Source organism: Schistocerca piceifrons, chromosome 2 (genome assembly GCF_021461385.2).
Source record: "Schistocerca piceifrons isolate TAMUIC-IGC-003096 chromosome 2, iqSchPice1.1, whole genome shotgun sequence".
Taxonomy (NCBI): domain Eukaryota; kingdom Metazoa; phylum Arthropoda; class Insecta; order Orthoptera; family Acrididae; genus Schistocerca; species Schistocerca piceifrons.
This window is the reverse complement of record NC_060139.1, coordinates 906,643,398-906,787,576: the sequence shown is the minus strand read 5'-3', so window position 1 is coordinate 906,787,576 and position 144,179 is coordinate 906,643,398. Positions and strand designations below refer to the sequence as shown.

Here is a 144,179-nt window from a genome sequence, read left to right as displayed (position 1 = left end):
TTACTTCACCCTATTCAGGATCTCGCCAGGTTCTCAACCATGCTGCAAACACTATGATCATCCTGCTAAATAGCATACTACAAATTGTCTCTCTACATTGAGTTAAAGCGGTATGGACACTCACTGAACACGTCTCGAATGATGAGGCCTCAGAGCTTCCTCCAACTGTCAACACAGCAAGTGAACTGGTTCCCAGTGAGTGTTCAGCAGGCACTTCCCTCCCACTCTCCTTTACATCTTGTGAAACTCATGTTAGTGATCGTGTCTTCCCCAGTGACAGTGATGCATGTGACGAACTTCCTGTACCCTTCTTCTCACTACCAACACCACGCTCAACTGTGACCACATTTGCTGTCGAAGTCTCGATATTTCCAATGGACGATATCTCAGTGCAACGTCATAATGTCCACTTGTTTGTTTTTTGTACACGTTCTCATGCAGGTGAATCTAAGTACGTTGACCTCATGCTTGTCCGAGCTATTCACTTACCTGAAGATTTTGCCAACAGCTTCCTTAGAGCTTTTATTGATGCGGATGGCGTATTGTCAATTGTCATTCTATGCGACTGTCCACAGTCCCTCCCTTCCCCTCCTATTCAGATCTCACTCTCCCGCATCAGTCGTCCTCTACGCCAATCGACGTGGGTGAAAGATTATGTTGTGTCTTCCCTGATCGCCTCCCCGATACAATTCCCTTCTCCTTTTGCTCCTACACCATGCTCCACACTTCCAGGGGGAGCTCTGTGGTGGTTGCCATAATATCATTACCTGCTACCCGCAACATATTTAACTAGTGAAATTTCATGAACAGTTGAATAAGTAACATGATCAATTTGATACACTGTGTCCAATCTCGATGTACAAGACACCACATCTGATGGAAGGTTAATGATTTCCACAATGAAACTCTGTCTCAAAATCTGGCAGATAATCCAGAGAGATCCTGGTTGGATCTAAAGTACAACAATGGCAGTGCACAATAAATCCCTTCAGTGTGCAATAAGAATGGTAATGTTACTGATGACCTTACTAAACACGATTTTTCGAAATTCCTTTTCCAAAGAAGATGCAGCAGATATCCCAGAGTTCAAATCAAGGACAACTACAAAAATAAGTATTTCAGAAGCATCAAACCCTCAGTGTAAGTCACTTAATTAAGGTAAGTCTTCTGATACAGACTGTAGCCCAGTAAGGTTCCTTTTGTAGTATGTTGATGAAATTGCTCAATTTTCAGCAATTATATACAACTATTTGCTCATGAAATATCCATTCAATAGACAAAATTGATGAATTATAGACCCAAATTACTGACATTCATTTGCAATGGGAACATATACCGTGTTTGAAAATTATGAAATACCTTGCAGAAAACAACATGTTGGCATAATAATCTGCAAAGATTCAAAAAATATTGTTCTTGTGAAACTTGCTGCTCACATGAAATAATGAATGGGAGTGATTGAGAATTTCAAATTGATTCCACATTTCTAGATTTCCAGAAGGCTTTTGACATTATATATCAGAAGCAGCTTCTAATCACGTGGCGTGGAAATGATGTATCATCTCAGTTGTACAACTGAATTCATGATTTTCTGTCAAAAAATTCACAGGTCATAGTAACTAATTGGAAGTCATCCAGTGAATCTTGAAGTGATGTATATTATTTCAATACGAAGTTTCATAGGCCCTCTGCTGTTATTCATTTATATAAACAATTTAAGAGACAATCTGAGAAGCCCTCTCAGATTGTTTGCTGATGTATTATTGTTTACCATGTAATAGGAACATAATAAGACCAAAACTAATTGCAAAATGATTCAGATAAGATTTCTGCATTGTACAGAAAGTAACTATCTGTATAAAGAACTCGGCTGTAAACAGTGATAAGGGACAAGTTCGTTGTTTTGAGAAATTTTTCAGTAAAGTTTCAATAAAATCCTACATATAAGATCTTTCAAATGAATCGTTGTGTTTTTTTTATTTAGATAAGTCACTGTTTTCAAATATTTCTAGAGTAACGACATATTTTTAAAATTGTAAATACTACCCAAAATATTGTTATTAAAAATACGTCAGTGGACACTTAACATTGTTTACGTGCAAACTCAATGCTCTTAACATGGCCTAGCATTGACTTACAGCTCTTTACTTGTTGGAAGAGTTAATAAAACATCACTGTAGAACCTCATAATAATACGAATTTAAAATGACTGACTTGCTTTGATTTCTGATACTAAGATTTGCACTACCAGTTTCTGCAATAATAAAGAATACAACCTCAAAAGTATAACTGTATAACTATGATTCAGGTATCGAAATGTTGTGTGGTGTGATTGGGGTACTTGTTTTGCTAGCCATACTGCCTCTTGACCGTTTCCATCTGTTTGGCCATACACAAACACCATCTCAGCTTGTTTCTGACATGAATACCGGACCATTCTACTGCTTCCAGTATGCTGCGTCAATCACACAGCCTGCAACACAAAGGAACATACGGCAAATGGTCAGAGGACTACCATTCGTCAGTGCCATCTACCATGGCTACGATGCATTTCTAGACCATGTTCGTAGGACCTTTTTTCCTCCATTTACCGTCAGAAACCCATCCTTGCAGTTCGTTCGGTGTTACTGATATTCACCCTGTATACAATGTTCATGGTTTCTTTTTTACTCCAGTAGTATGGCCCACATGGTTCATTAGCTGTGGTCTTAACTCTAAACCCTTATTTTCTCTGTTCAGTCTACTGAACTCGTATTTCTACAGAACTGTTTTTTCTATGTAATTACTTAGAAAATAAGACAACTGTTTTTCTCAACAACACAATTCATAAATATTTCACAATGGCCAATTTCACTCACTCATTACAGACCAGGTAGCAGCGGCACTCGGGTCGGATATCCGCAGTCTTTCCCTTCCAATAAAACCTCTTAAATTCAACAAAACTGGATTCGTGTCAGGTATGAGTTTGAAAAAGACAGTTAAAGGCCTTAGAGTCATTAATCATCAGACTGCAATATATATTGATATTCTTTTATTATTCATTATACATTAGTATATAGTATCATACACTATACATTACTAAATAGTATTATACTCTATACATTAATATGCATTCTTCAGAAAAATATTTGCTAAAGAGAGACAAAAACGCTTACAGTTTCTTTCTTGCTATAAAGGCCGCAAACTCTGATATGACATCTTCAAAATTAATATTTTGTGTTGTCTCATGTTCGATAGTTAACATGGCAAGATTATTTAGCCTCTTGTTGCCCATTGTTGGTCGTAAATAATTTTTAATTAATTATAATTTACTTAAGTTCCTCTCACGTGAAGCAACTGAAATGCAGATCGTCGTAAATAACTTTAGTGCGAGCATAAGGTTTGGAAAGGAGTTTTAAAATCCCATTCCACGATAAATTTAAAAAAGTCAAGACGTACCCAAACAGAAACGGTAATACCTGCCGCTTTTAATTGTCTTCTCAGCCTGAATCTCTTCGAGAAGCTCTCCTTCTGATACTTCATTATAAAATCAGTGAATTTTGAAACAACTGATTTCAACTCCTCATTGTTTGCCAAAAGCAAAATATTTGTCTGCACAACCTCGAATAATGAGGCAACATCTTGAATGGACTTTTATCTGCCTCGGAGTTCAATGCTGAATCAGTCAAGACATTGCAACATATCCTTTTGGTATTCTGTTCTCGGTGTGAGTCCTGTGTTGGGGGCAAGTTCACGAGCCATTCCTTTTTTACGACGAATTTTTCTTTCTATTGGGATGTCGTATTCCTCTGATTTTTTTCACAGCAAGACGTATTGGGTCTTCTATAATATGACCTCGCTTTTGTACAGTATAAAGACGAAGTGCCTCTATTGTTATAATTAACTGATCACAACTCAAGCCTTTACTTTGCAATGCAACCTGAGCACGATTTACTTCTCTCAATACATCATTCAAAAAATAAAGATAGCAAAGGAATGTGAAATTACGCACAGTAGGCTAAAATTTGGCGCAGTATCTCTGGTGTCCAAATTTTCTTGTGGCTCACATAATTCATCAATTGCAGCGACAACCTCATAGAAATTCTCTGCCGGTGCTTTTACTGCAGCACAACGAGGACTCTGACGCGTTGTTGAGTCTTTTAGCAGATGCTTGTGTTTAATAAGAACATCCTATCGGTTAGTGAAAGCAGAAAAAATGTAAAAATGCTCTGTACTCTTCCGAAAAATGTTTCACAAGGTATGTTTTGCCTAGAGGAATGTTGGCCACATAAATTAATTGAATGATCAATACAGCCAACAATAACAGCTTCATTGTTGTTTGCTTTAATAATGGCTGGTACTTCTCTAGATACGCCGCTCATAATAGGTTCATTGTCATAACCCTGGGGACGACACGTCATAACGTCTAGACCGTCATTTTCAAGCTTCGTAAGAATTTCATCACTTAGATCAGCGCCTTTTTCACATTTTGGAGGAAAAAAATCCGAGGAATACTTCTTTTACTTGAACATTTCTGTTATCAATCAGCACGAAACGAATCACTTCAGACATCTGATCAATATGTGAAATGTCAACTGTGCTATCAAACATAATACCAAAACGTTTAGACGATGTAATTTCGCTGACAAGCTTAGATTTTACGAGGTTCGCTGAAACATTTATAAATTCATTCCCTACTTCTGGCGACAAATCTGACACTTAATGAGATTTGCAATGTTCCAAGTTCAAGAGGTGTCCGTTCAAAACTACGTCATACTTTGACAATAGTTTTACCAGTTCTAAGAAATTGCCTTTATTTGTAGAGCCTTGTCCTTCATCATATGCACGAAACTCTACATTTTGTTCAGTCAGAAACAAAATTATATCCAACAACCTTGATGAAATATGCTTCCACTTCAATTTTTCAGGACCATTAGTTGCAAGGCTGCGTAACCTATAATTTTATTCAGTTTTTGTCTCATTTCCAAAGTTTTCCACCTTTAAAGATTTCGCAGGTGTTCCCTTGTAACTTCATGATCGGCCACTTTAGGATTCAGTTTCCACCACTTGTAAAATCCAGTTACAAAAGTAGATCTTGCATTAGTACTATTGGTGACAGCGAACAAGCGGTAGCTAAAGCAGTAGAGGTTATTAGTTGTTGGAGAGGAAACCACCCAATTCCGTAGAATTTTTTCACCAGTAAGCATCACCCTGTAAAACTATTCCTTTGAAAGATACCGCACATCACCCTTTGGTTTTGATCCGTGCCTGGATACAGTGCCAAATGGCCCTTCTCTGTTTTGAAAATGTTCACTTAGTTTTTTTTGATCGAGGTGCGACCATTATCAGATACAGGTACACTCCATTGAGAGACTTCTCTCGATCCTGTAGTGATCCACTTATATTATTACAGACTTTGATAGTAATAACGTTCTCAGTATGATCACAGTCATTTTCAGAACTTTTTTTCCTTTTCGTCTTCTTCATGGCTTATCATCATATATGTATTGTCCCTGTTGTCTTCCGAAGCTGGGCTGATATTATACAAATCTGCCCTTGCATCAACGTGTGAATCATTTTCTTTTGATGAACTTCGGCTATCATCAGTTTTTGTAACATATTTGAAAATGGCGCCGACATGCTCTGAACTGCATCAATTTTAATCTGTTTTGCTTTTCTCTGCTGAAATCCACTTTTTCTTTTAGATGTATGAACTCCTCGAGGCACGTTTATTTTATTAGGTCTTTGGTACATTTACCTAAAAGAAGTATTCTCAGCCAGTATAGCTGATCTCATATATATTTTACTGTGTGAAAAGAAAAAAACGTGGTGAAAGCACAGTGACAAACAGATACTATTCAGTATTTTTTAGTTTCAAGAAAAGTATTGGCGTGATGCGTCATTGGTGCTTCTTAACAGCTGCACAGTGCCTTCTCCTAAGAACTACTTGTTTACTACTGTATAGTATATGTATCTTCCGTTTGCATGCCTTTAAAGTTAGTACGGATGTACTAAGAAGTTTCACTTTAACTTTAATTTCAGTTGCACATTTATTTTATCACCCCCCCCTTTCTACTGGATATGGTTCGATTGTCCGCATAAACTAATTTTCTGAACACCCATTGCCCCTTACTAGTCCGGATAATCGACTCTCTACTGCATTTAGTCCAACAGAATAGTGGCTCCCCTAACAGCTTATTTCCATAGAATGAAATGAAATACTTTTTGCTATGCATGTTTGCAAGCGCAAGTCGCACATATAAACTTATCAGAAGTGGTACTGTCAGCAAGAACGAGCTGATCACACTATGGTTAACTGACAAGTGATTATTACCACTTCTGTTATTACTTATGTATGTGGGATGCTGTACACACGCAGCATTTCTGATGCAACTTTTGAAAATAGATAGCTTATGCTAATCGAAACCAGCCAAAAATAAATTCATTTCCAAACGGAATTGTTGGTTGTATTTTGCATCCTGAATTATATCACAGTTCCTGAAGCGACGGGGTCATGTATGCAATATTGATATATTATGTTACAAATTATTAAACTGTCCTATCCACTTACCTTGGTTTTAGTTTTTTACAAGATATCTTTCAGCTGTTTTAGAACACACTGTTGAAATAGCAATGAGTCACTTCACGTCAAACAGAGTTCACAACACGGAAGAAACGAGAAATGAAACAGCGGACAAGCAACGATGATTTTCGGGGAAACCCGATAGAGCCGCAGAGCCATTAAAATAAATACAACAGGTGGGTCTAAAAACAGTTCGTCAAATGCATAGTGAGCTCAAAGGCTGAAGCTGAACTCCGTAGAAATCGATGTACTTCGTGCGTTCTATTGCGAATACTAGCGATCTGTTGTTTGGTCCGAAGCACAGTTACTGGAATGCATTCCAACAGTAGCGGCCGGTGGTATTTGAAATTGGATGTCGCACTGAAATTTCAAGGGTGCATTTTCGAGACGCTTACAAGGGAGAAAATTTCTTATCTTGGCGCCTGGATTGCCGACGTTCTTTATTCACGACCAGCAAAAATATAAAATGCAGTAATGCTAATGAGAAGACATTTCCTCCGAATTTTTTCTCTCAAAACAAATATGTGAATGAAGCAAAAATGTTACGATTGCTACCGAAATATCGATATTGGTTATATTCTGGGTGGCGTATCCTGGAGGCTAGGATAACAAATTAACATTGAGGGAGGAGAGAATGCTAGGAGAAGTTCTTAATACTGGGAGAATATTCTTAATTACAATTATTTACGCATATCTGGCTACTACAACAATGAATTTTATTTACTTATTATAATATTATTGAGGTGCAAGTTCCTGACACTGTGATTTTAATTGTAAGTTCCAATCAGTTCTGTGAAAACAATGATGCGACTTCTTACAGTTAACATAGTAATAATTGCACAATGCACAAAACAAGTACAGTGCCAGATAAACAATGAGGCCGAATCATATTATCGTTCACGTAGCATTTCTAGCAATTTCATTTTTCGCAGCTGCCAAGGCACTTCACCTTCAGGGCTAACGAAGTAGTTTGCAAAGTCATCTCCGATACCGTTCGCAATATTTCCTCCACGGACTAAACAAGGTGACATGTCCTGCAATCTCTGAATAGGTAACATATACTCATACGACATAAAGAGCATAAAACAATCCTTTCTCCAGCCGGTCACGTAGCAGTGGATGTACGCGTAATAAACGTTTTGTCCTCATTCTCCTCCGCCTTCTACTCCTCCTTAGAAGTACCAACAAAAGTTCCTCCTCGCTCGAGTCCATTTCACTAACTAATCAGTTGGCAATAACTGTGGTGCCGGACATCGGTGATCCAGGAGTGCTCACCACAATTACCAGTGACCGTCACTGGCGACCGTAATCAGTGTCAATACTGTGAAACGGGCCATAGAGTGGTGCTACCTCGCGGAGCATTTAGAAATGTTTCTAGTCGACTACAACACCCAACGAAGCCGTCGCAGAGCTACCAGATACTACTGGCAGGCCTGTACTCGACTCTTTTGCAAGTTAAATGGGTCAGAGAGATGCCGTAAGACTTCAAGTCCCTTAAGTTTCCTTCGAGCCCAGCTGCGTTTTTGGCCTGTTACCAGGAAATAGAGCGTAGGACGATCAAAGGTAACATTTCATAGTACGTATTAGGCTTACTAAAACACACACACGGAAGTGTAAAATTATGAGGAGTTGTGCAACACCCCCACGCACTACTACTGCATTCCAATAACTGTAGTACGATGTACTACCCGTGTGCTGTGTGTGTATGCTACTGCTGCCATATTGCACCACATTTAAGCGTGAGAGTCCTTAAATTGCGCTTACATGATTGTTCTAGTTCCGTGAGATGTTTCTACAATACCAGATAATCACCACAAACATTGAGTTGTCAGTACTGTACGAAACGCTGTCTGTGCGCTAATCCTCGCTGTGAAGTATTCTTTCCCATCTCTCCGCAAACTTCATCCGGGTGAATAGTTTTCGACGGTGTCGATTCACTGTCATGCAATATTTTTTAAGAGTAAGCCGGCGGATAACTGTGTATTACATGCCTTAAAAGACATGTTCTAGCAACTCTTAGCGTTCTACTTGATAATGGAATAAAAGCTCAACTGTAGATAATGCAGAAGATAAACATAGTAAAACATAGTCAAATGGCGGTTCACAGTTGTGAGCTCATTATAGATATGCAGACTATATACTTGTGTCAGTATTATACCTAGGCTCGAGGTCATGAACAGAATTTTGATCAGTTTAGTTACTCGTATGCATATGGGTATAACCCTCATATGGGTGGCACCCTGGGCTACGACCCTTAGCTACGTCGTTGCCAGGCAGTCTGTTATTCTAATTCTCACTTTACTAATCTTTACTCCATTACCCTATTAAATCATCATGTAAAAAACCAGTACCTTAAAATTACAAAAACTCTACCTCACTGGTAATGCATTCCAGAAAAAATGATTCAATTTAGTAGATTCCTGTGTTCAACATCTTCCTTTGTTTATCAAGAGGCTTATTGTTTCAGTAAATCATCTGGAACTTTGTCTCTGAAACAGAGGTTTCCATTAAGTTTTCTCAGAACATGCATCCTTAGAAGTATGCTTACACAACAACTATTTACAGTACAATCACATTCAACACACTGGTCGGTAGTTACATTATTTCCATTACTCTACAGATTGTTACAAATTGTCTATGCCTTGCTATACTATGCTTTCTCCTGCCTTTCCTTACTACAAACTACTTTTGTTGTGCCCTTCAGCTCTTCAACGTGTGCATCGAATTTTAGAGATGCCATACATAGTTTAGGTAATTCTACTTTCATGATAATAGACCCTATTGGTGATGTAATACATGTAGTTGTCTCTTTTACATGAGAAAATATATCCCTGAGTTTGACTGTGCAATTAAGAACAATTACATAACATTTTCTTTACCATCATTACCTATAACTAGGGCCCAGATTAATATGTAAATACATATTTTCGTTTTAAGTAGTTTTCATTCTCTTTGTAGTTTTCTACATAAATATGACATTTGGAGTCTGAAAATGTAACTTCCATTTTCAATATTTTTTCGTATTTCATAGTTTGTCCATATTTTGTATAAAAATTCCATAAGTACATATTTGCAACGTTACATTATATAAAACTGATCTTTTTAAAGCTTAACAGCATGAAAAAAATGACCATTCAAAGCGCGGTATCTGACTTCGGAATGCACAAGCCGAAAACAAATCGCTCCATCTGGAGCAGCCTTGTCTTCTAGATATGTAGGCGCCCCGGTTGTTCCGGTCGCCTACGGTGGACTGGAAGCCGAGCGGTGACCTCTCCAGTTGTCAGGATGCTAGGAAATGACTGTGGACGCGTCAGAAACGCCAAAGAAACATTATTAATTCATGACAACTTTGTTCCTGCCGAGTACAATGTGGCCCGCGTAACACAGGTTGGCTGAGCTTGGTGATACCAACGACCTTCCCAGAGTCCTCGCTGACTCGTAGCGATGGCACCAGCTCCGGGCCACACGTCTTGCTAGCGCAGCGCCGCATGCTGTGACGTAGTGAAGGAATGTCCTTATTTCGTACTTCGGCCGCGCGTGGCTGGTGGCGCCCGGCTGGCCGGCAAGCCGCTGTCCGTAGGAGGCTCCGGGTTGGAGTCCCGACACTGTCGGCATGAGAGGTGTTCTCGTAGTGCGGAGTGTACTCTATCCCACCCCATCTTCTTCCCTGCTCCTCCTGGTGGCTCGTCCGTGGTGGGCGGGCGGAAAGGGCTGCAGTCCCCCAGCGTCGTCGGCTCACCCGGCTGTGACGGCGGATGCACAGGGCCTAGGCCCCACACGATCTCGACGACGGCTCACTGATGTGGTCAGCATTGGCGGCAAGGGAGTCTGCCGCGATGTCTGCTAATCCTGGGTTGATGATTGACAGCAGAGAGGACCAGAGCTGGTACTGTCCCCTCACATCTGCTGCTGGATGGGCCGCCCTTACTGCAACATCTCCTTAATAAAGATTAACATGTCGATCACTGAGCTGAGCGCTACACAGCGACCCAGTACACATCTAACTGCAAGTCTAACTGAGAGTGCCTTGTTGCTATCAAAGCTGGCGTATTTAAAGGAAGCACGAGCGACGTCCTGACGTCATGCTCGTTTTTAATGGACGCATTCGTTCCACTTATACTGCTGATTTATCTGTCGTACTCGCCCCTTAGGTGTTCTTGTGCACGTGTTGTTACGGCAGACTTACGCGAAGTTATGAAATGCAGTACAGCTGACGCTATACCTCTGTCTTAAGGTACGTTGTCCAAGACGCGACGCACACTAGCGACTGCGACGGGTCGCTACGTGACGTCAGAAGTTGCCTGCTGGCGCATGCGCAGTTCGAGTTTGGGATGCGACGCGCGACTGTTGCGGCAGCTGCCGCAGCACTGCACCAGTGAGCAGTGTTGCGACGGAAGTCGCACGACACGAAGACGTACGGCTGCTAGAAAGATATCGAGCCAGTCAAGGAAAACTGAAATGAGCCACTCACAGGATGTGATGCTCTGTGAGCTGGTCTCGCAACATCCTTGCCTTTACGATTTGAAGAACCCTAAATATAGAGACACTATGTTCAGAGACAGAATTTGGTAAGAAATTGGTGCACAGTTGAAACTGGCAGGTGAGTGAAATATATAATATTTTCCCATTAATGCAAATTTTTCAGGCCTGTTATGAAAATCAGTATAATCCATGCAGATGTAGAATTAGAATGATGAAAATGAACTTGAAGGTCAATTTTCGCATTACTCTTTTTTGTGACGATAAAAATTGAAAACGGCAAGTACATTATAAAATGAACAATCTAAAGTACAACGAGAAAGCTACATTTTACAATACCTTCACTTTGAAAGTAAACGGTAAATTGGTGTCTTGATGATACCTTCTAGTTGTGAAAAACCACCACCAGATTGTTGTACAGCTTTCTGTAATCAATAGATATTCGTTTTTCAGGAAGGCGTTTCTCAACAGATTGCGCAAACAGTATGCTGCAATAAGTAATTTGTCACATTCACTTCAATTCATTGGTAGAAGATGGTGCTCAAAAAACTTGTGCCAAAAGTGCACTACCGTTTTGCAAGGCCCTTCTGGTCTGACTCAGTTCACAATTGAAATTCGTCTTTTGTAAATCCTGGAGTCATCTTTTGAGTGCAGCTTGGCAAGATTAAATGTTCATGTCATCCTTAACGATGTATGCTGTCAGAATATAAGAATATGGAACTTCATTTGGATGGGAATAAAGATTAGTCAGCTATGAAAGTTGCCTTAGCTTGTTCCAAAAGTTTCTGTATGCGAGAAACTGACAAGTATAATTTGGGGAAATTTTGTGAACAAGCACGGACATTATTTCTTCCACATTTCTACCAATGTATACTGTAGACGTTCAGAATCAAAATTCTAGAAATGTTTAAGGTGTAACCCTACCTTGTTGTCAAGAACTTGAAACAATGCAATGACGCTAACGTGCGCTTATTGTTAATAAACTTGTCTTTCATTGGAATTTTAGGTGAAATGTGCAAAAACAGATGGAGGAATATTCGGGACTCGTATCAGAGAAATAAACGAGAAAGAAAGCTTGGAACAGGTTCAGATGCCTCAGCAAAACCAAGAAAATGGGTTCTGCTTGATCACTTGGCTTTAAGAAACCTACATTTCGTGGCATTTTAAATGAAATTGTCAAGAGCATATGGAGAAATATTAGTAACTCATACCGGAGAAATATGACATAAAATGGTTTCATTAGGTCCAAATGTGTCAGCGAAACAAAACAAATGCATTCTCTATCGTGTGAAGACCACACGATTCTCGTTGCGCGTCGACAGAACTGGCGGCTAGTCGCGACGCTCCCGGAGATATATAAGCCCAAATCTCGGAAACGGAGATCGATATCTTTCTGATCTCAACTTTAAAAATAATTTCGATATGTTAGCTTCTTTTCATCGCCAACGATGTATGACCTAACGTGAACCATACGTAAAGTAGCCAGCGACCACATTTTTCTCTGTACACAATTCAAATTTTATGCAGTAGGTTACTTGTAAATTAAGTACCGGAATAACTGTGACGAATATCCGAAAAATAGACACCTCATTATCAAGGTGTGATGTGAAACTGTAAGATACGCAAACATCAATTTTTTGTGCCTTTTACTTTCCTCACAATTAATAGAGAAGTAATATACAGCGAAAAAAACACGCAAAACCGGAAGAGATACTTTTCAATTTTTTAAAGTAAAGGGAGAATCTGTATCGAAAAACTAACTCTGGGAGCCGATGTAACTTTGTTGCATTAACATACAGTATTTTTTACAGCAAGAAAATCGGATTTCTTATTTTTCTTATGTATTTGAATCCGCCGCCGCCGACCGGAGCTTGGGAAACGGCGACGACTCCTGTCGTGTTGCGGCCGTGTCGCCGTCTGCCAGGGTGGGAAAAGAGGAGGGGGCAGCGTCGTAGTCGCAGCCAACTGTCGCGCCTTGCACAATGTAGCTTAAAGTTACGTTGTGCAAGACGCGACAGTTGGCTGCGACTACGACGCTGCCCCCTCCTCTTTTCCCACCCTGGCAGACGGCGACAAGGCCGCAACACGACAGGAGTCGTCGCTGTTTCCCAAGCTCTGGTCGGCTGCGGCGGATTCAAATACATAAGAAAAATAAGAATTCCGATTTTCTTGCTGTAAATAATACTGTATGTTAACGGAACAAAGCTACATCGGCTCCCAGAGTTAGTTTTTCGATACAGATTCCTCTTTTGTATCTCTTCCGGTTTTGCGTGTTTTTTTCGCGGTATATTACTTCTCTATCGATTGTGAGGAAAGTAAAAGGCACAAAAAATTGAAATTTGCGTATCTCACAGTTTCACATCACAGCTTGATAATGAGGAGTCTATTTTTCCGATATACGTCACAGTTATTCCGATACTTAATTACAAATAACCTACTGCATAAAATTTGAATTGTGTACAGTGAAAAATGTGGTCGCTGGCTACTTTGAGTATGGTTCACGTTAGGTCATACATCGTTGCCGATGAAAAGAAGCTAACATATCGAAATTATTTTTAAAGTTGAGATCAGAATGATATCGATCTCCGTTTCCGAGATTTGGGCTCATATATCTCCGGGAGCGTCGCGACTAGCCGCCAGTTCCGTCGACGCGCAACGTGAATCATGTGGTCATCACACGATAGAGAATGCATTTGTTTTGTTTCGCTGACACATTTGGACCTAATGAAACCATTTTATGTCATATATTTCTCCGGTATGAGTTACTAATATTTCTCCATATGCTCTTGACACTTTCATTTAAAATGCCACGAAATGTAGGTTTCTTAAAAGTAAAGACATGCTGCCTTCAATATATTTTCTTCTCATTCTTGGGAAGAGGATAAATTACTCACCTCTAGTATTTTCTTCTGAACCTGGACGAGAATACCCAAGTAGAAGTAGACGTCCTAACAAAACCAACAAATGTCAAAAATTTACATTTTTCAACAGAGCGAAAAAACGTTCATATTAGTTTAATATCGCCTTGCCATCAATTATATTTTTTATATGATGTGGTAGGTAAATCATAGCGACACTGGGTTTGAGTATTACTTCCCGTGAGTATCGCATTGTCGCTTCACAGTACATCATGCGATAAGTACGGATGGGAATGTCATCTGTCGCTGAGCTGTATTTGTCAGTAGCGGCTCATGTTTCCCAATTTTCATTCTGAACGTCTGCAGTATATACTGGCACAAATGTGGAATGAATAATGTCCGTGCCTGTTCACAAAATTTCCCCAAATTATACTTGTCAGTTTCTCCCATGCAGAAACTTTTGGAACAAGCTAAGGCAACTTTCATAGCCGACTGACTCTTTATTCCCATCCAAATGACCTTCCATATTCTTATATTCTGACAGCATACATCGTTATAGATGACATGAACATTTAATCTTGCCAAGCTGCACTCAAAAGATGACTCCAGGATTTACAAAACACGAATTTCAAATGTGAACTGTGTCAGACCAGAAGGGCCTTGTAAAACAGTTGTGCACTTTTGGCACAAGTTTTTTTAGCACCATCTTCTACCAATGAATTGAAGTGAATGTGACAAATTACTTATTGCAGCATACTGTTTGCGCAATCTGTTGAGAAACGCCTTCCTAAAAAACGAACACCTGTTGATTACAGAAAGCTGTGCAACAATCTGGTGGTGGTTTTTCACAACCGGAAGGTATCATCAAGACACCAATCTACCGTTTACTTTCAAAGTGAAGGTATTGTAAAATGTAACTTTCTCGTTGTACTTTAGATTGTTCACTTTATAATGAACTTGCCTTTTTCAGTTTTTATCGTCACAAAAAAAGGGTAATGCGAAAATTGACCTTCAAGTTCATTTTCATCATTCTGATTCTACATCTGCATGGATTATACTGATTTTCATAACAGGACTGAAAAATTTGCATTAATGGGAAAATAATTTCACTCACCTGTCAGTTTCAACTGTGCACCAATTTCTTCCCAAATTGTCTGTGAACAAAGTGTTCCTATATTTAGGGTTCTTCAAATCGTAAAGGCAAGGATGTTGTGAGACCAGCTCACAGAGCATCACATCCTGTGAGTGGCGTATTTCAGTTTTCCTTGACTGGCTCGACATCTTTCTGGCAGCCGTACGTCTTTGTGTCGTCCGACTTCCGTCGCAACACTGCTCAGTTCTCACTGGTGCAGTGCTGCGGCAGCTGCCGCAACAGTCGTGCGTCGCATCCCAAACTCGAACTGTGCATGCGCCAGCAGGCAACTTCTGACGTCACGTAGCGACCCGTCGCAGTCGCTAGTGTGCGTCGCGTCTTGGACGACCTACCTTTACACTCTACGAAAGTCTCCGTCTAACACAAACCCGCGTGCTAAGCAATTCTCTCTCGCCTGTTGTGTGTAACCAGGTCACTGCCCCAGTGTGACGACAAATCCGATACATGTGCAAATTCTCTTACCTCTTGGCTAACCTACTGCGTCTGGCTCTCGGCATAGGCAACGAAACTTTGACTATATTCCACGTTTACAACTCTTTACCATTCCGTGACACTGCAGATAGTCTGAAAGCTTGTGTTGCTTCCCAGGGATTATGGGAAGAGGCAAAGAAGCAGAATCTCTTCCGGGGTGTGAACCATTGAAATGATGATTTCGGAGTGGGGCGGAGCAGTTTCTGACTTCTTGTCCACTGTTGTCAACATACCCTTCCATACCAGTCATCTACTGTAGTGAGAATGCCTCACCAAAGTTACAATCTTGCGTGAAAGCACATTTATAAACACGCTGTTATCAAATGTGGTACTTGTTTGCAGTAATGAACATGATATTAATTGAGGCAGCTAGAACTCAATTTCTTTCGATAGCTAAGATTGTCGGTACCCTCGCCGTCCTTGAGATCTACCAGTCGAAACTAAGCTGCAAGGGCTCACTAAGAAGTTCACAGACAGTAGCTTATAGGCCGTCTTAGTCGCAGGTATGTTACTTGATTTCTGTTCCTGCACGATTACTGTTTTGTCATTCGATTATCTTTCGTGTGGAACGCAAAGCAATTAGGCCTTACAATCAAGTGGGCTAGTTCATGCCAGCTATGCGAACAATAAGGCTGCAGCATTAAACGTTTCCTCATTGTTATACTCGAGTGTTTCGTTCAACGTGCAACCTCTGATGCGCACCTCCACAAGTAGGACGCTAGAGCCGTATGTATAGCTTCGCATCCATGTCATTCACGGTTGATAAGGATGCAGTTTGCTGCTATGTGCCATTGTGTTATTTATACATCTACGTCCTTTCAAGTATAAAAGTGGCATATCTCAGTCTATGTGCGTGTGGTTTTTTATGTATATACATAAAAATGCCGAAAGATAAGCTACCATTGTGTTTCAAATTGCAAAAATATATTGAAGGTTTTCCAAATCAGTCTTTGACTACAGATGGTAAAGTACTGTTTTGTAATGCTAGTGAAAAATCCGTGTCAACTGAGGAACAGTTTCTAGTACCACAAAACATATCTACCACAAAAGATGAGGTAAATATTATAAGGGGGAATAAAATCAAACAACATTTTATTATTAGCCGGCTGAAGTGGCCGTGCGGTTAAAGGCGCTGCAGTCTGGAACCGCAAGACCGCTACGGTTGCAGGTTCGAATCCTGCCTCGGGCATGGATGTTTGTGATGTCCTTAGGTTGATTAGGTTTAACTAGTTCTAAGTTCTAGGGGACTAATGACCTCAGCAGTTGAGTCCCATAGTGCTCAGAGCCATTTTTTATTATTATCTAACAGCCAGTGTCTCCCAAAGTTCTACCTTCTCGAAAGTTTTTTGTTATCATGATTTGTGCAGATACAGCTTTATGATACAATGTTTAAAAGCCTCCTAGAGAAGTATTCAGGCAAATATTTTCCTTAGGAATCTAGAAAGAAACTATGTCTGCAGCACTGACAAGGATTCTTTGGCACCGATTCCAGACGTAATTCAGTCGACGAGACTGCGGGAACCCAAGGGCGGTGCATTGGTAATGTAATAATTGGCCGAACTACCACGAATGGAGCCTCCCAGCCAACAATGCCATACGATCATTTCCATTTGGAAGACAGTTTGAAGATAAATGGAGCAAATCCTTTCTGTTGGCGTGTGAAGAACTTCCTAAATGTAACCACCAACTATCAGCAAAGCTCTTTAATGATGCTATGAGTGTTTAATGGCATAACAGTGTAAAACACAACCAAGTTTTCATGTTAGTTACCGATGCTGCTTCTTATATGGTAAATAAAATGTCGTGTGACTAGGCCTCCCGTCAGGTAGGTGGTTAAAGCTGCAGATGTCCTCAATGTTTTGTATCCTAAAATGATGCGTGTATCGCGCTTGGCACACGGAATAGATGGATTAGCTGAATGAAGAAGGGTAAATTACAAAAATGTTGAGTCTAATATCAAATATGACAAAAATATTTTTGAAAGCTCCCAGCAGGATCTTAAAAATTTAAAGAGATGTATTCCGACATTATTTTGCCACCAGAACTAGTGCTGACATGTTGGGGTACATGGCTATAAGCAGTTGAATGCTACGTTGAGCATTTCGGTGACATAAAAACAATAATTTCTCAATTTGAAGGTGAGTCTGCTAGTATTTTGAATTCAAAAGAACTTTTTGAAAATGATACTCTACAGAATGAATTAGTGTACATCAAAAGCAATTAATGTTTTTCATCGCGTCAAATTAAGGAACTGGAAAGCCCTTCAACGCCATTGAAAAACGATGTAAAGATTATCGAAGGCATAAAAGTGAAAATTAGCAAAGCAGGGGGACCTGTTGCTGAGTTCTTCAAGCAAAAATTGAACTAGGTACAGGAGAAGCATAAAATTGTTTGTTTTTGGTATAATAAAGTGCAGTTTATTTGAATGTAGTACTTTTTTGTCTCTATTTTTTCCACTGTTTATATTTTGAAGCCCATATTATGTGTACATATTTTGTTATTGTTAATACGTACTTTTCTGAACCCTTTCTATAACATTGCAAGTATCATCGACTTTACTTGGATCCTCAGGCACACACCCTGAAAAGATCGCGTCTTGTCAGTTTGATCATTAATATTACAAACATTTTTACTCTTTTTTGTTTTCTTCTCACTTTCCTTAGGAGTAGGCAGCATCATCCCCAACTCGTGACGAATCTGCATCCTACAGAAATAAATGTATCTCTCCTACTCCATTATCCACAATATTTGCAACACAGTTAATATTATTGATAGCTTTCTGTGCACTCTCTGTAGTATCCATAATGAAATTACCATCTACACTGCACAAAAAACAGTGGCACATGTACTTCTGTGTACAACTGGCCAATGCTCCTTGGCCACAAACTAACAACCATTTTCACCAAATGGCATCATTATCATCCATAATGAGATTTTCACTCTGCAGCGGAGTGTGCGCTGATATGAAACTTCCTGGCAGATTAAAACTGTGTGCCCGACCGAGACTCGAACTCGGGACCTTTGCCTTTCGTGGACAAGTGCTCTACCAACTGAGCTACCGAAGCACGACTCACGCCTGGTACCCACAGCTTTACTTCTGCCAGTACCTCGACTCCTACCTTCGTGCTTCGGTAGCTCAGTTGGTAGAGCACTTGCCCGCGAAAGGCAGAGGTCCCGAGTTCGAGTCTCGGTCTGGCACACAGTTTTAATCTGTCAGGAAGTTTCATATCAGTGCACACTCCGCTGCAGAGTGAAAATCTCATTCTGGAAACATCCCCCAGGCTGTGGCTAAGCCATGTCTCCGCAATATCCTTTCTTTCAGGAGTGCTAGTACTGCAAGGTTCGCAGGAGAGCTTCTGTAAAGTTTGGAAGGTAGGAGACGAGGTACTGGCAGAAGTAAAGCTGTGGGTACCGGGCGTGAGTCGTGCTTCGGTAGCTCAGTTGGTAGAGCACTTGCCCGCGAAAGGCAAAGGTCCCGAGTTCGAGTCTCGGTCGGGCACACAATTTGAATCTGCCAGGAAGTTTCATTATCATCCATGTTGCTACCCACACACTCACTTACTTCAACGCAGCCCATACTTACTTTGGAACTACACCTACTGCAGAGTCCACATTTTTACAGGATGTTGGAACTGATAATTCTACATTACTCCCCTTGATGCTAACAATGTTAGTACTCTGTGTATTGAGTAACCTCACAGGCACTTGCACAATAACATTACTCTCTTCAGAAATTACCTTAATTTTCCCATTCATGAGATTATCCCACCAGTCATCAAATTTTGTCCTATTCTCACAGGCTTCACAGGTTTAACTGCACTAACAGTAGCTGGATGTATTGCAGGAACAGGTCTGTTCTTCTGTGTCTGTCCTTCGTGTCTTAATTTTTTGGACCGACCGGTTGTGTTGATATTTCGTGTGCGCCTATTTTTGAAGCTTTAGTAAGTGTTAAGTGCAGTGTCTAGATTTTATTATGTTTAATTGCGTTCAGTAGTGTAATAACTGTTTGGGGAAGTGAAGATTTTAAGTTCTGTGTCTTATTTTTAAAGAAAACAGCGTAAAACTGTTACCACTTAACAGCCGTTTTTAGGCCTAAATTTTTTGCGCGAAAGTTAAGTGATTCGAAGTGTAATTAAGAAAGTGTATTAATATTATATTTATATTAGAGCACTATAGAGCATATTTAAAGAGGAAATTATCCGTATTTAGCGAAAGCTTAAAAAGTAGGCCTATATTGTAAACAATCATGAGTGAAGTGATTTAGCCGCTGCAGGAAAGTTAGTTCTGGGGCGCTATGCAGCTATTGTGACAGATCTTTTCACTGGGGGACATGTAGGGTTATGGAAATTGGGGAAAAAATGAGGCTCTTCCTACGTACTGTAGAGTGTGTTCACGGGATATCAAAATAGCAGAACAGGAGAGGAAGATTATAGCCCTTCAGGCTGAATTACATAAAGCCAGGGAGGAACTAATTAGGTTAGGTGGGGAGAAGGGTGAAGAGAAGTGGGAAGTGGTAGCAGGGAACAGGGGCCACAGAATGAGGACAGTATCTGACAGTTTCATTGTTGGCACAAAAAATAGATTTGCCCTGCTGCCACAGTTACGTAATGAAGAGCCTCATGTAGATGTAGGTGTAGCTGATGCACAACAGAATTCAGTTTGGAAGCCTGTTGCTTCAGAAAAAATAGGAAGAAATTTCTGCTGTTAGGTAGCAGTCATGGAAGAGGTGTGGGCCAACTTCTGCAGGGAAAATTAGTTGATAGCTACCAGGTCACGAACTTTTTCAAGCCTAGTACATCTCTCAGCCAAGTGATAGAGGGCATAGGATCGTTGTGTAAAGGTTTCACCAAGGAGAATCATGTTGTAATAGTGGGTAGAGCAGGGAACAGTATCGATAGGGACCAGGGCTACAGTATTGAGAGTGATCTGGTAAAAATAGCATCAGCTACGAATCATACTACTGTTGAGTTTGTGCCTGTTTTCAAGTGGTATGATCTACCCCAGTTGAACAGCTCTGTGAAGAGGGTAAGTATGGAGTTGGATCAACTGCTTCGGGCTGGTGTTGTCTCAGGTATTGGTTTGGTTCCTGTTGAAACCACTGGTAGGTGGGGCTTTACTTCTCATGGCCTGCATCTCAGTAGAATAGGGAAGGATATACTGGCTAGGATGATAACAAATTCTTTAAGGGGGGACACAGCTACTCATGGAAGTAGTTCTTTTTTAGGTTAAGCTCTTTATGTACACATTCAGTATTGAAACAAGATATATCTGAAAATGTTAAGCATAATACTTGTGAAGACATAAAAGTAACAGCAAATTTACTAGACCAAAATATCAGAGGTTTAAAAAACAAAATGAGAGAATTTCAGATCTGTTTAGATGAGCTACAGTCTACAAATCTTGTTGATATTTTTTGTATTTCTGAACATCATTTAGGTACTGAAATTGAAATGCTCAATATGGAAGGGTATACCTTAGCTTCAAAGTATTGTAGAAAAGAGATGGAGAAAGGAGGAGCTGCCACTTACATTAGAAAGGATCACAATTATAAAAACATTGACGTTCTTAAATACCGTAGTGGTCAGCATATTGAAGTATGTGCTACACAAGTAGAAATACACACATACACACAAAATTATAGTCACAATATACAGGGCTCAAACTGGTAATTTCCAGCTATTTACTAAACATCTTGATACAGTATTAAATTTCTTAGTTTCTAAAAATAATGAACTCATACTAAGTGGAGGTTTTAATTTAAATTTTATGGAGGATTGTTACTCAAGATCGATACTAGAGTCTCTTACCACCTCTTATAATCTCATTCCCTTAGTACAGTTCCCAACCAGGGTGTATGGGTACCAGCAGCACCGCTATTGATAAAATTTTCATAGATACTACCACACTAGCAAATCATAGTATAAATGCAATATTTAATGGCACTGTTGATGCCCAGTTGCTTACATTTAATGTAGTAAGGTCTGATTCAAGTGATAACAGGAAGTGGGAAACTATACATATAATAAATGAAACAGGAACTGAAGGTATAAAAAAACTGTTTGAGGAATACAGACTGGAAAGACATATACAATTCACCTGGGATAAATGAAAAATATAACTGTTTCTCTAATATGGTCATAGGTCACATTGAAAACTGCTGCCCTAAGAAAGTAATCAAAGCAAATAGATTAAATGTATCAGAACCTTGGATTACAAATGGAATAAAAGTATCTTGCAAAACAAAAAGAAGACTGTACTTAATGTCAAGGGAAAACAATGACTACAGAACTGAATCACATTACAGATTATATTGTAAAATTCTAAACAAAGTAATCAGAATCTCAAAATGTACTTATTTTCAAGAAAAAATAAATGCCTCTAACAACAAGATAAAAACTATCAGGAACATAGTAAAAAGTGAAACAGGAGAAACTAATCAGGCAAATGAGGAAATTATGTTAAATGTAAATAATGAGTTGATTAGAGATACCTCCAAAATTGCAGACACTTTAAACAGCTTTTTCCTTTCAGTAGCAGACAACTTAGGTTTGTATAGTTCCTCAGAAGACAGCTTAAAATATTTAAAAAATGCATTTTCACGGAAGTTTGACAGAATTCAACTATATCCTAACTCACAAAAAGAGATTTCTAATATTATTAACTCTTTTAAAAACAAATGTTCCAGTGGTTATGATGAAATCAGCACTACCATAATTAAATGTTGCTCCTCAGAACTTTGTGGCATACTGAGTTGCTTATGTAATGAATCCCTCCACAGTGGCACTTTTCCAGATAGGCTTAAATATACTATTGTCAAACCATTAAACAAAAGAGGAGACAAATCATCAATGGAAAACTTCCACCCCATTTCATTATTTGTAATATTTTCAAAAGTGTTTGAAAGGGTTTTGTACAATAGACTTTATAAACACTTAGTACAGAAAAATATTCTCATTTGCAATCAGTTTGGATTTTGGAAAGGATTGTCATCTGATCAAGCTATGTTCACTTTTACAGATGTTGTATTAGAATCAATAGATAAAAAGTTATTACCACTTGGAATATTCTGTGATCTGGCTAAAGCTTTTGATTGTGTTAAGCATGATATCCTTATACAAAAGTTAAAATATCATGGGATAACAGGAGTAGCAGGCTCATGGTTCTCATCCTGCCTTTTTAATAGAAAACAGTGTGTGTCTGTATCAGGCTTATCACATAACAATAGTCATTCAAAATATGAAGCCATCAGACAAGGGGTGCACCAGGGCTCTATTTTAGGTCCCTCATTGTTCCTATTATATATAAATGACCTTCCATATGCAGTGTCACAAAATGCAAATTTTGTCTTATTTGCAGATGATACAAGTATTGGTACAGAAAACAGTACCCATGATCTCAATAAGCAATCAGCTAATGAAATATTTGTAAGTATCAATGGGTGGTTCATAGCAAATGGATTGTCACTGGATTTTGACAAGACCCAGTACATACAGTTTAGTATCTCACAAAGAATAGCTGACCCTATAAGTATAATATATTCAAACAATGAAATTAAAGATGTTGACTGTGTCAAATTTTTAGTGCTACAAATTGACCACAACCTAAATTGGGAAAATCACACTCTAGACTTAATGAAAGGCCTTAGTTCAGCTACATTTGCAGTTCGCATGATATCAGAAATAGGTGATTTAAAAATGAAGAAGTTAGCTTATTTGGCCTACTTCCATTCACTAATGAGTTGTGGAATCATGTTTTGGGGAAAACTCCTCTCACAAAGAGAACATTTTCAAAATTCAGAAATGAGTCATTAGAATTATATCTGGTATCAGTCCTAGATCATAATGCAGAGATCTTTTTAAGAAACTTGGTATTCTAACTACTTCTCAGTACATATAAACATTGATGTCCTTTGTCATTTCCAGTATATCTCTTTTTAAGCAAAATAGTGCAAAACGTGATTCTAATACCAGAACCAAAAACCATCTGTATAAGGACTATAAAAGCTTAAAATTAGTACAAAAAGGAGTCAAATACATAGGTACTCATATATTCAGTAACTTACCAGAGCATATCAGAGGTCTTGTAAGTGATAAAGATCGGTTTCAGAGTGAATTAAAGAATTCCATGTTGGCCAACTCCTACTCCATCGATGAATATCTTCACAAGGACTATAGCTCATAACTGTTTCTGCATTAGAATTGTACAATATCCATGTAACTGAAAGAAAAAACTTTGACTCTTTTCACATCCCAGAGGCTCCAAGGGATCCATGGAAAATGATAAATGTAATGTAATAGTGATTGCTGGGTCAAAATGATGTCTCTTCTTTGGCATGTGTCCGAAAGAACAAATACCTTTTTTATACTGTTCCTCTGTGTTTCAACTTTTTCCTTCTCCCTCCTCTCAGCTCCCTTTCTTTTTATTCTTCCCCTTCTTACCTCATTCCTTGCTACTTCAATTTCTTTCGCAAATCCTCCTCATAGCCTGGAGAATTGCGAAAAGCTATTTCCTTCTTCCTAGCCTGGAGTGCTTCTTGTCTCTTAAAGGACTTTACACTGTGTGCTTATATCTTACCTACTCCAACTGGTACAATTTTCAATACCTCATTCATAATAGCCTCCTGAGGTTTCGAAAACGGTTGAGCCTCTAATAATTACATAACTTTCAACAAGCAAAAATAGAAGAAAATAAAATGACATTATGGGCACCTAAATATACTGCTAGCAAAATAATGACTACAATATAACTTTCGTCTGAATCTCTGCTCATGTCTCCCACTACCCCACATTTAAATACTATGAGCCATACCGTTTGTTCAAACGAAAATGAGTAGTCCATTCCAAAATGCCACAAAATAACATGCATAATCCCAGAACATCATTTGTGTTCACTCCCTTCGTGCAATACATGCAGTTATAATTACAGTTAAACACCTGCAATAAGACACATTGCAACCGTCTGTAGTAGTCGAACCACCTTTTTCAGAGCTGGTGGTAGTCGATGTCCCTGCTAATACTTCTGATATCAGATATAATGACCAGGTTAGTGGGACATTATGTTGCATGGCAATTAAGGGCAGGTCGAGGTCAAGATGCTGTGGGCCACATCTGCAGAATGTGAGCGAATGGTGGCTTGTTGAGTGGATGCTTGGATGATCCCACAGACAATGGCGTCAGCTGCAGTGATGTCAGGGGGCCATCAGGCTCACAAAGCCAAGATGTGGCTTTCAGCTTCAGAGTTGGGTGACCAGAGCATGCATGATCACACTGTAGAATGCACACGCTGAAGGAAGCCACTGCAGAGTCTCTAAGAAGCAGGAGATGGGTAGCTGAGACTACATGTCCCCACAATGATGGAAGAGCAGAGGGTGGAAGGTGGCAGCAGTTGTAATAGGGCCTTCAAGTGGACCACAGATTGAAGGCTCCTAAATTCTTCTCATTGGGCTCAGCATGGATGACAGTGCTGTGGCTAACAGTTTCAAAGTTCCCAGCGTGGCACTTCCTGTTCCATAGCTCATAGACAGCTAGATGAACAGATAACAGACCGACATAGGTTTCTCCTTCAGGCCAGTCGGCTGTAGACTAAAATACTTCCACTGGAAATGACCAATATCTATACTGGACTGACATGCATTCGTTATGCTACTGTGAGGCAGCAATGACATCACCTCACCTGTATTTCCTGTCTGATCAGCTTTCCTGAAAACCCCATGAGGTCCTAAGTTTACACTGCAGGTACTCTGGCCGGCCGCGGTGGTCTAGCGGTTCTGGCGCTGCAGTCCGGAACCGCGGGACTGCTACGGTCACAGATTCGAATCCTGCCTCGGTCATGGGTGTGTGTGATGTCCTTAGGTTAGTTAGGTTTAAGTAGTTCTAAGTTCTAGGGGACTTATGACCTAAGATGTTGAGTCCCATAGTGCTCAGAGCCATTTGAACCATTTTTTTTGCAGGTGCTCTGGCTGGTGTATTTTGCAGCATCAGAGAACTAACTTAATCATGCATGGTCTCCATAATGATGGTACCTCTCATCCTGTGATACTGTTTTGCTGCATTCGCAGCTCTGGCTACTCAGCTCATGCAGTGTGTAGCAGTTGGCTTAAAAGTGTGGCCATAATATCTACAGTATCAATTGTCTCCCCATCTTGAAACTCTGTTTGGCTCTTATGGCTTGACCTGTCTCCCTTTTGCTCTTGCTTTTTCAGGGACGGTGTCTGCATTTTTGCTTGGCAGCACCAATATATTATTTCGTGGCACAACACATGTAAACATTGTTAACGGTGCCTCTTAAAATTCGTGCCATCACACTGATGTGAAATCATGTGAACAATGGTAAAGGCCATAACATTTTTTACTTGCTCAAATAATTATCGACAGTTAGCATATTAGCAAAAACTTTTGTAGCTCACTTGCATTCAGGATCTTCACCCGAGCCATAGGTACCGACATCATCCTCGGATTTGTACAAATAATTCCTGAAATGCATCTTCCCAGTACAAAAAGTAACTTAACTACTACTGGCAGCCATGTTTTTGGCACTCACTGTGGTTAATGTGCACACATCCAAAGTTGCCATTAGTGGTAGGCCCTGATCTGGGGTGGGAGGGGGGGGGGATCGGGCGAGGGTGGCAAACGGGGTTATCTGCCCTGGGTGACAATTTCAGTAGGGCGATAAATTCATATCCTCGAATAAAAAAAACCTTGTTTCACAAAGTGCCTAGTATCCAGCGCACATTGGTCTATCGATTACACAGGCCAAGGAAAAAAAAAATTTTTAACTTTTTTTACTTTGATGGCTGATCTTTATAGATTTTTGTGAGCTGAATCCAAATCTAGCCTTAGTTTTTCTGTATCACCCGTAGTTTTCCAGCAATATGCTTTTTATTATATAGTATAAAAATCCAATGCTATACCGTAAACTGGGAAATTAATTAAATGCTTTGTTACAATGTAAGCATGGTTTGTATTTACAGTAAGCTACTTGAAACAATGATACGTGTTAATAGAGGATTCACTTGACAGCTGGAATTGGTTTGTATTTTATTTCTCTTTTTCCTTTGAAACTTCTTGTGTGGCTTTTCCTAAGATGAGTCACTTGCTGAACTTCTGAGAGAAGTGACCAACAGTAGTCCCCCATCATGTTGGTGTTCCAGCTGTTTTCCATCACTTTAATGTCCTGGTGAAAACGCTTTCCTTGCCCCTCATTAAAACTTCCCATATAGTCTGGGGAGTAATCAAGGTGACTGTTCAAAAAGTGAAGTTTCAGGCTCATTAAACCTCCTAATGTTTTAACATTGTATAACATTGTAGCTATAATAGAAATATATTCTGGGTCTTTTTCATGTCCTAAGAGCTTTGTAATGACTTGCTTGAATGATACCCATGTTTCTTTCTCATTAAAGGTCATAGTGGATTCAAAGTTAACATCAATTTTCTAACGTCAGGTCCGACAAAGACACCTTTTAGTTTAGCTTCTGAAAGGTGTGGAAACTTTTGGCAGAGATACTTAAAACATGGTCCATCTTTAGGCAAAACCTTTACAAACTGTTTCATTAGACTTAACTTTCTATGCAGAGATGGTAGGAGTACGTTTTTTGGATCTAGAGGATTTTTATGTAGAACGCTCTTCTCAACAGGTTTTAAAGGCTCCCTTACAGACCAGTTATGAGTTATTCCTGCACCAGCGTTGATCGCTAGCCCTACTGTCCCATTCACACAAGAAGCATGGAAATTTTTAAAGCCACCTTACTGACCAAGTACCATGCATGTTACTTTTAGATCGCCACATATCATCCAACCTTGAGCAGAATAGCCTATTTTATTTAGCACTATTTCTAGGTTTTCTTATCTTTCTTTCGTATGTACAGTTTGTCCAAGAGGAATAGATGCATACATGTTACCATGGTGTAATAAAACAGCCTTTAAACTAGTTTTGGATTAATAATAAACGACCTCCAGTCTTCCTTTTTGTATTATATACCAAACTCATTCATCAGATTGGGAATGTCTGAGCAGTACAGTAAATCACTTTCCTGTTGAAAAAACTTGGAAAACTGCTGCTCTCTCTTTCTATTCATATATATGCTGGTTCCAACTGCCAATAAGTTCTTTTCTTTTAATCTAGAGCCAAGCAATTCAGCTTTTTCTTTTGTTAATCCCAGATCCCTAACCAAATCGTAAAGCTCGGTCTGAGTAAACAATTTGGGCTCTAGACTCTCTGTATCACAATGGAATTCATCGTCATCTGGTTCTTGTAAATCAGATTCTACATCAGAAAATACTTCTGTTAGTATAGAATTTAAATCGTCTGGTGGTTCAGGAACCAGCAAATCTACACCATGCACTACTGGTTGGATGATGGACGGAATGTTAGGGTAGCTTATTACCTTCTTGTTTTTCGGATTATGACCAGTAATATCAACACTGCAAAAGTAGCAATCATTGGAATGATTTCTTGGCTCCCTCCATGTTATAGGGACAGCAAATCTAAAGACTTTTTTTCTCCTTTTTGGATCATTTTCTCAGATCTTCAACACACACATAACGTACATTATGCGGCGCCCAAGAATTATCTTGATAACCAAGTTTAGATCCAAAGTATGATAGGTAAACCTTTTTAACGAAGTTTGTAATGTTTGTTTGATGTTTTTTAATCACAAATTCACCACAAATATAGCAAAAACTGTCAGAGTTTTTACAACCACGATTAGACATTGTGCTGAGCACATGTACAGCAAATGGGAAAGTGAGGTTAGGTTGACAGTAAACAAAACACCGTCTGTAACACAAAAATAGAATCGTCCTTTTTTTGCCAGCAAATGTTTTTCAGCAGTGCTACCAACGTCATCAACATTCATTACACCTCCTTTTTAAAATCATTTTAACCATATAAAAGCTGTTCAATTCTATAAAAAACCACTTAATTTAATAAATTTAACTGTAAAATATGAAGAAATGGTGGGTGATACAGTTTTTTAAGTATCATGTTTGGATTTCCCACTTTAAGAAACATAAGAAAGGTATTTTCAGCAAAAAATGTTTTTCCATTGTTTGCCTATGTTATTCATACGATAGCAAAACGTATCGCCAATGGTTTTGAACACATTCTAAGTTTATTTCTGAACGAATCGTAAGTTGATTTTTGAATGCATAAAGTACATGATATCTATGCCAGGGGAGGCATCTAGAAATAAAAAACTTTCCTGCAGACAAAAGGGGACTGGGCTATACGAGCTGAGCTGAATAAACCCGGATGGTAGAATGCTAATTGCTGTTTGTTTATGTGGTTGACTGGGTGTGCGAATGATTGGCTCTGAGCGCTGTGGGACTTAACTTCTGAGGTCATCAGTCCCCTAGAACATAGAACTACTTAAACCTAACTAACCTAAGACCATCACACACATCCATGCCCGAGGCAGGATTCGAACCTGCGACCGTAGCGGTCGCGTGGTTCCGGACTGTAGCGCCTAGAACCGTTCGGCCACACCGGCCGGCTGTGCGAATGATAAGCATTGTTATAATTTTTTGCGAAATCCATAAATTCGGTCTACCAGAGTGGAAATAAACGGCTAACAGGAATAACAGGTAAGGAAGATTACGTATTATCTTCTTGGTGTACCCAAGAAATGGAATTTTGACCAGATTGCTGCACTACTGAGGGCAAGCTGTACAGTCCCTGGTTTGCAGCGGCTTAAGTTCAGGTCTAGGAACAGCGCGGAAAACGCGTTGTACGAACGTGGGATAATTAAACCGGTGACAGAATTAGTGATGACAAGATTGTTTGTTAGAATGAGGAAGGAGAAGAAATGGGGACAGCACACAAATATGAAGACTGCAAATTTATATAAAATTTTCGTACTTCTGCTTTTCGATCTCATGCATGAGAAACTGGAGCGTATGAATGAAATGTGAAGCACTTTTCTAACATAAAACTTTTTGCTTGTAGTAGGCTTCATAGGCATTTGATATTTGTACTTTGTGAATTATATACTGTCATGTTATTTATATAAATCAGGTGCATTAAAATGGCCATTTTTTGCCGAAACAGTCTCGTTTATTTGGCGTGTGTTACATTGCTGCAATATTAGAAATGCCTATTTCATTTTATCCAACAGACAGTGACAAAGATTCAGAAGGATGTAGGTTGCAGTAGGTACTGGGAGATGAAAAAGCTTGCACAGGATAGAGTAGCATGGAGAGCTGCATCAAACCAGTCTCAGGACTGAAGACCACAACAACAACAACAGTGACAAAATAGATGTAATGAAATCGAGAAACCACAGAAGTCTTGTGTACTATTCGTATTAGACAACGACGTCTTGATTTTTTTATGTAGCAAAACGTTTGACTAGCTTTGATGAGGTAATAGGTTCTTTCATGAGAAAATAAAGCACAACATGTAAAGCTGTAGTAAGATTAGAGAGAGAAAAATGTTGGGATCTAAGGATTGAAAAAATGTGTACTGTCTTGCTTGTCTCTTGCCTTTCTGGTTTTATGTTTCCTATATTTAATTTTATGTCACACAGAAGAGAAAGTTATTAGGTAATAGGCAACAAAGAGTGCAAATTTCCTGAAAAGTTCTTATTCTCCCGGTTACAAATAATCCCATTGGGAATTAATTGTGTTTAAAGGGGGGTAGAATGTCAAACCGACCGACTGGGAGAACGAGGGGCATTACAGGGCATTTTACTTGCCATTGTCCTGAATATGGGTTTGATGGCTTCCATTATGCGTTTGAATTCCACAGAGCAGGACATGCACTTTGGCACACTTAAGACCAAATAACATGTCTTACATTTTCTTGAACATATATATTTTATATATCAAATTCTTTAAAAAGATGGCGCTGCAAAACGAACATATTTTTGAAAAATTGATTTTTTAATATTTTTGACTGCATCTCAAACACTCGAGGAAGGAGGGGTCACCACTATAATGTTTTTGCCCCAGTTTGGAAATATCGTAGATCTGAGGCTAGTAAGTGGAAATCTGGAAACAGAATTGTGATTTCTCGGTTTATCAAGGCACTATCAAGTAATTTGAAGAAAGCACATCAACTAAGAACCATAGTATAACATAATAACTCTGCTCCTTGTTGATCATGCCTTACTACTGTTTACAGCCGAGGTCTTCAGACTAAAGGTACAGCTTCCGCTTCTCACTTTGTTGTGTAGCTATCAATTAATTTGAACAAAACACGTGAGATAAAGTGCTGTACAATATTTACATGCAATAACTCTGTTCCTCGTTGACTGCCACTTGCGAGTGATTACAGCTGAGGTCTTCGTATAGTATCCAAATGGTCTAAATTTCATTCGGGTATCCATAAATAGTAGAGAAATTCTCCTTTTACAAATTGAGAAAAATGTTACTTTGTCTGTAGAAATCCGCTGATCTCTCGGCAAGATGAGTCAGTACCATACTGGTATCAGTTTCTTGTTTCATTGTTGATGTAAATGGATGCTAGAAATTAAAACAGGATCTGAATTACGAGAGACTGGAAAAAATGTGTATTGTGTGCATTTTGGTAGTATGGTTGAAAAGTAATGAAATTAAGAGTAACATCTACAGTATATAGTTTTTTTATTAAATTAAGAAATACAGCACAGAAAGTACATTAAACACTAGGTTTGACATCAGATTTTTCAGTTGTACTGATAGCAAATAGCATCAAAAGGTTACAAAACATCACGTAAAACATAGATGAAGCACATATAAAACGGCATGTTGTTTTCTTTTTTCTTAATACTACATAGTACACTGAGTGAAATAGTTAACATAAAAATTGATAATAGCACGAGGTAGATACGAATCCATAGTAGCTGCTGAGTTATGAGAAAAATTTTTGTTTGTTTTGTTCTGTTGCTCTATATGCAGAATTAAATACTATTGTCCATTAAGTTTAAAGGCAGTACAGTGAGTCATTCAGGTATTAAACTGCTACAGAAAAGTTAATGGTGGTAATGAAAGATATTTCGTAAATGATTCTGCGAGAAATGAAAAAATACTCAACATTTTGATTAAATGACTGGATGCTCATATGGGTATGAGTACCAAGTGATGATACTTTTACTGTGTTAAGATCGTCTCTTATATTGTTCTAGGATCTGAACATCAGAAAGATATCGCAGTATTTCAACTTCGTAAACTGTGTAAGATGATGTAAAACAAAAAGTGTTAGCAGTAATGTACTCAATGTTTCCCATTGTTTGCTCTTTATTCCTGGAAGACGCTTGAGCTTTACATAATGGGAAGTCCCATGAAGAAGATAAGATAGCTGTTCATATTATGCTCTGGAAAGTCTTATTTCATTTATGTTCGTATAGGAGGGCTCAATGTTTGACACTAGGATAGAGTTACTCTTCTGGCACTTAATCGTAGCTTATCATGACCACCTGCTTTTAATTTGGATACAAGGAAGCACTTTGATAAGCCAGTGACATTAGCCTGCAAATGTATGCACCGTTCCCTTACTTCACCTTCTCTCAAAGGGTGTACAGAATACTTCCAAATGTTCCCACCAGTTACTGAATTCTCCTGTAAGTTTCACATGGACTGTACCCTGACAGTAAATTTGGGTATTAGGTCTCTATTTAAGTCTGAAAAGGAACAGCTAAATTATTTACAAACGTGTGTTTGGAATCTACACGATGCTTTACCTCCAATGGTGGACTGATGGAGATGTCACTACCATCCCAGATACTTTCACTGAAAAAGCTATCTAAACATAGTTGTACCAAATTTAAGACTTGGTTTTCTGTTTTATTTCTAAGAGATGCAGCAATATAAGCTGATGAAGCTATTTGGATGTCTGCATAGTATCGACATTTTTGTAACACATTTATCAGCGATGAGAGAGGATTGAGATGCTGCTGTTGAATGATCCAGGTGATGCTGCCGGTGGGAGCGATGTTCGTCAACCGTTAGGAAATAGGCAGAACTGGCAAGGGCCTGGGACCCCGTTTAGGCTTCGTAGTCATTGACCGGAGGCCGCTGTGGTACATAGTCGGGTACCCTGTGCCCCGTATTACAGACCTCTGGATCTACTGGGATCCCCCAGCGGGTGTGATTCAGACCAGCCTCCCTCATCCGCCTGTGCACCTGCAACAAGTTATCAAATATTTATATCGTCTTGTCCAGATCTGGAAGCTCTTGTTCCAAGTTTTGTACTTACAAAAAAGATCTCACAGTATACCATTTTTACAAACCTATATTGCAAAACAATGTGTTATAATAATGGCAGCGATAATGATAGTAACATGCCTCTTTCTTATTTGAAACTCAGAAATAAGAACTTTATTGTAATTTTTGTTGACTTACAGATGACCTACGACTCGACTGATCGAGATATTCTTTGTCCACATTATGAAGGAACCAAGTTTCTCCAATAAGACCAAAGGAGTCACTCAACAGATACAGTTGAACATAGATTCCAAAGCGCAGCTGGAAGACAACTTCTAGACAGATTTGATATTAGTGTTAGGGTGAGGGAAGAAAAATGATTTTTACCTCTGCTCTTTAACTATGCTCTGGAGAAAAGTTATCTGCAAATGGCGTGAAGAATTAACTAGGCAGTGTGTGTGCAGAAATGAGTCACACAAGGCAAAATCGGAACGAAACTGACATGTTTAGCTTCGTAGATGATCGTGCAACTTTTTCAAATTACTAGCATCTTCGGATGAAATTAGCAAAGGACGGACTGCGGATCTCATTCCACAACGAACATCGACTGGTAAATAATGAGAAAAAGACAAAACTAGAAGTTGAAGTATCTGAGAGGCAATTAAATCAAAGCCATCAAAATAGAAATGCCATACCAACAGTTGTTGTTGTTGTGGTCTTCAGTCCAGAGACTGGTTTGTTGCAGCTCTCCATGCTACTCTATCCTGTGCATGCTTCTTCATCTCCCAGTACCTACTGCAACCTACATCCTTCTGAATCTGCTTAGTGTATTCATCTCTTGGTCTCTCTCTACGATTTTTACCCTCCATGCTGCTCTCCAATGCTACATTGTTGATCCCTTGATCTCTCAGTACATGTCCTACCAACCGATCCCTTCGTCTAGTCAAGTTGTGCCACAAACTTCTCTTCTCCCCAATCCTATTCAATACCTCCTCATTAGTTATGGGATCTACCCATCTAATCTTCAGCATTCTTCTGTAGCACCACATTTCGAAAACTTCTATTCTCTTCTTGTCCAAACTATTTATTGTCCATGTTTCACTTCCATACATGGCTACACTCCATACAAATACTTTCAGAAACGACTTCCTGACACTTAAATCTATACTCGATGTTCTCTTCTTCAGAAACGCTTTCCTTGCCATTGCCAGTCTACATTTTATATCCTCTCTACTTCGACCATCATCAGTTACTTTGCTCCCCAAATAGCAAAACTCCTTTACTACTTTAAGTATCTCATTTCCTAGTCTAATTCCCTCAGCATCACCCGACTTAATTCAACTACATTCCATTATCCTCGTTTTGCTTTTGTTGATGTTCATCTTATATCCTCCTTCCAAGACATTATCCATTCCGTTCAACTGCTCTTCCAAGTCCTGTATTGTCTCTGACAGAATTACAATGTCGTCAGCAAACCTCAAAGTTTTTATTTGTTCTCCATGGATTTTAATACCTACATCGAATTTTTCTTTTGTTTCCTTCACTGCTTGCTCAATACACAGATCGAATAACATCGGGGAAAGGCTACAACCCCGTCTAACTCCCTTCCCAACCACTGTTTCCCTTTCATGTCCCTCGACTCTTATAACTGCCATCTGGTTTCTGTACAAATTGTAAATAGCCTTTCGCTCCCTGTATTTTACCCCTGCCACCTTCAGAATTTGAAAGACAGTATTCCAGTCAACATTGTCAAAAGCTTTCTCTACGTCTACAAATGCTGGAAACGTAGGATTGCCTTTCCTTAATCTAGCTTCTAAGATAAGTCGTATGGTCAGTATTGCCTCACGTGTTCCAATATTTCTACGGAATCCAAACTGATCTTCCCCGAGATCGGCTTCTATCAGTTTTTCCATTCGTCTGTAAAGATTTCGCATTAATATTTTGCAGCAGTGACTTATTAAACTCATATTCGATGATTTTCACATCTGTCAACGCCTGCTTTCTTTGGGATTGGAATTATTATATTCTTCTTGAAGTCTGAGGGTATTTCGCGTGTCTCATACATCTTGCTCACCAGATGGTAGAGTTTTGTCAGGACTGGCTCTCCCAAGGCTGTCAGTTGTTCTAATGGAATGTTGTCTGTCAAACTCTTCACGCAGTATCATATCTCCCATTTCATCTTCATCTACATCCTCTTCCATTTCCATAATATTGTCCTCAAGTACATCGCCCTTGTGTAGACCCTCTATGTACTCTTTCCACCTTTCTGCTTTCCCTTCTTTGCTTAGAACTGGGTTTCCATCTGAGCTCTTGATATTCATACAAGTCGTTCTGTTTTCTCCAAAGGTCTCTTTAATTTTCCTGTAGGCAGTATCTATCTTACCCCTAGTGAGATAAGCCTCTACGTCCTTACATTTGTCCTCTAGCCATCCCTGCTTAGCCATTTTGCACTTCCTGTCGATCTCATTTTTGAGACGTTTGTATTCCTTTTTGCCTGCTTCATTTACTGCATTTTTATATTTTCTCCTTTCATCAATTAAATTCAATATTTCTTCTGTTACCCAAGGATTTCTACTATCCCTCGTCTTTTTACCTACTTAGTCCTCTGCTGCCTTCACTACTTCATCCCTCAAAGCTAACCATTCTTCTTCTACTGTATTTCTTTCCCCCATTCCTGTCAATTGTTCCCTTATGCTCTTCCCGAAACTCTGTACAACCTCAGGTTCTTTCAGTTTATCCAGATCCCATCTCCTTAAATTCCCTCCTTTTTGGAGTTTCTTCAGATTTAATCTACAGTTCATAACCAATAGATTGTGGTCAGAGTCCACATCTGCCCCTGGAAAAGTCTTACAATTTAAAACCTGGTTCTTAAATCTCTGTCTTACCATTATCTAATCTATCTGAAACCTGTCAGTATCTCCAAAATTCTTCCATGTATACAGCCTTCTTTTATGATTCTTGAACCAAGTGTTAACTATGATTAAATTATACTCTGTGCAAAATTCTACCAGGCGGCTTCCTCTTTCATTCTTTAGCCCCATTCCATATTCACATACTATGTTTCCTTCTCTCCCTTTTCCTACTGACGAATTCCAGTCACCCATGACTATTAAATTTTCGTCTCCCTTCACTATCTGAATAATTTCTTTTATTTCATCATACATTTCTTCAATTTCTTCGTCATCTGCAGAGCTAGTTGGCATATAAACTTGTACTACTGTAGTAGGCGTGGGCTTCGTGTCTATTTTGGCCACAATAATGCGTTCACTATGCTGTTTGTAGTAGCTTACCCGCACTCCTATTTGTTCCCTCATTATTAAACCTATCCTGCATTACCCCTATTTGATTTTGTATTTATAACCCTCTATTCACTTGACCAGAAGTCTTGTTCCTCCTACCACCGAACTTCACTGATTTCCACTACATCTACCTTTAACCTATCCATTTCCATTTTTAAATTTTCTAACCTACCTACCCAATTAAGGGATCTGACATTCTGCGTTCTGGTCCATAGAACCCCAGTTTTCTTTCTCCTGATAACGACGTCCTCTTGAGTAGTCCCCGCCCGGAGATCCGAATGGGGGAATATTTTACCTCCGGAATATTTTACCCAAGAGGACGCCATCATCATTTAACCATACAGTTAAGCTGCATGCCCTCGGGAAAAATTACGGCTGTAGTTTTTTCAGCTGGTCGCAGTACCAGCACAGCAAGGTCGTTTTGGTTAGTGTTAAAAGGCCAGATAGTCAATCATCCAGACTGTTGCCCCTGCAACTACTGAAAAGGGTGCTGCCCCTGTTCAGGAACCACGCGTTTGTCTGGCCACTCAACAGATACCCCTCCGTTGTGGTTGCACCTACGGTACGGCTATCTGTGTCGCTGAGGCACGCAAGCCTTCCCACCAACGGCAAGGTCCATGATTCATGGGGGTGGGGCGGCATACCAACTATGAAAAGATATTTAAACAAACCCCAGTGTCTGTTAGTGTCTAAGACTAACACTAACGTACCCTGGTTCGAGCAGGAGGAATATATGCAGCAAAATTTCTTGTAATGTATTAGAAAGATCTGGCAGAACAGTTGAAGGAGACATGTGGTGATGGAGTTATGGATGTGTCGAAAGTGCGTTCGTGGGTGCGACAGTTTAATGAAGGCAGAACATCGTGTGACAACAAACCGAAACAACCTCGGGCTCACACAAGCCGGTCTGATAACATGATCGAGAAAGTGGAGAGAATTGTTTTGGGAGATCGCCGAATGACTGTTGAACAGATCGCCTCCAGAGTTGGCATTTCTGTGGGTTCTGTGCACACAATCCTGCATGACGACCTGAAAATGCGAAAAGTGTCATCCAGGTGGGTGCCACGAATGCTGACGGACGACCACATGGCTGTCCGTGTGGCATGTTGCCAAGCAATGTTGACGCGCAACGACAGCTTGAATGGGACTTTCTTTTCGTCGGTTGTGACAATGGATGAGACGTGGATGCCATTTTTCGATCCAGAAACAAAGCGCCAGTCAGCTCAATGGAAGCACACAGATTCACCGCCACCAAAAAAATTTCGGGTAACCGCCAGTGCTGAAAAAATGATGGTGTCCATGTTCTGGGACAGCGAGGGCGTAATCCTTACCCATTGCGTTCCAAAGGGCACTACGGTAACAGGTGCATCCTACTAAAATGTTTTGAAGAACAAATTCCTTCCTGCATTGCAACAAAAACGTCCGGGAAGGGCTGCGCGTGTGCTGTTTCACCAAGACAACGCACCCGCACATCGAGCTAACGTTACGCAACAGTTTCTTCGTGATAACAACTTTGAAGTGATTCCTCATGCTCTCTACTCACCTGACCTGGCTCCTAGTGACTTTTGGCCTTTTCCAACAATGAAAGACACTCTCCGTGGCCGCACATTCACCAGCCGTGCTGCTATTGCCTCAGCGATTTTCCAGTGGTCAAAACAGACTCCTAAAGAAGCCTTCGCCGCTGCCATGGAATCATGGCGTCAGCGTTGTGAAAAATGTGTACTTCTGCAGGGCGATTACGTCGAGAAGTAACGCCAGTTTCATCGATTTCAGGTGAGTAGTTAATTAGAAAAAAAATTGGAGGCCTTAGAACTTGAATGCACCTCGTACAGTGGTTGTTTAGTTTGCACAACTGAATGACGCCCAAAACAGTTTACTACTATTTCAAAGCTGCCACCTCATCATATTCTCATCTGAAGTAGTGTGATCAATACTGGTAAGCAGGCTCGCATGCCTTAACGACAAAGATAGCCGTACCGTTGCTGCAACCAGATCACAGGAGAGATCAGACAAACCTTTGGCGCCAGAAGAGCCTTTTCAGTAATTGCGGCTGTAACATTCCGGATGATTGAATGATCTGGCCTTGTACACCAGTCAACATAGCGTTCTTGTGCTTCGAACAGCTGGAAGCACCCGTCACTTTTCACGACGACATGCAGCTCTGCCGTATGGTTAAATGATGAGGTCATCCTCTTGTGTAAAATATTCTGGAAGTAAAATGTCCACCATTCAGATCTCCGGACGGGGACTACTCATTAGGATATCATCAACAGGAAAAATGAAGTTGAGGTTCTACGGCTTGGAGCGTGGAATGTTCCATTCCTTAATCAGGTAAGTAGGTTAGAAAATTTCTAAAAGGGAAATTAATAGGTTGAAGTTAGATATAGTGGGGGATTAGTGAAGTCGGTGGCAGGATGAACAGGATTTCTGGTCAGTTGAGAGCAAGGGTAACAATGTGAGGCTCATTCGGAATGTAAGAAATGTTTTTTTCTACAGAAATTATTGTACTATGTCACCAGTTTTTCTATGCCTTCTGCAACCTGAGATGATACAAAGCTCTTAACGGCTTTTTTAAGTTCATCATCACTTCTGTAGCGTTGTCCGCTCAGGAAATTTTTCAATTTGGGGAATATCACTTGGGGCTAAGTCCGGACTGTATGGCAGATGTTGAAACACTTCCCACTGAAGCAAGTCCTGTGTAACACCCTCTTCATGCGGGCATGGTTTATCGTGGAGGAGGATGGCTCCACTGGTTAGCATTCCGTGCCGTCTGTTTGTAATGGTGCTGTGAAGTCGTTAAAGCTTCCGACAGTAGGCTGATGCGGTCCGCTAATTGTGAAACGCCTATATTTTTTGATTTTTGTTTCAATTCTTGTTCGTCCGTCACCAATGAGAGACCGGCCCGGGTGATCTTCGCCATGAACATTCTTCGTCCACCATTAAACATGATACACCGCGTCCGAATTGACACTTCGTTCATCATATTACAGTATACCTCAGGAATCAGTGTATAAATTTCAATGGTTCGAACTTTTTGCGCGTTTAAAATGCAGATAACACTGCGCACCACACACTTGGTGGGATCGTCAGTTTTGTCACATACTTTAATGTCGCACAGCTGAGCATAATGAAACGTATTGGGGCGTAGCTGCCAGCAAACTGAAGCGGATCAGTGCCAATATCAGTGACCGGTCGGCGGTAGTTGTGGGGGGGGACTCCGGTCACGAATCAAATCAAAATGTTCTTTACTTTCCGAATGACTCTCTTAGAAAATCAAATAAGGGTAATGCAGGAGTAAGTCTAATAACGAATAAGAAAATAGGAATTCGTGTGAGCTGCTATGATCAACATAGTGAACGCACTAACGTAGCCAAGAGAGACACAAAGTCAACACTCATCACAGTAGTACAAATTTATATGCCAACTAGCTTTGCAGATCTTGATGAAGTTGAGCAAATGTATGAAGAAGTAAAAGAAACTATTCAGATACTTAAGAGAGAGGAAAATGTAGTTGTGACTGCTACTGGAATCCAAAAGTAGGAAAAGGAAGAGAAGGAAAAACAGTAGGTGAATACAGATTGAGGGAGGGAAAGAAATGAAAGACGAAGCCCCTTGGTATAATTCTGCACAGAGTGTAATTCAATCATGGCTCACACATGGCTTAACAATCACGAAAGGAGGTTGTATATATGGAAGAGGCCTGTATACCCTGGAAGACTTCAGATTGCTTATATAATAGTAAGACAGAGATTTCGGAATCAGATTTTAAATTGTAAGACATTTCTTGGTGCAGATGTGAACTCTGACCACAATTTATTGGTTACGAACTGTAGATTAAAACTGAAGAAATTCCAAAAGTGTAGGAAATTAAGGAGAGGGGACTTGGATAAGTCGTAAGAACGAGAGTTTGTTGACAGTTTCAAAGGGAATATTAGGCAATGATTGACTGGAGCAGGGGAAGGGAATACCGTAGAAGACGAATGAGTAGCTTTGAGAGATGAAATAGTAAAGGCAGCACAGGATCATATAGGTAAAAAGGCAAGACCTAGTAGAAATTCTTGGAGACACTGAATTAAATTGATCAAAGAGGAACATATAAAAATGCAGCAAATGGAGCTGGCGAAACGGAAAGTAGACAGAAATTGCAAAATGGTTAAGGAGTGTGTCGAAGACAGCAAGCCTATAGAAGCATGTACAACTAAAGGGAAGATAGGTACCGCCTATAGGAAAATTAAAGAGTCATTTGAAGAAACTGGAAACAGTTGTACTAATATTAAGAGCTTACATGGGAAACCAGCATTAAGTAAAAAAGGGAAAGTTGGAGGGTGAAAGGAGTACATAGTGTGTCTACGCAAAGGAGATGAACTTGAAGGCAATATTATAGAAAGGGAAGAGAAAAGAGATGAAGATGAAGTACAAATGTGATACTATTAGAAGATTTTGACAGCACTGAAAGACCTAAGTCTGAAACAAGGCTCATGGAATAGACGACATTTCCTTACAAGCACTGATATCCTTGGGAGAGCCAGTCATGACAAAACTATTCCATCTGGTGTGCAAGAAGTCTAAGACAAGGGAAATTCCCTGAGACTTCAGGAAAAATATAGGAATTGCAAGTGCCGAGGTGTATATTAATGAACTACTAGTTCAATAAGTCATGGTTTAGTAAACAAAATATTTACAGAAGAATAGAAAAACTGATAGAAGCCACGTCGGGGAAGACCAGTTTGGGTTCTAGAAAAATGTAGGAACAAGCGAGTCATGGTTTAGTAAACAAAATATTTACAGAAGAATAGAATAACTGATAGAAGCCACGTCGGGGAAGACCAGTTTGGGTTCTAGAAAAATGTAGGAACAAGCGAGCCAATATTAACCCTACGACCCCTCTTAGAATATGGGTTAAGAAAGGCAGACATAAGTATACAGCATTTGTAGACTTAGAGAAAGATTTTGACTTGAATATACTCTTTGAAATTCTGACGGTAGCAAGGCTAAAATACAGGGAGGGAAAGGTGGTTTACAACTTGTACAGAAACCAGACAGCGTTGTAAGAGACAAAGGGCATGAAAGGGAAGATTGGTTGAGAAGGTAGTGAGACGGTTGTAGTCTAAGCTCGATATTATTCAGTCTGTACATTCAGCAAGTTGTGAAGGAAACCAAGGAGAAGTTTGGAAAGGGAATTAAAGTTCAGGGAGAAGAAATAAAAACTGAGGTTTGCCCAGAATGTTGTAATTCTGTCAGAGAAGGCAAAGGATCTGGAACAGCAGTTGAACGGAATGAATAGTAAAACGTTGAATCAAAACACCTTTCAGCCGCCTTAATTTTCCAATTGTTATTTTATTCGGCGCTACATTACGCCATCTTCAGGCACTCTGACCAACCTGCAGGAAGGTTCCCACCTCTGATCCAGTCATAATGGGGGCCACCATTCAGTGAGTGGCATCCGTAGATTTTTGACACAGTGATCCCTTCTATCACCACAGTCAGCAAGTGATGATCTAAGGGATCGCTGTGTCAAAAATCTACCGATACCAGTCATTGAATGCTAGCCCCTATTTTGACTGGTGGGAATCTTCATACACATCGGTCCGGGGGGCCTGAAGATCACGTAATGTAGCGCCGAAACTGGTTGCTTAAATATAATAAGAATAGGAAATTTAGAGGGCTGAAAGGTGCTTTGATTCGACATTTTATACTGAACAGCTGAAGCCCCGCAACCATCTGTATCAGATGGACTTACGTAGAATGGATAGCGTCTTAAAATGAGGATATAAGATAAATATTAAAAAAGGCAAAACAAGGGTAATCTAATGTAGAATATTAAATCAACCAAAGCTGAGGGGATTAGATTATGAAACGAGACACTAAAAGTAATAGATGTGTTTTGCCATTCGGGCATTAGAATAACTGATGATGACAGAAGTAGAGAGCACACGAAATGTAAATTGACAATAGGAAGAAAAGCGTTTATAAAGAAGAGAAATTTGGTAATATCTGATATAAATTTAAGTGTTAGGAAGTCCTCTCTGAAGATATTTGTCTGCAGTGTAGCCTTGTGCAGAATTGAAACGTAGACGGTACACAGTTCATAGAAGAAGAGATATGGTGCTACAGGAGAATGTTGAAGGTTAGATGAATAGACTACGTAAGCAGTGAGGAAGTGCTCAACTGAATTGGGGAGGAAAGAAATTTGTGGCATAACATGTCTAAACATTCGACGTGGTGTCTGTTTGTTCTATATTGTGTCTCCCTACCACTTTCGCGCAACGACGCTCTGAGCGTGTTTTTTAGGGAATTGACTAGTTTGAACCTGGGACCTGTTGCTGGTAAGGAGACGTCAGACCACACATGACATGTAGAATTCAGCGAGACTAGCGATGATATAACCAAATACTTAATGATTTCAGCGTCAGCTCCACTGCACTCCCTGTAAAAGAATCTTAATACTAACTAAATTTAGTGGATGGGGTTCAAGGCTTTCCTATTTTTAGTTAGCTGGTAAAATAACGTCGAAAAAGCAGTTAAGTTTACCATTGGAAATTTTATTCTACTCACAAAACATTGTTTATAAATTGCACTATTGATAAAAGGAAATGTTTTAATACAGGATGGTAAAAACCAACTGCATTCAACAAAAATGTGAACGAATATTCCCTGAATGGGATGACCTATGCCATATCACATCTATAATCTAGGTTTAAATTAAGTTTCACAAGAGAGAAAACTATAAAAATGGTCTGCAGTGACCCTCAATTATCATTAATTACTTATCTAACTTGTCGTAAATTACAGTGGCTGATGTGGCTTCTCAATAACTATATAACAAAAAAATCATCGCGTTTCAGATTTTTATTTCAAGTGGCAAATGTGAACACCATGAGCTTTAGTTGACGATCGACACTAGTATTACGCAAAAAGGGGGTGTAACAGATGAGACTTCTGCAGTTCTGAGTGAGGCCTTATGCGCTCAAAATGCGGCATCGCGTGCGTTCATTACCATGTCGGTGTTCGTCAGGGGGCGGCAGGCAGCACAGCTCTGCTCACCTCACCGTCTCGGAAGCAACTCTCCTTAACTTCTCCTTACTACAATTTACCGAAGTTGGTTTAAAAAAACTATCTGGCTGTGTTTTTTCTGACCAATCAAGGTCTCAATGTTAACCTTAAGCTCTGCCTACAAAAATTCTGTCTATCCAATGAGAAACGTTAGACTTTTCGTGGTGGGGTAATGTTTTTAAAGTTTGCAACGTAACAGAGACGCGAAAAAGTCTCACGCTAAAACTTGCAGCTGGTGTGGTCCTTTTAGCGTTATCGTAAGATCTATACTGTTCTTATGGAGGGCTCTATCCTTTAACATGGGCTGGGGGGGGGGGGGGGGGCGGTCCTAACGTAACAGAGACGCGAAAAAGTCTCACACTAAAAACTTGCAGGTGGTGTAGTCGTAGCGGTTAGCTGGCGACGTGGGTGTCCGTCCCTTATCGTAGGGCCTTCTCGCTTGACACGGTTCTGCTCTCGGCTTCTCGTTTCTCCCCTCGGAACTGCGTCTGTCCCACGATGGGAAGGTATGACATGCATTTAGGCATTCTTGTGTTAGTCTGTGGTATTCCATTTGCTCACTCGTTACTCGTATTACTTTGGTTAATTTAATGTCACGATTTATTCGGAGATATGTGACATACTACTGGATTTGCTTATCATGTCAGGGTTTTCATGGAAGGTGTTGGATTTGCCTGACACCTTACACATGATTAAAAGATGGGATCGGTTGGTAGGACATCTTCTGAGGCTTCAAGGAACCATAAATTAAGTGCAGGAGGGGTGTGTACAGGGTGAAAATCATATAGAAAAACCAAGAGATGAATGTAGTAATCAGGTTCAAATGTATGTAGGTTGCAGTAGTTATTCGGAGACGAAGAGTTTTGCACAGGATAGAGTAGCTTGGAGAGATGCATCAAACCAGTCTTCGGACTAAAACCACAACAGACAATCCTGTATCAGTATTTTACTATCCGACACGATAGTGATAGGTTAAGCTTATAGTCACTGCTCAGAGCAATGGAGTTGCAAACTTCCTCATTAACCGTACAAACAGGAGACTAATCTGAACGAATTCACGTCGTGAAGAGCGAGGTAAACTAGATACAGTGGGTAAAGACAAAAGCGTTGTATACCAGAATCATTGAAATCAAAAAGCAGACAGAGTAATAAGGTCAGTAAGGAGATGATACGAAGGCGTGTAACGAATAGCTTCTTGCATTACACGATAGTGAGTCTTTCCAGTGTCACTCCCGTATTCGCATTGACGGAAGTGGGAAGTGTTACGCCAGGGAGCACCGGTCAGGTATTTATCAGACTTTGTGAAGATGTTAATCACATAACGGATATTAAAGGACTGAACTTAAATTCCATTGGGAACTGATATGCAACTTCAACATCACTGTGATGTATGAGGCCCACAGACACGAATACAGTGTTGTATTCACTGTGACATGGAAACAGACAGTATTCAAATGACATCTTGAGCAATTTCTTGCATTCTCTTAAACATATGGTGTGGCACTTCATGAAGACAGCTTGCCGGAGGTATACATTTTTTCATCCGATCCCCGACTTGCTCTGCAAGTGCAAAATCATTGGGCTGGGCACGCTGGAGAAGGATCCACACATTCCTCAAGGCATTTTTGGTATGAACTGCTCTGTGAGGTTTACCGTTATTTTGCTGTATCATGCCATTTGGTACCACGCTCATAAAGGTATGATAAAAGTACAGACGTCCGATTGGAGACACCTCCGCGTGAAGTCATGATAGCTGTTGGCAACCTGTGAAGCATCAACGAGGCTGGTAAAACATTATTATGGTTTAGTCATTTATTCACAATGTTTACTAACTGTAGATCTTTTGCGCCAGCCTCGGCCGTTGCTCATTCGGCTGTGTGTTGGATTCTAGCTTATGTCCGTAGAGTCAGTTCAGTGGTTGCGTGCCCAGGAGAAGATGTCAGCGACCCCCGTGCCACGGTGGACTGTCGGCGAGTAGGAGCAGCCATTGCCCAGTGCGAAGTGATTCTCAAACTGGCTGCTTGAGTGTACTTGGTCACACTCCAAATTTTACAGTAACTGTTGAACAATCCGCGCTGTACCTTGTGTCAGTAGTTGTGTGATCGGTTGATATCCACCTTATCCCTGATAGGTGCCAGCACATGGAGGTGCCTGATTGTTGAACATGAACGTGGATTCCAAGAACTCTTGTTGCTGGCTTCGCATTGAATTCCAGTAATGCTAGCACTCGGCGATGTGGTGTTGTCAGGAGGCAGTCAGTTCCTCCGTCCGTAGTGGTAGGCGGTGAGCAGCGTGAAGTTCAGCAGGTGAAGACCATCACCTTGATTACATCTGCGCTGGAGCGTCTAGGACATTTATTCACTACAGTATCGTAATTATGAAATCGGGTGGTATTGCTGTGAATGGCATCGATCGCGATGATCAATTCATGACGAGATCTGGAGAGCTAGCACGAGGCTACGACGCAAGGTTCGGTTCCCAATGACCGAATGTGTCCTCGTTATTCTGTTATATTCACTTAACAGGTTGTTAACTGTTGTGTCGATCCTTCACTGTGTGCCCTTATGAAAGAGATAGTCTCCCTCGCAAAATGTTTCACGAGCTAAAGAATATGCTTGTCTCACTTTTGTTTCCTGTCACAGTGTCCATTCTGCTGAATCTACATCTACATCTACATCTACATTGATACTCTGCAAGCCACCCAACGGTGTGTGGCGGAGGGCACTTTGCGTGCCACTGTCATTACCTCCCTTTCCTGTTCCAGTCGCGTATGGTTCGCGGGAAGAACGACTGTCTGAAAGCCTCTGTGCGCGCTCTAATCTCTCTAATTTTACATTCGTGATCTCCTCGGGAGGTATAAGTAGGGGGAAGCAATATATTCGATACCTCATCCAGAAACGCACCCTCTCGAAACCTGGCGAGCAAGCTACACCGCGATGCAGAGCGCCTCTCTTGCAGAGTCTGCCACTTGAGTTTATTAAACATCTCCGTAACGCTATCACGGTTACCAACTAACCCTGTGACGAAACGCACCGCTCTTCTTTGGATCTTCTCTATCTCCTCCGTCAACCCGACCTGGTACGGATCCCACACTGATGAGCAATACTCAAGTATAGGTCGAACGAGTGTTTTGTAAGCCACCTCCTTTGTTGATGGACTACATTTCCTAAGCACTCTCCCAATGAATCTCAACCTGGTACCCGCCTTACCAACAATTAATTTTATATGATCATTCCACTTCAAATCGTTCCGTACGCATACTCCCAGATATTTTACAGAAGTAACTGCTAGCAGTGTTTGTTCCGCTATCATATAATCATACAATCAAGGATCCTTCTTTCTATGTATTCGCAATACATTACATTTGTCTATGTTAAGGGTCAGTTGCCACTCCCTGCACCAAGTGCCTATCCGCTGCAGATCTTCCTGTATTTCGCTACAATTTTCTAATGCAGCAACTTCTCTGTATACTACAGCATCATCCGCGAAAAGCCGCATGGAACTTCCGACACTATCTACTAGGTCATTTATATATATTGTGAAAAGCAATGGTCCCATAACACTCCCCTGTGGCACGCCAGAGGTTACTTTAACGTCTGTAGACGTCTCTCCATTGATAACAACATGCTGTGTTCTGTTTGCTAAAAACTCTTCAATCCAGCCACACAGCTGGTCTGATATTCCGTAGGCTCTTACTTTGTTTATCAGGCGACAGTGCGGAACTGTATCGAACGCCTTCCGGAAGTCAAGAACAATAGCATCTACCTGGGAGCCTGTATCTAATATTTTCTGGGTCTCATGAACAAATAAGGCGAGTTGGGTCTCGCACGATCGCTGTTTCCGGAATCCATGTTGATTCCTACATAGTAGATTCTGGGTTTCCAGAAATGACATGATACGCGAGCAAAAAACATGTTCTAAAATTCTACAAGAGATCGACGTAAGAGATATAGATCTATAGTTTTGCGCATCTGCTCGACGACCCTTCTTGAAGACTGGGACTATCTGTGTATCCTCACTCAGCAGACAGTGTCATAACGTGTTGTCGACCTGACCCATTTGCGACATAGTGACTCGCCTCCTGCTTGAGTTTGCCTGTGGCAATGTCAGTGAGATTTAATAATTTTTTTCTAATTTCTACCCCTTACTATTCTGTGCTGTAACGAAAGGGCTTAACACTCTTGCTGCATACTTGTCAATTATTCAGCCTCCCTTCAAGAATTACCAAATCAGTCATGCTGGCATCTACATCTACATCATACTCCGCAAGCCACATCATGGTGTGTGGCCGAGGGTACTTTCGGTTCCACTATCTGGTCCGTCCACCCCTGTTCCACTCGCGAATAGTGCTTGGGAAGAATGGTTGTCGGTAGTCTCTGTATAGGCTCTTATTTCTCGAATTTTCTCCCCGTGGTCACTACGCGAAATGTATGTGGGGGGAAGTAATATGTTGTCCGACTCCTCCTGAAAAGTGCTGTCCCAAAATTTCAGTAGTAAATCTGTCCATGATGCACAACGTCTCTCTTGTTACCTCTGCCAGTGGAGTTTGTTTAGCATCTCCTTAACGCTCTCTCGCCAGCTAAAAGAACCCGTGGCGAAACGCGCTGCTCTTCGTTGGATCTTCACTATGTCCACTATCAGTCCTACCTGATAGTGATCCCAGACAGATCAACAATACTCAAGAATCGGGCGAACATGTGCTTTATAAGCCACTTCTTTCGTGGATGAGTTACATTTCCTTAAGATTCTTGCGATGAATCTGAGTCTGGTATGTGCTTTTCCCACTATCTGTTTTATATGGGCATACCACTTAAGGTCGCTCTGGGTAGTTATGCCTAGATATTCTACGGCAGACACTGTCTCCAGATGTATGTCATCAATAGTGTAGCTGTACAGTAGCGGATTTCTTTTCCTATGTATGCGCGTATCCAACAGTTTCTCACGCCAGCTGACCGCGAACACCAGAAGGCCCTGAAGAGAAACCCGGCAGAGGAGTCGAAACGTCGATCATGTAGAAGACATAACTGAATTGTAACATGACGCGGGCTAATATGCTAGAAGATTTTACCTTCAATGACAACGGCAATGAAAGCCTGCAGATTTACGTAATCCTATGATCTTCTCATGGTATAGACATTCTGGATGGACCAGTCCTTATTCTCCTTTCCTCTCTAATGTCCATCTGAAAAGTTCCAAACCCAGTAGCCAGCACACACACAATTCTTCGTTTGTAGGGATGGTTGTTTTGTCTGTACTGAAAATAAGTTCGTATAAGGGTGAAATTTTAACACATTCCACAGGCAAGGGAATATTGGAGTATACGTTTTTCAGCATGCGGTCAAGGTGTTCATGGTCCAGTACTTTCCATTTCCGTCAATGCATTTGGCACGCTGAGCTAGTAGCCAAACCCATTCACTCGCTTAGAGCGCTTCAAGAAAGTCAGCTTGGAAGTAACTTCACAGGACAATAGTAAAGCCTCTGACACGCTGCCTGAGCTTAGATGTACGCAACGCGTAGGTACTAAAGATTCCCATTACTCTTGGCCACGGCATGTGAAGTATATTGTGAAGTGTTTTATTTACCCTTGATACTGTCAATTTCACAGTACATTTCTATCATCAGAGACATAGAAGCGTTCGTACTATCCGCTGCTAGTATCGAGGAAATGAACACACTGAGCACCAAAGTAGCAACAAAGGAATCGATGGCACGACAAAAAAGAGAATTTTCAAAATGATCCTCCTACCAGCGATTGCATATGGTTACGAAATTTGGGCGATGGTCTCTGACACTAACACCACCAAGGTTCAGCGAATTGAAAACAGATATATGACAATCGCCATGAGTGCTATCTGGTACCATCAGAACAGAGAACTGTACACAAATACAAAGGTTGACAAAATCCCTCAAAACTTCAGGCCAAATCAAACATTTTTCAAAACATCATTATCGCCCTTCCATAACTGACGCCTTCTTTTAGCAACTATGATGTCACCGGAATCACTGTTTCTTTCATTAAGGGTTACAGGTTTCGATGCGCCCAGCAGATCATCTTCACATTGGCACCGCACCTTGCGATGCAGATCTGAACATAATCCTCTGGGCAGTCTGAAACCGGTAATGATTAACAAAAGAAATAGTGATCCAGACGGTTTATGCTCATTCATTACTCTGTAAAATACTTTTGTACATGCTTCTTTCGTATCCCTACAGATACATTGTGAAGACGCAGCCGACGAAGAAATAATGGCGCGTTGATTCGAAATAGGTACTGACTGATCATAAGTATTCAGACTGCCTTAGTTCATGCAGGATTGATCAGTAGCTGTCACAGAGGCAGACGCCCGAGTATGAACGGTGCCAGCAAGTACTGTGTCGTCAGTGTAGAAACAGTATCAGCCGAATGGCTCGGTTAGGAGAGCTCAGTGACTTCGAATGTGTGCTTGTCATTGGATGTGAGCAACAACATTTCAACACTTATAAAACTGCCGAAACTGTTGGTATAGTGATTGTAAGATGGAAACGCAAATGAAAAACCACAGCCAAACCAAGACCATTGAGTCCCCATATACTAACGGACAGGGACCATTGCAAACGCTGATTATGAAAAAAATCACATGAAATCAGCGGATGGAATCACTCGTGAGTTTCGAAGTGCTATCACCACTCCAGCTAGCACAATGACTGTGCGTAGGGACTCAGAAAGAATGGGACACAATGGTCGATCAATTCCTCAAAAGCCTCCCATTTCTGTAGTATGTCCTAAGCGACGCTTGAGTTAGTGTAAAGAGCGACTGGAAACGAGTGATTTGGAGGATGAATCACGCTGTACCCTTTCGCAGTCCGATTGAAGTGTTTGATTTTAACGAATACCTGGAGAGCTTTGCCAGCCATCATGCGTAGTGCCAACAGCAAAGTGTGAAGGAGGTGATGTTACAGTGTGGGGGGTCTTTGGTGATTAGCGTGTGGTCTCGTAATTGCGCTTAAGAAAACTCTAAATCCGGAAGGATATGAAGACATTTTAAAAGATTGTTTACTTCCTATAGCGGAGGAGCAGTTCGAAGACGGTTTGTATCAACAATGGACTCGATCATAAAACAGGGTCTGTGAGGCTATTCCTTAAATGGACTAAACTGTCCAGAGTCCCGACCTTAACTCAGTGGAACACGTTTTGGATGAGTCAGAATGTCAACTGCGCTCCAGACAGTGTTCACGGCCTACTACCTTCCCTAATGAGCTGCAATTCCTCCACAGAAAATCAGATGCCTCACTGAAAGGGTCTCAGCAGGCGAAGGGTGAATACACCCCATATTAGATCTACTAATAGATGTCCATATATTGTTCATCAGTGTTCTCGATTCAAAGTGTGCGACCGATACACAGAAGTGCAGCAAAGCAGCGATAAGTTCACAACCTACCTCTTTCACATAACGTCAGAGAGACAACAATGTCGGAACATCTTACTTCGTAGGAATTGTGAGAATGACAACGACTGAATCTCGTATTTCGACAGAGAACATGAGAAAATCAAATTATTGCTCTTGTATTTCAGGGAAGTGTGACAATATCTAAGAGGTCGTGAGCTAGCGAGAGAGGACTCAAAAATACAGCAGCAAAGTCAATGTAACACGCAATAAATTCGGCGAAGCGAACAGCTTAACAGATTACAGCGAAGTGACTTGGCTGCCGTACACTATCTTCTTCTTGTACAGGGGTTAGGGCAGTATTCACGCGAAGTCATTTATTATAATATGTAACGTGAAGAAATTACCCGTTTATCACTTCTATTTATTTATTGCATCTTCGTGTGCGTGAATTTAGTAACTTGACTGTGGCTACAGCCGTTCTTATACAGCGAGAGGCATCACCCATTTCACACTACGTCGCTTCGGCATAAAGTGATCTCGGCGAATGAGTTTGGGACCCCTGTTTGCCTCTTTGGATCGCATCGATCTAGATTCATACATTTTACCAATTATTGCGGTTATGTAAATGACTTTATGGTAGGGTCATTACTGTTACTTGTTGGGTAGTTGGATGGGTGATTTTCGGAATATGAAAGATTCTGGCTGTCGTCAATTTGGGAAATTTTGGTCTTTACAGAGAATGAAGACCAAGATAGCAAATGGGAGAGCGATAAGAAATGAAAGTTTCGAAGTGAAGCTTCGTATTGGATGGTCAGCTGCAAAGAGATAACACAATGTTAACGTGACCATGACCAGAATACAGAAGTTTGTTTACTGAAAGTGTGGCAAATATACACTGATCAGCCAGAACATTCCGGCATGCCCACCTTTGACACAGATAACAGCGGCGAAGCGTCGTGGCGTGGAAGCAATGAAGCCTTGGTAGGTTTCTGGAAGAAGTTGGCACCAAACCCACACACGCAAGTCACCTAATTCCTGTAAATTTCAGGGAGGGGGGCGATGAGCTCTGACGTCACATTGTCACAGCCCAGATGTGTTCGACTGGGTTCAGATGTGGCTAGTGTGGGGGCCAGCACATAAACTGGAACTCGCCATTGTGTTCCTCGAGCGACTTCACCTCACTCCTGGCCTTGTGACGTAGCACATTATCTTGTCGAAAAATGCCACTGCCGTCGTCATGAAGTGGTGTACGTGATCTGCAACCAGTGTACGATACTCCTTGGGCGTCATGGTGCCTTGCAGGAGCTCCACTGGACCCATGGATGCCCACCTGAATGTTCCATGATTGTTCCCTAGAGCGTAATGGAGCCGTCACCAGCTTGTATCCGTCCCGCAGTACAGGAATCAAGGAGCTGTTCCTCAGGAAGACGGCGAATGCGCGACCTCCCATCGGCCTAATGAAGGTATCAGGATTCATCAGACCATGCAACACTCTGCCACTGCGCCAACGTCCAGTGTTGAAGGTCGCATGCCGACTTCAGTCGTAGTTTCAGACTCTGTCGTGCTAACATTGGCACATGCATGGGTCACCGGCTGCGCCGGCCACTATGGCCGAGCGGTTCTAGGCGCTCCAGTCCGGAACCACGCGACTGCTACGGTTGCAGGTTCGAATCCTGCCTCGGGCATGGATGTGTGTGATGTCCTTGGGTTAGTTAGGTTTAAGTAGTTCTAAGTATAGGGGACTGAAGACCCCAGATGTTAAGTCCCATAGTGCTCAGAGCCATCTGAACCATTTTGTCATCGGCTGCAGAGGCCCATCGTTTGGAGTGTTCGGTGCGCTGTGTGTTCAGGCACACTTTTACTCTGCCCGGCATTAAAGTCTGATGTTAGTTCCGCCACAGTTCGCCGCCTGTCCTGTTTTACCAATCTGCCCAGCCTGCGACGTCCGACGTCTGTAAGGAGGAGTGTCAGCCCAACCCCACGAAGTCTGGATGTGGTTTCACTTGATTGCTTCGCCACTTGTTGAAGACACTCACCACAGCCTTCCTCGAACACCCGACGAGCTGCGCAGTTTTCGAAACGCCCGTGCTGAGCCTCTGGACCATCACAATCTGGCCTCTGTCAAACTCAAGATAGATCGCGCGCCTTCCCATTCCACACACAGACAGCACGCTCACTGATACTGCATGCACCGTGCGTATATCTAATTAGCAGTCGTTCCTCGCCCCAGGTGACGCTGCTATCGTCCGGATGGATTTATATCGATAGTAGGTCGATGGTCACAATGTACTGGCTGACCAGTAGTTTGCTAGCAAAGTTCTGAATTAATGCTCAGGGTGGTGCGGGAAACAGGAAGCAAGCAAGCTCCCACCCGCACACTCCCAGCACGTGGGTGGCCCTGAGATGAAGGGGAGGGGTGGTCTTCGGGGGGACAAGTCGCGCTTTCGTCACGCAGTGCTAGAACTGCACTTGAGCTTGCTGCTTCGTATCGTGCGTCTACGAAGTGTAACATAATCGCAATGATAATTGTGTAACGTGGTTCGATTGTCTCGCTGTGCGACAAAATATTGACTTCACTGAAGATAACCGTTAATCTATGATGAACACGAAACAGCTATATTCGCCTGTGAGCGCCTTCAGCCCTCTGATACGCTCATAAATACCTTTTGAATGTAACAAATATAACCTTATGCAGATAATTAGCATTGACTTGTAATCTTATCTGAAATGAGGAAGTCTTTGTATTGCGGTGTATTACGGAAGGCCGCCATCGGACGAAATGTTAATTTATGGAAGTTTAAGTCAGAAAACTGACAAGATAATTATTTATTTCTGAAACTTTGTAGTAGGAAACTATTGTGCAGAGAACACGTCAGAAGTTTATGAATATTAAAGTACGTGCGGTTATCATTTTCAAGGATTTCTTGAATTTCATATGAGCAACAATATGGTGTCGCTTATGTTTACCGGGTTAATGCCAACTGATTTGGTGGACGAACTGCCACGCGATCACGACTATAACAAGAAGAATTTTGCTCTGTTGTTTGAAATTACGAAATCGTTGGACTACCAGTAGCTTGTCAGGAAGATGCTGTGACTGCACAAGGGCAGACTCCAGTGGGTCCAATGCTAGAAGGGTAAAGACGATTTAAGGTTTCAGGGTGATCGAGGTCTGTAGCTTCATCGGAGATCTCCACCAGATTCTTCGGCACGCAGAATATCAAATAAACGAATTTTTCTGTTCTTCTGAAAATACAACCACGCCACCGGAACTTCAAGTTATTATTTTAATTTCATATGAGAGAGAATTTCTTGGAATTTATTTATGCAGAAATGGAGATATTTAGTTTGCATTCAAGTCAGATTAGCTTCTTGCCACGTGACTTGCATTCTGTTTACAAAAAAAGTATAAAGTTCTAGTCATTATTCTCTTGTGATGGTATAGAAAGTAAAAATTGATGCAGGGCCTAGCTAAAGCTTACCAGACTTGTGAAATCAAAACTGTCTGGTTCATCTTGAAAGATAGTGCTTAATGTTAATAATTCGTCACTCACTAAGAGATGTATTAACTTACGACAACACAACAAGGCACAACAACCGCGTAAGGTTTTGTGCTATAAAGTGACGTGACAAAAGTCACAGGATAGCTATATGCACATATACAGATGGCGCCAACATCGCGTGCACAAGGTTTCGAAGGGCAGTACATCGGTGGAACTGTCATTTATACGCAAGTGATTCATGTGAATAGGTTTCTGGGGTGATTATGGCCGCAAGACGGGAGTTAAAAGTCTTTGCACGCGGAATGGTAGTTGGAGCTAGAAACATGGGCCATTTCACTTCGGAAATCGTTAGGGAATTCAATGTTTTGACACGGACAGCGTCAGGAGTGTGTCGAGAATACGAAATTTCAGACATTACCTGTCACCACTGACAACTCACTCGCCAACGGTCTTCGCTTAACGACTGTGAGCAGCGGTGTTTACACATAGTTGCCAGTGCTAAGATACTAGCAATACTGCGTGAAATAACCACAGAAATCAATGTGGGATGTACGAGAAGGTATCCGTTAGGATAGTGCGGCGAAATTTGGCGTTAGTGGGCTATGGTAGCAAACGATCGACGCGAGTGCCTTTGTTAACAGCACCATATCGACTGCGGCGCCTCTCCTGGGATCGTGGGGCGCAGACCCACGAAGCTATGAACCCTAGTTGACATCAAGGCACTGTGCAAGCTGTGGTTGCATAATGTAGTGGGCTGTGTTTCCATGGAATGGGCTGGGTCCTCTGGGAATTGAACGATCATTGACTGGAAGTGGTTACTTTCGGCTACTTAGAGACAGTTTTCAGCCATTCATGGACTTTGTCTCCAAACAACGATGTAATTTGTGTGGATGACCATGTCAGGGAGTCACAGTTGTACGTTGTTGGTATGAAGAACATTCTGGACAATTCGAGCTAAATCTACCGAAGTTAATCCCATCGAACATTTATGAGACAGAATCGAGAGGTCAATTCCTGCACCATATCCTAACAGTCGAGACTCTCACAATTATGGACGGCTGTAGAGGCAACATGGCTCAATATTTCTGCAGTGGACTTCCAACGACTTGTTGAGTCCATGCCACGTAGAGTTGCTGAGCAACGCCGGGCCAAAGGAGGTCCGACACGACATTGGCAAGTATCCCGTGACTTTTGTGAGCACAGGGAAGATCGGCAGTGTTGACAGCGGCCGGAGACAAACATTAGCGGGCCAAAGTTGACCGACTTAAACCAGATTCTGGAGATACAGAAATAGAGAGTGCTGGTTCAGGAGTTTGTGAACAAATCAGAATAGCCAACCTGCAGCATCTCGGAGCGGCGGTCGCACGCCAGCAGGTCCCTGGAGAGCACGTAGCCGAAGCACATGTAGCTACGCGGGCAGACAGCCAGCGACATCACGTCGTGCTCCAGGTCCAGCACTGCCAGCTCGCCGCCCCCGGTACCTGCGCTCCACAACAGAGAATACTCAGAAAGGCGTCAACACATAGGCACCTGCAACGGCGGCGCTTGCCCTCTCCTGGAATCTGCGCTACAGACATTTTATTCATTACACAACTTATAACATCCACGATATATATATATATATATATATATATATATATATATATATATATATATATATATTATTACGAGTGGAATATGAACGTGTGGATAATATTCATTCAATTATGTAATTATTTCTTAAAAAGATGATAATTATGTAAAACAGAGACAATATTTGTCTCACATTCTTTGTTAATCTATGTCATTCTTTTCTTTTGTTTTGTACCATTTTGTGGTCTTCTTCTGATGTACATCGCCGACGCAAGACGCGAATCGATTTGAGGTCTGTTAAATGAAAAACATTTAATGTAAAATTATTGTACTTTTATGTTCATTTGCCGGTAAAAACAAATAGAGCCAAATGCGTTAAAACTATTTGTGATTAATTATTGAAAATTCACTTCCTCTTTTAATTATAATTTTGTATTAATTGTTTTATCATAGCTGCAAGAAGCGCAGCCATTGTTAGTTGCGATTATATAGCAACTTCGTCTGTACTTCTAGTTGAAAATAGCATGGGTTTGTGTTAAACTAATTTTCAAAACAATTTAATACTTTTTTTTTGGTGGCATCAATTTAAATGATTATTTATTGGGAAAAGGAAAATCTTAATTAAAAAAGAAATCCTCTACCTTTTATTGGCCGCCATCTTAACTTTTATTACAGCGGCAAATTTAAATTACTTGAAACTGCAAACAATATTACGATGTGTAAGAAATAAATGTGCATCGGTGGTACTGAGTTCTATTTATAAAAGAAAAAAATTAATCGATTCAGAGTGCGTTTTCTAAGAACTGTGCTGATGGTATTTATTGATGAACAAGATTTCATTGCTGATGTATGAGGCCAAAATTAAACTACGGACGAATCACGGAGAAAAATATTGTTTGGTAGCAACGTCAGTGTTGTGTGCGGGTGGTATTATGTGGTTCCTTTTCATGATCAATTTGCTAAGAATATTTAAATCCATCGAAGACAAAAAATTATAAAAGCTCTGATGTACGATCTGTAATTTTAGTTATATGAACACTGCTTACAGTTAACATTATTAGACTATGTCAGGTGGAATTCTTGTGCAATTTGAACAAAATAATTATCCGGGAGAAGTTGTAGTTTGAATAATGCATTATACATGTGTATAATATTGTCACTATAATTTACAAAATCAAATCAATGCAAAAGCTAAAAAACCAGAGTGAATTCAAATCGCAGAATACCATAGAGTATCGTATCATCCATATTCATTGCACTTGTCCATGTTGATGATACACGAAAACCGCCACAAACTCTCACGCATTTTTGGAAATGGTTGTGTTGCACAGGGGTGGTTTCACAGCACGCAAAGCCGACAGCACTGGAGAATTGACGGGATCATATTCAGAAATGCATGGAGCCCAGCAGATTTTAAAATTAAATTACATGAAAACAAAGATCGACAGAAGAATGCAACAAACGGCAGGTTTATTGTGAAGGCTGTGAGAATTTTATATTGCAGTTTCGAAGAAGTAGTTACAAGCTGCTAACAGATGGCGTTGTAATCGCAATATGTAGTACCTATAAATAGTGCTCGGAAGGCCAGAGCCATCAGTTCCACCGCTGAAACGTGTATAGTGGTTAGTACACTAGCGAAGGAAGAGGTTAAATTCTTGTGTTCAACTGAACTGGGTGTGTCTCTGCTACTGTGAAAGTGGGCAACTTTATGAATGTGTTAGCCTGTTTGTAACACAACGTTACAAATATATGTACGGCAGCATTTAATTTCCACATATATATGGAATTTTATGCCCTACATCCTTTAATTTTAATAGAAATAAAGCTTTTATGTGCAATGAGATACAGCACTGGAAAAAATAGTACACCCATTTAGACGTTTCCAGTTCACTCAAAAATATTTTGTTGCAACAGTGCATATGGAGAACATGAAATGATTACGTATACAGATCAATAGCACAAGCAGTTCTGAGGTACCAGGTTTCGATCCATACTGAAACACCCATATTAGTATGTGATGTTGCCTCCATGGGCGGCAATGTAGGTGCTCACTCTGGCATCCAATTGATCGTACAGATGGCGACTACTGTCCTGGGATACGTTATGTCACGTCTGCACGACCATTTCATGTATTTCTGTATCAGTTGTTGGTTGACGAGTCTCACGAATCATTTCATATCCAGCGCGTACTCGATTACAGAGAAGTCCGGAGACTCTGCTGGCCAGGGAAATTGAGTTTCACGGGCAGTGTGTGGACGAGCATTATCCTGTTGGAACAACAGAATGGCAAAGGAAAGGATCCAGCAACATTCTGCGTGTACCAAACGCTGGTTAGCGTCTGCTACGGAAGCACCAAAGACGAACGAGAGTTGTAGCTTATCGCACCCCAGACCATAAGGCCTGAGGTGAGACCATTGTGTCTCGGACGAATGCACTCTACGAGACAGCGATCACCACGTCTACGTCGTACTTACAAACTGCCATCATTTGCATGTGGGCACATTCTGCTTTCTCTACTGAAGACCACGGCGTTGTAGTGTGAGTGTAAGACGGGCTAGAGATATGCATGCTCTTAGTCCCACTGATAATAACGGATTTGCAGTATTTCCTGTTGACAAATCGGGTCTCACAAACTCTCTTATCTGTGCTGTGGAAGGTGTACGATCTGGCACTGTTCCCCTTACTGTACGACGATCCTGGTGGGCGTCTGTGCTGCGTGGACGTCCAGAACCTCTTCTATGGGTGTGAGAAAGGTCACGTGACTACTGATACCAGCATCGTTGCACCACTGACGCAGCACGTCCAACTTGTTTGGCAATTCTCCGAAAGAACCAACCCGCCACTCGGGATACAACAACTTGAACCCTTTAAAACTCTATCAGTTGACTATAGGAAGTACGAGTGCGTCGTAAGGCTTTAGAAACAAATTGACGTAATGATCAATTTTACGCTGTTGAAATTCACAAAATGTTAAGATGCAATTTACACATGTCAGTTTCATGATTTATGACTGCACTACTAACCTGATGGCGTAAGTGGGCGAGAGGAAATTAAAAATCTCACTTCGCGTGCATACGCTTGTTGGTTAGATGGCGTTTGTTGGCCAGTTCGAGGTCTTTTCCTAGGTCGATAGAACACAAGCGTCTTTAACAAGTTTTTCGTCACGACTGCCCCTTCATCTCTGTGATACATTGTCAACAGTTGTCTTTTACACCCTGTATAAGGCATCCCTTTATTTATACAGTAAATTTATGGATAATAAGCAGCTCTAGTAGGAAAATAAAAGACCTTGTGTCCCTCCAAACTGATTTGCAAACCGTGTCGCCGGTAGAGAAAGAACAAGTGGTCGGATGGTACAATGTGAACTCGTCGGCCCCTACCAGAACTGACCTAAAAAAGCAAGTTCCTATTGGAGGAACAAGTGGTGTTGATACAAACCGTAGCGTAAAACATGAATTGGGTCCGTTGGTGTAAGTGCTTAACAAATTTCAACAGCCGGCCTCTGTGGCTGAGCGGTTCTAGGCGCTTCAGTCTGGAACCGCACAACCGCTACGGTCGCAGGTTCAAATCCTGCCTCGGGCATGGATGTGTGTGAAATCCTTAGGTTAGTTAGGTTTAAATAGTTCTAAGTTCTAGGGTATTGATGACCTCAGATGTTAAGTCCCATAGCGCTCAGAGCCAAATTTCAACGTAGGTTATTACAAGTACTCTAAAAGTTCTGTCAATGTGCCTGTGAACGATGGCTATGTGGTGTCCATCTACATCTTCATGATTACTCTGCTATTGACAATAAAGTGCCTGGCACTTATTAATTTATGTGGTATGTATTTCTCAAAGTCTGTCTCTTAAAATGGCGTTAAGAGCATTTTATCAGCTTTTTTTTAACAGATATACTTTGCGTTTCTTTTTGATGGTTGTTGGTGTTACGGGATTCAGCCTAGCAGCAGCTGCCATGTGGTCGCTAATCCCTGTTTTCGACACGATACTCCGTATTTGTCCAGGATTATTTGTTGCTAAGAGGTCAAGTATGCTTTCGCAACCATTTACGCTCCGAGTGGGCTCATGAACTAATAGTTCCAAATGATTTTCTGAGAACGCATTCGGTACAATTGCGGATGACGTTTTATGCCTGCCGCCGACTTTAAACGCATAATTTTTTCAGCATATCGAGGGTAGATTGAAGTCACCACCGACTATAACTGTGTGAGTGGGGTACCTATTTGAAATGAGACTCAAGTTTTCTTTGAACTGTTCAGCAACTACTGTATATCTTCCCAGTCGGGAGGGGGGGGGGGGGAGAGGGGTCGATAAAACGATCCAATTAATAGTTTAGTCCGTTTGTCAAGTATAACCTCTACCCATACTATTTCACAGGAACAATCTACTTCAATTTCACTACAAGGCAAACTCCTTCTGACAGCAATAAATACTCCACCACCACCACCTGTATTTAATCTATCCTTTCTGAACACTGTTAGATCGTTTGAAAAATTTCGGCGGGGCTTATTTCCGGCTTTAGCCAGCTTTCTGTACCTATAACTATTAGAACTTCAGTGGTTTCTATTAGGGCTTGTAGCTCCGTTTCTTTCCCAACACAGCTACGACAATTTACAACTATAATACCGATCGTTTCTACAACTAACTTACTGTGTTTTACCTGTCCCCTTTTAGAAGAACGCCCTTTCTGTGGTTCCCTGAGACCATCTAACCTAAAAATCGCCCACACCCTTCCACATAGCCCCCGCTACTCGAGTGGCCGCTTCCTGTGTGTAACAGGGACTCCTGACCTATTAAGCAGAAGCCGGAAACCCACCACCCGATGGCGCAAGTCAAGGAATCTGTAGCCTACACGGTCAAAGAACCGCCTGAGCCTCCGATTCAGACCCTCCACTTGGCTTTGCACAAAAGGACCACAGTCGGTTCTATCAACAATGCTGCAGATGGTGAGCACCGCCTTAATCTGTCAAGCAGGACTGGCAATCTTTACCATTTCCGCTAGCCGCTCGAAACCAGAGAGAATCTCCTCCGATCCAAAACGACACACGTCATTGGTACCGACATGTGCTACCACCTGCAGTTGGCTGCACCCTGTACTCTACATGGCATCCGGAAACACCCTTTCCACATCCTTTCCCCCAGGTATGCACACGGAGTGCACACTGGCTCCCTTCCCCTCCTTAGCAGCCATGTTCCTAAGGGGCCCCATTATGCGCCTAACGTTGGAGCTCCCAACTACCAGCAAACCCACCCTCTGTGAATCCCAGAGCTTGTGGGCGGAGAAGTTTCCTCTGGAACAGGGTGGACGACTGCATCCGGGCCTACGATGCATACGGAGCCCTAGTCTTGGAGTCGAGAGATGAACTCTGCAGCTTGTAGGCTCGGCAGTTACTGGAGACCGTACACGACTCTGAGAACTATCCGCCGTAGCTCAGTGCTCCGGTATTCGTCGAGGCATCGACCAATCACTATCCACACACGTGATACCCATGGGCTGGCAGCTGTGGCCCCTGGCGTATCTCGATTTATTTCGTACTGCCAACCCATGCAGCTGTTGCAGAGTTTCGAGCGCGGCTTATCGATTGCGGTGCGGTACTCTCTGGAGCTAAGAGCGTGGCTGGCAGGTGGCGCTACTGACCGTGCTGGTGCCAGACGCCCCTGTCGAGAACTCCGTCGGCGGATCGCACAGACTTGTTGGCGCTGCTCCTGTAGTACTCGACGTGGAACAGCGTGGAGCCGTTTTCGTGCTGCCAGAAGTCCAGCCACACGCACGTGTCCGCGCCCCACATCGGCATCGGGAACACCACCTCCACCACATACCACCGGCCAGATAGCTGTTAGCAGAGAAAAACACCAGCAACACATGAAACTCACACGATGGATGCGAGTATTAAAACATCAGGAACAGTACTGTACGTGCAAATTATGCTGACATTCGATGCGGTGGCTCACAAAAGCGACGGTAAAGGCATCTCCAATTTATAGTCGCTCCCAGCAGTCACCGCGCCGAATGTCAACCTAGTTTGCACGTATAGCTATGTACCAGCTCCCACATAGCTGTAAACACAAAAGTATTGGGAGTACTACGTACATCGGACAAAAGCATTTGTCACTCTCAGGAGAAATGGTCCCAGTTGGGCGAGGAAAAAATTCTACAAATTATTCGGGTAAGCCTTATCCAGTTAAAGCCAAAAAAATGTTCAAATCTGTGTGAAATCTTATGGGACTTAACTGCTGAGGTTATCAGTCCCTAAGCTTACACACTACTTAACCTAAATTATCCTAAGGACAAACACACACACCCATGCCCGAGGGAGGACTCGAACATCCGCTGGGATCAGCTGCACAGTCCTTGACTGCAGCGCCATGACCGCTCGGCTAATCCCGCGCGGCTAGCTAAAGCCACTCATTGACGAATACCTTGCGTAGAGCCACCAAATTGTCGTAAAGATGATTTCTACATCTCCCGCAGTTTCATATCGTATCAGAAATTTTCTTTCTAGTCACGAGCAGGCGATTTAGTTAGCCAGTCGATGGATGGTCAGAGAGAAAATGTCTAGGTGCTGCCCTGTGAATATGACTGTTGCCATCGTGGAAGACGAGAGAGTCTATAGAAACATGTACGAGGGCTATTCGATAAATAAAGGCCGACCGGTCGCGAAGTGAAAATCAAAAATTTTTTACTTGCAACAGTTTGCTGCCTCTCCGGCTTAAAGACATTTGTTGTAAAGTCGTACCAACTTTCCAATACTTTCGTCACATAAGGCAGCCGCCTGTGCTTTCCGCCACTTCTCTACGCTGGTCTGCAGTTCGTTGTCTGTGCCAAAATGTTGTCTTCATAGGTAGTGGTTGACGTGAGTAGAGATGAACATCAGGGGGAGCCAAGTACGGGCTGTACGGTGGGTGATCAGACACTTCCAATCGAAAACGCTGCAGGGACATCCTCATTGCCACTGCAATGTGCGCGGCAGAGAGTTGTCATGAAGAAATATATGACAGGTACTTTATGTGCGGTTGCACGAAATAAGGCGAAACATTGCAGCGGGTCCCCATACTTGGAAGGAGACACTATTGTTCTAGACAGGTTTACGTGCTCACTGTGTGCTTAGAACTGAAAATAGCGACGTGACGCGATATACAGGCATGCTAGAGACAGTGCCAAACACATCTTTGCAAAATTTCATCGGATTTTCACTGTCGTTTCCATTTCGCGACCTATCGGACCTTACTTTTCGAATAGTCCTCAGAGAAGAAAGGGCAATACTTGATCATCGACAAAGTTGAAATAAATGTCCTGGTTCGAGTTCGCCGGTAGCTGAGTGGTCAGTGCTACAGAAGTTCAATTTTAAGGGCCCGGGTTCGATTCCCGGCTGGGTCTGAGATATTCTCCGCTCAGGGACTGGGTGTTGTGTTGTCCTGATCATCATTATTTCATCCCCATCGACGTGCAAGTCGCCGAACCGATGTCAAAGCGAAAGACTTGCACACGGCCAACGGTCTAACCGACGGGAGGTCCTAGTACCGCGACATTTACTTATTGTACGAAAAATACCCCCAAAATATCACGGGATCCCCTCCGGTCTAAGCTACAAAACTACATCCTCCACGTATCGAGGATTGAACGCCTCACTAGGCCATCGGTTCACTCTACACCTCGCATGTCTGAAAAATGAGACAAAATCGCGCCATGATGCACCATATTACACGCCTCCTCTCCGCTATTGTCCAGTTTTTATGTCGTTTTACCCACGGAAGGCGTTTTAGTGGTTGAATTATAATTGTTTTGATAATAAATGAAGGGACAAGGGGTGCCAGCTGCAAGAAAGTGTTTTGGACCGCACATATAAATACGAGGGAGTTTCGAAAAGTATGTTACACATTTTTACGTGAGGCCAAGTTCAGTAACATTTGTTCAGTAACATTTGTCTGGAAGTTTGGAGGGCATCGGGAGTGTTCAAACCCAGAAGAGTGTTCCTGGAGCCACTCTGTAGCGTTTCTGGACGTGGGGGTGTCACATTGTCCTGCTGGAATTGCCCAAGTCCGTCGGAATTCTCAATGGACTTAATTCGATGCAGTTGATCAAACAGGATGCTTATGCACGTGTCACCTGTCAGAGTCGTATCTCGACGTATCAGGGATCCCGTGTCACTCCAACTGCACACGACCCACACCATTACAGAGCTCCACCAGCTTGAACAGACCGCTTCTGACTTGCAGGGTCCATGAATGCACAAGGTTGTAATCTTCTGACTTGCAGGGTCCATGAATGCACAAGGTTGCAATCCATACCCGTACACATCCATCAGCACGATACAATCTGAAACGAGCCTCGTCCGACCAGGCAACACGTTTCCAGTCAACAACAGTCCAATGTCGGTTTGACTGCCCCGGAGAGGCGTCAAGCATTGTGTTGCGCAGTTATCAAGAGTACACGGGTGGGGCTTCGGCTCCAATAGCCCATACCGATGATGTTTCGTTGAATGGTTCGCACGCTGACACTTGTTGATGGCCCAGCATTGAAATCTGTAGCAATCTGCGGGAGGGTTGCACTTCTGTCACGTTGAACGATTCTCTTCAATTGTCGTTGGTTCCGCTCTTGCAGGACATTTTTCCTGCCACAGCGATGTCGGAGATTTGATGTTTTACCAGGTTCCTGATATTCACGGTGCACTCGTGAAATGGTCGTACGGAAAAATCCCCGCGTCATCGGTACCTCGGAGGTGCTGTGTCCTATCGCTCGTGCGCCGACTGTAACACCACGTTCAAACTCACTTAAATCTTGGTAACCTGCATTGTAGTAGCAGTAACCGATGTAACAACTACGTCCGAGACTTGTTGTCTTATATAGACGTTGACGCCCGCAGCATCGTATTGTGTCTGTTTACATACCTCTGTACTTGAATACCCATGCCTACACCAGTTTCTCTGGAGCTTCAGTGTATTTAAGCGCCACAGACTACGGTTAGGAATACGAGGCGCTCTTAGGAATGAACGAAACTTGTACTCGGTGTAATGAGAACCATACGAAGAAGAAATGATTTAGACAGTTCTTGTTCTACACGAGCCTAAGGATAATCAGTTTGTAATTCTATGTCTAAGATGGTAATTGTTATACAACGAAACTACGCAACTGTATTTGATTATGCAATTTAAGTCCGTATGTGCTGCTAATGTGGAAAATATATTCTATTAATTTCATGTTATGTTTTCCACTGTACGTATTTAGGATAATAAATTCCCATATATATAAAGTGGGCTGCTCTTGGATCGTAAGGACCAGCGTAGGTTGGATACTCGTAGACATAACCTACAATCTCATGCCGGCCGGTGTGGCCGAGCGGTTCTGGGCGCTTCAGTCTGGAACCACGCGACCGCTACGGTCGCAGGTTCAAATCCTGCTTCGGGGATGGATGTGTGTGATGTCCTTAGGTTAGTTAGGTTTAAGTAGTTCTGAGTTATAGGGGACTGATGACCTCAGATGTTAAGTCCCTTAGTGCTCAGAGCCATTTGAACCATTTTTGCAATCTCATAACAGAATTGTTTGGGGGTTTATGTCCTTCGTCGGTATTTTCATATTTAGTACGACACGACGACAGCTCTCACCCAGTTTCCATTGAGAGAGCTATTCCGGCCCATGAGTGGATTGCTTACTTTCCACGAATGTGTAAAGAAATTCAATGAACAGAACTGCACATTCTAAAAATTAATATTGTCATATTCAGTTAATCAGTTATCCAATCTTCAAATCCATGATAAAATAGTAACCAGAATTCAACGTTTCTGCGATTTTCTTACGGAAGAATTTATCTTATTATTAGTGTGCAAAATAATTTTAAAAATTATGCTCTAAAAACTGTCCTCTCAATTATTAACTTCATTAGTATTGGAGAAATCTTAGTTAATTTTGCGAAATACAGTTTAACGTAAATTACATGGTGCAAGATGTGGATTTTTCATCAGCAGCACCCACGTCTGTGCAACCTCGTTGTTGGCACCATTTCACTACGGCAGGACGCAACATTGCATTTGGTCCGTATACCACCAGAATTTCATGATGAGTCTTTGTGGAATTTACTTGTTTTGCTCACAAAATGTTCAAATGTGTGTGAAATCTTATGGGACTTAACTGCTAAGGTCATCAGTCCCTAAGCTTACACACTACTATTATCCTAAGGACAAACACACACATCCATGCCCGAGGGAGGACTCGAACCTCCGCCGGGACCAGCCGCACAGTCCATGACTGCAGCGCCTCAGACCGCTCGGCTAATCCTGCGCGGCTTTGCTCACAAGAATCGTATTGTGCCACGTACTTCAACTTTGGAGTTCCCACATCATTTCACTTCCACACTGTGATACACCTGTTACCTGTACCAAAGCAAAACTGTATTTTCAGGAGACCCAGAACATGTGCTCTTTTCTGACAATGTCCCACTCATGATGCCCAATGGTCTTACCGTGGAACGACGTATGTATTTACTTTCTGAAGTGGCTACATGGTTAACAGATGGCTCTGAGCACTATGCGACTTAACTTCTGAGGTCATCAGTCGCCTAGAACTTAGAACTACTTAAACCTAACTAACCTAAGGACATCACACACATCCATGCCCGAGGCAGGATTCGAACCTGCGACCGTAGCGGTCGCTCGGCTCCAGACTGCAGCGCCTAGAACCGCACGGCCACTGCGGCCGGCCGTGGTTAACAGATTCATATATAAATACTTCTTCTCTTTCCATACTGTCAATGGAATATAGGGTGTGCATAAATGTTTACACTGATAGCATAACGATGTAACTCTTTATTGGATATAGCAAATGAAAGATACGTTACACGACATATGCCTCTAGTCATTAAATTTTGAACATATAATAAAGTTAATACACGCGTAATAATAAACAATTTTAGATATAATTAAAATTTAATCCTGAAATCACGGTGAACATTTATGGACACCCTGTACAACAATAATATGCCAATTAACAATAAAAAGATTTTCAGGGTCGTTGCCAGGGTTTTAAATCGTGGTGACTAAGAGACAAACGGAATTAGCAGTCAGACTTTGATAGTACTGCTGTTGTGGAAATCATTTAACGAGCGATGGGCGGGCTGCTGGAAGCACGGTTGAATGCACAGTGCAGTCGGCTGGCAGATCTCGAGGCTGGCTGGATGTGGAAGACGGTGCGAGATCGTTAGGCAATGGGTAGAGTTGGATGTCCGGCGTTCTGGCGTTAGTGGCAGTGACGCTCGGAAAACGACTCTCATCAAGGTAATCGTCGATGTTCCTGCTCTGGCATCTCCATGTAAGGTCCCTACTGTATAGTCTCACCAGAAAGTGTAACCTTCGCAGTACTTCAGTCTACTCACTATACACTGCGTTGACAAGTCATGGGATGCCTCCTAATAGCGTGTCTGACCTCCTTTTGCCTGGCGTAGTGCAGCAGATCGACGTGACATGGGCTCAACAAGTCATTGCAAGTTCTCTGCAGAAGTGCTGAGCCGTGCTGCCTTTACAGCTGTCCATAATCGCGAAAGTGTTGCCGGTGCAGGATTGTGTGCACGAACTGACCTCTCGATTATGTCCGGTTAATGTTCAGTGGCATTTACGTCGGGTGATCTGGCTGGCCAAATCATTCGCTCGAATTGCTCAGAATGTTCTTCAAACCACTCGAGAACAACTGTGGCCCAATTGCATCGCGCATAGTCATCCACAAAAATTCCAACATTGTTTGAGATCATGATGTCCATGAATGGATGCAGAAGGTCTCCATGTACCTGAATATAACAGTTTCCTCTCAATCTTCGGTTCAGTTGGACCAGAGGACCTAGTCAGTTCCACGTATACACAGCCAACACCATTATGGAGCCGCCAATGGCTTGCACGGTCCCTTGTTGACAACTTGGGTCCGTAGTTTCGCGGGGTCTGCGCCACAATCTAACCCTACCATCAGTTCTGACCAACTGAAATCGGGACGCATCTGGCCAGGCCAACGCTTTCCAGTCGTTTATGTGCCGACCAATATGGGCACGAGCTCAGGAGATGCGCTGCAGGCGATGTCGTGCTTTTAGCTAAGCCACTAGCGGCAGTCGTCTACTGCCATTGCCCATTAGCGTCAACTTTCGCCACACTATCCTAACGGTTACGTCCGTCGTGTGTTCGACATTGATTTCTGTAGTTATTTCACGCAGTCTTGTTTGTCTGTTAGCACTGACTACCCTACGCAAACGACACTGCCCTCGGTTTTTGTCCGTGGTGAGAAGTAACGCCTGGAATTTGGTATTCTGGACAAGCTTTTGATACTGCGGATCTCGAACTACTGAATTTCAGAAATGGAACGTCCCATGGGTCTAGTTCCAACTATCATTGCAGAGTCTGTTAATTTCCGTCGTGCTGTCATAATCGTATCGGAAGCCTTTTCACGTGAATAACCTGAGTATAGATGAAAGCTCCGATAGATCACAATGTACAGCTTTTTGTGCTACGGTGGGAAATGGCCTGTTGCGAGATACCCGAAAATGGTTCAAATGGCTCTGAGCACTATGGGACTTAACTTCTGAGGTCATCAATCCCATAGACTTAGAACTACTTAAACCTAACTAACCTAAGGACATCACACACATCCATGCCCGAGGCAGGATTCGAACCTGCGACCGTAGCGGTCGCGCGGTTCCAGACTGTAGCGCCTAGAACCACTCGGCCACCACGGTCGGCGAGATACCCGACTCCAAATGACAGTAGCATGCAGTTCCATTTACGGTTTTCTTTCAGAAACTTTTATACCTTGTGTGCGCGAAACTACAGCCGCCTGTATATGTGCATGCAACTATCCCATGATTTTTGTCATTTTAGTGTAAATCTCCATCCTAGTGCTGCGCAGAGTCTCCTCTCTCAGGATGGACGTGCACCTGAATAGGCAACTCATTTTCTTCTTCTGGCCAATAAAATTATTTTTCAACAATTCTCTTAACTGTTGCCGATCACCCACAATTCCCACAATAGAAAGAGAACACGCAATCAGCAATGATCTTATTCCTAGAACACATATCTTCGCTTAGCAAGTCCGTCTCGTTCATTAAATTTTGACCTCCCACACCATGTGGATGTATCCCTTTGTCATTTCTAACCTGGAAAATCTCCACTGCATCTGCAAAGTCTGATTAGACTCTAGCCTGACACTATGGGTTCGTCTACCTGCTCTCTATCCTGATGGTAAGGATTCGTGTCGATAACCGGTATGTTACTTGTCTTGTTCGGACGTACAGTACAGATCTGGGGAACGCCCCGTGGTTTTCCTCAGCTTGAAACTACTCAGGTATTTGCTGGCTCTAGTGTCAGAGGGCTACTGTGTTTGGGACATAGGCTGTGAGTCATTTATGGCTGATAGATCACAATGTACAGCTTTTTGTGCCACTGTGAGCAATGGCCTGTTGCGAGACCTCCGACCCCAAGTGATCGTAGCATGCAGTTCCCTTTGCAGTGTTCTTTCAGAAACTGTTTGAGATGGACGTACATTCACTGACAATAGCAATTTTTGTTGGGTTTGAAAATGATTCTCTATCAGTATCTTTTTACGATCGCAATTCTTGTGCATGTTACGTGATCAGCAGAAGCAACCACCCTGTGTGAACAGACCTCCATGTGCCGACACCAAGCCAGTCTCCAGGAAGCCTCTACAGCTTGAACAACTGCAAATTATGACACTTAGTCATCGACTCTGGTACAGATCGTTCGGCATGATATATAAACACAGCTACTACCGTGAAGTCAGCAAGCAGCAGCATCTAAACCTGACTGAACCACCTTGTCTTCACTGAAGAGCTGAGTCAGTTGTGTGAGGCCCAGTGTGCGACAGAGGGCGCTGTGTCAATAATGCAGCCATTTCTACCACAACTGAGCCCTGAATTCCTGCCCATTGCCTGAGCATCTGGACACTTGGGGTCTCGGGGATGCGAAGCGAGTGCCCAGCCATCCCTGTACCAGCCATGATATCAATGATGGACTTCCATGTCCTGCGCCAGTGGGCATCATGCTGTCTGAAGTGTTCACTGTGGATTAGCTATGCTGTGCCGCTACAACACAGATCAGGAAATGCAAGCCTTCCCTTACTCAGCAGCTACAGTAAGCTACTGACTCAGTGCTTTTCCTTCGCACCGTGTTGGATGTCTGCACACTGGCTGACATATTCAGTTTGGTGCCCAACCACACTAGCAACATCAGAGACCAATAATTGTAAGGAAATTGCAGTAAAGAATTTCTTGTATCTAAGAACTGTCTTCCCATATTATGACTGATGTCAAAAAACTGCTGAAGATCAAGTCAACAATCAGGTTCCGTATTAACCACAACTTCAAAGGGGGAAGAAGAGTGGCTGGACAGAGTGTTGAAGAATTATCTAGGACAGCAAGATATGTAAGTAGCAGTCTGGATTTACATCGTCAGTCGTGCGCTCCTCTACATCTTTGGGTTTGATCTTTCCCTACTCTAACATTCTGCGTGGTGTCTGTTTGTTATATATCGTGTCTCCCTACCACTTTCGCGCAACGACGCTCTGAGCGTGTTTTTTAGGGAATTGACTAGTTTGAACCTGGGACCTGTTGCTGGTAAGGAGACGCCAGACCACACATGACATGTAGAGTTCAGAAGAGTTCAGTGAGACTAGCGATGATATAACCAAATACTTAATGATTTCAGCGTCAGCTCCACTGCACTCCCTGTAAAAGAATCTTAATACTAACTAAATTTAGTGGAAGGGGTTCAAGGCTTTCCTATTTTTAGTTAGCTGGTAAAATAACGTCGAAAAAGCAGTTAAGTTTACCATTGGAAATTTTATTCTACTCACAAAACATTGTTTATAAATTGCACTATTGATAAAAGGAAATGTTTTAATACAGGATGATAAAAACCAATTGGGTTCAACAAAAATGTGAACGAATATTCCCTGAATGGGTTTCCAAGTTCTACAATGGATCGAAGGATGACCTATGCCGTATCACATCTATAATCTAGGTTTAAATTAAGTTTCACAAGAGAGAAAACTATAAAAATGGTCTGCAGTGACCCTCAATTATCATTAATTACTTATCTAACTTGTCGTAAATTACAGTGGCTGATGTGGCTTCTCAATAACTATATAACAGAAAAATCATCGCGTTTCAGATTTTTACTTCAAGTGGCAAATGTGAACACCATGAACTTTAGTTGACGATCGACACTAGTATTACGCAAAAAGGGGGTGTAACAGATGAGACTTCTGCAGTTCTGAGTGAGGCCTTATGCGCTCAAAATGCGGCATCGCGTGCGTTCATTACCATGTCGGTGTTCGTCAGGGGGCGGTGGGCAGCACAGCTCTGCTCACCTCACCGTCTCGGAAGCAACTCTCCTTAACTTCTCCTTACTACAATTTACCGAAGTTGGTTTAAAAAAACTATCTGGCTGTGTTTTTTCTGACCAATCAAGGTCTCAATGTTAACCTTAAGCTCCGCCTACAAAAATTCTGTCTATCCAATGAGAAACGTTATACTTTTCGTGGTGGGGCAATGTTTTTAAAGTTTGCAACGTAACAGAGACGCGAAAAAGTCTCACGCTAAAACTTGCAGCTGGTGTGGTCCTTTTAGCGTTATTGTAAGATCTATACTGTTCTTCTAAAGGGCTCTATCTTTTAACATGGGCTGGGGGGGTGGTCCTGACGTAACAGAGACGCGAAAAAGTCTCACGCTAAAACTTGCGGGTGGTGTGGCCCTATTTGTGTTATCGTAAGATCTATACTGTTCTTCTGGAGGGCTCTAGCTTTTAACATGTGATGGGGGGTGGTCCTAGTGGTTAGCTGGAGACGTGGGTGTCCGTCCCTTATCGTAGGGCCTTCAGCTTAACACGGTTCTGCTCTCGGCTTCTGTTCTCGTTTCTCCCCTCGGAACTGCATTTGTCTCACGGTGGGAAGGTATGGCATGCATTTAGGCATTCTTGTGTTAGTCTGTGGTATTCCATTTGTTCACTCGTTACTCGTATTACTTTGGTTAATTTAATGTCACGATTTATTCGGAGCTATGTGACATACTGCTGGATTTGCTTATCATGTCAGGGTTTTCATGGAAGGTGTTGTTGGATTTGCCTGACACCTTACACTACTTTTGCCACAATCTTGGTGTTAGGTACCATTATAGTGATCGGTGACGGAGCAAGGGCTGAACCCTACGTTTCGCAACTTGCATGCAATGCACTTTGCCTGGGCGTTCCGCTCCGTGCACAGAGACTCATCCTGTAGTTTGTTGGGGATATCGAGGGAAGGGGCATCACGCCAGTAAGCGCCGAGTGTGTGCGTGATTAAGGCATGGAAAACCCTGCGTTTCCTAAAAATATCAGTTATTTCTTAACGATAAGCCAGAACAGGCATAAGGTTTGTATTGTGAAGAAGAATTCTATAGTGTAAATGTTTTACGGTAAAAATGGAAATGAGTGTGTGGCGTCATTGGCTGGGAGGCCCCTTACGAGGCAGGTCCAGCCGCCTTGGTGCAGGTCTTATTACATTCGACGCCACATTGAGCGACCTGCGCGCCGGATGGGGATGAAATGATGACGAAGACAACACCCAGTCCCTGAGCTAAGGACGTTTATAGGATTACTATACATCAAAACTGGGACTGGTATAGTGCCTGTAGTTACGATAATTGTAGGATTATTGTACAGCACAGGTAGGGTTGATATAGTCTTGTACCAAGTCAGTGTTACCACTAGATAAATTTCTCTGAGCTTGAGGAATTATTAATGCATTAACAAAGAATGAAAGGAGTAATAGATTATGGCATTTTGGATACAGTCACGACTCACAATGTCTCGAGAACACAACCAAAGCTAAGTTACCATGAATCTCCTGCTATTGTATATGCGGCGATCGAAAAATTTCCATTTGAGGGTGTTGCTGCAACGTATGTGCAACGTAGAGCGACTCCGAAGCAGATATATAAGCACCAACGGGCAAGGGATCAGTGTGGCAACAGTGTCTTTCCAACGTGCCCATGGTAAATGCGGAAACGTGAACTATGGCGACGTTATTACCAGATGCGCACAAACTGGAGCATCTTGCTGTTATTCGTTTCTTGACTGCCGTAGGACAAACACCGGCAGACATCCATCGGATAGTGAAGAACGTGTAAGGGGTAGCATGTCTGAAAAACACCATAGCAGAATACAGCACGACAAGGTGTGCTACTGCTTCATGTTAAAGAACGTCCCCATATTGCAAATGTTGTAAAGCAAAAGTTTCGTCAGCTCAAGTTGGAGACACTCGAGCACCAGCCCTATATTTTTGATCTCTCCACATGCGATTACCACGCCTTCAGTTCCCTAAAAAAGGCCTTTACGGGTCAACGAATCCAGTAGGCCAAGGGTGTGCGACAGGCAGTTACGGACTTCTACAGGCAGCAGAACATGTGTTTCACCAAACGCGTATCTCCAGCAAGGTGTGTCAGTGGAATGATGGCCTCAGTACTCACAGCGATTTTGCCTAATTGGCATACCGACTCTGGACTGTACAGCCTTTGAACAGAAAATTTCTGATCACCCCTTATAAATAAACTTTCCCGAATTGCTGATATGAGTGTTGTCCAGAAAGTAAGTTCCAATTGGTCACGAATTGGACACCACAGTGAAAACCCAATGAAGCTTTGCATCAAGACGCTCTTTTCAGTTGTGAGCGAGTAAAGGTGCCTGGAACAACGGTGTCTCCCGTCAAGTAGGAGGGCCCACTGAGAGGCTTCGCCTTAATGAATGCAGCCCACCTAACACAACTGCCACGCGCTTCCTTCTTCATGGCAATTCTCAGCCGCACTCTGCAGGGGTAGTGAAGACGCCCCTGGAACCTTTTCGATGGAAAGTGTTCGATCACCCACAACAAACGCTGGATAGGAAGACAACAGTTGGGCACAGACTACGCGCTATAGACCAGCATAGAGAATTATTGGAAAGCACGGGTGGCTGCCTTATATGACGATGGTGTTGGAAAAGTGGTATAACGCTCCGACAAATGTCTAAGTCAGAGTGGCGACTATGTAGAGAAGTATCTGGAAAGTGTAGCTAACACTTGCAAATTAAATGTTTCTGATTTTCACTGTGGTTTCCATTTAGCGACGGACTGGGAATTACTTTCTGGCCAACCCTCGTATTTAAGAATATGGAGCAAAAGGACAGTGCGTGTACTGCAGAATCATGGAGGCCAGTAACGTCAAACGATACAGTAATGCACGAACCATTCCGTTTGTATTGTTCAATTTTGTTTCTCATAAGTTAAGAAAGGATTTAGATCACAATGTATGTGCTCTCCTTGTTAGCCGTTAATGACTGGTAGTAGTAAACTTGTGGATTGTATGCAGGGAGGAGTAGATGGAAGCAAATCAAATTGTAGCATTAGGAAGCAACGCTGATACCTGCTACCACCCACAAGCTATGTACTGACAAGAAACAATCTGACAAAGGACAGAATCAACAGTGAATAAAAAACTCTGTAGAGCCAAGTTCTAGTGTGGTCAGAAAAGTAACCATGAGTGAAGTTAAAAAAGTGATATGTAAATACTTGTGGAGAAATTAGTGCCTGTATTACAGCAAAATTTTCAACGAAAATCCGAGGGCGGATTTCTTTTCTTAGGAGGGAGGAGTTCTAAGAGAATAAAACTGTGGTAGAACTTGAAGCAACGGACAGAGGCCAGATAATTAATCAGGCCACAGCAACAGACAGCCAGCACTGATCACTGAACTGCATGATCACCAGAAGTAACCGCATTTGTGTCAACAGGCCTCTTTGTTCCGGCCCAGTCCAGTCTTCAGGAAGTCTCTACAGGCCAGGCCACTGCTAATTATGACAAGTGGTCATTGACTCTGTTCCGGATCGTTCGGCATGACAAACAAACACAGGCATCATCGCGCAGTCAGTAGCAGCAGCAGCAGCATTTAATTTCGACCTAACCAGCTTGTCGTGATCGAACAGGTGGGGCAGTCATGTGACGCCCAGTCTGACGGAGAGCACTGTGGTGATGACACAGCCGTATCTGCCACCCTCAGGCCACGAATCCCTGCCCATCTGCTGAGCATCTGAGCGCTCGGGCACCTCAGCACTTTGCCACTGTCTTGGGAGTACGAAGTGTGGGCCCAACCATCCCCGCCCCTCCTGAGGTATCAACAAGTGACTTCCATGTCCTGCACCACTGGGCGTGGTTAAGTCTGACGTGTTCAGTGCAGAGCAGCTGCATCTGGCCGACACTACACAGGCTAGGAAATGCGAGCCTTCCCTTATGCAGCAGCAGCGGTAGAGGTGCCCGCTCACCACTAGGGTTATCAGAATCCAGTGATTGAAAACAAACAGCAGTAAAGAAGTTACTGTATCTACGAACTACATTCTCCTGCTCCATCTGCGTCTATCTTTGACAGAGTACCGCCACCACACCCAGCCCTCCTGCAACGCCAGTTAAAAATGTATTCACATTGAGCAGTCCGTGTTGATACGTCAACAAAGTGTGCAACTTCGTTCACGTTGTGGTTATGGACACGCCCAATTCACAATAGTACCTTTCTGCCATTACGTAACATCTTCATGTTGACACATCTTACTGTGTTGATTCCATACAATGGACTAATATATACACAGCGCTTCTCTGCCATGACTTGCGTCTGGAGTAGACTGGTATCGGTTGAACAACCCTTCCATAACAACCACAGATGGTTTCGTTCAGTGTCTTATCTACAGTGACGTATGAGATGGAGCTTCAGTTAGTAGGAATGAGGAGGAACTCAGCCTTGTTGAAGAGGTCAATTTGAAAGTTGTGGAAGTGAAAAGCATGGCAAAATACGCTCACTAAACAGAATGTTAGTCACATATTTAATAGAGAAAATTTATTGCTCTGGAGTACTGCAGATGCCATAGAACTGGTACCGTGCAGTCATGTAATCCTCCATCGCTAAATTAAATGAAAACTGATCATAATGTTAGGATGGATATAGGTAACACAATTACTTTTGCGTTGATGTGAAAGTACAGAGAAAATATAACACCTATTAGAATTTCATGTTGCCGTACGTAACTGCATTTGTGCTTGTATTGCCAATATGCCAGTTACTTCACATTTCATGAACTGTTTCCTGACAGGCACAGAATATACAGATATTTCGCAGTCTGCCGAGTGAAGTGTAAGCAGAAAACCTAATTTAAATATGACATTTATGACCATAACTTTTAGATAACGGTACAGAAGTTAGTTTAATTTTCGTTTTGTGTAAACGTCTTTGGATATTTTTGAATTTACTACATCAACGATTTTTCTTTTCTACACTGCAATTAAAATGTTTTCTGATTAAAATTTGATAGTAGGTAGTGGCAAAAAACGTTTCTAGGGGGTGACTGTATGACAACCCCTATTACACAATTGGCGTCAGCTGTGTATTTGGCACAAGACACAACATTATGCTCTAGTTGCTGCCTGAGAGGAATATCTAGTAACCGACGGATTGCCTCCACTGCTCGATGCGTTCATATGTCAATCAGAAAGGTATGAAATTTGGGTATATAACTTGCTGTCGGTCATTAGAGCCAGGAAAGAAACTCAGATTAGGCAAGGATGTGGAAGGAACTCGGGAGTGTTGTATTTAATGGAGCCATGTCAGCATACAACTTAAGCTATTTTGGGAAGCCACGAAAGCCTCAAGTCTGGAGGAGCATTTGAACTCTACTCATTGGCAGTGGGAGTTTAATGTCTCAACTATTGCACCACTTCACTGATTTTCATCAGAAAGTATTCTTCCAATCAAGGTACTTTTCACTCGTCTCTCTTCTGTCTTCCTGTAGCACTACCATAAATTTTGAAAGATGACTATAAGTAAAAATGGTGACTAATGCATTTCTGCAAAAGTGTTGTACCTGATCAAGGGCTGTGGTATTTCTGTAGGGTGTCACCAGCTTCGATATCCAGTCCACGCCGTCGTCCTGTGGGTGATGCACGACGAAGGTGTTAGCCGGTGCCCAGGGCTGGACAGCTGCCAGCGCTACAAGCACCAACGCCACCTGGCGGATAACCGCTGTACTCCCGCCATGCGATTTCTCCTGGTCACCAGTCATTGCGCTGGCAGGAACACAGGGCTTCCTTCTCTGTGCCAGGCAGCACGAAATAGAGCCCAGAGGGGCACTACTATTTATGCTTCTTAGAAGATTTCTGTATCACGGAACAAATAAAATTGATTACTAACGATCCATTATAAAAAGCAGATAACTTAAAACTTTCATCAATTAACAGAAAACAAAAGCAGCATATTTTCCCCAGAAAGAAATGTTTCTTCTCCTGAAAGTTACGAAAAATACTTCTTCCGGCGTTACATGATACAAACGTTGAACTACCTATGCCAAGAAATTTCTTTTATGCAAAGTAAAAATATATTACGGTGTTAGTTGGGTCTTACATGTCTGTATGTTTAAGTTTCATACTAATATTATAACACTATTAAAGTGTACCTTGTTTGCATCAATGTACTTGCTGCTGGGGCAACATATCTGTACAGGTGGTAGTCATAAAGTTCTGATTATCACCTCGAAAAAAGTCAAACCATAAAACTTGGTGCTACTATAGTCCTCTACACAGTCAGGCTGCAGTGCGCCACATTTTTTTCCAACGATGATGATATTAGATTAGTTATTCATTCCATAGACCCACAAAAGAGGGGATCCTCCTGGGTGTGGAACATGTCAGATAAACACATTACAAAAATGTAATTAGAAAAACTTGAGTTTCATTAATTTTAATGATCCTCAGTCAATAAACAGTAAAATTATGTACATGAATTAAAATTAAACTTCTAATATTTACAGGTTTAATACTTACATCCGCTTTCATTAAATCCATCATTCACACAGAAGCTAGTTACTTGGCTATTACAACCAAGTATTGTCAAAAATTAAAGTAAATTATTCGTTTCAGTGACCCTCAGTTAAGAACAGTCAAATTATGTACAAGATTTAAAATTAAACTTGCACTATTTACAGACATAAGACTTACATCTGCTTCCCATACATCCATCATTCACACAGTAGATAGTTACTTGGATTTTACAACCAAGTATTGTCAAAAATTAAAGTATAAAAAATTTTCATTAAAATGGTTTCTGCACTTGTTGAGAAATTCATGGACGGAATAGGAGATGGCCACTAAATTTTTTTAAAAAAAATTATGTTTAAATAGTGCCTTGTCTGAAAGTAAACTCTTAATAGTTGCTGGTAACTTATTCAAAATATGCGTTGCTTAATATTGGACTCCTTTCTGGGCAAGAGTAAGTGATATTAAATCTGTATGTATATTGTTCTTATTCCTAGTATTGATACTGTGTACTAAGCAGTTAGTTGGAAAAAGAGATGTATTACTTACAACAAACTTCATTAAGAAATAAATATACTGAGAAGCTGTGGTTAGTATGCCCAATTCTTTGAATAGGTTTCGACATGATCTTGGTTTTACACTACACGTTACTCTTATTATACGCTTCTGTACTCTTAAAAATTTTTTTGCGGTTTGTGGAGCTACCCCAAAATATGATACCAAATGACATAATGCAGTGAAAATAAGCAAAATATGCCAGTTTTTTATATTTATATCTCCTCTGTCTGACAAATTCACATTGCAAACACAGACTTGTTTAGGCACTTTAGCATTTCGATAGGATGTCGCTCCCAACTGAATTTACTATCAAGTTGTAATCCCAAGAATTTTACACTGTAAACTTCTCCTATTTACATCTCATCATATTTTATACACACACTAGAAGGAAGTTCTGAACTGCATATAGTGGGTCTTTTCAAAGTTTATGACAGTGAATTGGCTATGAACCACTTATCAGTGTCAGTAAAAATTTGATTATCTGCCCTTTCTAAATTTATATTTGATTTGCTATTTATTGCAAAGTTTGTCTCATCTGCAAATAAGACAAACTTGGCATCTGGTAATGTAACAGATGACAGATCATTAATATACACAAGAAAAAGTAGTGGACCTATTATGGAACCTTGGGGAACACCACATGTAATTTCTTCCCAGTCAGATTATGTCTGATTGCCTACTGTGGAGGTGTTACATAATGACACCCTTTGTTTTCTATTTGTAAGATATAACTGAAACCACTTTGCAGCACTACCAGTGACGCCATAATGTTTTAATTTACTTAAAAGAATGCTGTGATTCACACAGCCAAACGCCTTTGACAGGTCACAGAATATGCCAGTTGCCTCTAATTTGTTGTCCAATGAATTAAGGACATTTTCAATATAAGTGTAAATAGCCTTCTCAATATCAGAAACCTTATGAAACCCAAACTTTGACTTTGACAGTATGTTATTTTCACTAAGGTGATAAAGTAGATGCTTGAACATAACACTTTCAAAGATTTTTGAAAAAGCTGGCAGAAGTGAGATCGGTCGGTAATTTGATGGCATTTCTTTGTCCCCTTTCTTGTGGATAGGTATAGCTTCAGCATATTTAAGCCAGTCCAGGAATGTCCGTGTGATAAGTGATTGATTACACAAATAACTTAAGATATGACTAAGCTCTCCTGAAAATTCTTTTATTAAATTTGTTGATATGTTATCATAACCACTAGAATGCTTTCATTTCAGGGACTTTACTATGGATTCTATCTCTTAGGGTGAAGTAAGTGTTAATTCCATTTTACTGAGATTGCTTGTGTGCACTGGTATCAGATACTCCATTGCATTATTTACTGTACCTGACAACCCCATGCTATCAGTAACACAGACAAAATAGTTGTTTAAATGGTTTGGAACACAACATGCGTTTGTTACCAAGGTTTCATTTATTTTTAGAGGTATTTGTTCCTCCTCATTTCTGATCCTACCTGTCTCTGACGTAATTATATCCCATATTGTTTTTATTTTATTGCTGGATGTATTTATCTTCTTCTCATAATGCAGGGGTTTAGATTTCTGGATAACTCTCTTCAATATTTTGCAGTAATTTTTGTAATCAGCTGTAATGCTAGTATCAAAGGTGTCCCTAAATATCAGATAGTTTCCTTTTTGTCTCACATGATATCTTTATCTCTTGTGTCATCCATGGTTTCTTATTAGACTTCTGCTTAATTTGAGTGACCTTCAAGGGAAAACAATTTTCAAATAAGGTGCTAAATTTATTAATGAATGTTTTGTGTTTTCCATTTGTGTCTTGGATATATAATTAATTTCTTTGAGGAATCTCCTAAATTTCTCAGTTTTTGACTGCTTTATTGGCCTTCTGTACTCAGTTCTTATAGATGTTTTACCCTGACAATTTTCAAAATTTAATGTTAGGTGTTGCATGTCATGATCAGATTGCCCATTTACTACTGGTTTTGTAATGTGGCTTAGTTGCCTAGAATTGTCCATAAAGAAATTATCAATGGCAGTCTTAGAATATTTGTATACCCTAGTTGGGAAATTTACAGTAGAAATTAAATTGAATGACAATGTAACTGATTTCAGTAACTCTTCACTGAAAGTGTTTTTCAGGACATCTATATTAAAATCACCAGCAACCACTAGTTCTTTGTTTTTTAATTTTAGATGAGATAATAAATCTTCAAGACCGTTTATAAACAGGTTGAAATTTCCTGAAGGTGCTCTGTAGATGGCTACTATTAGAAAGGACCTATTATGAAATTCTGTCTGTTGCACACGCTTCTAAGTGCTGCTCTAAGCAAAAATTTATTAATGTCAATATCCTTAAATTTAAAACTGTTTTTAACAAATGTGGCAACGCCTCCTTTCTCCATATTTTGTCTACAGAAGTAAGAGGCTAACTTAAATTCTGTAAGGTTTAACATATCTATACTAGTGGTCACATGATGTTCAGAGAGGCAGATAATGTCAACTGGGTTCCATGACTCTAATTCATCAATGCACATAAGTAGTTCATTAATTTTACTTCTAAGCCCTCGAATATTTTGATGCACTAAAGATAGTTGGCATTTCACTTTTACTGAGATGAAATCGGGTGGAAATAAAATTTCTGCTGATTGCTGTAAATTTTTAACCAACAGCTGTGTTCCCTGATCCAATGTGCCAGGAACATCCTTTATGATTTCTTTCTCAAACTGAAGGTTTGTTTCAATATTTACTTCTCTCAGAACTTGACTTCGTTCTGTCCCACCTTTCCTAAAAAAGATGTTGCTCCAACACGTATGACCACTGGTATATTACCACTCATGGCTGTGCCTCCCCCCCCCCCCTTACATTTCCTGCTATTAGCCCAGCCAGTTTACCCTTCCCTTTCCTGTTGAGATGTAGGCCATGTCTTGTATAATTCCACCTACTGAGAGAATCAACAGGAACCAAACGAATATGTGAAGCCGCACCCGACCCAAGTAACCGTTGTAACTCCAAATTAGCTCTTCCGAGAGAAGAGTTTAGATGTGGTTGGTCATGGTCTCAGAACAGACACAAATTCAACACTGGTATGTCTCGTTGCTGATGCAATCTTGCCAGGTCACACTCTACATTGTTCCCAGGATCTCTGTCAATACTATTGCTTGGCCCACCCACAATAATCATGGTGTCTTCCTTGGTAAAATCTTTACAGAGAGAACTGAAATCCCCTGCCACTTGACTCAAACCAACACTAGGTTTTAAAAAAAATGTGACCTGGTATTCTGATCCTAACTGGTCCTGCAAAAGTTGGCCTACACCTCTGGCATGTGAACTACCTAACAAAACTTTCTTTCTCTGCTGACTTCCCCACATTCTTATTCAATTTTCTAATGAAAGTTTGTTGTGCCCCCTCTACACCTACCTCTGTCTGAGGCTCATCAGTTTCTAACTGAAGGAACGGGTCAAACTTATTCTTCTCATTTCACCATAAAGCTGTCTGACAAAGTTCTAGGTCTGTTCCTCCTGTTACCTGTTGCCACTTCCCACTTCTCTTTACCCTTTTCCCTCCTTAACCTGTTCAGATCTTCCCTAGCTTACTCTAACTTGAAAAGGAATTAAAAAATGATGTAATTTAATCTCAAAGATACAAGAAGAAAATTTGTTCGACTGTCATACCAGAGGAATACTCTGAAAAACTGTTTTATCCTTGATAGACAAAGGACTAATTTAGAGATTCGTTTATTACTTCTAGTATTAACTACCTTTTTGTTCTGATGTGCTGGCGTAAAGAGGTACAGTATAATTTCTTGTCTATGTGTGTGTTAAATGAAGACGTTAAATGCTTAAAAATGTGTTTTATAATTTCTGTCAAGATCAAGCCCAAATCCCATACCAATGGAGTACAAATTATTCTGTTAATTCGAGAAGGCGAATTTTAGATGGAGGCGACGATCTGCACGACGGCGCTGCTCAACAATAGAGGTACGTGATTGTGCTCACTACTTTCCTTTGGTGGCCGCTAAGATTAATTCCGATGTGTTTTTTTCCGAGACATTCAGAACCTGCAATCTTCCTTTTCGTATAAAAATAGGAGTCCGTTAGAAAAGGAAATATTCTTAAATTTAAATAATTGCAATTCTTTTATCCAGGCCTCGGGGAATGATAGAACGTACGTGCCTCTACCCTGATTGTACGTTCGCAATCTCCGAGTGTGTTACGACGTAATTATTTCACGAAAAAAAAAATTAAGGTAGATCTTTCTCATCAGATCGCAACCACTCGCACGGGAATGTACGTACCCTCTGAATGTGTCTAGTCAGTCGTGCGCATTGTTCTAAAACTTTTCTGTTGATATTCAGTGGACTGCATCTCCGTAATTAATTTTTGTTTATGCCGCAAATCGCACTTCACGCGAAGTATTTATTACGCAAGTTTCAGGCTCCATTTAATGTCAAAAATTTCGAAGTACGGCTGACTAAGCAAACCGCTACAATAATTTCATATCTACAACTACAATAACACAAAACAACAATAACATAACAGAGAGGGTCCATTACAAACTGTGCCTGAAAGGCACCAATTTTCCCCTCTTTTCTTGTCTCTACTAAATACCCTACAGAACCACTGATGAGTCTGATCCACTTCCCCATTTCCCAAGCCGCTACAGTCACCCCAATGGAATAAACTACTGCAGCCATCACACCAAACCCCGGAGCTAACAATTCTACGGCACGTCAGGCACTTTTCGCTCATGGTAAAAATCTTACTTGGGCGAGAATAAGTCAAATTAACTTACTGAAAAACAAGAAAACACATTTACGAAAGGTTAGGTCTAGTCTCAATCGCATGTAAACAAACTTACTTCAGTGACAATAAGTTAGATTACCGAAAAAAGAAGAAAAACACGTTCACAAAAATTAGGCCTAGTCGCGACTGTATGTAAACAGAGATGATATGGCGCTGGCCATGGTTGTAGAGCTCTGCATTTTTGGTATTCACCTCAGAAAACACCTCGTCGTGACTCTGGGAATATCAGCCACGCAATGGTTTTTTCATCCGTGAAAAGGAGGAGTCATTAAAGAGGCATCGGTTTGGCAAGTTTTTTCCGAGCAGTTGACGAAACCAGAGAGCGACATCATTTGTCATGTTCAAAATGTGCTAAATATTGACAACTGGTCTTTGACTGATTTTCACTTTTTATACTTTCACCGCAAATATGACACGCTTGTGATCGAGCTCCAGGCACTCCACTTCTATTGCGATTCCATCACCACAGTGAGGGTGGTCTGTCACTTGGTTCTTCGTCACTCAGACTTGTTTGGCTACAATGGAAGCGTTTGCGCCACCTAACCACCATGTCATATGGTGGAGCGTTGTTGCTGTACCCTTGCAACAACTCAGAATGGATTGCTGTAGCGTTGTTCTCGTTCAAGAGCAGAATACAAATCATCGGTTGACGCTTCGCTTTATGGATGGGCCATTTTGTTTTCGTCCCTCTAGCGTCGTATTATGGTGCTGCGATGCGGTGATTTCAGTGTGTACCAGAAGTATAGAAATGCACTTGTAAACAACAAAATTAATTAATTACCTTTATTTCTCGAAGTGATAATAAATACTTTATGGCTACCCATAATAAACAAGGTCAATTTAGTGTGTGCACGGAAAAGCAACAAGTTACCCGTTCCTTTTATAGACTTGTAATTTTGTAATGCTTATTTTAAATGTCTGTTTACTATTTTTTTATTAATTCGTATGTTATAGTATACTTTCCGACCATGTTGTCTTTAACGACTTCGTCTGTGTCGTCTCTCACTCTGTGTTCTTCATCTCTTCATTTGTGTATCTTTATCTGTCTTTTTTACTCATTTCTTAGGAGTTAGTTTAATGTAAACATCCGCGTACTGCTCTACGTCAATTGTTCTCTCTTGATTAAGCTTGGTTTGTTTGTACCACCTGACATATACTTGTATACCATCTTTGTTGTGTTAATCCACACACATTCATTTTACTCTTACTTTTACACTGTTTCTGTTTACACTCCGTTACTCTTACTTAAATTTGCATGATTTGAGTCAATACATAATGTTACATACTCTGCAAGTTCCTGTTTTGTTTGTGATAACTTGTATGTGGTGATTTAATCATTGTTTTACATAGTTCACACTGTGATATACCCACATTAGTTTCGACACAGTGCTATGAATCCTTGTATTGTGCACTGTATAACTGTTGCAACAATCTACACTAGTTTGATTCACTTTGTGTCACACTGTTTACAATCTTTGTTAGTAATATGTGTTTCAAATCAGCCATTATTAATAACATGTTGTAATGGAAAATGGCCTTCAGTAACACTCTCGTCTTAACCTTATTAGACATCCCTTTGGATGATATTAAAAGCGTCTTAATGCTCAGTACGCTTGTAATTGTAGTCACTAATCTTATGTTATCTGGATTCCTGAGCGGCTATATGATTATGTTAACAAACTTATGCTCACAACTGTTCTTTTATCACTTGGGATATTCAATGTGTTGGAGTTAGTGTCCCCTTCAGTGCCATTATTTATGTGATGATGTTTCTATGTCTCTTGAGCCTACATTTGTCTGCGGAAATTTGCTCTGAGCAAGACGGCTATGAAAGACGTATGTTGTTTTTGTACCTCGTTCATTGATTATACACTGAAGCGCCAAAGAAGCTGGTACAGGCATGAGTATTCAAATACAGAGATATGTAAACAGGCAGAATACGGGGCTGCGGCCGACAACGCCTACACAGGGCTATTACAAATGATTGAAGCGATTTCATAAATTCACTGTAGCTCCATTCATTGACATATGGTCACGACACACTACAGATACGTAGAAAAACTCATAAAGTTTTGTTCGGCTGAAGCCGCACTTCAGGTTTCTGTCGCCAGAGCGCTCGAGAGCGCAGTGAGACAAAATGGCGACAGGAGCCGAGAAAGCGTATGTCGTGCTTGAAAAGCACTCACATCAGTCAGTCATAACAGTGCAACGACACTTCAGGACGAAGTTCAACAAAGATCCACCAACTGCTAACTCCATTCGGCGATGGTATGCGCAGTTTAAAGCTTCTGGATGCCTCTGTAAGGGGAAATCAACGGGTCGGCCTGCAATGAGCGAAGAAACGGTTGAACGCGTGCGGGCAAGTTTCACGCGTAGCCCGCGGAAGTCGACGAATAAAGCAAGCAGGGAGCTAAACGTACCACAGCCGACGGTTTGGAAAATCTTACGGAAAAGGCTAAAACAGAAGCCTTACCGTTTACAATTGCTACAAGCCCTGACACCCGATGACAAAGTCAAACGCTTTGAATTTTCGGCGCGGTTGCAACAGCTCATGGAAGAGGATGCGTTCAGTGCGAAACTTGTTTTCAGTGATGAAGCAACATTTTTTCTTAATGGTGAAGTGAACAACACAATGTGCGAATCTGGGTGGTAGAGAATCCTCACGCATTCGTGCAGCAAATTCGTAATTCACCAAAAGTTAACGTGTTTTGTGCAATCTCACGGTTTAAAGTTTACGGCCCCTTTTTCTTCTGCAAAAAAAAAACGTTACAGGACACGTGTATCTCCACAACTGGAGACCGACAGCGCCGACTTCATCTTTCAACAGGATGGTGCTCCACCGCACTTCCATCATGATGTTCGGCATTTCTTAAACAGAAGATTGGAAAACCGATGGATCGGTCGTGGTGGAGATCATGATCAGCAATTCATGTCATGGCCTCCACACTCTCCCGACTTAACCTCATGCGATTTCTTTCTGTGGGGTTATGTGAAAGATTCAGTGTTTGAACCTCCTCTACCAAGAAACGTGCCAGAACTGCGAGCTCGCATCAACGATGCTTTCGAACTCATTGATGGGGACATGCTGCGCCGAGTGTGGGAGGAACTTGATTATCGGCTTGATGTCTGCCGAATCACTAAAGGGGCACATATCGAACATTTGTGAATGCCTAAAAAAACTTTTTGAGTTTTTGTATGTGTGTGCAAAGCATTGTGAAAATATCTTAAATAAAAAAGTTATTGTAGAGCTGTGAAATCGCTTCAATTGTAATAACCGTGTATAAGACAAGTGTCTGGCGCAGTTGTTAGATCGGTTACTGCTGCTGCAATGGCAGGTTTCAAGATTTAAGTGAGTTTGAACGTTGTGTTATAGTCGGCGCACGAGCGATGGGACACACTATCTCCGCGGTAGGGATGAAGTGGCGATTTTCCTGTACGACTATTACACGAGTGTACCGTGAATGCCGGCCGCTGTGGTCGATCGGTTCTAGGTGCTTCAGTCCGGAACCACGCGGCTGCTACGGTTACAGGTTCGAATCCTGCCTCAGGCCTGGATGTGTGTGATATCCTTAGGTTAGTTAGGTTAAAGTAGTTCTAGGTCTAGGGGACTGATGACCTCAGATGTTAAGTCCCATAGTGCTTAGAGCCATTTGAACCATTTTTTTGTACCGTGAATATCATGAATCCGGTGAAACATCAAATCTCCGACATCGCTGCGACCGGAAAAAGATCCTGCAAGAAGGGAACAACGACGACTGAAGAGAATCGTTCAACGTGACAGAAGTGCAATCATTCCGCAAATTGTGTTCGGGTATGAAATCCATGGATCCTGCATATCAGCAAGGGACTGTTCAAGCTGGTGAAAACTCTGTAATGGTGTGGTGCGTGTGCAGTTCGGGTGATACAGGGCCCCTGATACGTCTAGATACGACTCTGATAGGTGACACGTACGTAAGTATCCTGTCTGATCACCTGCATCCATTCATGTCCATTGTGCATTCCGACGTACTTGGGCAATTCCAGCAGGACAATGCGACGCCCCACACGCCCAGAACTGCTACAGAGTGGCTCCAGGAATCCTCTTCTGAGTTTAAACACTTCCGCTGGTCACCAAACTCCCAAGACGTGGTGTTCAAAAGAGATTTCCCCCACCCCCCCACCCCCTCCCCTCGTACTCTAACGGATTTACGGACAACCCTGCAGGATTCATGGTGTCAGTTCCTTCCAGCATTACTTCAGACTAGTCGAGTCCATACCACGTCGTGTTGTGGTACTTCTGCGTGCTCGCGAAGGCCCTACACGAAATTAGGCAGGTGTACCAGTTTCATTGGCTATTTATTGTAGAATCAATTAACTTAACTAGGAATCATATTAATTTTTGTGTTTTTTAATTGTATGGTGTGATTCTAATGCCCAGAGGAAGTGTCTGCATAACCTACATTTTATTTTAAGTTCCCTTTCTGATCAGCATTTTATACTCTGCGTCTGTTCACTGCATTTCATGACAATATAAGTTTATCTAGGTGTTGGGAGGTATTTATGCTCTGCCTTGGTTGGGGAGGGCTGGGAGTGTCCGTTAGATTTCGTGACACAATCGCAGGATAGGCGCACTAAAATAAAGGAGGAACGGACAGCGCCGGCCGGAGTGGCAGAGACGTTCTAGGCGCTACAGTCTGGAACTGCGCGACCGCTACGGTCACAGGTTCGAATCTTGCCTCGGGCATGGATGTGTGTGATGTCCTTAGGTTAGTTAGGTTTAAGTAGTTCTAAGTTCTAGGGGACTGATAACCTCAGAAGTTAAGTCTCATAGTGCTCAGAGCCATTTTTTTTGAACGGACAGCGTCACATTCCTGTGTGGCCTAAGTCACTGTGCGTGCACGGATGGGGAAACGGTCGTTCCCCATTCATTTTTAGGCGAGGGGTTTCACTAGCTCTGCAGATTTCTCGAGAGCAGCTACTCGGAACAAGTGGTAGATTTATCTATGAGCAAGGGCGCCAGAAGGATGCATTCATGTGCGCTCTACTCGAGCTCTGATTGGACTAGACCGTCACGCCGAAAAACATGACAGGTGATTGGTCAATTAGCACAGCAAAAAACGCAGGAATGGAGCTGTCTTTTTCGTTGGCTAGAAGCCAGATACCTTTGGGGCCTTTGAGAGAGCGAATTCAGATAGCCATGCGATCTCAGAGTGTGCTGTCAGACAGGTATGTTGTTGCATCAAGTTCAGTCAGATTGTGTTATGGGAGAAATAGAGATTATGAAGAATAACTTTGATGCAGAGTACAGTAAGATAACAATGCAATTTATAGGGTGTGATTTCGATGCTGAGATTATCAGACTGGTATTGGGAGCTGCATAAAACAGATTTTTGTGGGCTGCAGCAAGTGGCTGTTGGATGACAACAGACATTGCTGCCATGCGGAGTTGCTTCAGTCTGCAAGCTGAAATAGTAAGAAAGATGCAATCATTATGTAAACTGAAGGTGCGGGGGGGGGGGGGAGAAATGAAAGGGAAGGAACTAATGATATAAGGTGTGTAGGGACTTGATGCGGAATCGGCAGCGACGAGTAAAAATGTGTGTCAGATCAGGACTCGAACTGGGATCTCCTGCTTACTAGGCACTGCGCCACCCAGACACAGTGGTTATCGCATATGGGCAGAGTATCTTGGCACGCCCCCCTGGCCTGTCATATTCCCACCTAGCGCCACCTATCCGCAGTCCCCATTCATATTCTCCATGCTAGGTAATTTTAGATTCCACTGGAGGTCGAACGTAAACGCGGATCCGCACTGAATGTTGTGGATTCATTGCCCATCGAGGCGAATCAGTTACAGGAATATGTGGTGTCTATCCTTTCAGAAATGTCTAAAACAACAGACAGTACGCATTCATTACAGATTGACACGGGTTCATAGGTAGATGCCATGTTTCTTGACTTCCGCAAGGCGTTCAGTTCAGTTCCCCACAGTCGTTTAATGAACAAAGTAAGAGCATATGGACTTCCAGACCAATTGTGTGCTTGGATTGAAGAGTTCCTAGATAACAGAACGCAGCATGTCATTCTCAATGGAGAGAAGTCTTCCGAAGTAAGAGTGATTTCAGGTGTGCGGCAGGGGAGTGTCGTAGGACCGTTGCTATTCACAATATACATAAATGACTTTGTGGATGACATGGAAGTTCACTGAGGCTTTTTGCGGATGATGCTGTGGTATATCGAGAGGTTGTAACAATGGAAAACTGTACTGTAATGCAGGAGGATCTGCAGTGAATTGACGCATGGTGCAGGGAATGGCAATTGAATATCAATGTAGACAAATATAATGTGCTGCGAATACATAGAAAGAGAGATCCCTTATCATTTAGCTACAATATAGCAGGTCAGCAACTGGAAGCAGTTAATTCTATAAATTATCTGGGAGTACGCATTAGGAGTGATTTAAAATGGAATGATCATATAAAGTTGATCGTCGGTAAAGTAGATGCCAGACTGAGATTCATTGGAAGAATCCTAAGGAAACGCAATCCGAAAACAAAGGAAGCTGGTTACAGTACGCTTGTTCGCCCACTGCTTGAATACTACTCAGCAGTGTGGGATCCATACCAGATAGGGTTGATAGAAGAGAGAGAGAGAAGATCCAGCGGAGAGCAGCGCGCTTCGTTACAGGATCATTTAGTAATCGCGAAAGCGTTACGGAGATGATAGATAAACTCCAGTGGAAGACTGTAGGAGAGACGCTCAGTAGCTCGGTACGGGCTTTTGTTGAAGTTTCGAGAACTTACCTTCACCGAGGAGTCAACCAGTATATTGCTCCCTCGTACGTGTATCTCGCGAAGAGACCGTGAGGTTAAAATCAGAGAGATTAGAGCCCACACAGAGGCATACCGATAATCCTTCTTTCCACGAACATACGAGACTGGAATATAAGGGAGAAGCGATAGAGGTACTCAAGGTACCCTCCGCCACACACCGTCAGGTGGCTTGCGGAGTATGGATGTAGATGTAGTTGTAAGCATAGTTAGAGTAGAATTTTAGCCTTAGTGTAACTAATATCTTCGTCAGTATATCACCTTTGCTCTCCAGGAATCCACATACATAATGAGTAAATTTAGAGTTTTCCTTCAGCTCGTGTAAAAGTTCGGCTTGCTCTTTCACGAAAGAATGGTCCATCTTGCTGCTATCTACCAAAGCTTTAATTAGCGGTGCTGTAACTAGCCATTCCCCGATTGTGTCTTACGTAATGCGTAGTAATTTTCCACAGTTCTGCAGTCCAATCCAAGGAAACCGTTCTAGAGAATTTTGATAAATGTCAGTTTGCAATGTTCCTTTTTAATTTACCAATTTCCTAGTCCCAACATAATCATAGTCGGTAGTATAAATCAGAAAGGTACAAATGACATCCAGTGATCAAGTAACCGTCTCCATAAGGCTGTACCGAGTTAGAGCTACTGTGCACAGGGTTAGATTGAGAATTCTCTCCCTTAATTTCGGGGCTTAGACGATTCATTTTGGATAGAACCCAGTATGACCAGTGAACGTATAGTTGATGGCCATTCAAAATTAAAAAAGGTGAGATATCAGGGTAGATACGGTGATAATGTGTTATTGTAGGGCAGGAACAATCAGCTGTTGCTAAATTGCAAGTCTTTATCAATGATAAGCCCTAGATATTGCCAATGATTTATACTACCAGTGGTCTGATTAAACCAACCACTACCTTTCAATGTCAACATCATTATCTGATGTTAGATAATCACTGTACAATCTAACGCATTGTACGCGTTTTCAAACGTATTATTAAAGTAACATAACATACCAAAACATTTAAAACAACAAAGTTGACTACCATATCTCATCTACTCTCCCACCTGCGAAGAAAATTATGAACACAACATTAGATCCCCTTCAAGCTAAGAAGCTTTTGTTTGAAAGATTTTCTTCCATCACTATAAATGGCTTAGTTATCCAGGTGTCCTGTCTTAGTTGGCTCGCCCTTTATGATGCTAATATGTTTAACTGAGTTGAACTGAGTCGTATTTCAGTCAGCGATGAATCTCGTGAACGTCGGTCGTTGCCCCAAAAAATATCGATGCTGCTCTCAACATGACTGAAGTGCGTTGACATGAGACTTATCGTGAGATAGCGGCATCGTTAGCCATATCGAAGACTGCAGTACATTCGATTTTCGGGAACATTTAGCTGTGAAAACATCTTCTCCCGACGCTTTCTGATTTGCGTCAGTTGGTATCGTGGAGAAAATTCAAAATCCACATACAACATTGTAACAGTACACGAAAATTGGATGGTTTCTCCATAAAGTCCCATTACAACTTAGAAACTATTAGAGATAGAGACGCTGTGTGACACCGCTAAGGGAGGGCACCACTGGGAAAAAATAGCATAATCAGCTTGTTCAAAAACAGCAAAGAGCCAGAGCGTATCAAAAACTTTCCTCGAAGCAGACGCCCGCCAGTGTCTTAAACATGGGTTGAGAGAGTTACGCCGCATTTCCTGAGAGGTGAGTAGCTCATGATAGTGGCCTCGCACGACCCCCCGCTCTCTCCCGAGGTCACGTCATTAAACTTATTTTTGTGGGTTTACTTCAAAGAACGCGTAGAGACAGCAGCAACCAATGACATTTCTACCCTTCGTGCACGAGTCAATGAAGCTGTTAGAACTTTTACTTCTTTAATGTTGGCCCGTACATAACCAGAACTCGAATATCGCCTTTATGTTGTACAAGCGACGAGTGGGGCACACATTGAAATTCTATCATAATCTACGTACATAAAAGATAGTGTCCTGACTAATCGACTCATCGTCGTGCAGCTCAATGCACTAAGTACAGGAAATTTGGAGAGTGTATTGACTTTATACTATAAGCGTCACTTAAGAAGAGATAATTCGAAATTTAACCTCTAAATAGGAGATATGAGATGAAAGGTATTTTGAAAATATGGCGCTATTAATGCAGATTTGAGGCTAGACATACGAAAATTGGTATTTCATTTCTCAGACGAAATAAAGAAATAAATGTTTCAGCATCTTTGGAAATTTAGCTCCCATGTGGGTGCAATAGTGGGTGAAAATATTGCGTTATGTAAGAATTGAAAATTTGAATTTGAGTTCTCGGTTAGAAATTTAAAAAAAAAGTCTTTCATTGTTTTTGGAAATTTAACCTCTAAAGAGGTGAAATAGGGGAAATGGGGTTTTTATGGAAAAAGTTAATTATGCTCGGATTTTTGAAGGTAAATCTATGAAAATTGGTATTTGACTTGCCGCTTAGAAGTAAAAAAATCCTTGTTTCAGTGTTTTTGGAAATTCGACTCCCTGAGGGAGTGAAATAGAAGACCAAGAGTTTAAAGAAAATAATTCATTACACTAAAAATTTTTAAAGCTAAATATATGAAAACTGGTATTTCACTTCTCGGTTAGGATCGAAGAAATATATATTACGAGATGAAAGTTACCAAGGAAATATCACCAAAAGAATAAATGAGACATGATTATCAAAAAATTTTGGACTCCAACTACCAGAATCGCTTTTTGGTCAGAAGTACATTCGGAAAAGACCACGCTTCTATGGACGGCGTTTATTAGAGTGAAATGTTTTGAAGATGTTGCAATTTGTGTACAACATAAAATTCGATTAAAGAGAGCAAAAAAACTCTGCAAACCATGCAGTCTACGCGAGCGAAGCTGCGGGCGCAAAGCTAATAGAGAATAATTGTGAGAGCTACTGAACGTTTATATAAACCAGTATGTTCTCTCTCTCTACTAGTTTTCAAGCTATGACTTTTTTAAATGATAGCAGAACTTTATGAACACCCCGTATTCGTACGTATTGAGAACTAAGCAGCCATCAACCATTTCTGTGTTCCAAGGTGAACTGAACCTAAAAGGAGTTGTTTGCTAGCGAAGCACCTTCAAAAAAATAGTCGCTTGTTTCGCTGACTGCACTGGACATCTCACGAGGATCGGAGAATATTTCATTCTGAATGATATACATCAATTTGTTTGCCATAAGTGGTCGATCAAATCACGAAAAAGTCCAAAAACGCTTCACCATTCATCACCACAATGCCAGCTGTCACACAGTAAGTCAAAGAGTTGATTATCTGACGGAAGTAAAAGGGGACAAAATGTGTAACTTCACTTTATTTGTCGCGTAACGACTGAATTTAGTTCAGTGGTCTAATGAACAAACTGCAGTGAAAAGGAACCTCAGGACATTATGCAATAACAAGGACTTTTTGCTGGGGACTGTATGATGTGATTGAGCTGCCCCTACCCACGGGTTTTATTCAACCGCAGCAACTTCAAAAAACATGTGTGAAATGTTCATATTTTCTCGTTCGCTACATGAAAATTATTAATCCTACAGAAAAACTGAACATGACACCTTTGTAATAAATTTAATGTAGTTAAATTTCGTACTGGGATACGCTTTCTCTTGAGGCCACAGTTTTCTAGTTATTGAAGAAAAACGCGTTTGATGGTAGATTTTGTTTGTTCTTCCTGAATAATTTGAAAGCTATTGCCTCTAGCGAAAACATATCTCAGTACCAAATGTAAGTACGTAAAATTTCTTAAAAAAACGTCCTGTTAATTTTTTCTGTATGACTAATAGATTATTCGAGAATATGAAAATTTAAGTGTGGCATTTGAAGGCATTGCGGGTTGCGTAAAACCTTTAGGTAGGGGCAGCTGAATCACCCTGCATAGTGATTTGCACACCTCTGGAGCTATAATCAAACTCAAGGGACTGCCTTGTAAACAGCTCTACGCACCGTGTAGTTACCTCAGCAGTTTCGCATTGCCCCATCTAGTTTCTAGACTCCTATACAGTACATGTTCCAGAAGTTGTACATTTTGAATAGATTTACTACTGCTTCTTTCCTGCTGATAATGCTAGTGTATGGTCCTAATAAGCAGTCAATATTTTTCAAATAAGACTCAATTATTAAACACCTCCTAAAGCTTATTAGTAAACTGGAGTCCTTTCTTCTTATGAAGTGCCATTCTCGCTTACCCCTTTATTGCCAATCCGTTAAGAGGTACCAATCCCTGTGAGTTGCACAGTAACATTGCTGGACCTGTTTCTGAAACACACAGAGAAGTGGCATTTCTGTCTTCCACAGTTAGGTAATTTCACTTCTTATTGCGTTATTTCTGTCGGAACATAATACCGCACCGTTTCGTCTACATTGAATAGGCATGTAAACTGAATAACAGTGCCTGCCCGTAATAACATGCATTTAGTTTCTGAGATTCAACAGTGGCGCTACATGCAAACTATTAATCCTACGCGGTATTTTCATTGGCACTGTAAATGCTGCTTATTAATATGGTTCTTATTTAATTACCTGACAGTATAAAGGTGATCAAAAATAATTATACTTTCAGATGGTCTTTATCTGAGACTGGAGCAGAACTCATTTCAGTTACATCTATTAGAATTGTAATATTCGCGTTGAGAAATGTATTGACGCAGAGTAAGCACACCGTAAGAAGATATCGAGTTCTTTACGCGTTTTTGTATTTGAAATTAGCCTGCTAGTTATTAACGCGAGTTTCTCGAGTTTCACAGAAGCATTACGTAATGCAACGGCATTTTCCACGGCTAATTTAAACGTTTCGTTATCTCAGAGCTTATTTACTTCGTGGTAATGATCTTCGTTGAAGGTTTTGTTTTCTGGCACCCTACTGTACTAAATAATCGACGCGAGATACGCTGCAAATGCGTAGTTTTAAAAAATTTTATTTTTACTGTCTCAGTTACAAGTTATAAGTAACTGTTGACTGGTTTCGATTGTAATGATCATTGTCAGATCTTGAAATAACAATATATCCCTATTTAAATAGAGAAAGAAAACTACAAACTATTTACCGAACTTTAAAGATTTACATTTATCACACGGTTAAGAATTGGTGACCGAAATACTTTAGGTAAAACTAATAGTCCATGAGTCACACGAAAAAGAAATCTGCCACACTAACATAGAATCCTTGACAAAAATTTCTATTGTCAATATGTTGTTTACCATTAGAAACGACCGAGCGAGGTGACGCAGTGGTTAGGAGCACGACGGCTCAATCCCGCCTCCTGCCATCCTGATTTAGGTTTTCCGTAAATAAATGTCGTGTGACTAGGCCTTCCAGTCGGGTAGACCGTTCGCCAGGTGCAACTCTTTCGGTTTGACGCCACTTCGGCGACTTGCGCGTCGATGGGGATGAAATGATGATTAGGACAACACAACACCCAGTCCCTGAGCGGAGAAAATCTCCGACCCAGCCGGGAATCGAACCCGGGCTCTTAGGATTGGCACTCTGTCACGCTGACCACTCAGCTACCGGGGACGGACAGGTTTTCCGCGATTTCCTTAAATCGCTTCAGACAAATGCCGTGATGGATCCTCTGGAAGGGCACGGCTGACTTCCTTCCCTAATCCGATGAGACCAATGGCCTCTCTGTCTGGTCTCTTCCACCAAATCAACCTCCTCCCCCCCCCCCCCCCCCCCACCTCACCATTGGAAACTGGAAACGTTTACTAAAGATTTGATGTTGCTGTTGTAGAATTTGTTACATAAAATTTTGTTGCCGGCTGCTGTGACCGAGCGGTTCTAGGCGCTTCAGTCCGGAACAGCGCTGCTACAGTCTCAGGTTCGAATCCTGCTTCGGGCATGGAAGTGTGTGATGTCATCACGAGGCTGAGTGCATCCCTGCAAGTCCACCCACCAAGGAAAAATTTCTTGGCAGTATCCGGAATCAAACCTGGGTCCTCCGCATGGCAACCTCTACGTTGACCACTTTACCACGGATGCGCACTAAAGTGTATAATCACGCACTGAAGCAAATATTAATTGACAATGAAACAATACTTCATTTATTAATATTTACGATTTCTTCCACAGCCACACACATTATACGTTCCACACCTCATCCTAAACTACTGGATCGATTTGAACCAAACTTCGTAAATATATCGCTTACTATCTGGAAAAAAGCGCTGTAGGCTATGAGACACCTACCTATCAATGGGGTAGGGGTGGAGATAAAAAGAAGCGTAGCCCCCAAGGCGCAAATTCGCGGACTTTATTCATCCAATATTTGAGAATGAGAGCACTTAGTTATATGCAACAAACGTTACACATAATTTCAAACCTTCAAGAAACTTTTTCTCGCTAACACCCCCCATGAAATGATGAAAGAAAAAAAGCTTATCCCTTAATACATTTTCGCCTTTCGCACAGTAGAACTACAGCATCAGTCATTGCTTTTCAATTTATTACTTTGTTATTACTAACTCTGTTTGCGACACATTTTGCAGGCAGTATTCACATATAGCACTAAATGTATATGAGAAATTATATCATCATACGGCACATATTTCAGATGATATGGCGTTGATATGTTGTCATAAGCACTGAGAGGCCTGAAAAACTACCACATTGCACATGACTTTTAATTCATTAGTTCGTTGCCACTAACTCTTTTCCCAACACATTTCGCAGACGTTATTCACAAATGCCGCTGAATGTAACTGCAAATGTATGTCATTGTACAACACATAGTTTTAGATATTAGACGTCGTAACGAAAGGCTGAGAGATATTCGCTAAAGATAGAGGTGAAATATGTGTACAGACATGTGTGAAATATGTTAAATACATGTGACATCTGTGTCTGCAGGTGAAGCCACGGGTAAAAAAGCTACCCCTAAACCTCTGGATCGACTTCAACCAAACTTGGTACACATGTTACTTATTATCTGGAAAGAAAAACTGTGGAGGTAAGAACCACCAACATCCTATTGGGGAGGGGGAGATGGACAGAGAAAGTTGGAGGAGGCGGAGGTGGAGAGAAGAAAGGGGGAAGGAGGAGATCCACACAGATGGGGGGGGGGGGAGAAGATGGACAGAGTGTGGGGGGAGGGGTGGAAACAGAAAGAGATAGGGGGAGGAGGAGATGAACAGGGGAAGGAAAGAGGAAAAGATGGGCAGAGGAAGAGAAGAGGGGGAGATGTGTAAAGAAGGGGAAGAGGAGGAACTGCACAGAGAAAGGGCAGAGATGGAGATGGGCAGAGAGAGGGGAGGAAGAGTCGAATAGAGAGACGGTCAGGAGGTGATGGACAGAGAGAGGGGTATGTGTAGGAGATGGACAGTGAGAGGAGGGAGGAGGAGATGGATGTAGAGAGGGAGGAGCATATCAGAAATAGGGGGAGGAGGAAGTGAATATAGGAGGGAAAGAGAAGATGGACAGAGAGATAGGGAAGGAGGAAATGGACATAGAGAGGGGTTAGGAGGAGATGGACAGACAGATAGGGAAGGAGGAAGTGGAGAAAGATGGGCAGAGGAGGAGATGGACAGAAAGATAGGGAAGCAGGAAGAGAACATAGAGGGGGGAGGAGGAGAGGGACAGAGAGATAGGGAAGGAGGAAGTGGACGTAGAGAGGGGTTAGTAGGAGATGGACAGAGAGAAAGGGAAAGAGAAAGTAGACATAGAGAGGGGTTAGGAGGAGATGGACAGAGAGAAAGGGAAAGAGAAATTGGACATAGAGAGGAGTTAGGAGGAGATGGACAGAGAGAAAGGGAAAGAGAAAGTGGACATAGGCAGGGGTTAGGAGGAGATGGACAGAGAGAAAGGGAAAGAGAAAGTGGACGTAGAGAGGGGTTAGGAGGAGTGGACAGAGAGATAGGAAAAGAGAAAGTGGACATAGAGAGGGGTTAGGGGGAGATGGACAGAGAGAAAGGGAAAGAGAAAGAGGAGATAGAGAGGGGGAGGAGGAGATGGACAGAGAGATAGGGAAGGAGGAGAGGAGGAGAAGGACTAATAGAAGACTGGAATGAATATGTACTTGGGCAATGCCATGCACTCATCCAGTAAAAGGATCACAAAATCGGTCTGGGAATCACTAGAAAGGCTGTGGGGCAATTTTTATAGAAATGGCCGAGTTTTCGGCAAACAAAGGAGATGCTTAATCAGAAAGACCCAACTGAATCGCTTATTTCAGAAACCAGTCAAGCACCAAGTTCGTACATTTTGAGAGAACACAATAAACTGGCTACCATCATACTATATGTTTCAGTAGTGACTTCGGTATTTATTTCTGAAAGTAGTATATATTGCAAATGATTGTATTAAAGAAAAAATATTTTGGTTTATTACCATTGCTGTCAGTGGAACAAAAAAAACTTTTACTTAACTGGTTTCTGCAGTAAACGAGTAGAGCAAACGTAGTTTTATGGTATAATTCTCCATATTTTTAGGATTTACAAATAAAACTCCTATATTTGGAAAAGGACAGAATTTTTAATGGTATTGAGACTATATTACTAGTACACAGATTAAATAATGAACTACTTCAATCATCACAGTAGAAGCTACTCAGTCCTCATAAACAAATTCCGCAGCACATTCTGCCTCTGTAGTAGGCCATTGTAAAACGCTGACACAAAATGTTTCATACCACACTAAGTAAGGTCTAAGGGCATTTAGGTCTCGAGCTTCTGGATATTGATAGGAACCTAAAACAATTACGAAGGAACTGGGGTTCAGACCTAAACACTAATGGCTCTGAGCACTATGCGACTTAACTTCTCAGGTCATCAGTCGCCTAGAACTTAGAACTAATTAAACCTAACTAACCTAAGGACATCACACACACCCATGCCCGAGGCAGGATTCGAACCTGCGAGCGTAGCGGTCGTTCGGTTCCAGACTGTAGCGCCTAGAACCGCACAGCCACTCCGGCCGGCCAAACACTAATGGAGAATGGCCAAAAAATATATTATTTCAGACTGCACTACAATATTTTAGGTGAACGTTTGAATGAAATAAAATAGTTACATCTAACAGTAACTTTTGTTTAAGTTGCCTAATGTATTATATTATTTATAAACTTACTTTTCCTGAAGGGTAAGCCAAATTAGTGTTGTGTTTTCAATTATGGGTTGCAGGATTGGGATGAGGTCATGGAATGCTTTGGCTGTGTTTTGGGCTATTGTGGTTGAGGGTGGTATGTGTTTGTACTTAGGTTTCCTGTTTTCTCTTCCATTTGTGGTGAGGATATCCTCCATGTCCGGCCTGGTGTGGAGTATGTGTTTTCCATATCTCGCCCTGAGTTTGGCCATTCTTGTTTGTAGTGGTTCTATGCCTGAGATTGTACACACTTCATTGCCGGGGGTTGTGGGAGGTTTCTTGGTGATGCTGCTTATAAGTCTTCTTTCTGTTTTGTAGAGTTTATCTGCTATGTGGGCCTGTATTCCCCCGAGTGGGGCGACTGTGTACTCCAATATTGGTCTTATGAACGTTTTATACGTATGTAGGGCTGTTTCATCGCTGCAGTCGTGGAAGTGCCCTTGCACGTGTCTTATTAAGTTTTGTCTTAGTCATGTTTTCTATAATAGGTGATTCAAGTGTATTTTCCAGTTAATGTGTCGGTCTAGATGTACTCCAATGTATCTAGCTGAGTTGTTCAGTGAAAGGGGCGTATTCCATAGTGGTAGTTGGATATCGTTGTGTTCTTGCTGTCTTTTTTAGTCAGATGTCTGTGTTTGAAGATAACTGTTTGTGTTTTGGTGGGGGGCACTTGCTCCATTCCTTTAAAACTCAGGACCGAACCACTGCGCGTGCGGCCACAGATATACAAGGCGCCAGAGACGTTGATCGGCGGCAGAGGAGTTTGACATAGGCATGGAATTAGATCTATGGCTGCACAGTCCATCCACACGGTGGTATCGATGTATCACTGTGAGCTGCACCGTCGTGACGTCTTTGTGATTGTATTGCAGAAATTGCTGAAGTCCATGATTTGTCCAAGCTGAATCGCTATCTCTATTAATTAAATTATTCGCCAACCGAATTTCAATTGCTTCCTTCAATATCTGTGGCCGCATTCGCATGTTTGCGGTCCACCGGTTTAAAAGTACGGAGCAATTGTCGGAGCGTCAGACAACTCGGCTATCTCTAAAGATGGCTGGACAGTATTCAGCCGAAGAAGAAGTCGAATTTGTGCGGTTGCACGCCCAAAATTTTGTGGATCAGTCTTTGCGCTGCGAATATATGAAGGTGCACATACTGAAGGCAGATTTAACAGAAATCACTATTACAGACATAATGTAAAGATCGGCAGTGTATTAAAACATGTTTGCAAGAATGTGTTTATCGAAATCCATGGTATATATAATAACAGATTAGGGAGGATTTGCCAGTTATTTTCAAAATATACCCCTAAAGACATAAGGAGCCAGAGCAGCAGTGGCAATGCTCTTCCTGGCAACATTTGTTTAAGTATCTACGATCATATTGAAAAATTTGAAGAGACCCACTATGGTGGGCAACACAAAAAGTATTTGGATGCTCGTTTAAATGTCACAAAACTTCATGAGATGTTCATTAATGACAACCCTTACTTAAAAGATACTGTCACGTATCAATTTTACTACTCTTATTTTCATGAAAACTTAGGTACTCCTTCCGTCGACCACAGGTTGATGTATGCAGTCAATGTGAAAGCCTAAACGCAAAATTGAAGGATAAATCCTTGAATGCTAATGCTGAAAGTACGGCAACTGCAGAGCTCATTGTACACAGGAGGAGGGCCGAAAAATTTTATATTAGTATTAAAGAAGCGTCTCAAAATGATGACGAAGAAACCGCCGCTTTGTTTTGATTATATGCAAAACTTGCCGCTCCCGAATACTCCTGTTCAGGAAATTTTTTACATGTGGCAGTTATGGGTTAACGTTTTTAGTATCCATAATTTGAAAAGCAATAAGTCCAAAATCTACCTTTATCATGAGGGTGGAGGTTACAAGTCTTCATATGAGGTGCTTAGTTTTTTTATTGAATTACATAGAGACTGAAGTACGCAGTAAAGAGACTGACTCTTTTTAGTGACGATCCATCAGGACAGAACAAGAACCACACAGCTGTTACGTTTTTGATAAACATCTGTGACAAACGGCGATTTGACAATATCACCCACAGCTTCCCTGTTCGTGGTCACTCGTATTCACCGTGTGACACAGACTTTGGGGCTATAAAGCTATCGTGAAAAAAGTGGATCGAATTTATACACCAGAGCAATACATGGTGCTTATACTGAAAGCCAGTAAAACAAATCCTCTTACTGTACACGAAGTTTCCTTCCAAGATATCAGAAGTTTCAAAACATGATGGCCTCATGCATGCAAAAAGCTTTCAAATTCAGACGAAACATCTCGCGGAGGTGTTCCTAAAGACCAAAAGGAGAATTTCAAGATATCCACACACAAACAATTATGTTATAACAGTAATACGCCTGGAAAAGTGTCAATAAAGCCACATATTGATAGAATCATTCAGTCAACTTGCACACTGCTGATAACAGTATATATACACACTCAGTTATTTCCTTTGTTTTTAACATGTCTTGTTTCATTATGCCGTTTGTTCTTATTTTGTATATTATGTATTTTATTTCTATTATGATTTTGTTTAACTAAAAAACTGCTGTAACAAAACTGTAAACCATACGCAACAACGCACTTGCGAGAAAAATAAATTGTATCAAAAAAAATAAATATGTAAAAACCCAATGGCTGAAAAGGAACGCCAGCATGCTCTCCTTCAGAGGTGGGAATGAAAAGTACCAAATAAATAAATAAATAAAGCTGGAGCGTCAGTCACCTCGGCTATCTCTGAAGATGGCTGGACGGTATTCAGCCAAAGTATTAGAAGAAGAAGAAGAAGAAGAAGAAGAAGAAGAAGTCGAAGTTGTGCTGCTGCACGCCAGAAATCTTATGGATCTGCCTTCAGTATGTCTACCACTTTCTCTGCTTGATCTTTTCTCTGGACCTTGTTTTTCCCATTGACGCTTAACTTCATTAACCTCAATCAAAGTATGAATATAGATATCTTGACAGTTTTTATTTTCAAGAGAATGAAAATATCTCCACGTTTCATTAATGACGTCCTGGTTGATGTTTAAATAACAATTTGCATTGCACTTGCAAAAGATACTGCAGGGCTTCTTTTTCGTAGGTACTTCCTTGTCAGAGGAAGAAACATAACCTCTTTTCACCCTTGCATTCCGAATACGAATACGTTTGTATGAGTCATCGTTTAATACTCTTCGCTTGCTTTTGTGTTGACATTCGTCTTCTGAACTTGCAGACATCTCACTTTGATGTAGACTTGCTGTTATCACAAACCTATGAGCACTGGAAAACAGAACAGACTTATTCGAAAAGCTGAAGCTAACTGATCAGTGACGACAATGAAAACAAATGAATATCTGATTATTGTTGATTCAGAACACGAGTACCAACTGACAACAAAGAAACATAAGTGTCCGCACATTTTATTGCAGAAACCAGACAAACGAAGTCGTTTGACTGGTTTCTGATGTAAACGCGAAATTAAACGTCATGCCAGACAACAACAGTTGGAGATATTGACTGCTTTCTGCACTGAAATGTGCAATTACCCTCAAAGTCAAATACGGCGCCATTGACTCATTTCTTCTGAATTTGGCGCTTGATTGGTTTCTGAAATAAACTATTCAATTGGATTTGAGTTCTGCTTCACTTCATCAAAGTTCAAAAATGAGGAACTGAGATTGCTGAAGTCATAAGTATGGCATTATTGGCTGAAAGGCCTCAGCTCTATCTTTGTACATAAAAGTTTCCATTATTCTTTTGCTTGATACTTCACACTACGCACACACGTACCGCGTCTATCAAAAAGTTGACTCTTAAGGAATAACGCATGCAAAAAGAACTGTGAAACCAAGTCTTCAAGTGCAGTGCCAAAGAACCGCATACACGAGAGAACTTCAAGTCTTCAAGTGCAGTGCCAAAGAACCGCATACACGAGAGAACTTCAAAATGTAAGTTACAAGTTATTGTGGCAGACTAAGTAACTTTTATTGCATGCTGCATTACACATCAAAGTGACACAGGTACATGGCACTATTTTTCAGCATAGTCACCAAGACTGTGTAAAAAAATTAATGGTTCAAATGGCTCTGAGCACTATGGGACTTAACATCTGATGCCATCAGTCCCCTAGAACTTAGAACTACCTAAACCTAACTAACCTAAGGACATCACACACATCCATGCCCGAGGCAGGATTCGAACCAGCGACCGTAGCGGTCGCGCGGTTCCAGACTGAAGCGCCTAGAACCGCTCGGCCACAGCGGCCGGTCAGACTCTGTAAACATTGGTCGAAACTTTCTGTCAGTCTTTCACTTCCTCGAAGGTACAAATCCGTTCCTGTTTAAGAAGTTCTGGGTGGATATCCTCATCGTCGGAAAATCTGCGATTGCTGCTTATGAGTTCCTCGAACGCCTGGACATTGTTGTCTGTGGTCTATCCTATGGCCTTCCTTTACGCTCAATATCACCCACGTCTGTGCGTCCTTGCTCAAATTGTTGGCGCCATTTCACAACGGCTGGACGCGACATTGCATTTGGTCCACATACCGTCACACTTTCACAGCGAATCTGTGTCCAGTTTGGATGTTTTCCGAAAGCGTTGTGTCTTTTCTTTCGGACATGTCCGGAAGAACAGACTCCATGCTTTCTCATAACTGATTCCCCTAGATGTTCAATGGATTCACCTTCTTCATTGCGCTCGCAGCTCGTGGTCTAATGGCTAGAGTTGCTGCCTCTGGGTCACGGGGTCCCGAGTTCGAGTGCCGGCCTCGTTGGTGATTTTCTCTGCCCCGGGACTATGAGTTTGTGTTGTCCTCATCATTTCATCATCACCACCATCATTCGTCACAATGGCTAGTTTGGACTGTGTAAAAAAAAAAAAGTCGGACTTTATACGGGCGCTGATGACCGCGGAGTTGAGTGCCCCTTAAACCTATCATCATCATCATCATCACCACCATCTTCACTGCGGATGCACAAGTACGTCCGACGTCCTGCAGGAATCTCAGAGTAGCGAGCTTGGAGGAAATGGATAGGGACTGCGGATATGTGGTGCTCGGTGGGAATGTAAGAGTATGTCGGCCGTGAGGCGTGCCGATGTAATCCGCGCAGTTACGATAACAATGTATCCCGGATGGCGCATTGGTTAACGCACATGTTTAGTCTTGCCGGCACGGTATCTCAGCGTGGGCGATCAGAGGGTTATCTGCCCTCTGTAATAAAAAAGCTGATTGAATAGATCAACGATGAACTTGAACGGCTGTCGTGGGACGTCCACTTCTAACAGACGCAATGAACAATAACGAAAAAAAGAGATCAAAATAAAAGGTAAGCTGAAGATCCTTGATTCGAATCCCGGTCTGGCACACATTTTAACTCGTCGCCGCTGATTCCGTGTAATGTCCCGATGCAGCTGACATCAGTAATTCGTTTCCTTTCTCACCCCTCACTTTCAATTTGGTATCAAGTTCGATGTTTGGCCCCAAGAACCCTGCTGTACTGCATATCATCTTTAAAGCACGTTCCCAGTTGCCGTTTCATTTCAATTCCACACTGTAATGCACCTGTTATTCGTAATGCAGCAGAACTCTGCATGCAGGATACCCAGAACACATACAATGTGCCAAAATGATTCAAATGGCTCTGAGCACTACGCGGCTTAACTTCTGAGGTCACCAGTCGCATAGTACTTCGAACTAATTAAACCTAACTAACCTAAGGACATCACACACATCCATGCCCAAGCAGGATTCGAACCTGCGACCGTAGCGGTTGCTCGGTTCCAGACTGTAGCGCCTAGAACCGCACGGCCACTCCGGTCGGCGTACAATGTGCCACTCTTGTTGCGCAATGGTCTTAGCGTGGTACGACACATGTAACTTCTATTTTGAAGGCTTCCCATAGAAATGCAGCCGTATGACAGCTGAAGTTGATGCCTGTGAGAAACGCTGACTCAGTTCTGTCTTAGGATGTGTTTCTTCCAGCTAGGCGCTTATCTTTGCAAATAAACACACAGAAGCAATTTTTACACTGCGCTGCATTTTCTTATATGTCAAAAGTACTACGTGTATTAAATCTTCCTCCATCAAATGGAGTGTTGTTCCCGTGTTTTTCGGCCTTATCAAGAAGGCATCGAACGTACTCAGTTACGCGCTGTCAGGACGGTAACAGGTCGATACAGGCCAAATGAAAGTGCAGCAGAAATGTTTGGCGACCTTTAATGGGAATCCTTGAGATGATGCACTATCGTATAAATTGGAAGAACCTGTATTCGACGAATACTGTGCGACAATTATGCTACTAGCATAGTATATTTCGCGTTGAGATCACGAGAATAAATTCAGAAGATTAAGGCACATACAGAGGCATTTAAATATTTCTCCCTCATTCGATACACGAATCGGTGTCGTTGTGGTCTTCAGTCTGAGGACTGCTTTGGTGCAGCTCTCTATGCTAGTCTATCCTATGCGAGCCTCCTCATCTCCGAGTAACTACTGTCACCTACATCCTTCTTAATCTGCTTACTGTATTCATCTCTACAATTTTTATCCTCCTCCCCCCTCCCTCCCCCATGTTTCCATCTGGTACTAAACTGGTGATCCCTTGATTTATGAGAATGTGGCTTACCGAACGATCCCTTCCTTGTAGTAAGGTTGTGCCACAAATTTCTTATCTCCCGAATTCTGTTCAGTACTTCTTCATTAGTTACGTGATCTACCTATCAAATCTTCAGCATTCTATAGCACCACGTTTCAAAAGCTTTTATTTTCTTTCTGTCTAAACTGTTTATAATAAATGTTTCAGATCCATACACGGCTACACACCATACAAACACTTTCATAAAAGACTTCCTGACACTTAAATCTATACTCGATGTTAACAATTTCTCTTATTCAGAAACGCTTTTCTTGCCGTAGATAGTCTACATTTTATATCCTGACTACTTCGACCATCGTCAGTTATTTTGCTGCCCAAATAGCAAAACACATATACTACTTTAAGTGTCTCATTTACTAATCTGATTCCCTCAGCATCACCTGATTTAATTCGATCACATTCCATTATCCTCGTTTTCTTGTTGATGTTCGTCTTATATCGTCCTTTCAAGACACTGTCCCTTCCGTTCAACTGTTCTTCCAAGTCCTTTGCTGTCTCTGAAAGAATTACATTGTCATCGGCAATCCTCAAAGTTTTTATTTCTTCTTCCTGGATTTTAATTCATACTCAAAATTTTTCTTTTGTGTCCTTTACTGCTAGCTCAATATACAGATTGAATAACATCGGGCACTGGCTACAACCTGCCTCAGTTCCTCTTCCTTCTCAACCACTGCTTCTCTTTCATGCCCCTAGACTCTTGTAACTGCCATCTAGTTTATATAAAAAGTGTAAATAGCCTTTCGCTCCCTATGTTTTATCATTGCCACCTTTGGAATTTGAAAGAGTATTCCAGTCAACATTGCCAAAAGATATCTTTAAGTCTACAAATGCTACAAACGTAGGTTTGCCTTTCCTTAACCTTTCTGCTGTGGGAAGTCGTAGAGCCAGTATTGCCCCGCGTTTTCCTACATTTCTCCAGAGTCCAAACTTATCTTCCCCAAGGGCAACTTTCACCAGGTTTCCCATTCTTCTGTGAGGAATTCATGTTAATGTTTTCCAGCCATGGAATATTAAACTGATAGTTCGGTAATTTTCACATCTGTCAACACCTGCTTTCTTTGGAATAGGAATTATTGCATTCTTCTTAAGGTCTGACGGTATTTCGCCTGTCCCATACGTCTTGCTCATCAGATGGAATAGTTTTGTCAAGGCTGGCTCTCCCAAGGCTATTAGTAGTTCTAATGGAATGTTGTCTACTGCCGGGGCCTTGTTTCGACTTAGATCTTTCAGTGCTTTTGTAAAATTCTTCACGCAGTATCATATCTCCCATCTCATCTTCATTTACGTCCTCTTCCATTTCCATATTATTGCTCTCAAGTACACCTCCCTTGTATAGAGACTCTATATACTCCTTCCACCTTTCTGCTTTCCCTTGCTCGTGGTCGTGCGGTAGCGTTCTCGCTTCCCACGCCCGGGTTCCCGGGTTTGAATCCCCTTCGGGGTTAGGGGTTTTCTCTGCCTCGTGATGACTAGGTGTTGTGTGCTGTCCTTAGGTTAGTTAGGTTTAAGTAGTTCTAAGTTCTAGGGGTCTGATGACCATAGATGTTAAGTCCCATAGTGCTCAGAGCCATTTTTTGCTTTCCCTTCTTTCCTTAGGACTGGTTTTCCATCTAAGCTCTTGATATTCATACAGGTACTTCTCTTGTCTCCAAAGAGCTCTTTAATTTTCCTGTTGGCAGCATCTGCCTTTACCATAGGTAAAGCGTTAGGGAATGATTGACAAGAAAAGGGGAAAGGAATACAGTATAAGAAGAATGGGTAGGTTTGAGAAGATGCCAATGGGATAGCACAGAAAACCGCTCGTCTCAACTTCCTCTACACTGCTGCAATACGTTGTAAATAATGATAACGTTTGATTAACACAAAAAATAAATAACGTTTGACATTAAATGTTTCATATCTCGGCATCTATTCGGAATAGAACATATGCCCTTATCAGTTTCTTTGTTCAGAAATACTATCACCCCTCAAAGTACGTACCTTTCTTCGTGGCTCACTTTGTATAAGTACATCTACATCTAAATGGCTGCTCTGCAAATCACACTTAAATACCTGGTAGAGTGTTCATCGAACCACCTTCGCACCAGTTCTCTACTTTTCCACTCTCAACAGCGCGCGGAAGAAACGAAAAACTACACCCTTCCAAGTGAGTTCTGATTTCCCTTATTTTGTTATGATTATCGATTCCCACTGTACAGGCCGGCGTCAACAAATTATTTTCGCATTCGGAGGAGAAATCTGGTGATTGAAATTTCGTGAGAAGATCCCGCCACATCGAGGACAAGAAACGCCTTTGTTTTAATGATGTCCACACCAAATCCTGTATCATGTCCGTGACGCTCTTTCCCCCGTTTCCCGATAATACAAAACGTGCTGTCTTTCTTTGAACTTTCTCAATGTATTAAGTTAATTCTACCTGGTAAGGATCCCATACCGTATTGCAGTACTCCGAAAGAGAATGGACAAGCGTAGGTAGGCAGTCACTTTAGTAGATGTGTTGAATCTTCTAAGTGTTCTACCAACAAAACGCAGTCTTTGGTTCGCCTTCCTTGCAACGTTTTCTATATGTTCTTTGCAGTTGTAGTTCGTAGGTATTTAGCTGAATTTACAGCCTTTAGAGTTGATTGATTTATCGTATAACCGAAGTTAAACGGGTACCTTTTAGCGCTCATGAGGATGACTTCATATTTATTTAGAGGCAACTGCCAATTTTCGCACTGTACAGATATTTTTCCGTAAATCGTTTTGCAATTGGTTTTGATCTTCTGATGACTTTACTACACGATAAACGGCCGCATCATCTGCAAACAACCTAAGGCTGCTGCTCATGTTGTCTCCCAAATCGTTTATACAGATAAGGAGCAGCAGAGGTCCTACAATACTACCTAGGAGAACGCCAGAAATCACTTGTATTTTACTCGATGACTTTCCATCAATTACTACGAAAGTGGTCTCTCTGACAGAAAATCACGAATCTAGTCGCATAACTGAGACGATATTCCACCAGCAAGCAGTATAATTACAAACCGATTGTGAGGTACGGTGTCAAAAGCCTTCTGGAAACCTATAAATACGGAATCAATTTGAAATATATTGTCATAGCACTCAATACTCCGTGTGACTAGAGAGCTAGTTGCGTTTTACAAGAACGATGTTTTCTAAATCTGTGTTAACTATGTGCCAATAGACATTCATAATGTTCCATCGCAATATGTGTTCCAAAATCCTGCTGCATATCGACTTTAATTATGTGGGCCTGTAATTTAGTGAATTACTCCTATTGTCTTTCTCGAATATTGGTGTGGTCTGTGTACCTTTCCTCTCTTTGGGTACGGATCCCTCGTCGAGCGAGCGGTTATATATGATTATCAAGTAAGGAGCTATTGCATCAGCATGCTCCGGAAGGAACCTAATTGGTATACCATCTGGAACAGAAGACTTGGTTTCATTAAGTGATTTAAGTTGCTTTACTAGTCCGAGGATATCTAATTCTAAGTTACTCATGTTGACAACTTTTCTTAATACGAATTCTGGAATATTTACTTCGTCTTCTTTGGTGAAGGAATTCCGGAAGGCTGTGATCGGTAACTCTGCTTTAGTAGCCCTGTCATCGATAGTATTTCCATTGCTATCGCCCAGAGAAGGTATTGTGTCTTGCCACTAGCATATTTACATACGACCACAATCTCTTTGGATTTTCTGCCAGATTTCGAGACAAAGTATCGTTGTGGAAGGTCTTATAAGCATCTTGCATGCATATGTAAATTTCTTAGATTTATATTACAGAGTCCTCATGTGCTTAATGGTACCCTACGACCAGATTCTACTCGCACGGGTATTGTTAACTTATTCTGTGTATTATTTCCTGTTCAAAGACTTTTTAATAGAAGTGGAGACAAACTTCTTCTGACGACAGGAACATCAATAAACTTCATTATGGTCTTAGAACGTCTGTAGAGCACAGAAAATATTAATACAAAATTCTTTCAATTGTTACCATTAATTTCATTATATGTGTGATTATCATGGAAGGTAGCCTGTAAGACAAACTATTCCTAAGTTTTTAATTTCTTGTGTGACGAGCGCAATTTCTACTAAAATAACGTTCCTGTTATTCCGTGGTTGTGGATGCGAAATCTAATCGGAAAAATATTACTGTTGGTCAATAAAAACATGTGAATACGAATATTCGTCGTGTGCCGGGAATTTCTGTTTCGAGTCGTCGATAACTAACTCAACATAACAGTCTTGCTGCTAGTTTCTGCAGTTAAAAGTATTATGCTGTTTTTTCACAGTGTTTACTCCATAGGTCAGGGTGAATGGAAACATACTAAACTTCCTAACTTGCCAATATAGCAAAATAGATCACAGAGCCAAATATTCTGAACATACATTTTAAACTGCTAATTATAAGGGCTGTTCCTCATCAAAAAATACGAAACAAACAACAGTCTGCAAACATAAATAAAGTGGTAAAACGTTTAAAATGAATCGTGTTTAGCCGTATGTAATGTTACGCACCCCACGATTTCGAAAGAGATCTCAGTCACATAATGGTGCAAGTAATGAGCGAATGTGTATCTTATAACGGCTTCAGAAAAAGAGGTGAAATAGTCGTCGTATATAGCCCTATGGTCAGTACTGAGGGACGGCTAAGGCGTTCAGCTGAAGGTCGGGAAGAGATAAGGAAGGCCTTCTCGTGTCGCGTATATGGCTCGGTTTCTGCATATCACGTGATGTCCACGTCTCCGTCTGGTAAAAAGTGAATATCATCGCATTCCAGAGGCATCGATAACATCCTTTTCCATAATTAATTTTTATTACAGTGTTCTTTGATTCAGTAAGATCTTACAATAATTACGTTTGTGCATTGATATACAGCAATGAATTTATTACACCTCAAACGAATTTCACAAAATGTCTTAAGCACTCAGAGCGTAATCAAACATCACTCAGACAGTCAGCCAAAATTCACAACCATATTATTACATTTCAGATTCTCCAGTGTGATGTCTTATATCAAATTAACACTATAGATTTACATACACATTCATCTATTAACATCTCTTCTAGGTACAAGTGCTGTAAAAAATTCCTGATTGTGTTCGACTCAATTCCAAATTTTTTTCTGCGAAATATACATCTAACAAACCGTGTTGTGGCGTGGATTTTTCTCTTACTGATTTACACTTTCTGCATAAGAACAAGAAGCAATTTAAGTCTCTATCCGGCACATTAGGAAGTCACATCACGGCATTGCCTTGACAGTAATTCTGTGTACAGTATATTCAATTAGAAACGCCAGTCATGAAATTTCATTTTGCGAAGGGCTGGACAATTCGTGTTTAAGTTACGCCCTGTAAACCATCTTGATGTGACATATTACACTTTGCGTAATTTCATCCCGTACGGGTTTGGGCATGTTAACAGTTTTAATGATTCAAATGGCTCTGAGCACTATGGAACTTAACATCCAAGGTCATCAGTCCCCTAGAACTTAGAACTACTTAAACCTAACTAACCTAAGGACATCACACACATCAATGCCCGAGGCAGGATTCGAACCTGCGACCGTAGCGGTCGCGCGGCTCCAGACTGAAGCGCCCAGAACCGCTCGGCCACACTGGCCTGCTGTTCGCAGTTCTTATCATTTGTGCACAGCTCTCACCGTCGTAATAGAAACACTTTGTTTATTTACAGTTTCTGTTATACGACGGTTATTCGGAAAGTAAGATCCGATCTTTTATGGAACACAAACCATCACAGATTATTTTTCAAAAATTATTTTTATTTAATTCCTTACATGTTTAACTATTTATCTACATAGTTTCCATACTTGTTTAAACATTTGTCATAAAGTTGTACATTCTTTTGTATCCCTATGTCATAGACGTCTGCGGCCTGTGAAGATAACCAGTCTTTTAACTGCTTCTTGAACTCGTCATCTGTTGCGAAGCGCTTGCCGCCGAGAACATCCTTTAAGTAGCGGAACAAGTGAAAATCGCTCGGCGACAAGTGTGGACTATACCGTCATTCAAAAGATCTGATCAGATTTTGGGTGTGAATGGCAGAATGGGGTCTCCCATTGTCATACAGCAACAACACTGCAGACGTCAGAAGGGCACGTCGATTATTCTGTATTGCACGTTGAAGTTTGGTCTGCGTACCTGAGTAAATAGTTGCTTTTATTGTTGTCCCTTGCTTCATAAACTCTACTAACAAGACTCCATGTCTATCCTAAAACACGATTGACAAAACCTCGCATGTTGAGGTTCTCTGCTTGGCCTTGACTTTGATTGGATGTCGTGTGACGACGCCGTTCCATTGACTGACGCTTAGGCACTGGGGTCATGTGAGCAACCCACGTCTCGTTCCCTGTGACAACGTTCTCTAAAAATTGGATGCCTTCCTTACGCCATCGGTCCAAAAAAATCAAGAGCACGAGCTAGCTTTCCATTTTGTATTTCTAGGTAAGTAGCCTGTGAACCTAGCGCACATACAGTTTACGAAATGCAACTTTTCAGACAATTTTATGCAGAGTTGTTCTACACACATTCGGAAATTCCAGTGCTAAAGTTGAAATTGCGAATCGTCGGATTTCACGAATCTAATCGTCCATGGCTTTAACCAAATCCTCTGAGATCACTGATGGTCGACCTGACAGTGGTTCATCATGGAAATTTTCCCTTCCGTCCTGAAAAGCTCTCACTCACGCACTTCGCTGTCGCTGATCACACTGGGACCATACGCCTCACTTACCCGTCGATGAGTTTCCGCAGCTGCAAAGTTCCTTGCTGTCAAAAAACGAATCACTGACACTATTTCGCAGTCACCGTGCAGATCAGTCGTTTTAAAAATTTTGAACTGACACTGTAAACAGCTCACTGCGACAACACCATTGCAAATGGTGCCGTTTGGCGAGCAAGGCATGCCGGAGCAGGTGTGCATGCGCCTTTCAATGTTCGCGCGACATACAATTAGCTATGGCGGTGCTGACCTTACGTTCGGAACAACCCTCATATTCAAGTTCCTTTGGCAACACTGAGAAATCCTTGTTGACAGGCGGTCTTCGCTTTTTCGGATTAACACGATACATACGGATAGCTCGTGATGTAGACTATAGCTTTATACTAATACTTCGAAAGGTTTCGTTTTATTTTGGCTCTTTTGATATCAACAGTCATCTGTCATGTTGCAATACACAGAACGATAGCTAAACGATGGTGGTTAGCGACTCACAAGCAGACTGAGTTTCTCCAGCATGGTACATTCACCATCTTATGTCCAGCTTTCGTAGAAATTTTAGCGAATGGTCGGCAGGTTCCCCATTTCTACCGCGTGTCATAATTAAGCGGACAAGTTTCGATACGAAAGCATACAGGGCAGTGATTTCATTACCGTTTATACGGCTTCCTCCCTCATAAGACAAGTAAGATTTTCTGGCAACTGAAGGGATATCCGGCTGCAGAAGTAAATACCAAATCCAGGATAGGTGAATGGGCATCAGATTCGAAATAAGTCATGACGTTGCCTATAGAAGACAAGCGAGGATTTTCCTCTCCCTGCCTGACAGTTTTAATCTCCCAGGAAGTTCCCAATCAGTGCACACTCCAGAAGGGAGTGAAAAGCTGCTTCTGGTAATAAAATAAGAACGATGAATAGTTTTTCTCTCTAACCCTTTCGGCAGAGTTCGTTCGTTTCAAAGCTTCTGTTGTTCTACGGGTACATATAACTCGTGAGAATCCAAACCAACTCACCCAGAATTTCACTGGATATTATTTCGAATTGAGGAAGATAGTTCAGTACTAGATTTGTGTTCAGGTTATACTAATTTACGTCTTCTCCATTCTTCCTGAATCATTGAAAGCGACAGTTGTTCTCCTTCCCCATCATCAAATAACTGAGCTAGTGATCTGTCTCTAATGATTTTAGCGTCGCCAGGACGTTATATTCCAGGTTTCCTTCCTTTTGTGTTTGATTGAGGAAAAGTTTACATCACTTCCGTACTCGCTGTGATTTTAATGCAGAAACGATCTTACTGCGCTCGGAGGAAAGTTATGGTGAATGTGACTTGCTATTTCCTTTTTGCGTTGTTACGGATGAGTTTTGAAACGAAACGAAAGATGGCGTTGATATCCGGTAGTGGCCTATAGCAACAACAAATCAGTGATAATAGGTTCAGGTGGATCGCCAACAACATAATCTTATGTACCTCTTCAATAAATAAAAAATAAATAAAAAAAATAAAACAGTGGAAAGGTCTGAAATCGAATTCAGGACATTGGAATACAGTCCGATGATTGGGAACTGTATGCTACCATCTCTCACTTCTTCGCCGTTAGTATTTTCTTCTACAACTGCAATTCAAGCAGGCAACTCACTGTGCCAGCCTTCCTTAGCGATCTCATCCACACCATCAAGCAGCTTTAGAGTTAATCCAGCGTCGTCGAGAAAAGCAGTCTCCATCAGTAAACGTGTAACTGAATATCTTTAGCCTGTGATTAGTCAAAAATCTCTGAGACCAAACGATAAGGAATAAGCATTCAAATTGAGCTGAATGAAATTGCAGCAGAAATCTTTTAATTGCTCAACGAGACTTTGGTGCACTTAAATAATGTAGACTGGAACATATGTACGAGAGTTGGAACGTAAATAGTGGAAACCGTTTATTTACAACCGATACAAAAGAGTTACATGTTTGCACCTGTTACTGTCCTTCAAAGTACTCACCAGCGTTGTGTAGAACCCGTTGCCAGCGATGTGGAAGGCGTAGTATACCGTTAGCAGAACTTGTTCTGTTGATGATGCGAATGGAGCGGCCTACTGCCTGTCGAATCTCTGGAACAGTTCTGAAGCGAATGCCACGAAGCGGTTCCTTCATCTTCAGAATCAAATCAAAGTCACAAGGACTTAACTCCGGGGAGTATGGTGGATGGTACAGTACTTCCCAGTCCCATCGACCGAACAGAGCAGCCACAGCTTGCGCTGTATGCGCCCGCGCACTGCCTTTTTCGCAAAGCTGGTCGCAGGTGATACTGTCGTGCTGTACGACCTCTGGCACATTCAATCTTGATCCAACTCCGTTGTTCCTGTTTCGAAAACATAGTGACACCGTTACGTTAGATCGCTCGCTCACAAGTGACTGTTTCCCTCGATTGTGCGTACGCCGGTAGGCATGTCAACAACGTGTAGATTCCATGGCATAGTGTCTCCACAGCAGTGTTACCACCATTTCAGTTGCAATCTACGTATGTTGTTTACATCATCCCAGTTCGCCACCATGTGCGAGCATATATTTTCAATGTGCATACAGTTTCAACGGGAGCTGGTCAATATTCATATCCTCGAGTGTGCGTCTCCCACTTTTTGTGGAAGGTACGTCTTGTTAAGTCAAAAAACGTTGTCATCATAGATAACTCTTTAGTCTTGTGGAAGCACTGTTCCAACACATAAGACAGTTCTTACATTCAGTGATGATATAATTACCAGAACTAAAACAGGGTTTGTTCAGTCACATGCCACTCATAGCTAACACTGATTTACATAAATCAACATGGCATGAGCAATGAAAGCTCCTGCCGTTTTGGGAAAGTCATGAGTGTTTGTGTCCACAATGTCGGCAATATTCATTTCTTTGCTCACGTTACTGCCTCATATTGTCAATTATTTTCGGTGCAATCGGGCAAGTAGCATGTCTGCCATTCACTGTGTTCTCTCTACGAGGTCTTGTATTCTCCTCACTGCCTTCGCCTCGTAAACCAAATTACTATCATCTCAGCAGTCTGTCTATTAAAAATTCGATCTGGTTACTTTTCCGTTGCTGCTCCACGATTCCGAAACAAACTTGACGTAGTTTATATGTGTGATCGAGCAGCACAATTGGTTTGAGAAAAAGTTCTGGCATTTCCGTTCTCAGTAACTACGTATCAATGTTGCCACAAAAGGTTTTCTTCAGCGAAGGAATCCTCGTTTCTTCTCTCGCTATTTTTTTCTATTTTATCGTCTGCCTTATTTATTTGTCCTTCCGTTTCAAATCAGTTAACCCCATTTCACTAGCTTTCTTTCCGTCTTCACCGTTGGATTCTCTTATCCTTCCAACTCACTCTCTTCCTCTGTATTTTTCGTGCGCACTGCTGTCACATTATTATAACCAGTCAATACTCCTCAACCTACAGCGTCAGTCCAAAAATTTCGAGGCAAGAGTAATAAAAAAAAAACTTAAGATGGTGGTTTTAATGCTTTAGATGTTCTACATAGTCCCCCCTAACTTGAGTACAACGCACAGAATATTGGTACAACCATGTGAAACTTTTTAAAAAAAGTCCTTGTTTGGGATGTTCTTCAACTCGTGAGTTACACTGGCTTGAATGCCGGTTACAGTGCCAAAGCGCTTTTTATGTCCTCCTTGCTCAGTCCGTCATGGGTAGTTTTACTTCTCAGGTAGCAGAATTCCTTAACTTCGTCTACTTCGTCACCATCAATCCTAATGTTAAGTTTCTCGCTGTTCTCATTTCTGCTACTTCTCCTTAGTTTCGTCTTTCTTCGATTTATTGTTAATCCACATTATGTAGTCAGTAGACTGTTCATTCCATTCACCTGATCTTGTAATTCTTCTTCACTTTCACTCAAGTTAGCAATGTCATCAGTCAATCGTATCATTGATATTCTTTCATCTTGAATTTTAATTCCGCTGTTCAACCTTTCTTTTACTTCCTTCATTGTTTCTTCGATGTATGGACTGAACAGAGTGGGGGCGGGGGGGGGGGGGGAGAAAGACTACATCCCTCTCTTACACCCTTTTTAATCCGAGCACTTAGTCCTTGATCTTCCAGTTATATTATTACCTCTTGGCTATTGTACATGTTGTGTACTACCCGTCTCTCCTTATAGATTACACCTACTTTCCAAAGAATTTCGAACATCTTGCACCATTTTACGTTGTCGAACGCTTTTTCCATGTCGGTAAATTCTATTAGTCTTCCTTCCATTATCAACAATAACGTCAGAATTGACTTTCTGGTGCCTTTACCTTTCCTAAAGCTAAATTGATCGTCATCTAACACATCCTAAATTTTCTTTTTCACTCTTCTGTATATTATTCTCGTCAGTATTTTGGATGCTTGAGTGTTAAGCTGATTGTCAGTTCTTGCAGTCTCCGGAATTGTACGGACGATATTTTTTCCGAAAGTCGGAGGGTATATCACTAGCCTCATACATTTCTACACACCAACATGAATTGTCATTTTTTTTGCCGCTTCCTCCAGTTATTTTAGAAATTCTGATGGAATGTTATCAATCCCTTCTGCCTTATTTGATCTCAAGTCTGCCAACGCTCTTTTAAATTCTGATTCTAATATTGGATCTCATATCTTTTCCCCATCCATTCCTGTTTGTTCTTCAACCACATCAGACAAGTCTCCGCCTCATATAGACCTTCATTGTACTCTTTCCACCTATCCGCTCTCTCCTGCGCATTTAACAGTGAAATTCCCATTGCACTCTGTGTTACCACCCTTGCTTTTAATGTCACCTAAGGTTGTTTTGGCTTTTCTGGATGCTGAGTCGGTCCTTCTGACAATCATTTCTTTTTCGATTCCTTCATATTTTTCCTGCAACCATTTCGCCTTTGCTTCCCTTTACTTCTTATTTATTTCGTTCCTCAGTGACTTGTGTTTCTGTATTCCTGAATTTCCTTGAAAATTTTTGTATTCCCTTCGTTCATCGATCATTTGAAGTATTTCTTCTGTTATCCAAGGTTTCTTCGCAGTTACCTTCTTTGTACCTATTTTTTTCTTTCCAACTTCTGTGATTGCTCTTTTTAGAGATGTCCATTCCTTATCAACTGAACTGCCTACTGAGCTATTCCTTATCGCAGTACCTATAGCCTTAGAGAACGTCAAGCGTACTTCTTCATTCCTCAATACTTCCGTCCCCCACTTCTTTGCTACTGATTCTTCCTGACTAGTCTCTTAAAACTTCAGCTTACTCTTTATCATTACTAAATTGCGATCCGAGTCTATATCTGCTCCCGGGTACGTCTTACAGTCCAGCATATTATTTCGGAATCTCTGCCTAATCATGATGTAATCTAACTGAAATCTTCTCTATCTTCCGGCATTTTCAAAGTATACCTCCTCCTCTTGTCATTCTTGAACAGAGTATTCGCTATTACTAGCTGAAATTTATTGCAAAACTCAATTAGTCTTTCTCCCCTCTCATTCCTTACACCAAGCCCATATTCTCCCGTACCCGTTTCTTCTACTCCTACTAGGCCTCCATGACTGATTTAGATCTCCCTTTACGTACTGAATTACTCGTTCAATATCGTCATATACTTTCTCTCTTCATCTTCAGCTTGCGATGTCGGCATGTATGGCAGAACTATTGTTGTCGGTGTTGGTTTGCTGTCGATTCTGATGAGAACAACCCTATCACTGAACTGCTTACAGTAACACACTCTCTCTCCTACCTTCCTATTCATAACGAATCGTATTCCAGTTGGTTGGTCGATTTGTGGGAAGGGACCAAACAGCGACGTCATCGGTCCCATCGGATTAGGGAAGGATGGGAAAGGAAGTCGGCCGTGCCCTTTCGAAGGACTCGTTCCGGCATTTGTCTGAAGCGATTTAGGGAAATCGCGAAAAACCTAAATCAGGATGAACGGACGCGGGTTTGAACCGTCGTCCTCCCGAATGCGAGTCCAGTACGCTAACCACTGCGCCACCTCGCTCGGTCCAATCTTACTCCCGTAATACCATTTTCTGCTGCTGTTGATATTACCCTATACTCATCTGCTGAGAAATCCTTGTCTTCTTTCCATTTCATTTCACTGACACCCGTTATATCTAGATTGAGCTTTTGCATTTCCATTTTCAGATAATGTAGCTTACTTACCACGTTCAGGCTTCTGACATTCCACGCCCGGACTCATAGAAAGCTATCCTTTCGTCGCTTACTCAGTCTTGTTCTCTTAATTTTTATGTATGAAATATTAATGACTGCCTTCGGTAAGTCCATCTCAGTCTGTAGACTGCCTACAATTGGCTGGATCAGCCAGCTCAAAGTTAAGAGGAAGGCAAGGACATATTATTTCCATTAGATCTATGCCTAATATGAGACTGACACAGTCAAAACAACTTTCAGGTTAAGGAGAGCTGCACTCTTTTTATACCATACTAACTTAGCGCCCACTGCTTCGCTCGCGTTTGCGTAGTAATCACAGAAAAAATAATTTTGTGAACAAATACTAGGCCTACTGAAAAAATAATGTATTAAAGAAGAGTTTCTGTTATATGCAATTTTGACAAAGCCGATTTGTCGTGATGACAGGTAAATAACTTTCTTTGATTGAGTTCAGAAATTGCAATACCTTCCAAACCTTTCAAGCTAGTTAAGGCTAATGGAGACGGAGGTTTATGTTAATCCTGCCTTTTAGTTCTAGTGGTCATATTCCCATAGAAGCTTTCATCCCCTAACACACATTTCTTTGTTTCTAACTGGGAAGACTAATACAAGTTTTCATTGATTTAGCTTTAAAATTGTTTTAATATAAGGAAATATTTTCATAAATAATTTTCATCCCCTATTTCACCACCTTAGGTCCTAAATTTCCAAAACACTGAAACACATATTTTTTTAAATTTTTAACAGAGAAGTCACATATCAGTTTTCGCATTTATAGCTTTTAAAACGCTTCAGTAATTATTTAACAATGATTTATTTTCAGAAATACTTTCATCCCCTATTCCATTTCTCAGAAGTTGAATTTCCAAAAATACTGAAATATGTACTTTTTATTCCTGACAGAGAAACCAAATTCCAATTTTCGTAGATCTGGCTTGAAAATAGCCTTTAATAGTGACATTTTTTTTTAAAAAAAGCCTTTCATCCTCTAGTTCACCCACTTAGGGATGGAATTTAAAAAAAAAAAAACCTTGTTAAACGATGCCTACAGTATAAGATAAACACCCCCTCGTAATTTCAAGTTTCTATCCTCAGCGGTTTGCTCTGGGCGATGTGTATCAGTCAGTCAGGGCATTCCTTTTATATAGAGAGACTACGTTGAGTTAAATACAAGAGAGTATCTGAAAAACATAAATTTAAAGGTAAAATATATTTTAAAAAAATCATCAGATACGACGAAACTATTCTTAGCGATACGACGTGATATTAATGATGTTATCGATAGTCACACCAAATCTGAAACTGAGGCGCCAGCACAGCGTCGTGAGCTTAGGGCGACGTAAACAAGAATAGTAATGCATACAGTCAATAAAATTATACACTATTCCTCTCAAACAAATATATCAGATTCCGTGAGAGATACCTATCACAATGTCCCGATGCTAATCGATTCTGAGGAATAAAGACTTCAGAAGAACAAATCACTTCATCCTCATTAGCATCGAAGCAATCTTAACATTTCCAGTAATGTGAATTAGGAGATTATTGTCTTTGAATGTAGAGTCCACAGTTGGGACAGCTACGTCACTGAATGGATATGGCAAACTAAAAGGCTCCATAAACCATCGTTGTCCTTCTGGTGTGAACATACCATCCAGTGTTCGGTGCTGGAAGCAGACTGACTGTGAAATACGCCAGTCGGAATACAACCTACTACTCAGGAGAAGCTCAACATTGGCTCAGATTGGTGGGTGGCTCGAGCTACCTAGCGCAGTGGTTCAGACTTAGACTGGCGAGACAGGGCGCAACTCCCCGTCTGGGGTCGTTAAGGATTCTTTTCCCGCTGTTTCCCTAAATTGCTCAAGGAGAACTCAGAGGAGGTCCCTTTGGAAAAAAAAAAATGGATGATATATCGTGATCTTCCTTCCTTTCTTCCAACGGACTGATCACCATCAAATATATCTTCCACCGTAAGATGGTGGTAAGACACTTGTAGAACGGATGAGTAGCGCTTAACGTCTCCTTCCTGATGAGGTCATTTGATACTGAACACGAGCTCTGGACTATGATGGGCAAGGAGATCGGTCGTGTCCTGTGTGAAGGTTTCCGGAATCCGTCTCAAGCTATTCAGAAAACCATTCAGAATCCAAAACTGTCTTACTCCATACTGTTCGCACTTTGTTCATATGTTTTCTGATGGCTGTCGATATCAAGTGACTTACGTGATAGGCTGAACATTCCTTGTCCCCAATCAGAAATATTTCAAGCAACTTCGTCTGTCCCCACATCCGACAAGCTCTAAAATGTGGTCGTTATTCAGGGCTCCAAAAGCTACGTATAGAAGAACCAGACTTAAAAAGTGTATTTCATTTCAGTGAAAACCTGGAGTGGCATACTGAAATGAACATCCAAATTCTGGAAATTATAAGAGAATCAGTCCAAAATAAACGAAGAGGAGTGCGAATCTCCTCGATATGGTCCACACATTGCGTAGAATTCCCCCAGTTGGTGAAGGACACCAGTATTTCTACTATTCTTCGATTTCAGTACACGGATATGGAAGCTTTCTGAGCGTAATGGCACCGAGCGAGGTGGCGCAGTGGTTAGCACACTGGACTCGCATTCGGGAGGACGACGGTTCAATCCCTCGTCCGGCCATCCTGATTTAGGTTTTCCGTGATTTCCCTAAATCGCTTCAGGCAAATGCTGGGATGGTTCCCCTGAAAGGGCACGGTCGACTTCCTTCCCTAATCCGATGAGACCGATGACCTAGCTGTTTGGCCTCTTCCCCCAAACAACCCAACCCTGAGCGTAATGGGGAGTAGGATGTGCATTTCTTCTTCCCTAGCAGAGGTATTCCAACAAGTTATATGCTCGCATTTCAAGTTATGAATACGGAAACCGTCCGAGAAAGAACGGCCAGAGGATCGGCGCCTTCAGTCTGCCGTAAGCTGCGATTGAACCAGTAACTAAAAATTCCCCCTGATTCCGAAAATTTCAGGTGAGCAGGAAGCAAATAACTACCTAGGTATGAAGGCCTATCTTCCCACTTGCGTCTTATGGGCATCAGGGATAATCCTTTCTGCCTCATTCAGATGAAATCAAGAAGATTGAGACAACTATCTGTTTTCCTGTAGTTTTTTAGAAACACAGCAAAATCACCTTTTGCAACGCCCTTTGAAAACCAACAAGTGCTCTGGTTTTCTTTTGTCATCAAAAGACTTAAGTTACTAAGCCCTTTCTGATTTGATGCTAGCTAATAACGTGTATACTTTCTGTGGTTACACTGACATTTTACTCTTCAGGTACATGCTCCACAATCTCGGTTCCTTTTATATATTCTGTTTTACACAATAGGTATCATATCAAGATTATTTAACGGTATGTTTTGTCACCGTGTGCGTAGCGTAGGATAATCTTAAAGGACAGCTCAAACAATTTATATTGTGATCTATTGTTATAGATGTTTTTTATCAAAGTACTAAGCTGTTGGCAGAACTGTTCAGTAAACTCATGCAACCAATACAAACAGTTTTACCTCATTTGTCGGATACTTTTCGTATGTTTGCAATGCCAGCGATAACGTACCTTATATCACCGTACTTGTTACATCACTGTGTCCAGTAACTCCGTCACAATAATGAAAAACACGGCTTTTTTCAGCAAAGGAATCCTCGTTTCTTCCCTGTTTACTTTTTTCCTTCTAACGTCTGTCTTACTTATTTTATCCGCCTCTTTCAAATTAATTGACCACATTTTACTAACATCCTGTCTTCGTCGTTTTCATTCTATCTCCCTCGCTTACATCTGCATTCTTCATGCTGACTGCTGTCACACTAATGTTGTAATAACCAGCCATTATTCTACAGCCTGTATCTATTGCTACTAATATTGTCCGTATTGTTATTACCACCTTTTACAGAGCTTTCGTATACCGTTAAAAAAAGTATATTGTTCCAAATCCGAAAAATCTCGTTTAGATATCTTGAACGGTTCACGAAATAAGAGGTAAATCTGGTTGACCATTTGGGACTTCAAACCCAGCTCCACCCAAATGCTAGTCTAGTGCCCTAAGCAGTGTTCCCCTTGCCCCGTGAGAGATGTTGACAAAAGGACAGATTAAAACAATTTTCGCAGGGAAGATGAACATCTACATTAAATCATCCTAATGCCAAATGTAATGTAAGGTCATAGCGTTTTCCAATAAGTTAAATAAAGACAACAGATATATATATATAACAGAGACTTCAGTCATCAATAATATATATCCTTTCACTGCTTACAATAGTCTGCCAATGCTGTTGTAAGTTTCGATTCCGTGATTGTAGAAATCACGTAGCTTTGAAGAGAAGAACTCGTCGAGTCATGTTTGGAGTACGTTTTCATCCGGAAAGGATGTTCCTAGAAGATTGTTCGAAAGAGAGGGGGAAAAGGTGAAAATCTCAGGGCGTAAGGTCAGGCGAATAAGATGGGTGCAGAATAACTTGACAACCCAACTCCTGTATAGCGTTTTTTTTAAAAAATGGTTCAAATGGCTCTGAGCACTATGGGACTCAACTGCTGAGGTCATTAGTCCCCTAGAACTTAGAACTAGTTAAACCTAACTAGCCTAAGGACATCACAAACATCCATGCCCGAGGCAGGATTCGAACCTGCGACCGTAGCGGTCTTGCGGTTCCAGACTGCAGCGCCTTTAACCGCACGGCCACTTCGGCCGGCCGTTTTTTTCAGTCTAATAGAAAGCGCGCGGGCATTTTAGTGGAATAGCATCACTATACGCCGTCTGCCTGGTCGTTATTCTTGGACTGCGTGTGAAAGACAACTTAGCTGTTGACAAAAAATGTCGGCAGTGATGGCTACCTCGGCGAAACAATTCGTAGTACACCACGCAATCGCTGTTCCACCAGATGCATAAGATTATATTTTGTCGATACGCACAGGTCGTTGCACAGGGAATGGCTGCTTTGTTAGGGTCAACCATTCCTTTCTTTTCCTTATGTTACCATAAAGATGTCATTTCTCGCCACCAGTAACGATACATGAGAGGACTGGTCGGTGTCGTTCACGAGTCAATTGATGACGAACAGGCGGAGATGTACATACGGCCACTTGCTGATTTTTGTGGGTTTGGCTTAGAGCATGCTGTATCCGCACACCCGATTTTTGAACCTCCCTCACTGCACTCAAATGTCGCCCGATGGTGGAATGATCACAGTTCATCACACCTGCCAGTTCTCAAGTACCCTGACGTGGATCCTCGTGGATTAATGGGTTTAAACGATCTTCGTCAATCCCCGGAGGTTTTCCTGAAAGTGGAGGGCCACTGAAGTCAAGACGATCGTCCTTGAAACGAGAAAGCCGTTTACTTGCCTTGCTCTGTTCAATGCCATTATCCCCAAACACGGCACAAATGTTTCTGGCTGTCTCCGCTGGTGCCACCCCTCTACTGAACTCAAACAGAAGTCGGAAATATTCCGATTTCTCCAGTTGGCACGCAGTTTCCAAGCGTCCACAGAGCCACTCACTACCCCCAAATAACAAAATGACAGTATGTAAACTCAAATAGCAACAGTGAAAATAAAAAATGACAATCGATAAATAAACCCATAGCAACTGGAATATCAACTTGCAAAATAATAACGCTACGAACTTATGCACCAACCTAGTACAATAGGACACCGTCGAACTTCTCGCCTTTGCCCTTTATATGGAGTTTTGTACTTACCTAATGACTGTAGAGAAACGAGCTGCGGACGCACTAGTGACGCAGACTTTGTACAGAAACAGAATGCGAAAACTGCACCAGCACAAGAAACAGAATAGCTCCACTCTCAACGTCCCGTGCGAGAACTAGTTAGGGGAGTGATGTGATGATGCGAGCATGGTGCACACTGACTGTCTTTTCGCGCAGAGCGTCCTAGCTAGTCCCACAAGTGGAATGAAGACGTCTGTGGCGGCACACGAAAGGCCCCGCCATAAAAGTGAAACCTCTGCGGACAGTTTGTTTGTTTTGTCGTCGCAGCCGGCCGATATGTGTGTTCTTGACCTCTTCGCAGCGGCTACGCAAGCCGAATCGGCGCGCCGTTCTGCGGCCATTCATGAGAGGCGCCGGTCAGGCACGTGGTGATCGGCTTCTTCCATAACCAAAACGAAACACAAACAACTACGGCGTCCCTACAAGTTCAGAGGGTCCTAACAGTAACTGCCGTCTGTGTTAATACCAGAAAAATACACTGAGTGGGCGACAATCGTGAAAAGGCCAGGGACTCATGTAATCAGGAGAAGTTCCGCAATTATATGTAGAAGTAACTCAGTAACCAAATGGAAGACACGTGACTAAATGTTGGGACATACTGTTCCAACACATGTCCACTGCTCCCTGCTACTTCGGGATCAAAACAGCTGAAGATAGTTTGTGAGACAATGAAAGTATTTTTGTATGTTTACGAGTTGTTTTTAACCAGGACTGGTTCTCACGTCTCAACTTCCATAGTTCACGGCCTTCCCACTGCCCCCCTTGGATATTTCTTGGAAGCGTAGCTTCTGTGACGTCGATCGCACATCTTTAAATCTCACATTACGTCATCTTCCACTACCATATTCTTTGAGAGTTTTCTTCATTTCTGGTGACGTCTAACCTTGAGACTCCAGCACTTCATCTCCAGTAATCCATTTCCGTAGATGTTGCATAAGGGAAACGTGTTAGTAGTCGATTAAACTTCTAACCTAACCTAACGGAATACAACTCGTAGAAAACATTGAAAGTGTATTAATATACAAGCAACTCTCAGTCACTACACTTTTATCCACTTGTGCATTACGACATTTCGGGTTCTGAGGCCTCATCTAGAGGAGGAAACCGATTGCTAGTTATATTTTATCGTAACAGCTACATTAGAATTTATAGAATATATTTACACATCTACTCTGCAATTCACTCTTAAGTACTTGAGGGTTCATAGAACCATTTTCAGACTGTTGTATTTCTCAAGTGTTCCACTCTTGAATAGCTCGTAGAAAAAATGAACACACAAATCTTTGTCTGCGAGCTCTGATTCTTCTTATTTTATCGCGATGACCATTTATGCCTATGTAGGTAGGAATCAACAAGATACAAAATATTTTCTTAATCGGAGGAGTAATTTAGTATTTTAAATTTCGTGAACAATCGCGCGGGAATGAAAAACACGATTGTTTTAATGACTGCCACCTCAACTCGCGTATCACATCTGTGACACTCTTCACGCTGCTTCGTGATAGTACAAAGCGAGCTGCCTTTCTTGGAACTTTTTCAATGTAAACATGGTTCAAATGGCTCTGAGCACTATGGAACTTAACATATGAGGTTATCAGTCCCCTAGAACTTAGAGCTACTTAAACCTAGCTAATCTAGGGACATCACACACATCCATGCACGAGGCAGGATTCGAACCTTCGATCGTAGCGGTCGCGCGGTTCAAGACTTTTCAATGTAATCAGTCAGTTCTATCTGGTAAGGATCACAAGTTGCGGAGCAATGCTCCAGAACAGAAGAGACTTCCAGTAAACGTTGCACTCCGTCTTCAGGCCACAAGTGGCCGATTGGGACCATCCGACCGCCGCATCATCCTCAGCTGAGAGTGCCGATAGGAGGGCCGTGTGGTCAGCACACCGCTCTCCCCGCTGTTATGATGGTTTTCTTTGATCGGAACCACTACTATTCGGTCGAGTAGCTCTTCAATTGGCATCATGAGGCTGAGTGCATCCCGAAAAATGGCAACAGGGCATGGTGGCCCGGATGGTCACCCATCCAAGTGCCGACCACGCCCGACAACGCTTAACTTCGGTGATCTGACGGGAACCGGTGGATCCACTGCGGCAAGGCCGTTGCGGTACGTGTTGAACAAGTGAAAATACACTGTCCTATCACGTTAATGTGACCGCCCGTCAAAAGACTGAAAAAACATCTTTTCCGGCATGGACGGCTGCGAGACGTGTAGGAAGAGAGTCAGTGAGGTTCTCGAAAGTACACGCAGACCCTGGTGCCGTAGCCAGTTGCGCTAGGTCTCTCAGTTGAGGAACCACGGCGTGGACAGCCCGGTCGAGGTGGTCTCACAGATCCTCGACTGCGTTAAAATCTGGGGACTCTGATGGCCAGGGGAGTACGATAAACTCATCCTGGCCCTCTTCGAACCGCGGATGTACACTGCAAGCTGTTTGACATCTTGATTGTTCTGCTGGTAGATGCTATCGTGCTGTGGAAAAATAAAGTGCTCGTGGCGGTGGACGTGGTCCCCAAGGATAGGTACATACCTGTGTTGATCCACTGCGCCTTCCACAATGACGAGATCACCCTGTGAATGCCAAGAAAACATTCCCCAGACCATGACGTTCCCTCCTCCGCGCTGGACCGCAACGACGGTTGTTGCAGGATGTTTGGTTACACATCTTTCACGCCGTTCACACCAACGCCTCTCTGGCGACCTGTCGTCTCTCAGCGGACTTCCGGTAGCGGTACTGGCGTGCAAATTTCAGTCTTCGTCGCTGATGAATAGCAGTTAGTATGGGCGCATGAACCAGCACCTACTGTGGCGGCCCATATGCAGCACCGTTCACTGAACAGTAGTCGAGGGGACACCGTTATAAAATCACTCAGCTATCTTCACTTACTGTTATTTGTATTTTGCCTATGCCGGCCGGTGTGGCCAAGCGGTTCGAGGCGCTTCAGCTTGGAACCGCGCGACCGCTACGGTCGCAGGTTGGAATCCTGCCTCGGGCATGGATGTGTGTGATGTCCTTAGGTTGGTTAGGTTTAAGTAGTTCTAAGTTCTAGGGGACTGATGACCTCAGATGTTAAGTCCCATAGTGCTCAGAGCCAATAGAACCAATTTTGCCTATACTGAGCCTTTTATACTGAGATGTTTCCCACACCACCTTGTGTTGTGGCTTTATATGTATGGATGATTGTCTGTGTGTGTGTTCTAAATACATACACCGTTGGTGGGACCCAGAGCGATGGGTGAAACTGATTTCACACTATACTCTTCCGTTATTATTGCGATCTGCTCTAGCTGCTGCAGATGCTGTATTTAAGCTGAAAGTTGCGAAGAAATATTCGTCGGGGCTCTGTTGCATAGCAATCAGATTTGCCTTCAGTTAGAAACATTTGGGCAAAAAGAAGATCCGTGAAATCACCTCTTTTCCGAAGAAAGCATAATATTATTTAATTAGAACTGAACGCTCCCGTCGCAATTGTTCTCGAGCTGGTATTCATTAACAGATTACACTTGAGTATACGTCGTTTGTGGAAATAACACGTACCTTTCTGGAATGAAAGAAGTTTTATTGACCTTAGTGTCAATGAAATTCTTCTCGCACGTGAATTAGCGATTCTTTGTCATATATGCAGGTGTATATACAAATTTCCTTCAAACTATCACAATGGCGTCGATTTGTACAACACAATAATGGACAGACTTCTCTCTCATCAAATTAAATCTTAACAAGAACAAAAGTTTGTTATCAACGAACAGTTATCTAAGCGCACTACGCCACAGAGTAATAAAGAATATGTTTGTCTCTCTCTCTTTCTCTCTCTCTCTCTCTACCGTACTGTCACATTCATGCATAGCAATCTTATTACATGATACATCATACCGTTCTTAGCCCCGTGGTTCATTTGGGCACGTCTATTCGCCCGTACACATCTCCGCAGCAATCGTTCGTCCATCTGTGGCCCATGGTTCACCACAGTTGTCTCGGAGCCGGTTTTGGATGGCGCCATTTTGCCATGCGCTATATACTTTAACCACTAAGACACGGGAAACTTAGTAGTTTCGGAAATGCTTCCATCCTTGGCCCAAAAGTCAATGACCGTGTCGTTTTGGACGTCAGATAAATCGCTCCGTTTCCGCATTACGACAATGACTGCACTTTTTTTCGCGTTCCCCCGCCACGTTTTACATACACTTCAATACTAGAGCTGCCACCTGTGGTCTGTGAGTGGTTATTTCACGTTGACCTTGAACATGTCTACACGGATGCCCTGCAAATCACATTCAAGTGTCTGGCAGAGGGTTCATCGAACCACCTTCACAATTTTCAATTATTCCTATAGAGCGCGGAAAGAATGAACACCTATATCGTCCCGTACGAGCTCTGATTACACTTATTTTATCGTGGTGATCGTTCCTCCCTATGTAGGTCGGTATCAACAAAATATTTTCGCATTCTGAGGAAAAAAGTTGGTGATTGGAATTTCGTGAGAAGATTCCGTCGCAACGAAAAACGCCTTTCTTTGAATGATTTCCAGCCCAAATCCTGTATCATTTCTGTGACAGTCTCTCCCATATTTCGCGATGGTACAAAACGTGCTGCCTTTCTTTGAACTGTTTCGATGTACTCCGTCAGTCCTATCTGGTAAGGACCCAACACCACGCAGAAGTATTCTAAAAGAGGACGGACAAGCGTGTTGTAGGCAGTCTCCTTAGTAGGTCTGTTCCATTTTCTAAGTGTCCTGTCAAGAAAACGCAGTCTTTGGTTAGCCTTCCCTACAACATTTTCTATGTGTTCCTTCCAATTTAAGTTGTTCGTAATTGTAATACCTAGGTATTTAGTTGGATTTACGGCTTTTAGATTAGACTGATTTATCGTGTAACCGAAGTTTGACAGAGTTCGTTTTAGCACTCATGTGGATGAGCTCTGAGCACTATGGGACTTAACTCATGTGGATGACCTCTCACTTTTCGTTATTTAAGGTCAACTGCCACTTTTCGTAGCATTTTGACGTTTCTTCTAAATCGTTTTGCAGTTTTTTTAAATTTTATCATGACTTTATTAGTCGATAAACGACAGCGTCATCTGCAAACAACCGAAGACGGCTGCTCAGATTGTCTCCAAAATCGTTTATATAGATAAGGAACAGCAAAGGGCCTACAACACTACCTTGGGGAACGCCAGAAATCACTTCTGTTTTACTCGATGACTTTCCGTCAATTACTATGAACTGTGACCTCTCAGACAGAAAATCACAAATCCAGTCACATAACTGAGACGATATTTCATAAGCAGGCAATTTCACTACAAGCCGCTTGTGTGGTACGGTGTCAAAAGCCTTCCGGAAATCCAGAAATACGGAATCGATCTGAAATCCCTTGTCAATAGCACTCAACACTTAATGTGAATAAAGAGCTAGTTGTGTTTCACAGGAAGGATGTTTTCTAAACCCATGTTGACTGTGAGTCAATAGACCGTTTTCTTCGAGGTAATTCATAATGTGAGAACAAAATATATGTTCCAAAATCCTGCTGCATATTGACGTTAACGATGTGGGCCTGTAATTTAGTGGATTACTTCTACTACCTTTCTTGAATATTGATGTGACTGTTCAGTGAATGACGAATACTAGCCACAGCTTCTTACAGGACTCGTATTCACGAGGATAGCATTTCGAATTTTCATTTAGATTTTCATGGTTGGAGATAAATGTCGGGATGGTTCCCATTCAAGTTTGGGCTATGTTTCTAATAGCCTCCTTGTCAACAGGACGCTAGACAACAAATTTTTCTGCAACATGTAATGACGACACAGCTCACACCGTACGATTACACAGGTTTATTCCGTTGAATGCGATCTGGTAATTTACAAGGCCTCCCTCTGTCCGCCCTGCTCTGTTTGCGATACAGCAAAGTCTCACATTGGGAAACTACAGCGGATTCTAAATATGGCGCAGCGGCGCACATCTTACGTACCAAGCAAATTCCCAGCCTGCTATCTCTACGACGTGCCTGAGGATGAACCAGTGATAAGACGATTCCTGGAATATGGTCGGAAAGTTCCAGTACAGCCACGATCTCCCATAATTCTTTAGTATGCCTTCTCGAACAGCGTAACGAAGAAAGAGAACAATGGCGCAGTTTAATAGGCAGTTAAGGTTCGAGATGTAAGAAACCAAGTGTTTAAGAATCCATTAGCCTTAAGAAGGTCAAATATGCGAGCAACAAGCACTCCGTAACCTACACTAAACACAGTGCTGTTTCTACCTTTAGGCAAAACTAGACGGCCGCCTAGGGCGGCAAAATTTTAGGGACATCAAAGGGCGGAAAAAGTTAAATTACATCAAACAGCGAAAAGATTAAGCAAATAAGGAGAAAAAACGGAAAGGGGGAAAAATTAAAACACCGAATCGTTTTCAAAAACATATTGAACAGTTACTTATAAGTCTTTACTTACTTTAACGGAAGTACACACATTGGCTCTACAAACTTCACAAATAAAGCAGCCGCTACAGAGTACAAAACGGAAATAAATGTTCAGCACATTCTTCCTGTTTCGTTATTTTGGGAAATTTCGTAATCTGAAGACGAAAAATAGTAAACTGAGGACATTTGTTGTTCTCGGTCGGTATTGAAGGAATTGAGGGCAAAGCATGAGAAGTGAGGACTGTTCCCAGAAAATGAGGACCTCTGGTCGCCTTGGATTAACACTATCGCAGGAGATTTCCATTGTTGTGCCGTTGGATGTTGGTGCTGGTGCAGAGGTGGTAGAGGATGTAGAGGAGACCAACGACAGTAAAAAAGAGGGGGGATTATTCTTTGGTTCTCGCCAAGGGCAGCGAAACACTTAGCAACGGACCTGACTAAAGAATATCGGACAGCAACAGAAATGTGTGCATCAAACCACTGAAACAAGGTACAATCCCTTAGCAGAAGATCGCCCAAAAACAGGCGAACGCAGTATAGGTCAAATACGCGAAGGACATAGCAGATAGGCTGATTTTGACTAGTTAGAGCAGAGTCACAGTTCGAAGGTACAAGACATAGCAAAGAATATGAAAAGATTTGTGCTTGTTTCTTCGAGCACAGAGCTTACAAACACTGTAGATGATGTTACAGCAGAAAGTACGTTGATCAACGTGTCTGGTTAGTGAAATATGTAATAATGTCATTCGGCTGTTTGATTGTCTGTAAGCAACGTTTTAGGTCTTTTAACAAGTCAAGTTATTCTTACTTTTAACTGCACTTGAAAGTAGTTACTGGTTTTAAATAAACAATAGAAAGTGACTTTCCCTTTATTATAATACCTTTAATCAGAGCGTTCGATTCAGTCGGATATTGACATGACTTCAGACGTTTTCTGTTTGCGTACAAAAACAAGTAGCAAGAAGGCATTGTACCACACAAGCGGCTAGTAGTGAAATTGCGTGCTTGTGGAATATCGTCTCAGTTATGTGACTGGATTTGTGATTTACTGTCGGAGAGGTCACAGTTCGTAATAACTGACGGAAAGTCATCAAGTGAAACAGAAGTGATATCTGGCGTTCCCCAAGGTAGTGTTATAGGCCCTTTGCTGTTCCTTATCTATATAAACGATTCTGGAGCCAATCCGAGCAGCCGTCGTCGGTTGTTTGCAGATGACGCTATCGTTTATCGACTAATAAAGTCATCAGAAGATCAAAACAAACTGCAAAACGATTTAGAAAGGATATCTGAATAGTGCGAAAAGTGGCAGTTGACCCTTAATAACGAAAGGAGTGAGGTCATCCTCATGAGTACTAAAAGGAACTCATTAAACTTCTATTACACGATAAATAAGTCTAATCTAAAAGCCGTAACTTCAACTAAATTCCTAGGTATTACCATTACGAACAACTCAAACTGGAAGGAACACATAGAAAATGCTGTGAGGAAGGCTAACCAAAGACTGCGTTTTCTTGGCAGGACACTTAGAAAATGTAACAGACCTACCAAGGAGACTGCCTACACTACGCTTGTCGGTCCTCTTTTGGAATACTGCTGCGCTGTGTGGGATCCTTACCAGATAGGACAAACGGAATACATCGAAAAAGTTCAAAGAAAGGCAGCACGTTTCGTATTATAGCGAAATATGGGAGAGAGTGTCACAGAAATGATACAGGATTTGGGCTGGAAATCATTAAAAGAAAGGCGTTTTTCGTTGCGACGGAATCTTCTCACGGAATTCCAATCACCAACTTTCTCCTCCGAATGCGAAAATATTTTGTTGACACCGACTTACATAGGGAGAAACGATCACCACGATAAAATAAGGGAAATCAGAGCTCGTACGGGAAGATATAGGGGTTCATGCCTTCCGCGCGCTATACGAGATTGGAATAATGGAGAATTGTGAAGGTGGTTCGATGAACCGTCTGCCAGGCACTTAAATGTCATTTGCAGAGTATCCATGTACAAGTAGATGGTTATACAGTGGCGGAAACAGAACGGTTATTATGGGACACAGTTCGTCGCTAATCTGCAACAAATTACAGTCCATAAGCTTCTGGAATCGTTTTTCTAAAGTGATATTTAGTTGCCAAGCAAGGAAAAAATTATAACTGACGGTGAACGAGACGAAAGGCAGATGAAAACTTCCATGAAAGAATAGCCTTCATATTCTTATGCAGAAACCGAATTCCAGTCTCATTAATATCGAGAGACGGAAGCTTGATTATTTGTGCTGTACTATGTCGTAAGGCACCATAATTCTCGCTTTTACAAAGAATTTTCCTGGTCCAGTATAAGGCCACAGAACGATCGACACTGTAGATTAACAAACTTTGTGCCCTCACTGTTCTGGCGTCTCGTAATCGTCATTTGCAATGGCTCTTCCTAAGAGTCGTCAGGTGCATTATCTCTGGTGTTTCAGCAGATATTTGCAATTTCGCTTTTGCATTGTGTGGCTCGAGTCAGCCCAAACAAATGCTGCTCATCACGTCTTTCATGCGACGCCCAGCGTCGAGCGAAAGCGTCAGCTTGTTTCCCGTTACAAACAAAATTATTTTTCAGGCGGAATTCTACGTGCTCATTCGACCGGTCACAGATTAGTCTAGTGCGAAATTTATTTTATCGATATCTATTAACAAGGAGAGTAAAACTCGAAGAACAGCGACAGCACAGTCGTGGCTCCCGCTGACATCTACCGCGAACCATGCCGCGCTATTAAGTCGCTGCTGGTTTGCTGTCTATTCTTCGTATTTTACTGTCCTCGTTGATAGATACCAATAAGACGAATAGCGGAAAAGAAGAATTTGGGGTTGCTCTAACGAATGCACACCTAAGATTCCTATTTAAAAACAATTTTGTTTGTGATCGGAAAGAAGTTGACGCTTTCTGTTGACACTGGAGAGGCGTAATGAGCAGTATTTGTTTGGGCTCTCCAGCTACTCATTGCAAGAACGAGATTACAAATATGTGCCTGACGACAAACAGGAGAGATAACCGGTACATGCAATGAGGCGACGAAAGCCATGGGACAGTTTCGTTTACATATGCAGATGGCGGTAGTTGGTCGGTCGGTTTGGCATATAAAGGGACCAAACTACAGGGTCATCAGTCTCTTTTTCCTGACGCAAACAAAGCTCAAGGTAAAACATCCAAATTTAGTTTGGGAAAGTAAAAGGGGGTAAAAGGAATGGGGAACCACACCGAAAGAGAAAACGAGAGAAACGAACAAAAAAGGGGAAAATGCACACGACAAGGAAAAGTAGAGGAAAGTATTAAAATCATAGAGCAGATGGTCTGGGGTGGTTGACCACAAGTATAAAGGAGGCTGAGGCAGCCACTCTGCAACACACTAAAATGCCCAGCCTGAAAAGACATCGCATACGTAAGGTACAAAAGAGCAGTGCGTTAGTGGAGTTGTCAGTTGTACTCAGGTGATTTATCCGAAAAAGTTTCCCACGTGATGATGGCCGCCGGCCTCTGTGGCCGAGCGGTTCTAGGCGCTTCAGTCCAGAACCGCGCTGCTGCTACGGTCGTAGGTTCGAATCCTGCCTCGGGCATGGATGTGTGTGATGTCCTTAGATTATTTAGCTTTAAGTAGTTCTAAGTTCTAGGTGACTGATGACCTGAGAAGTTGAGTCCCATAGTGCTCAGAGCCATTTGAACCAATACCCATTTAGCGTCATCTTATTTTGATCTTAAATTAGATAAAAGTGTATTGAATGTGGAAGTGAAACATGGACGATAAATAGTTTAGACAAGGAGAGAAATGAAGCTTTCGAAATGTGGTGCTACAGAAGAATACTGAAGATTAGATGGGTAGATCACATACCTAATAAGCAGGTACTGAATAGAATTGGGTAGAAGAGGAATTTGTGGCACAACTTGACTAGAAGAGGGGATGGGTTGGTAGGACATGTTCTACGGCCTCAAGGGATCACCAATTTAGTACTGGAGGGCAGCGTGGAGGGTAAAAATCGTAGAGGGAGACCAAGAGATGAATACACTAGGCAGATTCAGAAGGATGTAGGTTGCAGTAGGTATTTGTATATGAAGAAGTTTACACAGGATAGAGTAGCATGGAGAGCTGCATCAAACCAGTCTGTGGACTGAAGACCACCACCACCACCACCACCACAACAACAACAACAGTAACAATAGTCATTGTTACTGTTGTTGTTGTTTTTATTGCCCAGAGATCGCAGTGCTACACCAAAGATGGCAACAAGAATCGATATCACAGACATTACCGAAGGCTCGGTACAATCCGCAACATGTAGGAGGCGCTCCTGAATACCACACCTCCACTCTCAGCTTAGTAGCGCTCTCACACTGAGGTCAGTATTGTGTCGAGCAAGCAAGAACTCAGCCCAGTTCGAGAACCTCAGCTACAGCAGTCAACATCATCGTGTAGGAGCAACGAGTAAGTAAAGTTTCAGATGAATTTGCACTGTTGTAAATGTTGCGTTTCCTAGTGCAAGAGAATAATTTGTTGAATAGTGCACCAAGTGATGCTTTGCTAGTCAATGGCAGTTGCAAATTGTACAACAGTCCTGTGGCAAAGAAATTTGTCAAAGTTAAGCAAATCTGTTATTCATGTATGTAATAAAGTGAACTAATACACTCCTGGAAATGGAAAAAAGAACACATTGACACCGGTGTGTCAGACCCACCATACTTGCTCCGGACACTGCGAGAGGGCTGTACAAGCAATGATCACACGCACGGCACAGTGGACACACCAGGAACCGCGGTGTTGGCCGTCGAATGGCGCTAGCTGCGCAGCATTTGTGCACCGCCGCCGTCAGTGTCAGCCAGTTTGCCGTGGCATACGGAGCTCCATCGCAGTCTTTAACACTGGTAGCATGCCGCGACAGCGTGGACGTGAACCGTTTGTGCAGTTGACGGACTTTGAGCGAGGGCGTATAGTGGGCATGCGGGAGGCCGGGTGGACGTACCGCCGAATTGCTCAACACGTGGGGCGTGAGGTCTCCACAGTACATCGATGTTGTCGCCAGTGGTCGGCGGAAGGTGCACGTGCCCGTCGACCTGGGACCGGACCGCAGCGACGCACGGATGCACGCCAAGACCGTAGGATCCTACGCAGTGCCGTAGGGGACCGCACCGCCACTTCCCAGCAAATTAGGGACACTGTTGCTCCTGGGGTATCGGCGAGGACCATTCGCAACCGTCTCCATGAAGCTGGGCTACGGTCCCGCACACCGTTAGGCCGTCTTCCGCTCACGCCCCAACATCGTGCAGCCCGCCTACAGTGGTGTCGCGACAGGCGTGAATGGAGGGACGAATGGAGACGTGTCGTCTTCAGCGATGAGATTCGCTTCTGCCTTGGTGCCAATGATGGTCGTATGCGTGTTTGGCGCCGTGCAGGTGAGCGCCACAATCAGGACTGCATACGACCGAGGCACACAGGGCCAACACCCGGCATCATGGTGTGGGGAGCGATCTCCTACACTGGCCGTACACCACTGGTGATCGTCGAGGGGACACTGAATAGTGCACGGTACATCCAAACCGTCATCGAACCCATCGTTCTACCATTCCTAGACCGGCAAGGGAACTTGCTGTTCCAACAGGACAATGCACGTCCGCATGTATCCCGTGCCACCCAACGTGCTCTAGAAGGTGTAAGTCAACTACCCTGGCCAGCAAGATCTCCGGATCTGTCCCCCATTGAGCATGTTTGGGACTGGATGAAGCGTCGTCTCACGCGGTCTGCACGTCCAGCACGAACGCTGGTCCAACTGAGGCGCCAGGTGGAAATGGCATGGCAAGCCGTTCCACAGGACTACATCCAGCATCTCTACGATCGTCTCCATGGGAGAATAGCAGCCTGCATTGCTGCGAAAGGTGGTTATACACTGTACTAGTGTCGACATTGTGCATGCTCTGTTGCCTGTGTCTATGTGCCTGTGGTTCTGTCAGTGTGATCATGTGATGTATCTGACCCCAGGAATGTGTCACTAAAGTTTCCCCTTCCTGGGACAATGAATTCGCGGTGTTCTTATTTCAATTTCCAGGAGTGTATGTTTTCTGATAGGCTCTAGCCCTGGAATTGCTTGCCGCATTAGAGAGCTCCGATAACCAGCAATTTCTTCTCGGTTTTATCTTTAACTTGACATTTTGCCTGTAAATCTTTATTCCTTCATGAAATGTCATAATCATAGTGTACGATATAAAATGCCACTCCACCATCTTTACAGTCCGTCCGAGAGCTGCCATCTCTTCACGAATAGGCAGCTCGCATGGTTCATAACGGCCGTATTTCTCCATACCTCAGCCAGTGACAACCCATCTCCTGGGGTGACATAACGCACACACTCTCCAAGCACGAAACCACCGCCAGCTGTCACTTCGCTGTTATACTGTTCGTACACACCGACGACGATTTCGCTTCTTTATCTCTCAGACTGGAAACACAGGATGATCACAGATGAATTACGTAATGGTCAGACAGAGACTACGGAATGAGATATTTGGGTTGTAAAGTGTGCCCAGGAGCAGATATATACTCAGAACTCAATTTAGTGATGGTTAAGATTTAAGGACAACTGCCTGGAAGATTCAGGTTGAAAAGAAGTGGTATATTAAGGTACTGCAGAATGATGAGGCGCGTTTGAAGTAGTCTAAGGCAGTAAATAATGAGCATCACAACAGGCAGTACAATTGAAGAGAAATGTACATATTTAAAAAGCGCAGTCACAGAATTTAGACAGACAAAATTAAGTACACGGAAGGTAACTGCGAATATACTTTGGATAACAGAAGAAATACTTCAACTGATAACGAAAGAAGGAAGCATAAAAATTCTCAAGAAAAGACAAGAACACACCAATACAAGTCACTTAGACGCCTCAGTGACACAGATGGTCGTACATTAGATGCAAGCGCGACTGATGGGTATCTACGGAGAGGCCAGACAAACATGTGGTTCCTGAAGAGGGGCGGCAGTCTTTCCAGTAGTGAAGTCGTACAGCATGAATGCTTGGGATATTCCGTAGGGCACGTTCAGGCGCCTAATTACAACAGTTCAACCTATCCTCCTCATCCGCAGGCACCTTTCCTCCACGGAGAATGGGAGTGGTGTTTTTAAGTATATCTATTAAGTGTAGATGACTAATGGTGTGTTTGTAGTGAGGTCTAGTATTCGTGATGGAGATGATGAGGGAAAGGAGAGGCATGTAACCTACTCGTCTCGAAGAACATCATCCTCTAGCATTACCTTTCTTCGACAAGTCGGCATCAGAAATATTTTTCGAATTTGAGCAGGTCAGTATTATCGAAGCTGCTTTTCTGAAAAATTCCATATAATTTTAAGAACACTATGCTATATTTCAAGCTAAAATCTACGAAAGGGAATTACTTTAGTTTCGTTGTTACGATCGATATGTACTAGCTCTGAATGTATAGTGAATTTTTTTTAAAAAAAATATTTGAAATTATGAAATATTTGGCACACTTAAAATTTCTGTTATTAATTACGCAATCTAGTACTGTTTATTATTTTTATTCCTGGATTCATTTATAAAATAATAATCTAAACTAACGCAAATTAATTTGTTAAGAAAAATCCTCTGGAATATATTATTGCCGGCCGGAGTGGCCGAGCGGTCCTAGGCGCTACAGTCTGGAGCCGCGCGACCGCTACGGTCGCAGGTTCGAATCCTGCTTCGGGCATGGATGTGTGTGATGTCCTTAGGTTAGTTAGGTTTAGGTAGTTCTAAGTTCTAGGGGATTGATGACTCAGAAGTTAAGTCCCATAGTGCTCAGAGCCATTTGAAACATTTTTGAATATATTATTACCGCAGAGTGAAGTAGTTGTAAGCACGCCTCTGATGTGATACGACGTATTTTTGTGTTTTGGACGAACAATTTAATAAATTTAAGGGTTGGGGTTCTTTTCTGAAGAAATTTGTTAGGAGTTTAACCTTGTGCGGAAGTGAAACGTGGAACAAACAGTTCAGACAAGAAGAGAATAGAAGCTTTTGAAATGTGGCGCTACAGAAGAATGCTGAAGATGAAAGCGATATATCGTGTAACTAATGAGGAATCGAATTGAGGAGAAAAAGAAATTTTTGGCACAATTTAACGGAAAGAATGGACAGGTTGATATATTCTGCGGCATTAACCTCCTCAGTCCTGGTGTCCCCAATGGGGGACGTAACACATAGCATAATTTGAAAATTTTTCCCTGAGCTCTTATTATGTTGTCTACACTAAAAAGTGTTTTTGAAGGAAGTCCAGAGATGGCAGCACCTCATGCAACAGCAGTTCATCATCATTGTGTGGAATTACATGGCTGCCAGGCAGAATAGAAAACGGCTGACAGAAGAAAGCGTGTTTTCAGAGGAGAGGCTCTTTGAAAGTATTTTATTACTACTTTATTCCATTTTAATCAATATAATCTATATGGAATAATGTAAATGAATATTCAAAGAATAATTATTGAAAATTATAATTTTACAATAGTCTTTGAAAAATGTATTAAAATTCGAATGTACCCTGTAGAGGCTCAAATGGCTCTGAGCACTATGGGACTTAACATCTGAGGTCATCAGCCCCCTAGAACTACTTAAACCTAACTAACCTAAGGACATCACACACATCCATGCCCGAGGTAGGATTCGAACCTGCGACCGTAGCGATCACACGGCTCCAGACTGAAGCACCTAGAACCGCTCGGCCACACCGGCCGGCCCTGTAGAGGACATCAGGACTTAGTGTAATGTATAACATGATCTGTCAACAAAATATATTTCATTTTCTTATAAAAATAATATTGTAATTGTTCATTTTATATTCTGTGGTGAATATTAATTATGTTTCAGGAAACTGTAATCCACAGGGGAACAATTTTACAATTTTTAGGCCAAATTTCGAATTTCTTCCGGTTCAATGGTATTTGAAGATTTTGTAAATGAATTATTTGATGGAGATGTTGAAACGTCCCCTTAGAAAAACTTAATGACTTACTGTGCTGATAAACCTGTTACATTATTTGATTTTCAAACAGCTGAGCAGAACTGAACGTACTGAGATATTTCGTTCTTTCCCTATTCTGATCAACACTAAACTGACGTACAATATTTTTTAGCGCAACGCAATCTGACTTTCAATAATCCCTACAAAAGAATGGCCCTGACTAACATTAACCTATACCTTTCACAAATCACTTACCTCACAAAAATCTTGGTTACTCGAACTACTGCAATACAGCGAGCGCCACTACTGCCAGCTAAATAAAAGATTCAAACTACTGAAGGCACGAACTGCTGATAGGCATAGTTAGCAAATGAAAGATTTTCATAGAGATCAAACAATGTATTTACCTTATTAGTGTTCAGTTCATGACCTCCATTCTTACAAATGTACTTTTTCTGATGGCCACACGTCCAGATCATCCGCTCTCAAAAATCCGCCATCTCACTTCCCCACATCCACCACTGCTGGCGGTTCACCTCCAACTGCGCAACGCTACGCGCTGTTAACATCCAGCTGCCCAACACTATAATAGCAAACAACATTGCAGACCAGCCACAGACTGCACACAGCACAGCCAGTGAGTTTCATACAGAGCGTTACGTGGCGTTACCAATATAAAAGCCTAAACAGCACACTTACAATGTTAGTGAATTGGAGCCCTCTGAATATGGTGATGATGATGATGATGATGATGATGATGATGATGATATCTGTACAGATCCAGGTTGTGCCGCGCGGGATTAGCCGTTGTGTGTGTTTGTCCTTAGGATAATTTAGGTTAAGTGGTGTGTAAGCTTAGGGACTGATAACCTTAGCAGTTAAGCTCCGTAAGATTTCACACACATTTTTTGAACAGATCCAGGTTACCATGTTAGTAATGAACAGTAATTAGATATAGCTAATAAAGATGAAGACAAAGCAGAAGACAGGAACGATAGCAGATCAGAAAGAATCTGCTCTAGTCAGTCTACCACTGAACATGAAGAACAAATGGTAGTCAGTGTGAATAAATATCCGCCAGAAAATATTTTTAGCACCATTATCGAATATACAGACAGAACGTATCTTAAAAATACTGGGAGAGAGCTGAAATGTGCTGTAGATGAAATGAAAAGGTTTATCTGTGCAACAGTGATGATGTCATACGTGTGCTATCCTAGGATTAGGATGAATAGGGCCAAAAAGACTAGGGTGGAGAGTATTGCTAAAAATATTTGCCGTAACAGATATTTTACAATTAGAAAACATTTGAAACTTGTTGATGATGAGAAAGTGTCCCTCGAAGTAAAACGACATAATAAATTTTGGAAAATACAATCTATTCTTGAAAGTGTACGGAATGGTTACAGATTGAGCCCAAGGCCCACTAACGTTTCTGTTGATGAACAGATGATTCCATTTTGGGGTCGCAGTCCAGCAAGATAAGTCATAAAATCGAAACCTAACCCTTGTGGAGTAAAGAATTTTGTGCTGGCTGCAACTGATGACCTTCATTTAGATTTCTTCTTTTGCCAAGGGAAAGGTGATCCTATAGTGACTGGCACTCAATACGAAAATTTGGATGTAGATGGAAAAGCGGTTATAAAACTGACAGCCACTCTTCCTCCTGGAGTGATCATACACATGGACCGTTGTTTCACATGAGAGTCGCTTTCAGACAAATTGCACAGTAAAGCTGAGTGTCAAGCTACTGGAACATTACAGAACTCGACAATTCCAAAAGCTTCCAAACTTCCATTGGACAAGGATATGAAGAAAAATGGTAGGGCATCCATTGATCAGACAGTGAGAAGTGATGGCCAAGTTTGTGTGTAGTGATGTGGCTCGACAATCACCCTGTTACCTTCATGTCCAGTGGAGAAGGAGTAAACCCAGTTGATAAGTGTCACCGCTGATGCAGTGCAGGAAAGAAAAAAGTACATTCAAGTGGACCGTCCCGCAATTGTAAGCACCTACAATTCAAATATGGGAGGTGTTGACTTTTTCGACAGGTTCATCAGCTGTTATAGAATAAGTGCCAGAACTAAGAAATGGACTGTAAGAGTGATTATGCACTTCACTGATTTCGCTATTTGTGCTTCATGGTTAGAATACAGATGTGATCAAGCCATCTTGGGTACATTGAAGACTGACGTTCTAGACTGCCTCCAGTTCAAAGAAAAGTATGAGGAACATCTATGGCATCCACGTGAACCTGACGTGACATCTGATGATGATCCTGACTTCGAAAATCCAGCACTAAAGTGTTCAAAATCTAGAGATGATCACCCTCCTGATGCCCTTCTAACCAAAAATGTTCTACATTTACCAGAATTTCCTCAACCGGCTACCAAAATCGCTGTCGATTAAGGAAGATGTTCCACCTGCAAAGTTTACCTCTTCCTGCAAGATACATTCAACTGCTTCAAGCTTTATCATGAGCTGTGAAGACTAAATGAATTAAATTTGTCATCATAAATAAATGATTATGATAGACCTACTGTATTCCGAATTTTTTTCTTATACTTTTCTTTTGTTAAGTAGATATACCTAGGTACAATTTTGTAACAATCAAATTTATTTTTGTAGTAATTAAAATAAATAATGCATCGATAAAACTAAATATAATGAAATATGATTTGTGGAACTTCATTACAAAATGGTTCAAATGGCTCTGAGCACTGTGGGACTTAACATCTTAGGTCATCAGTCGCCTAGAACTTAGAACTACTTAAACCTAACTAACCTAAGGACATCACACACATCCATGCCCGAGGCAGGATTAGAACCTGCGACCGTAGCAGTCCCGCGGTTCCGGAATGCAGCGCCTAGAACCAAACTTCATTACACCTATGGGGGGACATCCCTTTGTAGGACTAGGAGCAATGAATGATTTTTAAAACATTTTTCTTGTGTGTCTAGTATTGCTAATAAGCAAATTATGGAAGAAAATATAAAAAAATTAAATAAAAATTTTCTCCACTATTGTGGAAAGCTGCAGCAAGACAGACTGAAGACCACACACAACAAGTCAGTTAGAAAATAAATAAATATGAAGTGCAGAGAAGCTAAGACGAAATGGCTGCAGGAAAAATGCGAAGAAATCGAAAACAAAATGGTCATCGATCAGACTGATTCAGCATATAGAAAAGTCAGAACAACATTCAGTGAAATAAGAAGCAAAGGCTTCAAATTTATGAGTTCAAGCGGAATTTCACTATTGAATCCAAAGGAGAGGGCGGATAGGTAAAGAGCATCCACTGAAATTCTGTACGAGAGGAGGGACTTGCCTGATGACTTGATTGAAGAAGAAATGGATCAATAAGCAAGACAGAGGAGGTTCAAGATTAGAGTCGGAGTTTAATGGACTTCAGATAGGCGTGAAATCAAATAAGGCAGAGGGGACAGATAACACTCTTTCAAAGTTTGTGGAATCATTGGGGGAGGTGGCATTCAAACGACTGTTAAGGTTGGTTTGTAAAATTTGTGAGAATGGAGATATAATCTCTGACTTTCGGAAAAACGTCATCCAAATAACCCGGAGATAGAGTGGGCAGATACTGTAAATGAGAGAATGGTTCAAATGACTCTGATCACTATGGGACTTAACTTCTAAGATCATCAGTCCCCTAGAACTTAGAACTACTTAAACCTAACTAACCTAAGGACATCACACACATCCATGCCCGCGGCAGGATTCGAACCTGCGACCGTAGCGGTCACGCGGTTCCAGACTGTAGCGTCTTAACAGCTCTTGCATCAAAGTTGCTCACAACAAAAATATGAAGAAGGACGGAAAAGAAAATTGAAACGCTGTTCGATCAGTTTGGCTTTAGGAAAGGTAAAAGTACGAGAGAGGCAGCTCTGTTGCTACGCCTATAATGAAAGCAAGAGTTAAGGTAAATCAAGACACGATCATAAAATCTGTCAACCTGTAAAAATCGTGCGACAGTTTAAAATGGAGCAAGATGTTTGAAATTCTCAGGAAAGTAGTTGCAAGCTGTAGAAGAAGACAATTGATATACAATATGTAGAAGAAGGAAAAGTAAAAAATAAGCATTAGAAACAAAAACGTAGAGTTGGGATTAAAAAGAACGTAAGACAGGTACGCAGTCTTTCGCTCCACCGTTCAACGTATGCATCGAGGAAGCAATGACAGAAATATAAGGATGATTCAGGAGCAGGATTATAACTCAGTGTGAAAGGATATGAATCATAATATTCACTGATGACATTGTTATCCTCTGTGAAAGTGAAGATGAATTAAAAAACTTGTTGAATCAGACGAACATTCTGATGAGTACAGAATATGGACTACGAATAAACCGAAGAAATGCGAAAGAAATGAAAAGTTGTAGAAATGAGACTTGCGACAAACTTACATAGAAATGGGCGACCGTGAAAAAGACTAAGTGAAAGAATTCTGCAACCTTGGAAGCAAAATAACATTTGATGAACAAAACAAAGGACGTAAAAACATATTAGCACAGAAAAAGAGGGCTTTCCTGGCCGAAATAAATCTATTGGTATCGAACGCTGGCCTTAATTTGAAGAAGAAATTTCTGATAAAGTGCCTTTGCAGTACACCATTGTATGCAATGTGAGAAAATCGGGGAAGAAGAGAACTGATGCCTTTGAGACGTAGCTTTACAGAAAGATGATAGGAATTAGCATAACTAATGACATAATAAATGAGGAGGTACTCTGCAAAAGCAGCGAGGTGAGGAATAAGAGGAAAACATCAAAAAGAAGAAGGGCATCAACTATATTTACTACCACAGTTTATCTATAAATAAAACACTTGGCAAGCTAAGGGCATCAAACGTTTGATCTATCCTTAAAGTTATTTGGCTTTGTTAAAGTCTAGGGGACGACCACACAC

The 144,179-nt window shown here is 41.7% G+C and overlaps 1 protein-coding gene and 1 pseudogene across 1 annotated transcript; both read right to left on the bottom strand.

Annotated features, from left to right (window-relative positions):
* Positions 1-31,109: 31,109 nt before the first annotated feature.
* On the bottom strand, positions 31,110-124,071 carry LOC124776470. Its single transcript, XM_047251482.1, has 5 exons — positions 123,826-124,071; positions 76,331-76,622; positions 61,070-61,265; positions 55,201-55,343; positions 31,110-32,619 (listed from the first exon to the last, which is right to left on the bottom strand). Exons 2-5 carry the CDS (start codon positions 76,526-76,528, stop codon positions 32,482-32,484), a joined length of 675 nt encoding a protein of 224 aa, XP_047107438.1. The 5' UTR covers positions 76,529-76,622; positions 123,826-124,071; the 3' UTR covers positions 31,110-32,481.
* A 1,782-nt stretch (positions 124,072-125,853) lies between these two features.
* On the bottom strand, positions 125,854-125,971 carry LOC124778266 (annotated as a pseudogene).
* Positions 125,972-144,179: the final 18,208 nt, after the last annotated feature.

Coding starts and splice junctions, on each gene's coding strand:
- LOC124776470 (XM_047251482.1), bottom strand. CDS start 76,528: ATGACTGGTGACCAGGAGAAATCGCATGGCGGGAGTACAGCGGTTATC. Junction 55,344..61,069: donor GGGCGTCTGGCACCAGCACG/GTCAGTAGCGCC, acceptor TGTGGAGCGCAG/GTACCGGGGGCGGCGAGCTG. Junction 32,620..55,200: donor GCCGCTCCGAGATGCTGCAG/GTTGGCTATTCT, acceptor AACTTGTTGCAG/GTGCACAGGCGGATGAGGGA.